General features: G+C 37.2%; 4 protein-coding genes across 7 annotated transcripts; 3 read left to right on the forward strand and 1 right to left on the reverse strand.

Annotated features, from left to right (window-relative positions):
• Positions 1 to 40,122: 40,122 nt before the first annotated feature.
• Positions 40,123 to 86,712, reverse strand: LOC140155578 (uncharacterized). The gene is made up of 13 exons (XM_072178518.1): positions 86,452 to 86,712; positions 84,049 to 84,192; positions 83,174 to 83,321; positions 82,443 to 82,582; positions 80,273 to 80,408; positions 76,220 to 76,315; positions 74,608 to 74,738; positions 50,760 to 50,866; positions 49,092 to 49,248; positions 46,508 to 46,609; positions 45,146 to 45,304; positions 43,773 to 43,868; positions 40,123 to 41,882 (listed from the first exon to the last, which is right to left on the reverse strand). The coding sequence occupies exons 1-13, from the start codon at positions 86,473 to 86,475 to the stop codon at positions 41,616 to 41,618; spliced, it is 1,707 nt and encodes a 568-aa protein (XP_072034619.1). The 5' UTR covers positions 86,476 to 86,712; the 3' UTR covers positions 40,123 to 41,615.
• Positions 61,660 to 65,449, forward strand: LOC140155667 (post-GPI attachment to proteins factor 4-like). 3 transcript variants are annotated; one of them, XM_072178627.1, is made up of 2 exons: positions 61,660 to 62,059; positions 62,700 to 65,449. In XM_072178627.1, the coding sequence occupies exon 2, from the start codon at positions 63,180 to 63,182 to the stop codon at positions 64,617 to 64,619; it is 1,440 nt and encodes a 479-aa protein (XP_072034728.1). In that variant the 5' UTR covers positions 61,660 to 62,059; positions 62,700 to 63,179; the 3' UTR covers positions 64,620 to 65,449. The 3 variants fall into 3 exon arrangements, with proteins under 3 accessions (XP_072034728.1, XP_072034808.1, XP_072034887.1); XM_072178707.1 differs by having other exon boundaries at positions 61,660 to 61,998; XM_072178786.1 differs by having other exon boundaries at positions 61,683 to 61,763.
• Positions 86,713 to 90,614: 3,902 nt separating the features above from the next.
• LOC140155868 (RNA-binding protein PNO1-like) lies at positions 90,615 to 99,199 on the forward strand. The gene is made up of 6 exons (XM_072178900.1): positions 90,615 to 90,844; positions 93,753 to 93,902; positions 94,916 to 94,999; positions 95,359 to 95,419; positions 96,152 to 96,340; positions 97,009 to 99,199. Exons 1-6 carry the CDS (start codon positions 90,635 to 90,637, stop codon positions 97,074 to 97,076), a joined length of 762 nt encoding a protein of 253 aa, XP_072035001.1. The 5' UTR covers positions 90,615 to 90,634; the 3' UTR covers positions 97,077 to 99,199.
• Positions 99,200 to 103,696: 4,497 nt separating this feature from the next.
• On the forward strand, positions 103,697 to 127,016 carry LOC140155949 (tubulin-specific chaperone E-like). Of its 2 annotated transcripts, XM_072179109.1 has the most exons (14): positions 103,697 to 103,909; positions 114,536 to 114,620; positions 115,501 to 115,701; positions 117,072 to 117,157; positions 117,522 to 117,571; positions 118,185 to 118,234; positions 119,840 to 119,942; positions 120,632 to 120,807; positions 121,196 to 121,325; positions 121,841 to 121,990; positions 122,688 to 122,841; positions 123,431 to 123,556; positions 124,088 to 124,179; positions 124,664 to 127,016. In XM_072179109.1, exons 1-14 carry the CDS (start codon positions 103,789 to 103,791, stop codon positions 124,751 to 124,753), a joined length of 1,614 nt encoding a protein of 537 aa, XP_072035210.1. In that variant the 5' UTR covers positions 103,697 to 103,788; the 3' UTR covers positions 124,754 to 127,016. The 2 variants fall into 2 exon arrangements, with proteins under 2 accessions (XP_072035210.1, XP_072035122.1); XM_072179021.1 differs by lacking the exon at positions 118,185 to 118,234 and having other exon boundaries at positions 117,522 to 117,621.
• Positions 127,017 to 144,179: the final 17,163 nt, after the last annotated feature.

Below are 144,179 nucleotides of genomic sequence, written 5' to 3' on the forward strand. Positions count from 1 at the left end.
TGAAAATTATTTGATATCAGAAAGACATGCTTCGTATTCAGAATGCAATTGATAGGTCTGAGGTGCTCTCATGTCCCTCAAAAAATACTGTCGAAACGCAATAGACGCTCATTTTAGATCCCTTAAAGCCGAACACAGAATTTTGCGACAGTTTTGGTTGAGACAGTTGCCATTGCGATACATAAATTTCATCCTGGAATATGCCTTTTGAACCCCAGATACAGATTGATCAATATTTCACAGACTCATGGCCTTTGATAATCTGGCCAGGCTCATGCAGGCTTAAGTTAAGAGACATAATACAAACTAATTTGCATTATTCAATACAGGTGTTCTTGGTGTCATTCAATATACCATCTTCATTTAAATATAATATGCATAAACTTGCATAATAATTTATGCTGATCGTGTAAAATATATAAATTCAAAATTAGAGCCCTCTATAGTTTGATAAATTCATAATGTACTTTGATGCAATTTAAGTTTGTTGAAATGTTCAAAAAGTCAAATAATGTGGCCATTGTTTATAAATGCGAACATGTATTTCTCTTATTCAAAATTTATTGACCTGACCAAGATTATCTTGACCTGACCAAGATTATCTTGACCTGTCCACATTACTTGATATAATTGATACCGGTAGTTGACCAGACTTTTAACAAAAGAAATAAAATAGATAATGGAACAAAAGAAGAGGGCTAGACGTATATTTGCCTTTAGTGCATAAGGTCCCGGGTTCGATTCCCGGCGGTGGCGATTTGCTGGGATATTGACTTGGAAAAAAAGTCTGAAATTAATTGGCAACATCTGTAGATTAAATTCAGACTTCCGCTATAAGTAATATCTTATTATAATTGTCGGAGTGGTTGGTTACGTGAGTCTTAATTAGACCAGCTAGTGTATAGTCTATATAGTCCGATCATGGAGGTAGTAGAGAAGGAGAAAGCTCGCACACATTCTATTGTACAATCATAATTGCCGCCCTTTGAGGTTTCCAGATCAACGTTTTGATTATGTAACACGATTATCACTTATAATCTTTTGTGTTGTATACATGCATGGTCGCACACTTGTGTGCGCTATAAATATGATGAAACAGCATAAGTCATTCTAACTTGATGAAAATGATGCACATTATGCTTTCATCTCTTTTATTGGCTAGTTTTAAAGAGGGCTCAGGACGCGGTTTATTTTGAAACCTCGGGGGAGGAACAATTGTTAAAGTTTTGGGTAAACAAATAAAATCGGACCAACCCGGGCAGTACCGGGCAACACTGAGATACATCTCGTTTGATGGGAGTATAATTCAACTCATCAATGCACAATTTATTTTAATAAGATCTTCGTATTTTTAAAACAGTGGTTAAAACAATTTTACCCGTCCTTAAAATGTGTGTGAACTGCACTATTCCATAATAAACTGTTTAGAAACATTCTGGAACAACATGTTTCAACATATTAATCGTAAAAAACATCATATATTAAATGAAATATGAATATTCAAGTTCAACAGCTAAGTAAATGTATGCGCATCCATAATACATGTTTTGCGCATACGTGATTTACTTGTTACTAAATATGAACCCCCATGAGACGGAGTCATTCCAGAAATTATCGGCGATGATCATTAGATCAAAGGTATATCTGTCTCTATTGTGTATACAATAGGATTCACGTAATGAGCTTAACGCGAGCTCACTCCTTCTCTACTACCTTCATGGTCCGATGTTGTGACAGACGTAGCATTTTTGGTCGTCCGTATCCGTAGCGACTTTTGACTCGTCGCTATGATGTTCGGTTTCCGGCCTTGATCTTCAACTCGGGAGACGCCGCGTCTAATTTTTGTCGCTGCTATCATGTTGTGGAAACTGGACCGCTACTTGTGTCTCAACGGGGAAAAAAAGTTGGACTATGCACTGGCTTTCAACTTGTCATATTTAAACTATATGTAAGTCAAATTAGTAGCTGAGAATCTTTTGGAAGGGATCAAATACGCAAATAACAGCAATATAAAGGTCACACGCAAGTCCGAAGGTTTGCTAGTGCTAAGGTGCGCTAGTCCTAAAGATCGCTAGTCCTAAGGTTCGGAAGTCGGCCCCGTGCATAAAAGCCTTAAAAATATGCGGTTGGAAAATAGATCCATACCAATAAAATGGTGAAAATGGTACATCAAATGCCTTCATTTGGCCTTTCATGCGTCCAAATTCCAAATATGTAAAGTTCTATTTTGAATTTTGTTAAAGCTCACCTCATAATTCTACAAAGTATGGCTGATATTATACCTTCATTTTGGTATTACAATAACTAATAATACGGTAAAATGGTGCACCAAAAAGGCTTCAATTGGGGCTTCATTTTGAAAAATGTCCTACTTATGAGGTGAATGTCCCCCTCAGATACCCCGGGAGATACCCGTATAGCCAAAATATCAATGACTTATAATGGTCATTGTGTCCCCCTCACTTTCAAAAACGGATTTACGCCCTTGGTGACATACGCATTAATCGAGAACCCCAGACGTAACTATTGTGTCGAACCAAATCGGTCACAGAGAAAAAGTTCTTGTGGATCCCAGATCGCAGCTGGCTTTATCTTCCGCCTCGCTATCGTGAAGGTTTTATAGTACCCATAAAATGGCGCTTTGTGGGAAGATAAATAAAGGAGAAAAGTAGATGATGGGAAATAAGGACTCGCTCGGTGCTCTCGACGCTTCCGGACGCTTTTTACCGTACCTTTTATTTTCGTAACACTTTCGTAACACAGATTTAATGCAAGTTGAAGGAATTGTCTTTAGTCCTCACGAAACCTGTAAACAATTTGTGAATGTCACGCTATTATACCGTTAATCGCTGTAATCTTAGATATTATCGGCACTTAGAAAGGTTTGAACAATATTTTTTGTTAGCATTAGGAAAAGAAGTCAGCATTTTGAAATTGAAAATATTTTATAAGATCAGATTAGAAGCTTTTAAAGTTCGAGGTCATGTTTTCTATTTTATTGTTCAATTATTTTACCCCGGTTGCCTTTGAAATGTAATTACTTAAAGAATAAAAACCAGTACGCGTGTGTCGAATTGAACCTTCAGCAGACCAATAATGCTCAAACTGTTCCTTCAAGAAGATCATAATGACATTCTTGCTCATTTTTAGGCGCAATTGTTGATATAATTTAACCAATGTCATTGAAATACACCTTCATTGAAATAATGTACTTTTCTACAGCAGATGGCAACATCTTCGTTCAATATACTCTCCGAATTATATTGCTACCTACTGTAGATAGCGATATATACTCTCCTACCGATAGTGCTATCTACTGAAGATAGCGAGATTTTTGTTCAATATACTCTTCGATTGATATTGACCTACTGAAGATAGCGACATCTTTGTTCAATGTACTCTCCGACTAATGTTACTATCTACTGAAGATAGCGACATCTTTGTTCAATGTACTCTCCGGCTGATGTTACTATCTACTGAAGATAGCGACATCTTTGTTCAATGTACTCTCCGACTAATGTTACTACTAAAACTAAAGCTACTAGAGCTGATGTGCAGTGCAATTTTCTGGCGCAACAATCAAGAAATCTTCATATAATATACTGTTACCCCCTTATCCACACCAAACTAGCAACCAAAACATACTTGTGAATATACTGTTACTACCGTTCTAATCTATTGTTCTAATTTGATGCCATCCAAGGTATCAATGGGTAGGGTTTCCATTCATTCATTCATTTCCATATATAAAGATAAAAAACAACATCAAGAAATATATCAGTTACAATAAAATACAAAAGACAACAACTACATGTATATATGGCGGAAAAGGCAGGAAGTGGGCCAACAAGGCCTGAGAGTTGCCTTTCCCTGACGAAAAAACAAAGATGTTATGAAACCACCAAACTTAAAAAGAAAGACGAACGGGCATGACAAATTCTAGTGCTCGAAAACATCCTAATTATACTTGGAGATAAGATTTTGTTTAAGCTACTTGCGGAAATGTTTTACGGACCTTGAGTGGTTTTTTTCTCTTGAGAGTTCCAACGAATCGCCATTTCTAAGTTGTATAGTAATATGCAAGGTGAGATTGCAAGGCAAATGTCAAAATTTATATTTTTAAATACTAATTTCTCTAGGTCTGTTGCGAACACGTTAGAAATAGCTACAGCAGAAAAACAAAAATCGGAGTTGAAAATGGAAAACACAACGGGATGACGTATCTGTGTACACTTCAGCGGTTGTCCACAATTTTGCGATGATCAGGGGCGTGGGCGTAGGCGTAGCCAACCTCAAGGCAGTTAAGGCAAGCTAAGCTACCACATTGATGTTTGCGCAAGGAAATAACAACTGAACCGGTGGCAATCCGTCATTCGTCAATGCCCCTTCACCATGTTCACCTGTGTTCAATTGATTCGATTCTTCGACTGAGATCATAGTGACATGCCTAGTTTTTGAAATAACGGCATACAAAAGTTACACATTAAGTCTCCCATTATTTGGCTATATTTCTGCCACAACACTTCAATCATGAATTCCAGCAACTCTTCTGAAACTTTTTGTGAGTTCACTAAGGATCTATCCGATCCTGCAGCTGCTGCAGAAATTCTTGTGAATCAAATGGAAATTATTTTCGGTTTTGTCATCATACCAATTATTGCTACATTTGGACTGGTCGGTAATAGTGTATTTTGTTGGCGGTTTTTCGTATCAAAAACATGCGTACCAATTTGAGTGTTTTCGTTTCGCATCTCGCAGTAGCTGATATGGGTTATTTGATAACAACCATGTTTTGGAATATTATTTCAAGATCTTTTTCACCGATTCGGTTTGACATTCCGTTTTTGAAGTCTTTACTGGGACACGCAAGATACCTCGCTTCATGCAGACCGATAGAGTATAAAACAAACAAAATGAAGATGTATGTAAACAAAATTGTTGCATCCATTTGGATTGTGTCAATCATCCTGGCAGCAACGATATCGGGAATTCCGTTTTTTCATAATATTGACTATTGCTTACGCTGGCCAGATAGTCCCGAATACCAAGATCTGCCTACTGTATCCAGCATATGTACTGTCCAAAATAAAATAGGCGCTGCTGTAGGTGGGTTTCTTACGATTTTTCTCTACGTCACTGTACTCGTCATTAACTGTATTTTTTATCTGCTCATAATATTCTCGTTGTGGCGTCGCCGTACTAATAAGAACCAAATTGAAAGGGTCAAGATGCAAGTCACGCGCACTCTGGTTATCAATAGTATCGTCTTCTTTATCTGCCAAACACCAATGTGTTTTTTCAAGTTGATGTGATTATTGACGGAATTGGGTATGGATTCCATTTCCTGAAGAAAAGTACGTTGATAATTTCTGCTGTGGGTGCTATGTCCGCTATCTTGAACTCGTGTATTAATCCATATTTGTTTGTTGCATGTAGCAGTTTATACAGGAATGCTATGCGCGATGCTTTGAAGGAGGTGTTCTGTGATAGAAGATGTAAACACGGTAAAGGTAAAAGAAATAAGAATAACGCGATTCCCGATAACAACATTATTATGGAAAATAGTGTACAAAAGGTTACGTCGCCTGGTTCCTCTGGACAGACGTTACATGGTTGTAAAAACAACATTTAATCCATCGGACCTGAGCTTGGAACATGAAAAATCATCATACTGTGGATACACGCCAACGTTGATGTCGAGTGAATATGCAGAACGTAGCGCACTAAATCTTTTTTTCTTTCTGTTTTTACATCCGAAGCACCCAGAATACTATGTAATATCTTATTATTCCCGTTAGAGTGGTTGGTCGTACGAGTCCTAATTAGGCCAGTGTATAGTCCGACGTTTTTCCGGGCGTTTTACGCCCAATTGTACGTTGCGACAGTCGTAACGATTTCGGCCGTCCGTATCCGTAACGACTAACGATTCTTCACTGCTATTTTCGGCTGCTGGCCGTAATTTTTCGCTCAAGTAATTTTGATATCAATCTTTTTTTTTTCAATAGGGCCGTAACATTTTGTTTTGAAGATCTCAATTTTTATTTTCTTTAGAGCAGAGACAAATATTTACCCTTTTCTACAATTTGAGCCCAAAATAAGAATACCATGGTCAATAATGAGTAAAATATCGGTTTAGTTTTTTAAAAAAGTTTTTTTTACTGTAGGCCTACATCTACAAATCTGATGTATTTAATCATTATTTGGGATCCCAATAATTTGAATGTGCAACAGGGGGTGGTCACAATATTTTTGCAGGCTGAGAGGGGAAGCGATTTATTTATTTATTTATTTATTTATTTATTTATTTATTTATTTATTTATTTATTTATTTATTTATTATAATTATTAAGGCTTGTTCAAGTAACTCACCTCTAACATTTCACGCACTCACTTGCACCGGCTCAACAAATCAATCAATCAGTTAATTAATCAATCAATTCACAAACAATGAATATGAATAAATTATATGATATTCAATTTCAATCAATAGACATATCATATCAAACCATCAAACAATGAATAAATGAACTGATCGACCAAGAGCCCTTTTTTCTAACGAGTGTGAGTGAGTGATTAAACAAAATAAATACAAGCATAATTATTTACATAAATAAACAAAGAAATAAATAAATAAAAAAAGAAATAAATAAATAAGAAAAATTTGAACAAATGGTATCGTAGCATTGCATTCACAAAAACAAACATTGCTGACAGGAGGACTCGAACCAACAACCTTTGCATCACCAGTCTGCTGCTCTACCACTGTGCTACGACGTCGTCTAGTAGTGGACCTAGTTTTTAGCCTATACAGTGTTCGTCTGTGACAATGCCGCCTTAAATAAAAGGCGAATAATCATTGCTGATAAAATATAACCAATTTCATTGAAATACACCGTCATTGAAATAATTTGTAATATAGGGTGTAAATATAGTTTGTGATAAACAGGTTTTATCAGGGTAACAACATTTTATAAGTTTGACACTTTATAATAATCATCAGAGTAAAGTACTGTTTCTCAAGACAACAAATCATTGTATGCATACCACAAAACCTTTAAGAACTGCTGTATATATACATTGTGCACCCTAAACATATGTTAAGAATGGATAACTTTCGACCTGTTCAAGAACCTCCATTTACTCCGCTTCAAGGAGTTTACACACGGCATCCATCCCCAGAGTCAAGAAGAAACTTGCGTCACTAATGTCTGCAAGCTGTGATCGTTATAAGTAAGTTATGCGAATGCTTACCCGAGGTCTTGAATAAATCCAGATGGGTTTCATTGAGGACACCTGTGGCTCAAAAACCTTGTTCATGTGGAGGAAATCACTTTCTACATCAATGGTGCTATCTACTTAAAATATCGGCATGTTTGTCAATGCTCTCTGATTGCCATTGCTATCTACTGAAGATAGCTACAATCATTCTTGGTTCAATATACTTATCGACTAATCTTGCTATCTACTGAAGATAGCAACAAATTCATTCAATATATTCTCCGACTAATATTGCTATCTACCAGAGTTGTATCGTTCGAGTCCGGTCCGAGTCCAGTCCAATCAAATCCATGTAAAATGTGAAATGATAAATCTAAAATGTCAAAATATATCTCAAATTTGTTGACTTTACTTATTTGAACATTTTCCAAATTAATTGGGGGCTGTCAAATCTGTGATCTGTCATAATTATATCCTACATATCCAGCAAATTATTTAGATGTATCTGTCACTTAGCAGAATCATAATTATTATTGTTATCATTAATTTAGTAATGAAATAATAATTGATAATTAATTAAATGCATAATTTGAATATTTGGACTATAAAAAATATCTAAGAGTTTTTCCATGGAACTTCCCAATCCATTAAGAGAGGAATTTAAGAGAGAAACATGCACATGCACTGGACCCTACATCTCAGCTCCCACTCAGTAAATTGGTAGGTCCATGACAGGGCTACGGTGTCTGTAGTTTGTGTGTCTTCACTACTCACAGCACATTTGTCTGGGACAATTTTGAAAAGATGTTTAGAATTAAAGGTGAATTTCTGTTAATCATACTGATATGATTGATATTGCTATCTGCTGAAGATACCGACATCTTTGTAATTGCTTCGAATTATATTGCTATTTGCTGAAGATAGCATCATAATTGTTGAACATACTCTCTGACTAATATTGCTATCTACTAAAGGTAGCGACATCTTGTCTTCGTTCAATATATTTTCCAACTAATATTGCTATCTATTGAAGATAGCGACATCTATGTTCAATATACTCTCTGACTGTTATTGCTTTATACTAAAGATAGCGACATCTTTGTTTAATATCCGACTGATCTTTATTCTATCAACAGTGTGTGACACAGAATAACTGCTTTTTTAACTGTCACTTTAAAGTAAAAATAAATAATAATAAAATAAATTTTGGATTTATAAAGCGCCTTTCTCCAGATCTTAGAGGACTCAAAGCGCTGTAATTTCGCTGCAATGGTGAATCATCACAATCAGATCGCATCAACTAGGTTGCTGCCGAACGGCGCACACATAAAATTGTTATTGTTCAAATACTATTTCTCTCTTGATTTGTAAAGAAAAAGAAATATCTACAAAGAAAACAGCTACAAAGGTTATTATTTCAGCACGCAACGGGGTGCCGCATCTATGTACACTACTACGGTTGTGCACAATTGAGCCAATGTGATGATCTAATCAGGGGCGTAGTCAAGTTCAAGGTAGTAATTCAATTGGATAACCTTCACCTTCGTGGAGGTTTTTGGGAGTATATAAATGTTATACGAACCAGCGGCAATCCGTCAAGACTCCTTTAACAGTGTTCACCGGCCTCGTCGATTTCGAAAGTTAGTCATCAAGTCCCCATTTAGCTCTATTTCTGCCACAACACTTCAATCATGAATTCCAGCAACTCTTCTGATACTTTTTGCGATTTCACTAAAGATCTATCCGATCCTACATCTGCTGCAGTAATTCTTGTGAATCAAATGGAAATTATTTTCACTTTTGTCATCACACCAATTCTTGCTACATTTGGACTGGTCGGTAATAGTGTCTTTCTGTTGGCGGTTTTTCGTATCAAGACCATGCGAACCAATTTGAATGTTTTTGTTTCGCATCTCGCAGTAGCTGATATGGGTAATTTGATAACAAACGTATTTTGGAATATTATTTCTAGATCCTTTTCACCAATTCGGTTTGACATTCCGTTTTTGAGGTCTTTATTGGGACACGCAGGATGCGCTATTATACCGTTTAACATTAGAGTGTGGCTTTTCGCTTCACTAGGATTCATGACTACCATATCTTACGAAAGATACTTAGCTACGTGCAGACCGATAGAGTATAAGACAAAGAAAACGAAGATGTATGCAAACAAAATAGTTGCATCCATTTGGATTGTGTCAATCATCCTGACAGCAACGATATCGGGAATTCTGGTTTATCTTAATATTGACTATTGCTTACGTTGGCCTGATAGTCCCGAATACCAAGATCTGCCTACTGTATCCAGCATATGTACTATCCAAAATAAAATAGGCGCTATAGTAGGTAGTTTTCTTGTGATTTTCTTCTACGTCACTGTACTCGGCATTAACTGTATTTTTTATCTGCTGATAATATCCTCGTTGTGGCGTCGCCGCACTATTAAGAACCAAATTGAAATGGTCAAAATACAAGTCACGCGCACTCTGGTAATCAATGGCATCGTCTTCTTCATCTGTCAAACACCATTGTGTCTTTTTCAAGTTGGTATGATTTTTGACAGAATTGGGTCTGGATTCCATCTACTGAAGAAAAGTACGTTGATCATTTCTGCTGGGATGGTGGGTGCTACGCTCGCTATCTTGAACTCGTGTATTAATCCATATTTGTTTGTTGCATGTAGTAGTTTATACAGGAATGCTATGCGCGATGCTTTGAAGGAGGTGTTCTGTCATAGAAAACGTAAGCACTGTAACGGTAAAAGAAATAAGAATAACGCGAATCTCGAGAACAATATCATTATGGAGAGTAGTGGACAAAAGGTTAAGTCGCCAGGTACCTTTGGACAGACGTTGCATGGTTGTAAAAACAACATTTAATCGATTGGGCCTGAGTTCTTGGAACATGAAAAGTCATTATACTGCGGATACACGTCAACGTTGATGTCGAGTGAATATGCAGCAATGCCGAAAACTGGTGTTGTTGGTTATTATGAATTTTAGATCAAACATTATATCTGATGATCAGGGTCAAGTGATTTGCGCGGAACTTTTTTTCCGCGCAATCTCCGCGCAATTGGCTTTTTTTTTTTTTTTTCTATGGGCAGGGATACATGATTTGCACTGGGAAAAAAAGTTCCGCGCAATCTCCGCGCAATTGGCTATTTTTTCCGCGCAAATCACTTGTCCCTGCTGATGATGAGTGCGACTGTGGCTATAAGCAAGATGTAGTGAAATTGCACAAAGGTGTGCAAATTCTGAAGGGGTGGGGGAGGGAGCTAATCCCCTCAGATACCCTGCAATATAATTCATGTGATGTAATTTCACTTGATTCTGTATAATCAGATTTCACATCATAAATAAGTATTGACTGTCATGCATCTAAATGTAAGTTTCTATTTTGTGGATTTTATTACCTGGCCTATATGATATGAAAAGTTCTATTTTGAATTTCGTTAAAGTTCACCTCATAATTCTACATGGCTGATATTATACCTTCATTTTGGTATTACAATGACTAATAATAGGGTAAAAATGGTGCACCAAAAGGCTTCAATTGGGGCTTCATTTTGAAAAATGTCCCACTAATGAGGGGGATGGGGATATCCTCCTTCAGATACTCCGGGAGATACCCGCTGCGTCGCAACGTGCGGCGCGACCACCAAAATATCAATGACTTATAATGGCCATGGCCCCCTCACTTTCAAAAACCCCGATTTACGCATACACATTAATAGAGAACCCCAGACGTAACAATTGTGTCGAACCAAATCGGTCACAGAGAAAAAGTTCTTGTGGATCCCAGATCTCAGTTTGCTTTACCTTTCGCCTCGCTATCGTGAAGGTTTAGTACCCATGAAAAGGGGCTTTGTGGGAAGATATAGGGGAAAAGTAGATGATGGGAAATAAGGTCTCGCTCGGTGCTGTCGACGCTTCCGGACGCTTATACCTTATACCGGATACCTATATTTTCGTAACACTTAAGGCTACACGATCTATTGTTGGTCGAAGCAGCCGAAAAATCAATTTTAATTATCAAAATCAATATATTATTGACAAATAACACTTTGATGTTTTGCAAAAGTTCATTCTGCAAATCATATACTTTGAAAACTTGCGTAATTTATTGTTGGGAATAAGTTATGTACGTTTTACAAAAGTGATGTTGTTTTAGTCCTCTTTACAACATAACTCAAGAACCACAGGAACTATAAGAGTATGTCTGTGATATTTGAATTCGTCTACACACTCGCTACGAAATGATCAATGCAATGTTTGCCAAAGCTCACTAGCATTCGCAAGATGCTGTGAACTACCAAATCGCAACAGTTTAAAATAGTTGCTAACCTTAAAAGGACATTTCGTGATCCACAGCCTCATCCTCCCACTTTTCTCAAAAAAAGTTGAGATTTGTATATCACTGGAAACCTCTGGCTACATAATATTTATGTACAAAATGTTTCTTGCAGATTAATTCGTTTAGCAAAGATATCGTGAAATTTGAATTTCGTACCGGTGCACCAGAACGAAATTACAACGCATTGTCTATGGAGCAGTGTAATACACATAATCATGCAGAACTCGCGAACGCAAAATCGGAATCAACTGAAATTTGGGGAATAAGTTTTTCGTGGATATCTAATGAAAAATGACATAAATAGAGGATGCTAGGATCATGAAATACTCCCTTAAAACACAATTTAAGGAATTGTCTTTAGTCCTACTCACGAAACCTGTAAACAATTTGTGAATGTCACGCTATTATACCGTTAATCGCCGAATCTTAGATATTATCTGCACTTAGAAAGGTTTTAACAATAACATTAGAAAAAGAAGTCAGCATTTTGAAGTTGAAAATAGTTTATAAGATCAGATTAGAAGCTTTTAAAGTTCGAGGTCATGTTTTCTATTTTATTGTTCAATTATTTTACCCCGGTTGCCATTGAAATGTAATTCCTTAAAGAATAAACACCAGTACGCGTGTGTCGAATATTAGCCTGGCCCTATGTTACAGGGGAAGTTGCCCAAAGTGGTCCAGAATTGTCAAAATAGTATAAAGTTATTCAAAGTTTCACAAACTTGCTTAAATCTTCCTCGAAATTGCGTTAAGTTGCACAAAGTTGCCTTTTAAGTTTCTCAAAATCGCGTAAAGTTATTCAAAATTTCACAAAATTGCTTAACAGTTTCTCAAAATTGCTTAAAGTTGCTGAAAAGATGCTCAAAAGTTTTCAAAATTACTCAAAATTGCTTCAGCTTGCGCGTAAGCTGCGTAAAGTTAGTGCGGATTTCATCAAATTGTCAGCAGAAATAGGTAATGACAACCTCACGCACTTTTGAGGAACTTTACGTAACATTAAAAAATGTTGCAAAATTTCAGGCATTTTTGGAGAATTTTGACACCTTTGGGCAACTTCCCCTGTGACATGTGGCCTAATATTGAACCTTCAGCAGGCCAATAATGCTCAAACTTATTGTTCCTTCAAGAAGATTATAATGATATTCTTGCTCATTTTTAGGCGCAATATACAGCAAATTAATCATTGTTGATATGATATAACCAATGCAGCCCTTCATTTTTAAGGAGCTCTATAGCTCCGGAGCTCCTCAGAGAGCTCCTGACAACATTTCAGGAGTGCTATTTATCAAGCTCCTGGTTTCTTGAAAATATCACGTTTTAAATGCTGGACATTGTAAATTGAGCTCCTTGTTGAGCTCCATAATAAAGTTGGGAGAGTGATTAATAGAGCTCCACCAGTTTATAGAAATGAAGGTCTGCAATGTCATTGAAATACACCTTCATTGAAATAATGTACTTTTCTACAGAAGATAGCAACATCTTCGTTCAATATACTCTCCGACTGATATTGCTATCTATTGAAGATAGCGACATCTTTGCTCAATATACTCTCCGACTGATATTACTATCTTCTGGTATCGAATGGTAGTGCAGCTTTGGCAAAAATTGCATTAATCATTTCATAGCGAGTGTGTAGCAGAATTCAAATATCACAGATATACTTTTGTAGGTCATGTGGTTCTTGAGTTATGTTGTAAAGAGGGCTGAAACAACAATTGTAAAACGTACATAATTCATTAACAACAATAAATTAAACAAGTGTTTAAAATATATAATTTGTAGAATGAACTTTTGCAAAACATCAAAGTGTTATTTTTCAATAATATATTGATTTAGATAATAAAAATCGATATTTTGACTGCTGCGACCAACAATGCCTAGTCTACCCTTAATGGACTGTATCTTCTATGGTGCCCTGGCGACTTTATGTCCATTTTGTGGGAGCAGGTGATTGTGAGTTGAGGCTTTCTGGCTCTCAACCCTCGATTTGTAAAAGAAAAAGATAATATCTACTTTAAAAGCCGCAAACAAGGCAGCCAAAATGATTATCCGTACAGCAGAAAAACACAAATTGAAGCGGAAAATCGAACACTCAACGGGATGACATATCTATGTACACTACTGCGGTTACTCATTTGGCCAATGCGATGATCAGGGGCGTGACCAACCTCAAGACAGTTAAGGCAATCCAAGCTACCACATCGTAGCTTGGATCGCCTTCATTAACAAATGTTCTCGCAAGTACATAACGAGTCGGTAATGCTCATTAACCAGCGTTCACTTGACTTTTCGATTGATATTCCTAACGGCATACGCAAGTTAGACACCAAGTCACCATATATAGCTCTATTCCTGCCACAACACTTCAATCATGAATTCCAGCAACTCTTCTGATACATTTTGCGAGTTTACTAAGGATCTATCCGATCCTGCATCTGCTTCGGAACTTCTTGTGAATCAAAGGGAAATTATTTTCAGTTTTGTCATCACACCAATTCTCGCCACATTTGGACTGGTCGGCAATAGTGTCTTTCTGTTGGCGGTTTTCCGTATTAAGACCATGCGAACCAATTTGAGTGTTTTCGTTTCGCATCTCGCAGTAGCTGATATGGGTTATTTGATAACAAACATGTTTTGGAATATTATTTCAAGATCTTTTTCACCGATTCGGTTTGACATTCCGTTTTTGAGGTCTTTACTGGGACACGCAGGATGCGCTATTGTACCACTTACCTTTAGAGTGTGGCTTTTCGCTTCACTAGGATTCATAACTACCATATCTTACGAAAGATACCTCGCTTCATGCAGACCGATAAAAGTATAAAACAAAGAAAACGAAGATGTATGTAAACAAAATTGTTGCATCCATTTGGGTTGTGTCAATCATCCTGGCAGCAACGATATCGGGAATTCCGGTTTATCATAATATTGACTATTGCTTACGCTGGCCTGATAGTCCCGAATACCAAGATCTGCCTACTGTATCCAGCATATGTACTATCCAAAATAAAATAGGCGCTGCGGTAGGTGATTTTCTTACGATTTTCCTCTACATTACTGTACTCATCATTAACTGTACTTTTTGTCTGCTGATAATATTCTCGTTGTGGCGTCGCCGTACTAATAAGAACCAAATTGAAATGGTCAAGATACAAGTCACGCGCACTCTGGTTATCAATAGTATCGTCTTCTTTATCTGCCAAACACCAATGTGTCTTTTTCAAGTTGATGTGATTATTGACGGCATTGGGTATGGATTCCATTTCCTGAAGAAAAGTACGTTGATAATTTCTGCTGTGGGTGCTATGTCCGCTATCTTGAACTCGTGTATTAATCCATATTTGTTTGTTGCATGTAGCAGTTTATACAGGAATGCTATGCGCGATGCTTTGAAGGAGGTGTTCTGTGATAGAAAATGTAAACACGGTAAGGGTAAAAGAAATAAGAATAACGCGATTCCCGATAACAACATTATTATGGAGAATAGTGTACAAACGGTTACGTCGCCTGATACCTCTGGACAGACGTTGCATGGTTGTAAAAACAACATTTAATCCATCGGGCCTGAGCTTGGAACATGAGAAATCATTATACTGTGGATACAAGCCAACGTTGATGTGGAGTGAATATGCAGAACGTAGCGCACTAAATCTTTTTTCTTTCTGTTTTTACATCCGAAGCACCCAGAATACTATGTAATATCTTATTATTCCTGTTAGAGTGGTTGGTCGTACGAGTCCTAATTAGGCCAGTGTATAGTCCGACGTTTTTCCGGGCGTTTTACGCCCAATTGTACGTTGCGACAGTCGTAACGATTTCGGCCGTCCGTATCCGTAACGACTAACGATTCTTCCCTGCTGTTTTCGGCTGCCGGCCGTAATTTTTCGCTCAAGTAATTTGGGACTTTGATTTCTTTCTCGACGTTAAAAATAACAACCAGTACGACGGTGTAGAATTGAACCTTCAGCAGAACAATATGATGTTGAAACTTATTATTGTCCCTTCAAAAAGATCATGGAGTTATTCTTGTACATTTTAGGTGCAATAAAAGGCGAATAATCATTGCTGATAAAATATAAACCAATTTCATTGAAATGCACCGTCATTGAAATAATTTGTAATATAGGGTGTAAATATGGTTTGTGATAAACAGGTTTTATCAGGGTAACAACATTTTATAAGTTTGACACTTTATAATACAAAAGTAGATTGAAGGTCTACTTTGCATAATCATCAGAGTAAAGTTTTGTTTCTCAAGACAACAAATCATTGTATGCATACCACAAAACCTTTAAGAACTCGTGTATATATACATTGTGCACCCTAAACATATGTTAAGAATGGATAACTTTCGACCTGTTCAAGAACCTCCATTTACTGCGCTTCAAGGAGTTTACACACGGCATCCATCCCGAGAGTCAAGAAGAAACTTGCGTCACTAATGTCTGCAAGCTGTGATCGTTATAAGTAAGTTATGCGAATGCTTACCCGAGGTCTTGAATAAATCCAGATGGGTTTCATTGAGGACACCTGTGGCTCAAAAACCTTGTTCATGTGGAGGAAATCACTGTGTACATCAATGGCACTATCTACGTAAAATATCGGCATGTTTGTCAATGCTCTCTGATTGCCATTGCTATCTACTTAAGATAGCTATATACAATCACTCTTGGTTCAATATACTTATCGACTAATATTGCTATCTACTGAAAATAGCAACAAATTCATTCAATATATTCACGGCATCCATCCCCATAGTCAAGAAGAAACTTGCGTCACTAATGTCTGCAAGCTGTGATCGTTATAAGTAAGTTATGCGAATGCTTACCCGAGGTCTTGAATAAATCCAGATGGGTTTCATTGAGGAAACCTGTGGCTCAAAAACCTTGTTCATGTGGAGGAAATCACTGTGTACATCAATGGCACTATCTACGTAAAATATCGGCATGTTTGTCAATGCTCTCTGATTGCCATTGCTATCTACTTAAGATAGCTATATACAATCACTCTTGGTTCAATATACTTATCGACTAATATTGCTATCTACTGAAGATAGCAACAAATTCATTCAATATATTCTCCGACTAATATTGCTATCTACTAACGATAGCGACATCTTTGTTCAATATACTCTCCGACTGATATTGCTATCTACTGAAGATAGCGACATCTTTGTAATTGCTTCGACTTATATTGCTATCTGCTGAAGATGGCAACATAATCGTTTAATATACTCTCTGACTAATATTGCTATCTACTGAAGATAGCGACATCTTTATTCAATATACTCTCCGACTGATCTTTATAATGTCAACAGTGTGTGACAAAGAATAACTGCTGTTTTTAAATGTCCCTTTAAAGGAAATCTGTACCATAAACTAATCAATGGCTATATAGTTGCAGTAATAATAAAAACGACAAACAGTAAAAGTCCCAAGCTTATATACGTACAAATAAAGGAAAAATTCTTAATTCCTTACGACGATCAACGGTCATTTTGCAATCCATGGCGGCGGCCATATTGATACCCGATGTATTTTATTACGCTGTAACGGTACCCCGATTTTGAAACCAGCGAAATCCGTGCCACCAGCACTCGCGCTCGTGAACTTTGGTGACACGAAGCGACTACTACCAAAGTTCAGATTTAACATTCGTTCAAAAGAAAACGCGACAATTTTTACCCATAAAACTACAGAAGAACATAAAAAAATGTATTTTAAGTAATATTTATGATCAACAATGTCTTTTGAGAACGAAAAGTAAAAACAGCACTTAAAACCAAAATTCGCTGTGGGGGTCGCGAATGCCATAGCAACACACGCTCGCCGCGGGTCTGTGTGAAAGGTTACACTGTACCGCTTGTGGCAGAAAGGAGCTATCATGGCGGCTTCCATGAATCGCAGAAACGAAGGATTAAAAGTGCTTTTTCTTTGTTAGGAATATTCCGAAATTCATATAGACCGTCTGGTATGTTTAATTTAGGGGTATATAACTATATTAGCCATTGATTGGTTTATGGTACAGATTTCCTTTAAAGTAAGTCCACATAGTGTTGTGCAACTTTGATGATATTATTTATATCCACACCAAACTTGCAAACAAATTAATACTTGGGAATATCACACTGTTAATTTGATGCCATGCAACCACTTAACAGTGTTTTTAGGATTCAATGGGGAAAATCACCATTTCAAAGTTGTATATAATATGCAAGGTCAGATTGCAAGGCGTTAAAAGGTTCAAATTGTTATTGTTAAAATAATATTTCTCTCTTAGGCTAAGTGTAAAATTAGTTAAAGAAAAAGAAATAGCTACTTTAAAAGCCGTAAACGAAACAGCTACAAAGGTTATTATTTCAGCACGCGACGGGGTGACGTATCTATGTACACTACTGCGGTTGCGCACAATTAAGCCGATGCGATTATCTAATTAGGAGCGTAGTCAAACTCAAGGCAGTAATCCAATTGAATCACCGTCATTGAGGTTGTCCCAAGTAAATAACGAACCAGCGGCAATCCGTCAAGACTCCTCCAACATTGTTCACCGGCCTCGTCGATTGACATCCTAGTTTTTGAACTAACGGCATACGAAAGTTAGACATCAAGTGCCCATTTAGTTCTATATCTGCCACAACACTTCAATCATGAATTCCAGCAACTCTTCTGACACCTTTTGTGAGTTCACTAAGGATCTATCCGATCCTGCAGCTGCTTCAGAAATTCTTGTGAATCAAATGGAAATTATTTTCAGTTTTGTCATTACACCGATTCTTGCTACATTTGGACTAGTCGGTAATAGTGTCTTACTGCTGGCGGTGTTTCGAATCAAGACCATGCGTACCAATTTGAATGTTTTCGTTTCGCATCTCGCAGTAGCTGATCTGGGTTATTTGATAACAATCGTATTTTGGAATATCATTGCTAGATCTTTTTCACCGATTCGGTTTGACGTTCCGTTTTTGAGGTCTTTACTAGGACACGCATCATGCGTACTTTTACCATTTAACTATAAAGTGTGGCTTATCGCTTCACTAGGATTCATAACTACCATATCTTACGAAAGATACTTAGCTACGTGCAGACCGATCGAGTATAAAACAAAGAAAACGAAGATGTATGCAAACAAAATTGTTGCATCCATTTGGGTTGTGTCAATCATCATGGCAGCAACGATATCGGGAATTGCGGTTTTACATAATATTGAATATTGCTTACGCTGGCCTGATAGTCCCGAATACCATGATTTACCAACTGTATCCAGCATATGTACTGTCCAAAATACAATAGGCGCTGTTGTAGGTGGTTTTCTTACAATTTTACTCTACGTCACTGGACTCATCATTAACTTTATTTTTTATCTGCTGATAATATCCTCGTTATGGCGTCACCGCACCATTAAGAACCAAATTGAAAGGGTCAAGATGCAAGTCACGCGCACCCTGGTTATCAATAGTATCGTCTTTTTTATCTTCCAAACACCACTATGTCTTTTTCAAGTTGATGTGATTTTTGACGTAATTGGGTCTGAATTCGATCTCCTGAAGAAAAGTGCGCTGATAACTTCTATTGTGGGTGCTTTGCTAATTGGTATCTTCAACTCGTGTATTAATCCTTATTTGTTAATTGCTTGTAGTAGTTTATACAGAAATGCTATGGGTGAAGCACTGAAGGAGTTGTTCTGTGATAGAAAACGTAAACATGGTAAAGGTAAAAGAAATAAGTATAACATGAATAACGCGAGTCCAGATAACAATATCAGTATGAAGAGTAGTGGACAAAATGTTACGACGCGTGATACCTCTGTGCAGTCGTATGGTTGTAAAAACAACATTTAACATGTTTGATACATGAACTCTTGGAACGTGTGGAATAAAAAAGCATTATACTGTGGACGTGGATACTGTGGACGTGGATACAGTTCAACACTGATATTGAGTGAACATAAATACTCCTTTAAAAAGGCGTTCTCTGTTATTATGAACTTTAGACTAAAAGTATATCCAATGAGTCCGACTGTGGCTGTAAGCAAGAGGAAAGTGATATTTGTCTAATATTTTAAAATGTGCATGATCGTTAATGTTAATTGTTCAGTATTGCATTTGGTGATTTGTGTACGAGTAGGCTAAATGAGCATTTCTTTTTAAAAAATATTAAATATTTGTATCAGGCTCATGAACATAGTGAATTGTATCAAATAAAATACACCCCAGATGTAATCCGCTATATGCTACGTTCAAAAACCAAACCTAAGACTTGATATAACGCCTTAGTAATTAGTGGGCAATGTAGACGCGTCAGTTTAGAGATCCAATGGTCGCCGGTTCGAGTCCTGCGGAATGTTCATGTTTTTTTTTCCAAAAAACCACTACTCATATCCATAATTACCAGATTTGAGCCCTGTCTATCAGGGACAATTTGTGTACCTCAGTTGTTGGAGCGTTCGCCCGACAAGCGAAAGGTCTGGAGTTCGAGCCCCTAGCACAGGCGTAACGATTGTGTCGAACCTAATCAGTCACAGTGATAATACTCTCCGGGACCCCAGTTCGCTTTCCCTTCCGCCTCTCTATCGTAAAGATATATAAGAAAAGTGGATGGTGGGATGGGGAATCGAGGTATGGATTAATAAGGTCTCGTCGGTGCTGTGGACGCTTCCGGGCGCTTTTTGTTTCGTAACACTTAAAACACAAATTTATTGCTAATTAATTGAAGCAATTATCTATAGTTCTACTCACCAAACTTGTAAACAACTTGTGAATGTCACGCTATTACACCGTTAATCGCCGCAATCTTAGATATAGTATGGTATCAAGTTAGGCATCAAGTCACCATACTTATTTACTATAGCACTTAGAAAGGTTTGAACAATATTTGTAGTTAGCATTAGGAAAAGAAGTCAGCATTTTGAAGTTGTAAATAGTCTATAAGATCAGATTAGAAGCTTTTAAAGTTCGAGGTCAATTTTATCCTATTTTATTATTTACTCCGATTGCCATTGAAATGTAATTGCTGAAAGTGCTACACATATACAGGGGAAAGAAGAATTACGCATCGCATACTAGCACAAATATTAAACATGAAATTCGAAAGATATAACGTGTATATGCAGATAAAATATCACCTCAAACCCCTCTCAATTTGATTAAGGGTACTTGCCCATGAATTTCATTCAGGGGCGCGTTTGAAAAACGGCACAGCGTATTAGTAAAAAGAATAAAAAATACTAAAATTTACACCAGGGTTCGAACCACTGCCGATACACTATGCTGAACAGTGAGCGATGCAGTAGCGTAGCAGGGGGGGCAGGGGGCAGAGTGCCCCCTGACAAAAAAAAATGAAAAAAAGTGCCCCTCTGACAAAAAATGAAAGAGAAAATCAGGAGGGCAAAGGAAAAGAAAAAGGGCAAGGAGCCCTTTTCTAGCAAAATTCAGGGCCAAAATAGTGTAAAATACAAAATTTTTCCGCGCTACGCGCGCACATTGTAACAATAAAGCCCTTTTTAAGCCGGATAATGGGCGAAAATAGTGTAAAATACCATTTTTTTGCGCTACGCGCGCACATCGTCCCAATAAGGCCCTTTTTGGGAAGCTCGAAGACATACAGTCTCTATGTATTGTATGATGCAACTGCAATTCTTTTCGTCTGTGCCCCAAAAATTTTATTTTGCCCCCCCTGACCAAGAAAGCTGGCTACGCCTTTGGAGCAATGCCACTGTGCCACGGCGGTACCTGTGGTTAATGTCTGACGATTTTCAAAGATATACATATCAACACGTTTCTAGTGTATTAAAAGCAGATTTTGGTAGTAATACAGTCATAGTAAGACATTGGACTCTACTTGTTTGTTTGTTTTTTATTTAATATAAATTAATTTTGATGAATTGAATTGGTATGACTCTTAGGACTCGTAATAAACGACGATTAATTTTCTAATAAATACAACACACCCCTACGTGTATAAGCCTACTTGCGCGATCGATACTGTCTCAATGATCCAGACAATAGCATTTGAATATACCGCCCTTATGTATGCATCTGCTTGACATGCCTGGTACCATAATAGCTTCCAATAGCCTACCCCACCGTAAATGGCTCTCTTCATTTCCTCGCTGTCCCAATATATACGTGTTACGTACGTAATTTCGAGGAATATTTTGTTCAAAAATGATAGGAAGGGACTGTTTTAAGCCAAAATATTGGCTGTCACCAGATGCGCAATGGTACCGGGAAGTGTTGCAGAAAGGTAAGCGTACTCATTATTAATTCAATATATCACATTTTAATGAATTCGGATGCGAAATCCGAAAAGGGATTGACAGGTCAAAATTCTCACACTAGAAATATTGTGAAATAAAATCAAATCAAATTTAGGCTCCGCAAACAACGTCCAATTATTCCCATTGGGGTTTGCTACACGTGTATATAATAAATTATGATTTGGGGCTAATTTGAGAAGAGTTATGGCCTCGAATTTCAAAATACACCGAGTGACGTTTTTGATCATAAACCTCGTCAATTCAAGACTCTGTAAAAACAAATCAAGAATTTTCTGGGATAATTGCAACTAAAGTATATGAAAGTTATGATCTAAGCTACCAGATGCATCATTAATTTCCTGACTATGATATTTAGTTGTGGGAAAAGGTTATTTTATATTTGTGCGGGATTATTTCCCGCCAAAAATTTCAACCAAAAAGAGCATTTAATAACAGAACAATTTTGCATAAAGTCTGAAATTGGGCTCAAATTCAGCCTCACTAGATCGGCCATTTAGGCAAATTCGCTACATTATGAGCATCATAATGTACATTATGGAAAGCACTTATGGAAATCACATTTTCTATCAAACAAATATTTTGCACCATCTCCCGACACACCCCAATTAATATTTAGTCCGTGCGGTTTATGCTGACCCCTTCCAGACCAGTCTTGGAATTAAAAAAAAAAAAAATTCCATACTAAATGTCAAGTCTGTATCTACTTAACATAGCAATATCTTTGTTCAATATACTCTCCGACTGATATTGCTGTCTACTGAAGATAGCGACATCTTTGTTCAATATACTCTCGACTGATCTTTATTATCAACAGGCTGTGACACAGTATAGCTGCTTTTTTAAATATCACTTTAAAATAAGTCCATGCACATAAAGCCCACATAGCAACTTTAATAATAGTACATGTAGTATGTCCACACCAAACTTGTCTAAAGTAAACAAAGCAATGCTTGTGAATTAGTCAGGAGACTGTGGTCAGCCGTGGGATTTGAATGATTAAAACATCCCACCTATCTAGATACCTTACATAGGTCCCAAAGAGCAAAAAAGTCTTGATGGAAAAATCTGAGGTGTGTCAGAGGGCGGCCATCTTGATTTTCAAAATGGCCACCGTTTTGATATTTATTTTTACTATAACCTGAGTTGCGAATATCCTATGAGGCTAATTTTGGTGGCAATACCCACATTTCCAATACCCAGGAGTCCAATAAACGTGGTGACAGCTTTTTAGGGGAACAATAAGACTGGCAGCCATCTTGATTTTCAAAATGACTGCCATTTTAACATTTTTTACTACAGACTTGACATTCAATATGGAATATTTTTCGCAAAGTTCCAAGACTGGTCTGGACGGAGTCTGCATAGACCGCACGGGCTAAATATTAACTGGGGTGTGTCGGGAGATGATGTAAAATAATTGTTTGATAGAAAATGTGCTTTCGATATGTTTACATTATGGTGCTCATAATGTAGCGAATTTGCCTAAAATGGCGGATTTAGGGAGGCTGAATTTGAGCTTTCTGGGGACACAATTTCGGACTTTATGCAGCGTGGTCCTGTATTATCAAATTTATAGGGGTTTCAGGTGATATTTCTTAAACTTCGTCAGCAACTGGCATTCATCACAGCTGAGATACACTTACAATGTACCACGTTTTTGAACAGGGGAGGAGCTGTCCAATGAACTCACACCGTTTCTTTGTGTGCAGTAAGTTTATAAAATTTGGCCTCAGGGGATCATTCAAATTTTCTGAGTGCATACCACCTTATATAGCCATATATTTTAAAGCTCCTCCCTCTTTCAAAACTGGTACATCACAGGTGCATTTCAGTTCTGATGAACACTTATTGGTATTTAAGTTCAATAAAATTACCTCAAACCTCAATAAATTTGATAATATCAGAATAATGTTGCTCAAATTCAGAAATTTTACCCCCACAAAATTCAAATTCAGTCTCCTTAAATCCGCCATTTTAGGCTAATTTACTACATTATGAGCGCCATAATGTAAACTAATGGAAAGCACATTTTCTGTCAATCAATTATTTTACACCATCTCCCGACACACCCCAATTAATATTTAGCCCGTGCCGTTTATGCAGACCTCTACCAGACCAGTCTCGGAATTTTGCGAAAAAGTATTCCACGTTAAATGTCAAGTCTGTATAACTTGAGTTGCGAATAATGAGTGTCATTTTAGCGGTAACACCTGCACATTGTCAATACCAACAAGTTCAAAAAACATGGTGACAGATTGCTAGGGGTACAATGAGATAAACAGGCATCTGGAATTTCAAAATGGCGGCCATTTATGGTCTATTTTCAACAATGACTCTGGCTCTGAATGTCGTATAAAGTTCTTCACCTTTCATGAGAATTGCTCAAATGCTTGTAAATTACTACTGAACTGAAAAGGCATGTCTTTCTTGTGCAAGTTGCTCCGCTTGAACAGTTCCTTAATACTGAACTTGTTTTATAAGTATACACATTATAGTCCATTACAACTATCATCTTTATCATCTCATAGGTACACATTTTCTTATTCTCATATTCATCTGACTCAATAGAACAGCCATAGTTCAGTCCATTTCTTTGACACTTGCAGCGATAGTTGTCAATTTTGTCATGTGGTCATTACTGCAGAATTTCCAGATATCATCCCAGCCATAATGCTGCGGGTCAACTGTGGATTTGGAACGACATTATTGTACCATATCATCGTCTGGTAGTGCGTTCTCATGATAACTGGTATTTAGATGGCGGCAGACCCTCTGAGTGTGCCTGTCTCTTTTGCAAGAGCCACCACCTAACATCTGCTACATTTGTGTGAGGCAAATACAACTTGTATTCAACTTGTAACCTAAATGCTTCAATAGCAGACATGATTGCATCAGATGGTCTTTCTGCTACACCAAGCTGTGAAAATGCATACACTATTATGAGTTCTTTCAAGTTCTTTCAGCGCCTGCCAAAACGATGCTGCCGGCATTTTTGCCTTGCGAGCATATCCAGTGATGTCTGCCTCTGATAGTGCGTGGAATGCAGAAAGAGATGCTCCCTTCTCAGCACCAAGGCATATTGTAGATGGGCACAAGCGGATTATCCTGCGTTTTCGGCAACTCCTGTCACAAAAGACGTATCTTTACAGACTTTTGGGTAGAGTCTATATGGCTAGGACGAGGATATCTGTCGAATAAACCTTGAGAGACATGGCGCCATTTGCTGTGGTATTAATACAATGTAAAATTGGCGTTGTGTCTGCTTTTTCTTGGGAGCTTGAGAGACCTAGTAACTTCAACTTCTCTATGTGTGGCTTTTGCTGGGTCTCGCCAAGTAATAACAAGACACTTGCCATTTGCATTTAAAAAGGATTTTGTTACCTATATATATATGTATATAGTTCATCTTTAGTCTTCACATGGGCAAGCATATCAGGATGCACGTCTTGACAAATGATGTATTGTTAAACTCATGGTATTGGCTAGTCATTCTACTTGTTGATGTTTTCAGAGACTCACCGATGTCAATGCGATCGAACACGAAATGCACTTCATCATACAGTGTACTTTTGCCAGTACCATTCTTTTAACGCCTGCCAAAACCTCTGCCATACCATCAATGCGATGACTGCAACACATTTTTCAGCAAATGTATCAGATTGTGCAGCAGTCTTACCATCCATTATAGGCAGTGTATGTATTATCTTTGGTACTCCTTCAAGGATTGACATTAAGCTAGTCTTAAATGTAGCATGAAGAAAGAAACCAACAGCTGCAAACAAAGATCTTGGTACAACTGAACACTCATTGGTGTCAACCGCCTCTCTGAAGTCAATATCTCGTGCTCTCGAGACAATCAGCAAGCGATCAAAGAGTGCCCAATTCTCCCTGAGTTATACCAGCTGATCGCCAATATTGACTTTCACTTTCATCCCAGCTGATGACCACACAGAGCTGCAGCATTTCATTGGAGCCTACAAATTAATTTCCTGTTGTAATTCTGTCTTGAAGAAATCGGGCAAATGTTTCATTTTCGACGATCTCTGTGGTTCTTTTGACATCTTATTGGATTTCGTCAGGCATAATTACTTTGATCACTTTGTCACATTCATCTGCAAACAAACTTTCTGAAATGGCTGATGATATGTGTGAGGACAGCAACATCCTCCTCCTTGGCCGTTGCTTTTATGTGTTCATTGTGTGTTTTTGCTTTATCTGTGTGGTTATACCAGCAACTGTCTTATCTGTGTGGTTATACCAGCAACTGTCTCTGCTTCTGTTTCCAAACGAGCAAATTCAGCGCAACCAGGAAGAACTTGTGTGGGCAAACTGGTACAAAAGCAATTATGCCTAACAAGCTGACACCTCTGCGCTGCCAAATGGGTTGCAGTCATCGACAGTATAGTTTATCTCTAATGAAAGAAATCGCTTATTGCCAGAGTGTATTCCAAATTTCAATTATTTTATTACTCTATTTCAGTCTAGAAATCAACAAACTATAATTTCATTATCAAAATTTATTTTTAATGCTCATAAAATCAGGCAAACTCTTTTGCCCCCTGGTGATGGGTAAATATATTGTATTGTACTTTATTGTATTGTAAGGCCGAAGGCCTATATATACTGTGAAATAAAATCTCTCCATATGGAGAGAACTGAACTGAACTCTAATCACAAGATACACTAAAAATATTAAAACGAGCTCTGACTTAGCATGCTTAGCAAGCCATTTCATAGAAAGACACTGGCAAAAGTACGGTGAGTCGGTAACTATGATGAAGTGCATTTGCATTAGAGATGTAGAAGGTCTCTCAAGTTCCCAAAAAGAAAGCTAATTCTACATTGTATTAATGTCTCAGCATATGGAGCCATATCCATCTAGATTGGTTTGAGTGTCGGGAAGGCAGCATCGCTCTCTGGATTCCACACACTATTGGGACAGACATTACTTGGAGATTTACTGGCAAGGCAAGGCATAAAGCTGCAGTTTTGGCAGACGCTGACAGAACTTGACTGAGATGATGATATATAGTGTATGCACTTTCACAGCTTGGTGTAGCAAAGAGACCACCCGATGCAGTCTTGTCTGCCATTGAAGCATTTAGTTGCAAGTTGTAATTTGCCTCGCACAGATTTAACAAATGTAGCAGATGTTAGGTGGTGGCTCACTTGTACCAGACATCATGAGACAATGATTTGGTATAATGATGTTGTTCCCAGTCCAGAGTTCCCACGACCCCAGCATTATAATAATAAATAATAATGATACGCAGATTTAGAGAGCGCTTTTTAAATGAAGAAACAAAGCGCTATGGAAAAGGAAAAATGCAAACGTTAGGTGAATAGGTGAGTTTTCATGTTCTTTTTGAATGTTTGGACATTTGGAGAGTCACGAATGTGGGGAGGCAAGCCATTCCATAGAACAGGAGCAATGATGGAAAATGCTCTGTCACCAGTCAACTTGTGGGATCTTGGAATGGAAAGGCAAGTGGCAGCAGTAGAGCGCAATGAGTATCCAGAATGATGGGTGTGAAGGATGGAGGACAGGTATTCAGGTGTAGATGAAGCAAGAACCTTATAAACATGGACGAGAATGCGGAACTGGACACGTTTAGCAACTGGAAGCCAGTGCAGACTATGAAGCAAAGGAGAAGTATGAGTATATTTATGGCTGGGATGTTGTAGGGATGTTCCTACCAGTGATGACAACTTTGCCTCCCGCTCCATCCAGCTAGCAACTGCAGTGACCCATTTATTGAAGTGTGGATTTTTTCAGTCAAAATGTGACAATAATTGCTGCAAGTGCCGAAGGAATAATAGACTGACCTGTACCAAATTTTGTGGCTGTTCTATTGAGTCAAATGAATGTGAGAAAAAGAATGCGTCCCTATGTGTGTATGTTACCATAATACCGTTTAATTCTTGACGTATTAACAATTAAAGCAAGTTCAGTCAGTATTAGATAAGTGTACAAGTGAGACTCTGGAGTAAAGTGTACAAGTGCAGTAACTTGTACAAATGACTGAAAGTTGCAAAGTGAAAGTAAAATGCATTTTCAATTTATTAGTAATATTTACAAATATGTAAGCATTTCACATGACAGGTGCTTTATACGACACTCAGAGCCAGAGTCATTGTTATCAATAGACCATAAATGGCAGCCATTTTGAAATTCCAGATAGCTGTTAATGTCATTGTTCCCCTAGCAATCTTTCACCATATTTTAATGTGGATATTACCACTAAAATGAGACTCATAGGATATTCACAACTCCAGTTATAGTAAAAAGGTTAAAATGGCAGCCATTTTGAAAATCAAGATGGCTGCCAGTCTCATTATACCCCTAACAATCTGGCACCATGGTTTTTGAACTTGTTGGTATTGACAATGTGGGTATTACCGCTAAAATGAGACTCATAGGATATTCACAACTCATGTTATAGTAAAAAATGTTAAAATGGCAGCCATTTTGAAAATCAAGATGGCTGCTAGTCTTATTGTTCCTCTAGCAAGCTGGAACTATGTTTATTGGAATCATAGGTATTGGAAATGTGGGTATTGCCACCAAAACTAGCCTCATAGGATATTCACAACTCAGGTTATAGTAAAAATAAATATCAAAACAGCGGCCATTTTGAAAACCAAGATGGACGCCCTCTGCCACACCTCAGATTTTTCCATCAAGACTTTTCTTGCTCTTTGGGACCTATAGAAGGTATCTAAATATGAAATAGATGCATTTGTAGGATTGTAGAAATTAAACTTGGTTAAATTTATGATTGCCAAATCCATTAAATACTCACTAATTTTAGACTTTCGCCATCTCGGCTGATGGCTTCTTCAGAAATGACCATTGGGATCCACTTTTCCCGCGGTTTTGGCCGCTGCTTCCGGTGATTTTCTCATCTCTCGGAGGCTTGGTTCATATAAGTGGATCGTATACATGGTCTAGAGAGTAGAATCGAAAAGGCAGTCACCAATTGTGGATATCCAAAGTGGGCATTCGACAAGGCAAAACAACAGGTAGAAGGTAAAGCGGAGTTGGTAAAGAGCAAAGGAGAACAGAAGAACACCACACAGGAGACTGAAACGAAAGGCATGGTGGTAATTCCATATGTGGAAGGGTTATCAGAAAAACTGCAGAGAATATTTCGCAAGCACAAAATATCAGTAGCCATGAAACCACACAACACACTCAAAAGACTTTTAGTACACCCAAAGGACAAAGTGGATACCATCAAGACTAGTGGGGTGGTCTACGAGATAGGCTGCAAAGGGTGCGACAAGTCGTACATAGGTGAGACAGGCCGTCCTTTCGGAGTTAGACTAAAAGAGCACCAGAAAGATGCGGAAAAAGTCGCAAACAGAAAATACACCAGAAAAAATAGAACTGTATCAACTTCGGAATTAAATAAATCTGCCATAACCGACCACATCGCCATTGAGAACCATGTCATCAATTGGGAGGAGCCTAAGCTACTTGAAAAAGACGGGAACCAGCAAACAAGACTCATCAGAGAAGCGATTTGGATTAGAAGGCGGGGGCACAAAACAGTCAACAGGGACATCGGCAGCTACTCTCTAGACCATGTATACGATCCACTTATAAGAACCAAGCCTCCAAGAGATGAGAAAATCACCGGAAGCAGCGGCCAAAACCGCGGGAAAAGTGGATCCCAATGGTCATTTCTGAAGAAGCCATCAGCCGAGATGGCGAAAGTCTAAAATTAGTGAGTATTTAATGGATTTGGCAATCATAAATTTAACCAAGGTATCTAAATAGGTGGGATGTTTTAATCATTAAAAATGCACGGGATGATATATCATACCACAGTCTCCCCGACTAAATATAGAGATTGCGGTGTTCCATACGCAGCACGTGGACCGTACGTTTTAACGTACGTTTTTACGTACGTTAATACGGTGGAGACCGAGGTCGGCTGGAACGAAGGAGAACAAGGTCGGCTTGAACAAAGACTATAATATCTGATCTAGGTCGATAGAGGGCATAGTGATTGAAAAGTTAATGGTAATCGCAGGCTACCGAGTCTCTGCCTAATTCAAACAGCACGTTTTTGATTTTGACTAAACTTTTGACTTAACATGCTGCTTAAACTTAATTGTATTTTTGTGCTCCCCAAATATCGTAGTTGCCCCAAAAACACACATCCAGATGATCTATGATTCGGGTATAAATGCGCGACCTTCAATGGTCAACAAAAGGCTAGCTACTGGCCCATTGAAATTGTTTATTTGCATAATAAATACAACATTGATCACTGAGACTAGTATACCTGAATATAGTAGTCTGAGACTGATCACGCTCAAATTCTAAGCTCAAAATATTTCTTTTTATTTTTAGTCCAAATATTTCTCATGATGTTGATATACATATGAATTGTAATATCACAATTTATTAATATATAATAAAGAAGTGGCTGATTTTATCCATATGTTTAAAAACCATTTTATTTGTTACACTTGATTAGACTTTTTGTTTCTGAGAACAACAACAGTATACGTTCTGTGCATTGAGAGTGTTTGCAGTCCATTCTTTCAAAGCGGGCACATTTCATTTCTAGGTCAAATCTGTTCTCGTTCGAAGGAACTCACCGATTACAGTTGTTTTTTGCGGAATATCAATTTTAAACGTCTTATTTTCTCAAAAAGGAGTCATTTTTATTGTCCTTATAATATTACCTTGCCAATGATATGATGTTGTCCGAGCAAAATATATGCACTTTAAGATTCAATGGGGAAAATCACCATTTCAAAGTTGTAAATAGTATGTAAGTTCAGATTACAAGGTGTTTGAAGGACAAAAATTGTTATTGTTTAAATACAAATTGTAAATGAACTAAGTGTAACATTTGGAGGGCTCAGAACCAGAAAGCCGTAACTCACTATGACCAGCTCTCACAAAATGAGCACAAAGTTGGCTCCTTGTTTTGGTCTTCAAAGATCAATATTTCCTCCACAATATTTTGTTTTGTAATAAATTTTGTCATGATTAAGGTTAGCAACTATTTTAAACTGTTGCGATTTGGTAAATCACAGCATCTTGCGAATGGCAGTGAGCTTTGGCAAAAATTGCATTGATAATTTCATAGCGAGTGTGTAGAAGAATTCAAATATCATAGATATACTTTGTAGGTCATGTGGTTCTTGAGTTATGTTGTAAAGAGGGCTGGAACAACAATTGTAAAACGTACATAATTCATTAACAACAATAAATTAAACAAGTGTTTAAAATATATAATTTGTAGAATGAACTTTTGCAAAACATAAATATATTGATTTAGATAATAAAAATCGATATTTTGACTGCTGCGATCAACAATGCCTAGTCTACCCTTAAGGGGGTACTACACCCCTGTGGTAAATTTGTGAATATTTTTCCATTTTTCACAAAAAATAATAACACACTGGTAACAAAAGTTATGTATATTATTGGGGCAAGGAATCCAATTACTACACTGAAATTTCAGTGACTCAAGACAAGCGGTTCAGTATATATGATAGGAAACGAGGTACATCCTAGCGGTACCTTATTTCTTATCATAAATAACAAACCGCTTGTCTTGGGTCACTGAAATTTCAGTGTAGTATTTGGATTCCGTGCCCCTATAATATACATAACCTTTGTAACCGGCATATTTATTGAGAAAAATGCAAAAATAGACACAAATTTATCGAGGGTGTAGTAATTTCTTAATGGACTGTATCTTCTCTAGTACCCTGGCGACTTTATGTCCATTTTGTGGGAGCAGGTAATTGTGAGTGGGTAATTAAATCAACCCTCGATTTGTAAAAGAAAAAGATAATATCTACTTTAAAAGCCGCAAACAAGGCAGCTAAAATGATTATCTGTACAGCAGAAAAACACAAATTGAAGCGGAAAATCGAACACGCAACGGGATGACGTATCTATGTACACTACTGCGGTTACTCATTTGGCCAATGCGATGATCAGGGCGTGACCAACCTCAAGATAGTTAAGGCAATCCAAGCTACCACATCGTAGCTTGGATCGCCTTCACTTACAAATGTTCTCGCAAGTACATAACGAATCGGCAATGCTCATTAACCACCAGCGTTCACTTGACTTTTCGATTGATATTCCTAACGGCATACGCAAGTTAGACACCAAGTCACCATATTCCTCTATTCCTGCCACAACACTTCAATCATGAATTCCAGCAACTCTTCTGATACCTTTTGCGAGTTTACTAAGGATCTATCCGATCCTGCATCTGCTTCGGAACTTCTTGTGAATCAAAGGGAAATTATTTTCAGTTTTGTCATCACACCAATTCTCGCCACATTTGGACTGGTCGGTAATAGTGTCTTTCTGTTGGCGGTTTTCCGTATTAAGACCATGCGAACCAATTTGAGTGTTTTCGTTTCGCATCTCGCAGTAGCTGATATGGGTTATTTGATAACAAACATGTTTTGGAATATTATTTCAAGATCTTTTTCACCGATTCGGTTTGACATTCCGTTTTTGAGGTCTTTACTGGGACACGCAGGATGCGCTATTATACCGTTTACCTTTAGAGTGTGGCTTTTCGCTTCACTAGGATTCATAACTACCATATCTTACGAAAGGTACCTCGCTTCATGCAGACCGATAGAGTATAAAACAAAGAAAACGAAGATGTATGCAAACAAATTTGTGGCATCAATTTGGGTTGTTTCAATCATCCTGGCAGCAACGATATCGGGAATTCCGGTTTATCATAATATTGACTATTGCTTACGCTGGCCTGATAGTCCCGAATACAAAGATCTGCCTACTGTATCCAGCATATGTACTATCCAAAATAAAATAGGCGCTGCGGTAGGTGGTTTTCTTACGATTTTCCTCTACGTCACTGTACTCATCATTAACTGTACTTTTTATCTGCTGATAATATTCTCGTTGTGGCGTCGCCGTACTAATAAGAACCAAATTGAAATGGTCAAGATACAAGTCACGCGCACTCTGGTTATCAATAGTATCGACTTCTTTATCTGCCAAACACCATTGTGTCTATTGCAAGTTGATGTGATTATTGACGGAATTGGGTATGGATTCCATTTCCTGAAGAAAAGTACGTTGATAATTTCTGCTCTGGGTGCTATGTCCGCTATCTTGAACTCGTGTATTAATCCATATTTGTTTGTTGTGTAACGGGATTTCCCCTCTATAAATAGCGTGTTTTTCCACTATTTTGCAAGTCAAATAATCACGTGTTTTGCGGCTACATCAAGGTATTTCTGTTGTGTACAACCCCTGGTCGTGTACCATACTTAAGTTGTTTTTGTAAAGTTTTGCATTGTATTCAGCGCGTACTGGTAACATTAATCAGGAAGCGGCTTCGCCTTTGTGAAGATTTAGCAATCGCGGACGCTGATTGGTTGAAAGTCAGCTGATCAAGATTTTAACGTGGTCTTGATTTGGGAAACTTGTCAGACCAAGACCAAGACTGATTCAGGAGACCGAGAGACTGACGACGACTGTGTGCGGACCGTGTTACATGATGGATAGGCGAGTAGAAAGCGACGACAGAAGACAAATTCGACAAATAGACAGAAATATTACTTTTGTGTGTTTTTCTGGAGGAGTAAGACGAGAGTTTGGAAGAGATGGAGATTACCGTGACAATATTTTCGTGTGGAATTGGAAAAGACCGAGCAAAATTGACAGCAGCGAATGGACGATACAAATTTACCAAGTTTGACGAGTTGTAATTGTGACGACATTTTACTTCGTAATATGCTGAGAAATGGAGAAAGATTCACATTTTCCCTTTATATTTGAGTGGATATTATCGCCTAGATTGGAGTTATATCTTCAATGGAGTTTTGGCAGCTCGTGACGTACTCAATGGACATGATATTTTAATGATAATAGCGATTTAGCGAAGACGCCATTTTCTTCCAACGCATGTATTTCTGCAATGGACATTTCGCAATTAAAAAGCTGGCCAGCAAAATGTCGGATTTTAATTACTTCGAAAGTGCATTTCGCGATAACGACAGACAAGCAAGATCGACAGGCGACGACAATGGACATTGTGTGTATATTTTTAATGTGAGTTTGTGATTTCATGATTTGATATGCATATCTAAATGTAAACAAACAATTTGTGCTTCTTGAGGGGGGATGAGTAAAACAAATGTTTGCCAAATTGGGATGTGTTTTGAGCAATGTTTTGGGCTGTATTTGTTTTGGACATTGTTTTGATGAGTCAAAAATATCTGAAATTGGGTCAGAGTTCAAGTTTAGGTCATTGTTTGACAGGGATTGGGACAAAACCTTGTGGAAAGTAAATTGGGTTGAAATATTATGTTTTGCAGAACAAGCAGCACAGATGATTGCAAATTGACATGACATTTTGTGTACAGAAAGTCAAACTTTATGCAAATGGATATTTGAAGCTATTTTATTATGTTGATTGACATTTTGTATGGTGCGCCAAAAGCGCCATAATTGCGATTGTGAGCATGGTTCAGATATTGTGCACTTTGCGTTAAAATAGGCCAGGTAAAATAATGTGTGACTTTAAATAACATGTAGTTGCATAATTTACCAGATTTGTGCATACTGATTGTGTAATCACATTTTGGTTTGGGCTAAATACTTTATGTAAAATTACGTAGTGCACCATTTTGATTCAAGATTTGTAGGCCTATAAAAATATGTGTTGATAAAAATGTGTATTCATGCTTTGTAAATAACTTTTGTAGAAGTAAGAAACTGTTGTGTAACTTTAGTAAACATAACTTGAGTATGGCAAGCCATTGTTGACAAAATTAGCATTGAAAATGATTGATTATTGGTGTGTGACAAAATAGAACTTTTGTAATGTGATTAGTGACACAGCCATTGTTGAAACCTTGTATTTATGTGTGTTGAAATCTGTCAAGTTGAGTATTGGATAAAATTACACGGGATTTGTGTACCAACTCAAAATGTGTGTTGATGAGTAAACAGGTTGTATTTTATTAAACACACGCAGAGGGCAGAAGAAACCCGAAGTAGAGATACTAGTAACACTGACGGGTGGCTATGGCGTATTACTGCTATACCGGAAGTTTCACTGACTTCTATTTAGGGCTATGCAGACTCCTCGTGCACTTTTGAAGTCTGTGGTGGCCATAATGTGTCATTGTATAAAAAGCTTGTTTTTATATAAAAAGATTGTCTTTCAAGTGGAAATCTGCGCAGTGGTGCAGAATGTGTTGATGTGGCTCCCAGCATCAGCTCCCGAAGGTTGTGCGCAACATAGATTTCCATGAGGACATTCGCTAAATGTGTGTTCAGTGTGTAGGAGTAATATGGTTTCAGAAATAATGCTTGCAGTGTGCATTCATAATGTCATTTTTGTGAAATAATTGTAAAATGTAATATTAATGTTGGCAATTGCACTTTTGTGGTTTATGCATTTAGGAGTTGCAGATTAGGCGAGTTGTGAGAGAGCTTTTGTGAGAGTTTAGGGACGCGAAGGTTTGAGGCGCTTAAATTGCGAGTTAACATTTGTGTACAATGTTAGAGTCGTGTATTGTTCAGGATTGTGTAAGATTAAAATAGTTGGAGAATTGGCGAGTTCATGGTAAAAGGTGCTCAGGTGATACCAGTAGAAAGAAATAGTGTACAGTTGTAGTAGAGACATTAAGGTTCAGGAGTAAGGTAAAAAGTCAATGGTTGTGAGGTTTGGCATTTTAAATAGTTTGTGCATGAAGTTAATAGTGCAGTGACCTTTGTTTATGTATTTACTTGTGTCAGGTGCTTTGATGAATCCTAAAAAGAAGGTACCATGTATTACTTGTCATTGTGTAAGATGCTTTGATGAATCGTATAAAAAAAAGTATTCTTTGTATGTAAATTGTGAAACTTTATGTAAAATGATGTAATGTGCTAAAACACAACATAAGGTATGGCAGGCCATTTGCGTCATAATAAAGTATGGCAGGTCATTTGCGTCATAACACAGCAGATAAAAACACACTGTTGGTAATTGTTTAATTAAACAGCTGTGCATTTAAAAATCATTTCTTTCAGCCAGGTATGGTAAGCCATTTGTGACATAAACTGTTATTCATGTAGTAGAGTAAGATGCATTTTGTAGAGTAAGAACTTTTAATAAAACATGTTAACAAATAATAATATTCATTGTTTATTGTCTTTATAAGCCTGACCGGGATTCCTTTGACGGATACCTCGGTGTGTTCTGCCACACCAACTTACCCTGATGGTGGCAATATTTCTGTTCGCATAAATCTGCTTTTAGAAACCAGCCTTCGCTACTTTATATTTTCCCTTAAAAGGAGGGGTGGCGCTGCTCCAAAAAATTGTGGCAAATCCGCTCGGCCATTCAACAAATAAGGGTAAGCCAGCAACCCCCCGATCCTTTCACAGTTGCATGTAGCAGTTTATACAGGAATACTATGCGCGATGCTTTGAAGGAGGTGTTCTGTGATAGAAAACGTAAGCACGGTAACGGTAAAAGAAATAAAAATAACGCGATTCTCGAGAACAATATCATTATGGAGAGTAGCGGACAAAAGGTTACGTCGCCAGGTACCTTTGGACAGACGTTGCATGGTTGTAAAAACAACATTTAATCGGGCCTGAGTTCTTGGAACATGAAAAGTCATTACACTGCGGATACAACGTTGATGTCCAGTGAATATGCAGAAATGCTCCTTTAAAACTGGTGTTGTTGGTTATTATGAATTTTAGATCAAAAATTATATTTGATGATCAGGGACAAGTGATCTGCGCGGAACTTTTTTTCAGCACAATCTCCACGCAATTGTCTATTTTTTCCCTATGGGCAGGGATACATGATTTGCACTGAAAAAAAGTTCCGCGCAATTTCCACGCAATTGGCTATTTTTTCCCGCGCAAATCGCTTGTCCCTGCTGATAATGAGTGCGACTGTGGCTATAAGCAAGATGAAAGTGAAATTGCACAAACGTGTGCAAATTCTGAGGGGGTGGGGGAGCAAATCCCTCAGATACCCTGCAATATAATTCATGTGATGTAATTTCACTTGCACATCATAAATAAGTATTGACTGTCATGCATCTAAATGTAAGTTTCTGTTTTGTCAATTTTATTAGCTGGCCTATATGATATGTAAAGTTCTATTTTGAATTTGGTTGAAGTTCACCTCATAATTCTACAACGTAGGTCTGGTATTACAATAACTTATAATAGGGTAAAAATGGTGCACCAAAAGGCTTCAATTGGGGCTTTATTTTGAAAAATGTCCCACTTATGACGGGGATGTCCCCCTCAGATACCCCGGGAGATACCCCCTGCGTCGCAATGTGCGGCGCAATAGCCAAAATATCAATGACTTATAACATGTATAATGGTCATTGTGTCCCCCTCACTTTCAAAAACGGATTTACGCCCTTACAGGCATACACATTAATCGAGAACCCCAGACGTCACAGAGAAAAAAGTTCTCGTGGATCCCAGATCTCAGTTTGCTTTATCTTTCGCCCCGCTATCGTGAAGGTTTAGTACCATGAAAAGGCGCTTTGTGGGAAGATAAATAAAGGAGAAAAGTAGATGATGGGAAATAAGGTATCGATTAAAAAGGTCTCGCCCGGTGCTGTCGACGCTTCCGGACGCTTTTTACCGTACCTATATTTTCGTAACACTTAAAACACAGATTTAATGCAAGTTGAAGGAATTGTCCGAGTCCTACTCACGACACCTGTAAACAACTTGTGAATGTCACGCTATTATACCGTTAATCGCCGTAATCTTAGATATTATCGGCACTTAGAAAGGTTTTAACAATATTTTTTTGTTAGCATTAGGAAAAGTAGTCAGAATTTTGAAGTTGAAAATAGTTTTTAAGATCAGATTAGAAGCTTTTAAAGTTCGAGGTCATGTTTTCTATTTTATTGTTCAATTATTTTACCCGGGTTGTCATTAAAATGTAATTACTTAAAGAATAAAAACCAGTAGGCGTGTGTCGAATTGAACCTTCAGCAGACCAATAATGCTCAAACTTATTGTTCCTTCAAGAAGATTATAAATATAATTATTCTTGGTCATTTTTAGGCTCAATATACAGCGAATTAATTATTGTTGATATGATAGATAACCAATGTCATTGAAATACACCTTCATTGAAATAATGTACTTTTCTACAGAAGATCTTCGTTCAATATACTCTCCGAATGATATTGCTATCTACTAAAGATAGCGACATCTTTGCTCAATATACTCTCCGAATGATATTGCTATCTACTGAAGATAGCGACATCTTTGCTCAATACATATAATTATATTCTACCGATAGTGCTATCTACTGAAGATAGCGATATTTTTGTTCAATATAGGCCTACTCTTCGGTTGATATTGCTATCTACTGAAGATAGCGACATCGTTTTTCAAGTTGATATGATTTTTGACGGAATTGGGTCTGGATTCCATCTCCTAAAGAAAAGTACGTTGATAATTTCTGCTTTGGGCATGGTGGGTGCTACGTTCGCTATCTTGAACTCGTGTATTAATCCCTATTTGTTTATTGCATGTAATAGTTTATACAGGAATGCTATGCGCGATGCTTTGAAGGAGGTGTGCTGTGATAGAAGACGTAAAGATGAAAGAAATAAGAATAACGCGAGTCCTGATAACAATATCAGTATCGAGAGTATAGGCAACAGGTTACGGCGCTTGTAGAAACAACATCCACCGGATCTGATTTCTTTGAAATGAAAAATTGCTGGACCACGCGATTTCCCGGCCATGAGACTGTAAACTATGACCACAGTCCGACTTGCCCAATGTTTGGTTCATTGGTGCTTTACTCTGACACCGCGCATATGGAAAGGTTTGACTACAAAAACGATTCTCTTATAAATGCATCTGCGCAGTTTCCACCTCGATACACCCGAGCACATAGATATTTCCAAGCACAGCGAGTTTAGCCTCTACGCAGTCTGTCTTTATACTACACGGTTGAGTGCATAGCATCATAAGAGCTGTGTGAGATCTAGTGGAAAATGGGTATCTGAGATTGGTTTTTGTCAAAACCACAAGTGTTCCCTTCATCCAATCAGAATTTTTTTTTATCGAACGAAAGCTAACACTTCCCCTTTTTTTTTTTTATTACGTCAACAGATAACGCAATTCAATGTTTATAGGCAGGCAAATGTGGTAAATCTGTTGAAAACAACCTATCCAAGCACAATTTTTGACCAAAATGTAGGTTTTAAAAGTCAAAACCTCAAGTGTTCCTTACAATATTGTCAAATTTTATGTAATGAAAGAGCACACTTATATTGTCCATAATATTAGCTTCATTTCAATGAGCAATGGCCAATTCTCTTTAAATTGCAAATCTAGTGCAAAAAGTTACTATTTTCGCCTGTTTTGTTATACGGTTGTAAATTCAAAGAACTATAATGGCTTACCAATTGATATGGGGAGGTTTGAACTCGCTCGGTCATGATCTGAATCCCCTTAAGTTTCCAAGCAACTGCCAGATTAGAGTTTAACGAAAGCAGAAGAATACAAATAAGAAAGGAAGGAAGAGAAGAAAAAAGTAAAAGTATCAAAAATGATAGTACACATACTTGACAAGCCGGTAACTCTGTATTTTAACGGTATAATAATGTATTAAAACAAAATCATCAATATACTTTTAAAGTTTTCAATGTCATTTTTATTCCACCCTGCATATATAATGGATTAACTCTGTTCAATATATTTCTAACAAGCATGTTTATAATAAACATTCGTTTATCTTTTTGAAAATTTATATTTTACTATACTGGTACTTATATCGAGGGTTGAGAGCCAGAAAGCCTCAACTCACAATCACTTGCTCCCACAAAATGAGCATAAAGTCGCCAGGGCACTATAGAAGATACAGTCCATTAATCATGAAAAATTCAATAGAAATCAAAAGAAATTCTGGAGGAAATATTGATTTTTTGAAGACCAATGCAAGGAGCCATGTTTGGTATGAAGTTGAACGTTATAAAATAACGATTTCAAATCTGGAATATTATGTTTATGAGTTAACGGTACCTCATTTTTTCCCTCAAGCTTGATTTGAACCTCATGGAGATATTACGCAATGCCACCAGTGGCGGCGCTACGGGGGGGGGGGGAAATTTCCTCCCAAATATTTTTCTTACCCTCCCCCACTTTTGAGGCTAAACACCCAAAGTTACGTAAATGTCCACTTTTTGCGGCAATTGTGAGCAAAATTGGTTGCTTTCCCCATGAAATGCATTTGCCCCCAATGCCCCCCGAAAAAATTCCTGGTGCCGCCACTGAATACCGCCTCTTTTTTATAGCTATATACCGTAGCTGTAGTGGCTGTAGACTTCCCTTGTTCCGGACATCCTCACAAAAATAAAAAAATCCCTTTGAAAAAAGGAATGGGGTGCCCAATGGGAGCTTTGACTGTAATGTGCTGAAATAGCTTGAAATGAAACCGTTCGGATAAAAATTTTTAGCAATTTTAACATTAGTATAGTAAAAGAAATATTATGAAATGCAAGGCAGATCTAATATCTATTGCAGTGGGAATGAGGTAAAATGGTACTGCATTGGATGCAAGAGGATTGGTTTCAAAAGAAAAGGAACAAAGCTCAGGTTACCATTTTGGTTATTATTGTTATAGGCAAATGGTGTATCATTTTGGGTGGGGTTGCTGGAGCAGAATTGTTATATTCAGAATATAGCTTTGCATATTAACATGATCAAGAAAGATCAGTTTAATGAGGTTACCAACACAAAGTGTTACAATTAAACAAGACAACAAATAAACACAAATCCCGACTGGTACACAATGTTTAATTTCTAGGCCCATCACCCAAATATTCTTTAAAGTTTAGAGTTAAATTGCTTTTGCAATTTGGATTCTAGCCCGGGGATTCTAGAAGCACAGTGGCCCATATAGAACAAAATAACCTACAACTACACGAGACTTCCGACGTGCATGTAACCACCAAACTACCATACCCCCCAAACAACATACCGTATTTAAAAGGGATTTGAAGAAAATTATGTGCTTTCACTTGACACTGCTTGATACAAAAAGCAGCATTTCATGAGAAGGTCCACCGTCGTTGGCCTGGTCAACTGGCAGGTTTATGCAGGAACTAAATACCAACAATTACTAAATGTTTATAATAGGATTTGGGCAAGTAACCTTGTCCTTACATATCACTATGTTCTTTTAGATGGTCAGGACCTTGGCGAGTTGGACAATTTCATTATCATGGATTATGTTATGCTATAAAATGCTAAGCTTGTGTAACATTTTATGAATAAATCCAGATGTGCTGGTACCTCTTTAAAGGAGGATTTCGTGATCTTAGCATCCTCTTTTTATGACATTTTTCAGTAGATATCTACGAAAAAAGCTTATTCCCAAAATTTCAGTTGATTCCGATTTTGCGTTTCCGAGTTATGCATGATTTAGTGTATTACGCTGCTCCATAAGCCACTGTTGTAATTTTGTTCTGGTATACCAGAACGAAATTCAAATTTGGTACATAAACATTATGTAGCAAGAGGTATCCAGTGGCATAAAAATCTGAACTTTTTTTGGAGAAAAGTGGGGGATGAGGCTGTGGATCACGAAATGCCCTTTTAAATTCACTTTATCGTTAGTTTTATCAAAATAATCAGGACGAAAATGCAGCACATGAAAATGTAGAATATTTACAATCATCAGGCAATTTTGATTTGCCGAGATTCGCCTCATTTGGCTGTGCCATATTTACAGTCAGCTAAGTTAGTGGGGAAGCATATTTGTAATTGCTTTTTGTGGATCATGGATCGATTTTTGATCAGGTTGGTGCTCTACTTCTTCTGAGGTGTCATCTATGGAATCCTTATTTGTGATACCAGTTGCTCCTTCCTTCGTTATCTCCTCCTTGGTGGGAATGACTCTATCCGAAAGGCTTGCATCTTGAGTCTTAGAAGCATGATGATGTCTTTGACAGGCACGGTTTGTGTCTATGTACTGGCGTAAAAATGCCAAGCATCCTAACGCCCCTTGCTGTATAAAGTAAACAAATCCCCAAAAGACAAATATAAATAGTGACGCTCATTTCACTTTTAAATTAAGATCTAGATGGAAAGTGGTCACCCCATACAAAAGGGACGGTCACTTCAGGGCAAAATGAAATCAATCGAATGAATCGATTGTACCCAGATAACATGGCGATATTGGTCCGATGGTGGCCCGATATCATTTGCTCATGGGCCCAAGATTGGTCCCAGATTGGGCTTGGGCCAAATATTGGGCCTATATTGGACCAATTTAGGCTGCCACTGTGATGCCAACATGAAGATTACCGATGGTAAGCCAAGATTGGCCCAATATGGGCAGCAAAATAATGCCGATGCCAAGATTGGCGTTCGAAAACCAACGTTGGGCCAATATATGCATGTTATCTGGGTATAAGCCTGCTGTTGTTGGCAAAGACGAATCAAAGCAGACTTTCCTGTCTCTGAATGTCCTCACAAAACGAATGATCATCTAAATCAACACACATGGATTTTCCTTTCAGTCCAGTTTCAGTTTCAGTTTTATTTCATCCATTTCTGTTATTATCCTCACAAAAAAACGTAACGGCCATATAAATCAACACACACTCAACACCACCCCCACACACTAACAGACCCACCCCAACCCCCAAAGCCCCCACCCCCAGTCGCCACACACATGTGTGAGCAAAGACAGCACCAATGTAGACTTTCCTGTCTCTGGATGTCCTTAGGAAGTAAACTAACGGTTGTCTAAATCAACACACACCCACCCCTACCCCCACATACCCCAAAACCTCATCCAACACACACCAGCCAACACCCCACCCAACCTCTCATACACAGAGCTATACAAGACCGCCCTTCAGGGATGATAAAATCAATCGATTATGTCCACCAACACACCCCCCAAATACACACCCACCCACCTTCTTCACAAAATTATGAAAATAAACCAACAACACAAAATGTCGCACACCGACATCGCCTGGCTAATAATTACTTTGTCAGCAGAGATACTAAAATAAATACCCGGGATCGATACACGTTGCTTTGCACGAGTTTGATATGAAAATGATGAATATCTCCCGTAAATGATTTCGTATAAAGAAACCAGATGTGGTTCCTTGCACTTGAATATATATTTTGAACAGATATGATAGTCGTTAGCTTGCGTCTTAAGAGAGTAGCTTGCGTCTTGAGTCAAAAACTGACAATAATTCTGATTTATATGTGCCGAATTATATAGCGCAGTGTATAGGCCAATCATGGAGGTAATCTAAAAGCATATGAATAATGGCGTACCATGATCGACTGACACACAGCGAGGTCAGTCACCGAGCTAATCGGGGCTATTGTCAGTAGCCTTAGTCAGATGTCCTTCGGCCCATTATGCGACTCAAATCTATTAAACAGGTCGATACAAAATGGCCATGCGTGGCGGTGGATTCAACCTACCATGGCGATTTCTGCCATGAAGATATCGGGGCGATGACACTGTGTGTCGACACCCAACATACTATATTACACTGATCGCGTAAGCTCCCCTACACACACGTTTTCCACACACCCTTTAGGCATACACACCCACTCGGCACCCTACACTCATATCCCACACATTCTCCTTATGAAAAAATGATAGAATCAAAAAGTAGACTTTCATTTCGTCGAATATTCTAACAAAATATAAATTTAACATGAACGTAACATACAACCCTACCCTTCTTACACCCCCCCACCTGCACACCCACCACAACATCAAATAAAATTGTCTTTTTAGTTATATGAAAAAAATGCTTTAGAATAATTCATAAGTTCACCTCTTTGTGCCACAACGTTATTTCTCTGGCTCCGGACGTTCTCACAAAAAAATAACGTTTGTGATCCAGAATATATTTACCTTGATAAGGAATTCTCGATCGGCAGGTTCCGTTTTTAAATCCATTCCTCCTATGTACACGGTATCTATTCCGATTGTCCGATCAAGGTCTTCACCCTAAGAAATTACATTTTTAAAGAAATTATTGAAGGTGTTGCTTGCGTAGTTGTTAGATCAGTCTCATCAGGCCTCCAGAAAATGTCTGCTGTCTGGGAACTTGATGACAAGTGCTGGAAATTTTCTGTGAAATAAACTGAAATAGGCCTATGTGCGCGTAGCGGACATCACGAGCGCGATGTCTTAACGGCCGGGGTCCAGGGCTCTCAGGGTTTAGATGCTCTCTCGTGGAATCTGAGCCTTATTTTGGAACAGTTTTCTATAAAAAAATGTACACCCTTTTTCACAAAAAACACAACTTAAAATTTCAAAGTATTACTGTCAAAACTCACACATTTCCAACAATGTTTTCAGTTTTTTGTCGTAAGTCATAGTACATAATACATAATAGTATATGATTGATATAATCACATCTAGGGCTCAATCGATTATTGGATCGGATATCGTATCGGCCCAATATTTTCTATATCAGTATCATGTCGGTAAAAAAATTCAAAAACTATTTTTTTAAAAACATTTTTAGAAGTTTTCTGTTACTTTGAAGAACCACTGGACCTATTCTGAAGGGCTAGGATTATTCACAGTTAATTTGAAAAAAAAAAATTGGAAAACAATTACGAAAAAATTACAGTTTGTTATCCTTAATATGCAAACCATTAACTTGTGTTTACCTCCTCATCTATCACATATTATAAATGCATGGAAAACCAATGCATCTATAATATGTGATAGATGAAGAGATAAACATTAGTTAATGGTTTGCATATACAGGATAACAAACTGTAATTTTTTCGTTATTTTTTTCATATTTTTTTTCTTTTTTCAAATTAACTGTGAATGATCCTGAAATTTCATAAGAGGTCCAGTGGTTCTCCAAAGTCGCCGAAAACTTTTTTTTTCTGCGACCTCAAGTACTTTCTGTTCCGCGGTTTTTGGAGGCCTGAGTCTCATCACGTAAATGACCAAGGAGTATTAGATGCTTATCCAGTGATAAAAAAATAGTATAAATTGTCTACGAGCGTAAAAGTGAAGGATCAGTCATTAAAACTGTTTTTAGGTCTTCTTGAAATGAAAAAGGTGACAAAAAAACGAGGAAAACAGCAGTATTGACAAAGTTGACGCCCTATTCAAATAGATGTAGCGAATTTCTCTACTTAAATATAGAGAAATTACAGATTCATGTAAAATGTCCCATTTTGTCTTTAATACACGGCTTTCGGCTGAACCACTAGCAGGCTATGTTTGTACATCCATGACCCTAATAAACAAGATCTTACCTTTACAAAAATTCTCTTCATTGTCAACAACAAACTCTCAACAACTGCAGTGAAAAAGCTAGGAAAGTCCTTTATTTCTCGGCTCTCAAAACCACGAAATAATGACAAAATGTGCAGACCTTTGTGCTCAACAAAAGCTGTTAACTCTCGAAAGGTGATCTAATATAAATATAAAGGAAAATCATAGATCATGAAATGTAAAAAATATTTAATTCGCTACTCCTCATGGCAGTAATTTATTATTATCGTCTTACACCCATAGTAGGCATACAATGCTCTTAACTTTGTCAAGGGGGTAGTTTTCTTTGTCGGGGGTTCCTGGTTGAAAAGGGTAGATGTGTCACTGCGAAGGGTTGCTGCATTCAACTCACAGGTGTATAATATTGGTCGTAAAATTGAAGCATATTGAAAGGTATTGAGGGCGCCCTCCTCAGTAAATGATACAAGCCTAACATAGTGCAATGTCGTCCACGGCATATTCACCGTGACCTTTCCAGCCATAAACCCGCTTATTGAAGATTAAATCGATATAGCCTATGCAGTACTAAACCATTATATAGTAATCTATTGTCCAATGCAAATTTATTACCACCTGATAATATTGATCCAATGAGCGACCGAATTGTCCGCTACGGACGACTAATCCAATCGATAATGACTCTATTGACATGTACGAGCGGAGCTCCACTGACCGAGTTTTGGGGTATTTTTCACTGGTTTGCAGCTGTTTGCTGTCATTTACTCATCAAGGCGGACCACCGTTATTATAAGGACTATGCCAATTATTTAAAGATTGACATGTAGAGAATAAGCCATAATTGATTGACAGAAAGTACTAAATTTGTACCTATGACGGTTTTATGACACCAATCTTCCAAATACGACCAAAAAATGGCTGCCCGGTGAAGCAAAATGTGCATTAGAATAACACGGCGAGTTTGGATCGATGGTAGGATCTTTTTAAAATAAAAATGTATGTTCCCCCGTTATTAAAGCTTGTACCGGGTTGAAGATTCATATATTTGGAAAAGAATAAGTAATTGAAACACAGAGCAAGTACTAAAATCATAGCTTTTTTCCTTTTTGATATATGATGCTAACTAGTTCATCCCATATAGCTACAACACAGCGCTACCAGTAGGGTTCAATTGCCTATTGTGAGTGCCCCTGTGTTGTGTGCATACACGTAGTTAACAATAACTGCATGATGAGTCTGTGATACAATATGGCTTTAACCTATACAACAGCATTGTCTTTCAGGTCTTTCTTGATAAATATCTTGAATTTGACTCGGTACAAATGTAAACGGCCTACATTCACAGAATATAAGCACGATAAAGGGACCATTATGTTTGTACGTACCTCACCACTATCATCTTTGTCCAAAGTTCTAAACAGTGTGTCTATGTTGAAATCTTCTCCGAACAAAATTTCAGCATCCGCTCTTGTAAACGCATCGCCACCCTGATAAAGAATTAGTGAAATTTTGCTATCAGACTATACAATGGCATAGCCATCAGTGGGGAGGGTGGGGTTGATGTGGGGGGATGATCGAGAGAAAATTTGATATGTATTTTTGACCCTTTGTTTCTTGTATCAGGATGAACATTTTGAGATACTTTTGAATTGATTTGGAGCATTTTCGCAAATTCTTATACCTTACCCCCGTGACAAAATAAGGTATTACATACCGTCTACGAGTAAATATTGAGGACAAAATTCAGGTTTTTCAATGATTTGTCATTTTGTCTGGCGTACGTAAACAAGTTTTCCTAAAAATTGTAAATTTCCTTAAAAACGACTTTTGTTGATCAAACTTTGGATTATTTAAGATGTAATTGTTTAATGATGTAGAATTTTAAGATATTTTTGAGTATTTTTATGTTTTACATGGTCAAAAAGGGGGTCATCAGTTTGATTCCTGATTTAAAAACACTAGCAGTTCTAGTTATTAAATTTCGTCATGTTCAAAATCTTTTCGAAAGTGAGCTCCTGACGCGGAGTGACTGCGCGATATCCATAGTAACGGAGCTTACGCTTTGAACGCAGCCGCCAAAGGGTTCCATGAACGCGTTCAGGAGAGTATAAAAGGCCGTGCACGACGCAAATTAATCAGATTGCTTGGTCAGGACCGCGACACTCCGGAGGACAGCAGAGGACAGAAAAATGTGACTCTCCTGCTAGTCTCCTACACAACCAGTTAATTATGTTTTTGTTCATACCGCATACAGTCTGGCCCGCGCCGAGACTAGCAGGAGAGTCACATTTTCTGTCCTCACATCGGTATAGGCCGTCTGCACGTTAATTGTACGGAGTGTCGCTTCTCTACCTTTATTTTCTCTGGCTTGGTGGACAATAGCAGGGCCGCGACACTCCGGCACTTGTTGGAAGACATGAAGTACAGCAGACAGTTACATGTACAATGTGATTTTCTCATTTATAATTAGGATTACGTCATTGCCAGAATGCCAGAGCTTGTTTCATTTGTTCATTAGAATGATTGACAGCGGTGGGCGGACTTATACTCTAAAAATGTGATTCTCTAATAAATTATAGGTCACTAGGTCAATTCGGACCGTCTCTTCCTCAGATCTCTATGTAGGACTCTATGGTATCTTCTCATTACACGTTCGTAGTAAGACTTGGCCGGCGACGACGCTTGCGAATTGCATGTCTTCAACTGCTGTATAGCATGGTATAGGCAGTTTGTACAGAGTGTCGCTTCTCTCTCTCTTTTTCTCGGACAATAGGCCACCCAAACCTTCACTCAGTTTGAAGGTAAGCACTGCCAACCAAAGCAAATACGCCCTACTCTGGAGCTCAGATTGAGCTAGGGGCAGCTTGGCTACCACAATAGTGGCACTGGCAACACCAGGGTGGTTATGCACTCCGGTGATTTGGCCTAGCGCCTGTGCCTAATTTGGGGCAAGTGACTTGCCACACACATGCACAAGTCCAATGGAAATTATGCACTGTATTTTATGTGCATTCATTGTTGCATAGCAAGTTCGTATTTGGTGTACAGGCATGGATACTCTGCAGTATAGGCCTACTAGGCTTTGGCCTAGCCTACGACTATGTCATGTGATGAGAGATTCTGTTGATTAAATTGTATTTTTATGCTTCTCGATTATTCAAGCAGATAGTATATGTACTTTTCGGCAGCATTTATTGGTAATTTATTTGGATTTAAAAGAGAGAAATAAGGAAATATCGTCATGATCATCAACAGAGATTGTGTATTTACCAGTGTTTACTTGTATTTATGAATTGTGATATGATAAGACAAATATGAAAGCAAAATAACAATACATGATATAACAAAAGAAGCAAATATAAAACAGAATTGTCAAGTCTCATTTTTACCTGTTACTTCTCCTTTCTTGCATCACTGATTCCACATATCTTGGGGGGAATTCTAGTCTTTGATACTACGCTACCACTTGTATGTTTAGAAGGCTAGTCTTCTCCACCAGTCGTTTACATAAGTATTAGGGGCAAGCTCGGTCCCGTTACAATATAAAGTGGACACCAATTCCGATTATTTGAGCACAAGTCTGAGACTAACTATATTGTAGGCTTTCCCATCTCCGGGCAACCTCGCAAAATTACCCTACATGCCTAACAACGCATTGATCGAGTGTATATCATAATGTTTGTATAGTACATGGAGCCTTATAGGCTGTACTACAGACCATATAACTATATTATGCATAAGGAGATAAACTACCGGGAACCATACACTATTGGAAACCATAGTGGGCTCGCTCGCTATTCGTGGACGCGGTTTGCGACTCAATCGCGAGTAGTCTTTGATGAAGACTAGGAGCCTTATAACTTTGGTATTGTGCAAAACACACATAGGCATATACATTAACCTGTCAAATAAAAACGCACCGCACCGCACTTACACACCCCACCCACCCCTTATCATCACCATACACACCTGTTCAATAGCTGCTGTTAACTCGGCCTTGTTAATAGTTCCGCTAAGATCCGTGTCTGTTTCGGCGAGTCTTTTCAGAAATGCTGACATAGCCTTACTCATTGTAGCACGTTGGGCTTTGGCGTCGTTCTGTATTTCCCGATCTTCCTTCCTTTTTCTGTGAGAAACAACGAAGAGTTAATACCATGAATAAATGAAATAACTTTTTAATGATTGCGCAGTATACTTTATAATTCTTCTATCAGCTAAAAAATGGAATGAAAAGAAAAAGAAAAACAACTTAAAATAAATAAACTTTTATAAAATGGATGGTCAGCATAATATGTTTATAGTGACTAAATAACTTTTATCATCTCCACAACAAAGTTTAGTGGTTTTTTACCACAGGCTGCATAGACACTCAGTTGGAGGGGAGGGGGTGCAAAGTGAATTTCGGGGGTCAAAAATTAAAATCGACACATGTACCTGATGTAATTTCAACCAAGCATTTCACTGTTTCGTAGTGGATGTGGATGTGGATGACGGCGTGGTGTCATTCATACTACAGTTCATTCATAAAAATATCAAACTCACTCGATTGTACCGACCATAAGGTATATTTTAGCCAAATTTGGACACCATCCGGCTATTCTCCCTATGTACCACTGATGCAATATTCATAAATATTAGTCATAATGCCCATATTGCATTTGGCAAATACACAATACGTCGTATTATACACAGAAATATATACCCTAAAAATTTCCACACACGGAAAACAGCTAGCTCCTATATTGATGTTTACTGAGGTATGGCGAGTGTGGCCTTCAGCACGTAAAATTGGGAAAACTATTTAACATAACAAAGGGTTATTTCCCGATACACTGTGGCGCAAGGAAAGTGGTTATTTGCATAGTAAATACACTATTAAATCACGGCGAGATGTAAATTGGGTGATGATGTCACAGCTCATTAAAGTTTGTCACTCGGTGTATATTGCAACTTGTCGTAAATGAGTGGGGGGGATATGGGGCAAATCGCCACTGTAACCATGTTTGAGTTCTTGACCATGTTGACCACTGATTTATATAATGTGATTTTACATTTTGTTGTCATCTGAGTGCGTCTAACGCCTGGAAAAAAAAAATGGACAAACTAAAACCTTATTGATTAAACCAATTAACGGGCAAACGATTTTATCGTTAAAATCGGACGACTTAAGGTTATTAATTATTTTAAACTGTTGTGATTTGGTAGTTCACAGCATCTTACGAATGGTAGTAAGCTTTGGCAAAAACTGTATTGCTCAATTCATAGCGAGTGTGTAGAAGAAATAAAATATCACAGATATACTTTTATACGTACTGCGGTTCTTGAGTTACGTTGTAAAGAGGGCTGAAACAACAACACTTTTGTAAAACGTACATAACTCATTAACAACAATACATTATTAAAGCAAGTTTGCAAAGTATAAGATTTGCAGAATGAACTTTTGCAAAACATCAAGGTGTTATTTTTCAATAATATATTGATCTAGATAATGAAAATCGATTTTTAGGTTGCTTCGACCAACAATACCTCGTCTACCCTTAAACACAGAACCTCTTCAGTAGCTTTCAGGGTACGGTCAGTGGTCTTAAATAGGTTTGATTTAGCTAATTTTATCTAATTAATCCAATAATACTTCACCTAGAAAGACATGTGTCGGGAATTTCCAAATCATGATAGTCTTTGACATAAGTCTTCAATCGTGATCTTAAAGCAATCTGAAACACCTCCTGCTCGTCTTGGGAATACTATAAAATAAAACACATTTGGTAAATTTGTACAATTTGATAAATGAGACCATCAAGCACAACTGAGCCCTGAAGTCGCCAATCATCATTTTTGAGATATTCAACCAAAATATTCTGCTTGAAATTAGCTTTAAAATGATGTATATCATGTCTATAGTACTTGACATTTAAGTAGTGAAAAATCAATAAAACAGTCAATATTGTTTATTGTTAAGTTCAATGGAGCATATCTCAATAGTGGCACTGGCGACATCCGGGCTCAGTTGTGGTGGATGGTCACAAATTTTATTTGTTAAATATGTCGCAGTATCCCTTTCATCCAGTACGATTCCTAAAAGAGATCAGGACATTAAAAGAAATGGTTAAAATTGGAAGTGATGTATTTTGTAATGTCAGAGAAGGCCTGTCACGGTCCCCCACGCACCTAAGGTGCGATGACTCCAGATCAAAAGAAGCTTTCATATAAAGTTTCAACATGTTTTCGATATTTTAGAGAGCACCATCGTGCGTCATAAGGAAATAGAGGTACTAAAATTGCATCAAATTTTAACCGATTTGAATGTGTTAGGTGTCAATTTGGACTGAAAATGGCCATTCGCCAGATTTCGTTGATTACAGCAAATTTCATCCATAAACAAAAAACTTATCCAGCACATTTCATATCTACCTAAACTCTTGAACAACCTCATCCTTTTTCTCAAAAAACCACAATTTGAAGGTCATCACAAGAAAGTCATGCATATGCAAAATGAAGCAATTACCTATTGCCAACTTGGTAAAATGCATACTCGTAGCCCAATCTCGTACATCATAGCACCCAGTTTTGGTTTGTGGTTTCGAAATATTGCAATTAAACATTAGTTTTTTCAAATTTGAAACGCTCAAAGTTGCTAAAACCCAAATCCAGAACAATCAATCATTATATTGATCAAGATATAGCAAACTTTCCATGGTAGAGTTTGGCCCCCGACAAATACACCTAAATTAAGTGTCAATTCAGAATTAACCCACCATGGCGGAAAAATATGCATTTTTAGGGTGTTCTTCATATGCCGTGACAATCAAATCTAAAGATTTGTACGAAGTCTATAATTTCAATTTATACATTCTAATATTTTGAAAAGACATGTTTCATTCTTATAACCAACCATTATAATTAAAGCATAAATAAGATTAAATACATATACTCAAGATTTTGAATGCTTAGACTTGTTCCAAGTCTTTGATTTTGGTGACTCGATTGTCAGAAAACATGCCGAAAATGCATGTTTTTGGTTCTTTTTTCAAGAAATTAATTTTAAAAAAAGTGAACTTTTTTTCTTTTATCTCCAGTTAGCATTGAATGAATGCTTAGGAAGTTAGGATTGAGCTGTGTTTCATATGGCAGAACTGTATAGGGCAAGCCAACAACTTGTTAATTAATGGTGCATTTTAATATAGACCTAAGATTGTATAATAGGGCAAGCCAACAACTTGTTAATTAATGGTGCATTTTAATATAGACCTAAGATTGTATAATAGGGCAAGCCAACAACTTGTTAATTAATGGTGCATTTTAATATAGACCTAAGATTGTATAATAGGGCAAGCCAACAACTTGTTAATTAATGGTGCATTTTAATATAGACCTAAGATTGTATAATAGGGCAAGCCAACAACTTGTTAATTAATGGTGCATTTTAATATAGACCTAAGATTGTATAATAGGGCAAGCCAACAACTTGTTAATTAATAGTGCATTTTAATATAGACCTAAGATTGTATAATAGGGCAAGCCAACAACTTGTTAATTAATGGTGCATTTTAATATAGACCTAAGATTGTATAATAGGGCAAGCCAACAACTTGTTAATTAATGGTGCATTTTAATATAGACCTAAGATTGTATAATAGGGCAAGCCAACAACTTGTTAATTAATGGTGCATTTTAATATAGACCTAAGATTGTATAATAGGGCAAGCCAACAACTTGTTAATTAATGGTGCATTTTATTATGGTGCATTTTAATATAGACCTAAGATTGTATAATAGGGCAAGCCGACAACTTGTTAATTAATGGTGCATTTTAATATAGACCTAAGATTGTATAATAGGGCAAGCCAACAACTTGTTAATTAATGGTGCATTTTAATATAGACCTAAGATTGTATAATAGGGCAAGCCAACAACTTGTTAATTAATGGTGCATTTTAATATAGACCTAAGATTGTATAACAGGGCAAGCCGACAACTTGTTAATTAATGGTGCATTTTAATATAGACCTAAGATTGTATAATAGGGCAAGCCGACAACTTGTTAATTAATGGTGCATTTTAATATAGACCTAAGATTGTATAACAGGGCAAGCCGACAACTTGTTAATTAATGGTGCATTTTAATATAGACCTAAGATTGTATAACAGGGCAAGCCGACAACTTGTTAATTAATGGTGCATTTTAATATAGACCTAAGATTGAACAATAGGGCAAGCCAACAACTTGTTAATTAATGGTGCATTTTAATATAGACCTAAGATTGTATAATAGGGCAAGCCGACAACTTGTTAATTAATGGTGCATTTTAATATAGACCTAAGATTGTACAATAGGGCAAGCCAACAACTTGTTAATTAATGGTGCATTTTAATATAGACCTAAGATTGAACAATAGGGCAAGCCAACAACTTGTTAATTAATGGTGCATTTTAATATAGACCTAAGATTGAACAATAGGGCAAGCCAACAACTTGTTAATTAATGGTGCATTTTAATATAGACCTAAGATTGTATAATAGGGCAAGCCGACAACTTGTTAATTAATGGTGCATTTTAATATAGACCTAAGATTGTATAATAGGGCAAGCCAACAACTTGTTAATTAATGGTGCATTTTAATATAGACCTAAGATTGAATAATAGGGCAAGCCGACAACTTGTTAATTAATGGTGCATTTTAATATAGACCTAAGATTGTATAATAGGGCAAGCCAACAACTTGTTAATTAATGGTGCATTTTAATATAGACCTAAGATTGTATAATAGGGCAAGCCAACAACTTGTTAATTAATGGTGCATTTTAATATAGACCTAAGATTGTATAATAGGGCAAGCCAACAACTTGTTAATTAATGGTGCATTTTGATATAGACCTAAGATTGTATAATAGGGCAAGCCAACAACTTGTTAATTAATGGTGCATTTTAATATAGACCTAAGATTGTACAATAGGGCAAGCCAACAACTTGTTAATTAATGGTGCATTTTAATATAGACCTAAGATTGTATAATAGGGCAAGCCAACAACTTGTTAATTAATGGTGCATTTTGATATAGACCTAAGATTGTATAATAGGGCAAGCCAACAACTTGTTAATTAATGGTGCATTTTAATATAGACCTAAGATTGAATAATAGGGCAAGCCGACAACTTGTTAATTAATGGTGCATTTTAATATAGACCTAAGATTGTATAATAGGGCAAGCCAACAACTTGTTAATTAATGGTGCATTTTAATATAGACCTAAGATTGTATAATAGGGCAAGCCAACAACTTGTTAATTAATGGTGCATTTTAATATAGACCTAAGATTGTATAATAGGGCAAGCCAACAACTTGTTAATTAATGGTGCATTTTAATATAGACCTAAGATTGTATAAAAGGACAAGCCAACAACTTGTTAATTAATGGTGCATTTTAATATAGACCTAAGATTGTATAATAGGGCAAGCCGACAACTTGTTAATTAATGGTGCATTTTAATATAGACCTAAGATTGTATAATAGGGCAAGCCAACAACTTGTTAATTAATGGTGCATTTTAATATAGACCTAAGATTGTATAATAGGGCAAGCCAACAACTTGTTAATTAATGGTGCATTTTAATATAGACCTAAGATTGTATAATAGGGCAAGCCAACAACTTGTTAATTAATGGTGCATTTTAATATAGACCTAAGATTGTATAATAGGGCAAGCCAACAACTTGTTAATTAATGGTGCATTTTAATATAGACCTAAGATTGTATAATAGGGCAAGCCAACAACTTGTTAATTAATGGTGCATTTTAATATAGACCTAAGATTGTATAATAGGGCAAGCCAACAACTTGTTAATTAATGGTGCATTTTGATATAGACCTAAGATTGTATAATAGGGCAAGCCAACAACTTGTTAATTAATGGTGCATTTTAATATAGACCTAAGATTGTATAATAGGGCAAGCCAACAACTTGTTAATTAATAGTGCATTTTAATATAGACCTAAGATTGTATAATAGGGCAAGCCAACAACTTGTTAATTAATGGTGCATTTTAATATAGACCTAAGATTGTATAATAGGGCAAGCCAACAACTTGTTAATTAATGGTGCATTTTGATATAGACCTAAGATTGTATAATAGGGCAAGCCAACAACTTGTTAATTAATGGTGCATTTTAATATAGACCTAAGATTGTATAATAGGGCAAGCCAACAACTTGTTAATTAATGGTGCATTTTAATATAGACCTAAGATTGTATAATAGGGCAAGCCAACAACTTGTTAATTAATGGTGCATTTTAATATAGACCTAAGATTGTATAATAGGGCAAGCCAACAACTTGTTAATTAATGGTGCATTTTGATATAGACCTAAGATTGTATAATAGGGCAAGCCAACAACTTGTTAATTAATGGTGCATTTTAATATAGACCTAAGATTGTATAATAGGGCAAGCCAACAACTTGTTAATTAATGGTGCATTTTAATATAGACCTAAGATTGTATAATAGGGCAAGCCAACAACTTGTTAATTAATGGTGCATTTTAGACCTAAGATTGAACATGGATGAGAAATACTTTTTGACGTCACATAAAGTATTCGACATTACGTAACTCATTCCTGTGATTTCCATGGATGCGTATAAGCATAGTGAAAGTCACATGCATGAATTATATAACACCTATAAAATTTGCTTCCCTTTAAATTAACATGGTTAAGGCCTATTCAGTGATTTGCTCATCATGAGGATCGTAAAAATCATCAAAATTCAAATGTTAACTTCTTTGTTAGTGCATAAATAGTGCCATCGTTCCTGGGGCAGGGGCGGATTTAGAGGGGGGGGGGGCACACCTGGCGCGCGCCCCCTCTAATTTTTTTGAGATCGGCGCCTAACTCTGTGTATTTTTGCAGAGCGGCGCTTGACTTATGGCGTAGTTCATTGAACTCACCGGATTGCTATTGAAAATTCCTGGATCCGCCCCTGTGGGGGTGGGGGGAGGGGTGTGGTGCCACATAAGCTCTGCAGATGCACTACACTGATAGCCTGCTATATGCTAGTGGTGATTAAAGACAAAATGAGACATTTTCCCGGGGGCACTCCAACTTTGGAGGTGACGCGTATGTAGGGCTGTTAAGACCCCCTTTTTCAGCATCGCTGTCACCCAAAGACCCCATATTTTTTTTACGAACACATGCTCTGTCACCCGAAGACCCCCTATTTTTCCATTTGATCTGTCACCCAAAGACCCTTACAAGTTCAATTTGAACAACAACTTTCATTTATCACTGATTTTGTTACTTATTTTAAAAAAAATTTAAATTTGAAGCCATTTAGAACTAGAAATTCAATTTTCGAGGTTTTTGCGACGCTGTTTCGGCTCTCACCCAAAGATTCCATTTAAAAAAAGGTCATGTTCTCACCCAATGACCCCATATTTTTTACATTTTGCTTTCACCGAATACCCGGTTTTGAAAATCATGCTCTCACCCAATGATCCCAAATTGTTTACATTTTGCTCTCACCGAATGCCCCTTAGTGCGAAAGCGCCAGCCCTACACCTATATCCATTTCATATTGAAGTGCCCCCGCCCCTTGGGACATTTTACATGACTGATTTGTAATTTACTACGTGTATTTGAATGGGTTTTCAACTTTGTCAATGCTGCTTTTTTTGCTTCCTTTTTGCCAAATATGTCAAACCCAAAATACCTAATGACAATTTTAATGGCTTATCCTTCGCTCTTAGGCAATTTATAAACAATTTTTTTTTTTCACCTTAAAGCCTTAATGTACAGGCTGAGTCAAAAAGAAGTAAACTCATGTTTGAGGGGCTGTAACTCGAGATCTGTAAGGAATCTGCTAAAAATGAAAATACCACTGGAAAGAGCAAATTCTACACGTCTAAATTAAAAAAAGAATTGTTGCAATTGCTCACAGAAAACTAAAGTTATACTCATTTGAATACAACCACCCAATTTTGTAGCTGCACACAAATGATTGATTTTCATCCATTTCAATTTGGACGAATCAGCAAAGTTCTTAAAGGATTTATTGTTGAAAAGACAACTTTTGCTTTTAAATAATATTCAACAAAGTTCATGACGGTACTATAGTTTGTAGAGATACCAATTCAAGTCTTTACGAACGATCCGGCAGAAGCTTGATTGGGGAATGTTGGGTAAAGGATTGAGCTGATCTTTGGTCTTGCTGTAACGCATGTCTAACTCTAGCAATGTTCACTTGTGATCTAGCAGTTCGTGGTCTGCCTGAAGCCTCCGGTTGTCTGTTCCTTAGGGTCTTTTTATCTTTTCAGTTTCCGTAAGTCTTTTGTTCAGATACGAAAACGCAAGGGATTCAGTAAGTTACTGTAATCTGACTTCATTGTTAACTCTGAATAGAGAAGATGTAGTACCAATCAGCTTATTTCAATACAGGTGATTGCTTATGTCAATAAAACCGCGAGAAAAGATTATGTTAACACCAGTGTTTTTAATGGCCTAGCGCCCTCTCTCTTTAACATTGGTAAATTGATCTACATTAATTTCACAAAATGCATGCCAATCCGAATAACAAAATCCACTTTTTTCTGTAAAAACGTTGCAAATAAGCCCTAAAATCACAAAAGGTCCGCTTATGAGCCTGTCGAACCCCAAAGCACTTGTGCATGGCCACAGTGTCGCCCTTCCATCAATGTCTATCTCCCTATTTTGTTCCTCCTGCCCCTCCCCCATGATCAGTCTCCCCACTCCCTCCCCAGTCCCTACTCACTCCTCTCGAGTTCTTCTCTTTCTAGTCTTTCAGTCTCTCCCTCTCCTCTCTTTCTTCCGCACCCTCCCACTCTCACTTGTTCAGTCTCAAGTATTTCCTCCTCCTCTCTCCCTCTCCATCCCTTGCGAAATTTATCAGTATGATCCATGACTGAAAATAAGCTCTGCAAAAATATAAACATTTAACCAATTATCAGATTAGCTTACCATTGGTACGAATGAATAGAATACATTATCTTTGCTCCAATGCAATTCCTTTGTATTGCATTTCAATATAAAACATGATTACCAACTCACCACTTGTACGCGCCTCATTGGGAGATATTTGACTATTTTAGACGCTCGTTTCATCGCCAATATGAAAAACTTTTGCTTATAACTTGGCAATATGGTTAGTATATATTTCAATGCAAGACAATTTTTACGAGGCACTTACGTCTAGGCGTAAGTGCATATACACCAAACACAAGTCAATAATTTGAAGCCGTACAATTTCCCGCGAATTTAGGACCGTAAAATTTAGACTCTTCTTTTGTCTAGATTAGCACCCAACCGCACATCTCGAGGTTTTATGTTAAAAATCAATATAACTTACCAAAACGAAAACTGAAATTCACGAGCTTCAAATTTTCAGTAACTAACAAAAGGCTAGAATAAAAGATTGGTCATACCTGGGAGACTACCACTTCAGAATAACAATGACTTACAAAAACTATTACGGATACGGAAACAGAAAATGAAAAGATAAAACGACGGTTAGTGTCCCATGCACATTGAGCTTGTTCACATTCTTATATACTGCTCCCTTACATGAAACCCGGTTAGCTGTAGGAAAGTGGACACTAGGGTGCATCTATAGCCCCCCTATTTTTAAAATGTTAACCCTGATTTTTGTCCATAGCATAAATGTGTTCCACTATCAAAATAAATACCTCACACAAAATGTCATCGAAATCGGACCTCGTCCTATGGGGCCACCGGCCATCAGAACATTTATGATAAGCTATACCACAATTTCATAAGGCAGCTATTTTGATTCATATACTTTGTGTGCTTTATTATAGCTGCTGTATTCTCAATACTGCTAAGTGCATCAATTTAAAGATATTAGACCATTTCCAAAGCATTCGCATATTATTTTGTAAATGGCAGCTATGTTTGCAGTCTTGATTGCTGTATCAAGTAATAGCTGCCTTACGTAAAAGATTTTTACAATCCTAAAATGCTATTTTCAGCACTCGCTATTACATTCATTAAGAAGTTCAGTGCTTCTTGAGGAGTCTGGTTTTAATCATCAGTGTTAGATTTGCGCTTTCCGAGATTTGGTTCATTATTGTGGCTTAGTTCAAGAACTTGTAGTGTATTTTGGTAGTGCTTTCAAGAAGTCCGTGCTAAGCTGTGCACTGTGTTCTGCACAGTGCACAGTCGTTGATAACATATTGATGGCTCCAATGTTGGCAAAGGATTCTTGATATGCTGAAGAATTTGACCATGCATCAACATCTTCAGTGAGTAAGTCAGTGTTTATTTGCAGGATGTGGATATGAACCATGAGTCTTCATTGACCAAGTCTCCAAGAGATGTTGCAGCGGTGATGTTGGTTGGAAACTCAGGCTTTCCAAAGGATAATCCAATCCGCTTCTTAGGTGCTAAGGTGTCTACTGCAGGTTTAACTGCAAGGAGTTTATCAGGGAGTACACATTGCTCATCTGTGGGCACTATATCACTAAACAGTGCAAGGGGCACCATCTCTCAAGTACCATACAGACATTCTGTCAAGTACCATAGGTGACGCTTCAAAGCTTTAATTGCACTTGAAGAAATGACTGGATTCACAGCTTCATACCCCGGGCCTCATACATGAGCAACTTGTGAAACAGATTGAGTTCATGCCATGGGGCATCAGCAGCTGAAGTGCAGGTCAACCACCACAAACTGTAGATCAGCAGAGTGGCAAAGATAACAAATTCTCTCACTTTGGGCCCTTGATGGGCGGCTGTTATGGTACCTTGTGGCAGCTGTGAAATCTGGGCTTCAAGCAAACCGATCTTTACTGAGTAAAGTAGCTTTGCCATCCACCTGGCTTTGTGGAGAGCTCCAGATTGCTTGAATTTAGCTGACAATTACTGCATCATCGCTTCCCAAGGTGTGGAATCCTTGATCAAGATCTTATTGGAAGGACTGATAAAAAGAAGACTGATGATTTACACAACATGCAGTATTACTTTGTTCTGATTGTTATTTATATGTTTATTGTTGACCTTTGACCTTGTTTGGTTGACCTTTGTTGACATTAAACTCTGTTGACCTTTGACCCTCATCTGAATATCCAAGAAACAGATCCCACAGCAGAGTATTAAAGTTAAGTTTGATATGGCCCTCTTCTTTCCATTTACACATTACATGCATTATATAGGATATTAGTGTGTTTTTAGAGTGCAAAGTTCACTTTACTACACATTTCAATGGACAAGCCCATTTTCGGACTTCAAGCCTGTGGTGGCCCCATAAGACAAACTCCAAATTCAATAAAATTTGGTAGGGATTAGTTTTGGGACAAGTGGAACATGTTAAGGCTATGGACAAAAATAATGCAAACTATGAGGGCTATAGATGCACCCTAGTGGACACGTTATGCAATGAGGTAAAATTCATAATGAAAAGAGCCCTTTGGCATGTAGGAATTATTGATCGAAACCACACCTGGAACAGAACTTTATTTGCATTTGAATATCGCGCCTTACCAATCAATATAATAGGTAGGCCCCTACTTGGAAGTGAAACCGTGTGCAGCTACAAAAATGGGTGGTTGTATTCAAATGAATATAACTTGAGTTTGCTGTGAGCAATTGCAACAATTTAAAAAAAATTTAGACGTGTAGAATTTGCTCTTTCCGGTGGTATTTTCATTTTCAGCAGATTCGTTACAGATCTCGAGTTACAGCCCTCAAACATGAGTTTACTTCTTTTTGACTCAGCCTGTACGATCTTATAATATGAAATTGGTTAATTGTTTTTCAAACCTGGATTTTTTGCGTATTTGTAATGTTTACACATGTCCCAACTTGAACCTAAATGGAATCTGCCAAATTTGTTGTCTTTGTAGGTCAACAGAGCAAAGTTTGACATATTTAATATCATAATTTAAATTTTTTTGATAAGTCCTCCCATAGAACTGCATGTTCAACGGCCAAAATGAAAATAACCAGTGGGGTTTCTTTCAATTTACCTTGTTATTTCAACTTAAAATGGACAGCAACCCTTCCCAGCAGTTATAATTTCAACATTTTGAGTAAAGAATAACAAAATTAAGGCTTTAATTCGCTGGGATGACTAATGCCGGCCGGGATGCCGGCTAGAATGTCAGTGCATGATGTTGCAAGGATGACGAAGCGAGTATGATAAGGGACGTACCATTAGACTTCAGGGGGGGGGAATATTAAGTTGGGGTCGGGGCAATTTTTGTTTGTTTGTTAGAGCAGGAAAATGAGTGCCATTGTTCCTGGTGGTGCCACAAGCCACAGAAGGCGGTGAACTTTTTTTCGCCGCAAGATTTTCTGATAATTTTCATGCATTTATACACAGTTAGGTGGGAAATGTTGTTTTTTTAGTATTGGTGGGAAAAGATTTTTTTTGCTCATATATAGTGGGGGATTAAGTTTGTTTTTTCAAAACTTCTTAACCCCCCCCCCCTTGAAATCTAATGGTGCGTCCCTAAATGACGGTCACACCTGGGTCACATTTTAAAGCTTTTTAAAGCAGGCGTTCCCAGTCTGCGATAGCCCTAGAACATTGGAAAACTGGCAGAGCATGCCATGCTTGAACGATCCAGTACAATAAAGCATTGTTAAATGTTTAACCAATGCAAATGTGTGTCAGGTACGTCTACGTCGCTAAATAAAACCTGCTAATAAAACCCACACAAACATGGCAACAGAGTAGGGTTCGGATGTTCTATCTTCACAACGTTACCCGGACAACGTTAATGTTTTCTACCAGCACCGTACATAGATACGAACAGCGATTTTATTTTGATGTTGGTACGACATGTGCAGCTAGACTGAAAATATTCATCGTGGACGTCATAAGCGATTTTATTTTTGCTGGTGGTTTGGTACGTCCCCCATGCATATGTGTTGGTTCTGAAAATATTCATGGTGGATATCATGAGCATGGTGAATACGGTATTTATCTCGTGAGCATATAGCAGCTTATAGCAGAAGAGAACGAACGCCCATTATGCGAATGTGATTTGTTGTACATCGTTTAGTATGTTTAATACTCGTTGGATTTTGCACCGCGTATTAAAGGACCGTTGAATTTGACATCATGCTTTGACATTGACATACATAATTTGTCGTACATGTATCGGGACATGACATACAGCTACATACATATTGTTTCAGCATTTAATTTATTCTTTATCGCTAGTAGTTTCTCCTATTGTATTATGCTGACTGCACTGAAAAGATTAATATTTGACAAATTAGTCAATGTAAATGTTTATCATTTAAAGATTAAAAAAAACAATATTGAAAATGTGCTTGGGATGTTGAGAAAATAATTTATAGCATTTCAAATTAATTTTCAAAATTACAAAATGTTATATTAATTTTTTAATAACGAATTTATGAATAATTTGTAAAATGGCAAATTAATGAATGGCAAAATATGTATTGTTAATGTGCCATTTTTAGATGACAAATTAAATGACTGATACTAATTAATCATCAATTTGTCATGCACTAAAACTTTTTAGTGCATTGACTAATTTGTCAAATTATACTACATTTTGAACGAATTAATTTTTTTCAGTCGGTGTGTGAAACTCACAGAACCATTGGCATGCTGATAAAATAGGCATCTGGTGTACACTCATCTGGTAGAGACACTACTTTCGGATTATTACTAGCCTTATTACATTGACAATGATTGAACGCAACGTTTATATATAAACCAGAGAAGATGATAAGAAATTCGTCTCATCTTCTCTGTATAACCAATTCAGTTACGGAAAGCCATATCGGACAATGGAATCGTCCACCGATCGTTAAAACTGTTATTTTAGCTCATAAGAATATTTCGCGACTGCATCAGAGCTTATCAAACACTATGATGGTCTCATCTCCGATGGCAGAGTTCAAAATTGACCCCAAGTTGTAGAGCATGATTTTTGTACCCACGGTCATTTTATGAATGTACAAAAATATCGGGCTTCCACTCCTTCCAGAACTGTGCCTCCTGGACTGTGCCTTGATTGATGAGCTTATTTGAAATCCTATTGCAGAAAAAAGAATGAGCAAGATGATGACAGATTACGCTAATAGAACCAACAATATAAGACTACGCAGAAATAAATATCAAACCATCAAAGCAATAATCAATATTCCCATCAGATGTGCCATATCGACAACTCAAATATTGGCAAGAAAATTATGGCACCATAGAAAATACATTGGCAAAACTCTATTTCTGTACCTGATAACGATCCTTTGTCTCTATGCTGTGCGCTGTCAACTACCTTACTCTAAGCTGTATAAATACTGTAGTAATGATGCTATTAGTTTTGCTGCTGTAAAGGAGGTAAACGACCAAAGACTTCTAGAAGCGCGTGAATATCTATCCACTCTTGACGCCAGTAAGACGAAGATACAATACCTCCAAAATGGAGACTCGAACAAGCTGCGCTACGTTATAGGTGTGGTTTCTGTCGCGCGCAGAACAGACGTTACGTATAAAGGACAACTGGGATATTTAACACAAGTCATGAGTAAATTACATAAGGTGACTGTGGATAATGGTGCTACAAGTGATATATTCCCTTTCATCTGCAATGTGGATTCAAATCCTGAAAAACATGCAGAGGCTTTAGAGTTAGGAACTTTCTTTCCGAATGTCACCAAAAGCTATACTGAAAATGTTTCAGCTGGACACCCCACAAGCACAAGCCGTGAGCAAGAAAAACAAGATTATGTTTTTTGCTTAGAAACAGCTTTGAAATACAAATCTGATTATGTTATTCTGATTCAAGATGACGCTTATCCGACAGAAAGCTTTTATGAAGTTTTAGAACATTTATTAAAAACAAAAGTAGAAACTCAAATACAAAGAGGAGAACGTGTTACTATGGTTACGAACAATGAGAGGAGATTGGGTTGGATAAAACTGAATATTCCGAATTCGGCAACCAATTATCACAGAAACTGGTTTTTCTTCATTCAATGGATTTGCCTAACAGCAGTAATCGCTGGAATAAGTTGTTTGATCTTTCATTTATGCAAGGAATGTAAACCTTTCAAATCTGTTCATCCAGGATTGTATTGTTCTTCCACCGATAAAAGAAAACGGACAGGTTACATATCATCATCTCTAATGTTGTTAAAAACTTTTGTGTATGTTTTGCTGATTGTATGGATAATCGGACGTCCATATTATATGAAATTACGGGCTACATCGCCATATTTTTATGCACTAGAACCGGGAACTTCATGTTGCCTAGTGGCAGTATTATACCAGCCATCCACGTTGCCTGGACTAATCAACTATCTCCAAAAAACAACTTGTACGAAACAATTGCCATTGGATTTTGCGTTGGATCGATACAGGATTGAAAAGAATCTGAAACAGTATTTGGTTACTCCGAATTTATTTAATCACATTGGATTTTATTCGGCCCTGAATAAACGTTTTAATAGAAATGGAGCCGAGTTTGTGCATATGTTTGACAGTTCTTGATATCTTGGTATAATTAACTTGATTGGGCCTTGGCTAGTTCGTTACTATATCGTAACAACACACCAGGAATGTCAAATTTAAAAGGTTAAGTTGCAGATTAGGATCTCAGTATTTGACTGTATTTCCAACTTGAAAAAAAGAGTAATGTCAGCAAAAGAAAGAAATTAGTTGGTGTGACTTAGTCGAGCCAACAAAACCTCCGCAATCTTTGTTCGATGAACATAAAATGTTTCATGAATTATTTTTATGTCTTTATTAATTTTCATGACAAGGCAAGTAATATCAACAAGAGGGTCTCTTTTAAAGACCCATTCAGTGGTCCCAGCGCAAGTGTAAAAAAAAAAAATTGTTTATAAATTGCTTAAAAGTGAAGGATAAGACATTTCAAATTGTCATTTGGTATTTTTGAAATGACAAATTTGACAAAAAACGAAGAAAACAGCAGTACTGACGAAGTTGAAGCCCCATTCAAATACACATAGCTAATTTAGATACTGTCAGTATCTAAATTACAGATTTAATAATAAAATGTCTTATTTTGGCTTAAATACACGGCTTTCGGCTGAACCACTCGCAGGTTATGTTAGCACATCTATGACAATGACAAAGGTACCAAAATCTGAATTTTTTTACGATCGTCCGGATGAGCAAATCACTGAATGGGCCTTTAAGTTGTCCTCACTCCTCACATCTGTGAAAAGTCGTAATAACAAGGCAAACAAGTAATTTTTAAGAGTATAGGTATTTTTGAGGATGTAAGTAGCCCTTATTATGAAGGCATCTGGTGTAAATTTGACACTATTTAAAAGGACTATAATGGCAAATATTCGAAACAAGTGTCATTGAGTGTTTTTTAATCAATACTGAAAAAGATATTTATATATTCTAAGCATTAAACAATGGTTTAACGGCCATACACTGAAAACCAAAACTAGTCAGGCGCAGGCTGGACTAGCTTTAAACTAGTTGCTCCGAATTTATTTAATCACATTGGATTTTATTCGGCCCTGAATAAACGTTTTAATAGAAATGGAGCCGATTTTGTGCATATGTTTGACAGTTCTTGATATCTTGATATATTTAACTTGATTGGGCCTTGGCTTGTTCGTTATATCGTAAAGACACACCAGGAATGTCAATTTAATAAGGTTAAGTTGGGTTATCTTATTATGTTTGAGTTGCAACAACTCTATTAGGATCTCAGTATTTGACTGTATTTCCAACTTGAAAACAAAAGAGTAATGCCAGCAAAAGAAAGAAATTAGTTGGTGTGACTTATTAAATCGCCTTCTCAAGTCGGGCCAACAAAACCTCCGCTATCTTTCTTCGATGAACATAAAATGTATCATGAATTATTTTTATATTTGTGTCTTTATTTCATGACAAGGCAAGTAATATGATCAAGAGGGTCTCTTTTAAGTTGTCCTCACTCCTCAAATCTTTGAAAAGTCGTAATAAAAAGGCAAACAAGTCATTTTAAGAGTGTTGGTATTTTTGAGGATGCAATTAGCCCTTATTATGAAGGCATCTGGTGTAAATTTGACACTATTTAAAAAGACTATAATGACAAATATTCCAAAGACCCATACTAGGCCGACTTACTAGATTTGTCTGTACTCTCAATATTCGAAGCTTCCTTTAAAGTTAATCAATATCGCTTTGTGAGTGATATTTAACTCGTGACATAAACAATGTGAATGCGCTGGTGACATGAAATGTTATATCGGGTCATTGCATTGCATTAATGCATTCTATGTTCGTGTGATATAAATTTACATTATCACGATTATTGAGTATATAATACACATATAGCTGGCTCTTATATAGCTGTGTATGTTTCGTCATGTTTAGATCAAAATAGAATAAAAATCACTTTCAAAGAGGAATGGGGCACCCAATCATGCCAATGGAAGCTTAGATGTGATGAACTGAAATCATGTAAGAGTGTGGATAAAAGTTCTTTTTGAAAAACAATTGTAATATTTCTATAGTAAACAAAGAAATGTCATGACATCCAAGGTATACAGGGTGTAAAAATAAAATTTGTACAATTTTGAAAATAGAATGACACAAGTATGCCGCTTATTTTTTGGTTTGATATTTATATGTCTATCAAAATAATTTTTTTAGTCACCAGCTAAGCTTTGTTCCAATATAATCGACGGTATACAAGTGAAGATATGGCCAATTATGTAACCTAGTCTTAAAACCGCTTGGGCCACTTTTGTCTAAGTGTTACAAAGGTGACAGAATAGAGTTGAACCATGGACCATTTGGACGATGCTCTTATGATAGGTAGTTTTAAACAATGGGGTTTTCAAATTCGAGGTGGTAGAAATGATTACATAATAGAATATCTCCTTGAGTTTTTGAAAGTCACAACTAAGCACTGACATAACAACCTCATTTACTAGAAATCGTGGCTGCAGCTCAACAACTTCAACCCCAATTCACGTTGAAAGAGCGTATTTTCATGGTTGTGACATTCAGTAACACATGGAGTCAAGCAGAAACCATAAGATTGTTGATAGCTCATTTTCCAAACTCACGTCTTTCACTAAAATGAGCGTTTATTGCGTTTCGACAGTATTTTTTGTGGGACATGAGAGCACCTCGGACCTATCAATTGCATTCTGAATACGAAGCATGTCTTTCTGATATCAAATAATTTCATTTTTGAAAATCACAATATAATACAAATTTTATGACAAATTATAAAAATTTGATATTTTTCAAATTTTGATATATAACAGTCCTCGAAGTAAATTATAAAAATCTAATGATATATTTTAAAGTGTATGTAGCAGGGAGGAAAAGCCGACGGTCAATTGAAAATTTTGACCTTTCATATTGAAGATATGGATTTTTTTCCCAAAAAGACCTAATTTTTTTTTTTGGTGTTTTGGAAAAAAAATCCATATCTTCAATACGAAAGGTCAACATTTTCAATTGATCGTCGGCTTTTCATCCCACCTACATACACTTTAAGTATAAATCATCAGATTTATAAAGTTTACTTCAAATACTGTTAAATATCAAAAATATCAATTTTTAATGATTTGCCATAAAATGTGTATTAAATTGCGAATTTCAAAAAATTATTTGATATCAGATTGACATTCTTCGTATTCAGAATGCAATTCGATATGTCTGATGTGCTCTGATGTCCCAAAATAAATACTGTCCAAACGTTCATACCCCAGCCCTTAAGGCATACAACTACATAAACTATGAGAAGTATGTAGCATTTGTTAACAGAAATGCTGGCAATAGTGGTCGTCCAAGAACAGCTAGAAGCCCAGCTGAATTTAATTTCAAAATTTATTGTTTTGTATTTATGGATGCAATAAACCGTTCTCAGTTTTACCAATGATATCTCAGGGATATGGGGAATTACTTTATTTATAAGATAATTAATGAAAGAAATTTCACGGTTTCATTGATAGATTTTAAAGAAATAACATATTATTATTATTAAGTTCATGTTAATTATAATGAAGAATCACCACTTATAATTCTTTTATGTCAGTTCTTTGATCTACGCGGTTCAAACTTGATATGCGCAAACATGGCAAAAGTGGCCAAACACGTTTTCTGGACGATTTAATTAATCGGGCATAACTTTTGAACCCAAGCTAGTAAAGAAACCAACTAAACGTCTTCTTCTAAAAGTCAAAATGCAATTGTATAAATTTATTTGATTGCAGTGGGAGAGGTGTAGGTACTGCATGAGATGCAAGAGGATTGGTTTCAAATGAAGGAATACATAATTCTTATGCATTTTCGTCCAAACTGTGGTATTTATTGTTATCAACTTATGATTGACTACATTGGTAAAGAAAATAAGAATAAGGAATCTGAACAAGTGTTATTGAGTGTTTTTAAATCAATACTGAAAAAAATATTTATATATTCTAAGCATTAAACAATGGTTTAACGGCCATACACTGAAAACCAAAACTAGTCAGGCGCAGGCTGGCCTAGCTTTAAACTGGCAATAATCAAGCCTGCTGGACTAGTTTTTAACCTGCTGAACTAGTGTTTGATTAGTCCAGCTAGCCTGACTAATGTTTACTTGTCCTGCTGGACTGGTTGAAAGCCAGACTAGTCTATGATTAGTCAAGTTGGATGGATTAGCTTAAGTTAGTAAATGTAGATGGACTAGCTTCAGATTAGTCAAGCTGGCTTGACTAACTTCAGGTTAGTCAAGCCAGCTTGACACTAGCTCGACTGAACTTCTGCCCGTTGTTATATGAAAGATCGAGTTTCAAATAACTTAATGGCACCATAGAAAATGCATTGGCAAAACTCGATTTCTGTACCTGATAACGACCCTGTGTCTCTTTGCTTTACGCTGTCAACTACCTTACTCTAAGCTGTATAAATACTGTAGTAATGATTCTATTAGTTTTGCTGCTGTAAAGGAGGTAAACGACCAAAGACTTCTAGAAGCGCGTCAATACCTATCAACTCTTGACGCCAGTAAGACAAAGATGCAATACTTCCAAAATGGAGACTCCAACAAGCTGCGTTACGCTATAGGTGTGGTTTCTGTCGGAACTCGCGTTGCGTATGAAGGACAACTGGGATATTTGACACAAGTCATGAGTAATTACACAAGGTGATCGTGGATAATGGTGCTACAAGTGATATATTCCCCAGCAAACACAAAACGTTTTCGACATCATTCGCAAAATGTTATAAAAGGTTGTCAGAAAACGTTTAAATGTCGGGTTATATAAAGGGTATATTAAGAGTATAAAACGTTTTCATAACCTTAAAAACATTGTTTGATAATCTACTGCTCAGCAAACAAAATGTTTTACAGAAAACGTTTAAATGTCGGGTTATATAAAGGGTGTAAAAACGTTTTAATAGCATTCCAAAAACATTCTTGAAAACTTGATACAAAACATTCTAAAACAGAATGTTCTTTTGGGGTTGAAAAAATATTTTGCGAAAAATGTTTGCCCAATTATTATTATTATTATTAAATTATTTGTATATTGAACGTTTTCATGACAAATCAAGAATGTTATTAACCTTCTTTCCACATCATGGTTCTTGACTGGTTTCATTCAAGTTCTAAGCTCATTTCTAAATTTTTTGGGCTAATTTGATTAATTAATTCATTTGTTCACATTTGATAGGATTTTTTTATGTCCCATATATAAAACCTGTAAGTTTGGTATACTGAAAGAATTTAGAAAATTTAAGGATATGCAGGTGTGTGCCCAGGGTATGACTTTAAACTGCATCCAGGTAGCGTAGGGAGGTTGTGTGGGGGTTAGCCAGTCCCAAGCTAACGTTTATGAAATGCACACAAAGAGCCGATATTACCTACAATGCAACTGGCGGATCGGTCGGCGCCAAAAAGCCGAGCGGCCCCCTGGGTATCTTGGGAGCAGTCTGTATGGTGGAAATGGCGCTGATCATCAAAGGATCTTACGGCATGGAAGGCATCGGAAGCGTAGGTTCCGGTCATCTGCATCCGTAGCGGGGTGGCGTCCCAACGGATTACTAGCCTATAATTCTCTTGTATATGGATGGTGTACTATAATGAACAAAAAGCTATGGAGTCGGCGATTAGGTCCCCCAGGATTGACCGTGCTCCTAGAGATACTGGGGAAGGATCAATTCCAGACAGGAGCTCCGAGTCACCCAATGACGAGTCATGCTTAAACTCATCTGAGAGGCATGGATCTGATACCTCTCAGGCTACATCTGGCGGAGATCGACGATATCTGAACATTGCAACATGGAATGTCCGTACGATGAACGACTGTGGTAAACTAGATCAAGTTCGCATGGAGGCAGAGCGTTTGAGTCTGGATGTTCTAGGACTGGCAGAAACGAGATGGACTTCATCAGGACAGGTGAATACAAATGGCTGGATGCTCTACTATGTAGGTGATGACAATGTTCACCAAAGAGGTGTGGGATTCCTTGTATCGCCAAAGACTGTCAAATCTGTTTTGAAGGTCCAACCAATATCAGACAGAATTATCATGATTCGTTTCAATGCAAAACCCAAGCCAATAACAATCATCCAGATCTACATGCCAACGACTGAAGCGGACGACGAAGAGATACTTTCAATATATGCTATGCTGCAAAAGGTAGTGGACGAATGCCCCAAGAAAGATCGACTGATGGTGATGGGTGATTTCAACGCTCAAATTGGTGCTGATCGCCATCATATATCCTGTGGTAGATATGGTGTCGGAGAAGGTAACGACCGTGGACAAACACTGCTCGACTGGCTCAGTGACAACAAATTAGTTGCTGTGAATACCTGTTTCCAACATAGAAGAAATCAGCTGTATACTTGGTGTTCTCCAGGTGGCCTATGGAAGAACCAAATAGATTTCATCGCTACCCGGCTACGTGATAGAAGAGAATGCATAGACAGCAGAGCATTACGCAGTGCTGATTGCGGTACAGACCACCAACTAGTCTGGATGAAGCTGAAGGGTCGCAGTTGGAACACGAAAAAGAGACTGTCGAAGAAAGTGAAACCAAACCTAGTACAGTTGACAGATCCAACCACTGCAGATGCATTTGAAGCCAGTGTCCAAGACCACTTGAAAGACAAGGATGTTTCATGGCCAGTATTGGCAGATGCTCTATCTTCAGCAGCAAAAGAACATTGTCCGGCTGTAAGAAAAACAGAAAAGCCATGGATAGATGATCCAGCAATCCAAGACCTGATTCTCCAGAGACGCCAAGCCAAGCTGAACAACTTCCAAAGCCCAGAATACAGACACCTTTGCAAAGCTGTCAAGACTGCATGCCGTAGAGCAAAACGCAAATGGCTGGACGACGTGAGCGCTGAAGCAGATAAATCATTCAGGTCTGGGAACAGCAAACGCACATACCAGCTGATAAGGCAGATTAGTGGACGGAAATGTCCTCAGGCAGGCATTGGTATCAAGGACGAGAATGGTAAGATGCTTTATGAGGCTGCAAGTATCAGAGACAGATGGACAGAGTATGGCACTCAACTATTTCACTCCGATGCCCCAAGGCTCCCCCAAGATGAACACCGACCAGAGCTACTAGAACCTGAAATCATGCTAAGTGAAATCAGAACAGCTATAAAGAAACTAAAAGCCGGTAAAGCTGCTGGTCAAGATGGGATATATGGAGAAATGATCAAGGCGGGAGGAGAAACTGTTGTTCAAGCTATGAAAGAAATAATTGAAAACATCTGGAAGACAGGAGAGTGGCCCAGTGACTGGACTCAATCAGAAATAATCACCTTACCAAAGGTACCTGGCACTCAAGAATGCTTTAAACATCGTACCATCAGTCTGCTATGCCACGCTTCAAAAGTGCTGCTAGAAATTATACGCTGCAGGCTAGCCCACTACATTATGCCGCAGATCGCAGAGGAACAGTTTGGATTTGTTGCTGGTAAAGGGACAACTGACGCAATCCTCACTTTACGTAACATCATTGAGAAAACAGTGAAACGCCAAGATCAACAACTGTGGCTGATGTTTGTCGACTACAGCAAGGCCTTTGACACGGTCAATCATGATGTCCTGTGGAAAACTCTCTTGGACTTCGGCACACCAAATCACCTAGTCTGGTGCTAAAGAGGCTGTACTCAAAAGCGACTGGTGTTATTCGTGTAGCAGATGGCCACACAGACCCATTTCCATTTGAACAAGGAGTTCGGCATGGCTGTATTATGTCCCCCATGCCGTTCAACGCCTGTGGTGAGTCGATCATGCGACAGGTGAATGAGGTTGTAGATGAGAGATCAGGCAGCATTGTCGGTGGAAGAGCAATATGGAACATTCGCTATGCAGATGACACTCATAGCATGCACGAAGGCAGAACTTGAGAAGCAAGCAGTCGAGCTGGAGAGGTGCAGTCACACCTTTGGTCTCCATATTAACGCAGCCAAAACCCATGTTATGACCCATGGTAGCAATGAGACAATCTCCCTGGGTGGAAAGCCAATCAAGCAGGTTGAAAGGTTCAAATACCTTGGCTCAATGGTAGGGTGTGATGCAGACTCTACACCGGAGATCAATGCTCGACTAGCAATTGCCAGAGATGCCACCAGCCAATTATTAGGATTATGGAAGGCTAAAGCGATCAGCCTGAAGCTGAAGAAACAACTGGTGAGATCTCTTGTCTGGAGTATAGCCCTGTATGGTGCAGAAAGTTGGACTCTAAAACAAAGCGATATCAAGAAGATAGAGTCGTTTGAGCTGTGGGTATGGCGCAGAATGCTTCAGGTCAGCTGGAAAGAAAGGAAAACCAATGCATGGATCCGTCAGAAAGTGGGCATCACAGAGAAACAAGGTCTGCTCAGTCAGCTGAAGAAAAGAAAGATATCCCTGTATGGTCATTGGAAGCGGCGTCCAGATAGCATTGTTCAGATAACGATAGAAGGAGAAGTAGAAGGAAAAAACAGGCCAGGTCGAAGGAAAACAGGATGGATTGATAACATCAGAATGTGGACGAATGGTGGCAAGAGAGAATGCCGACGGTTCTATGAGGACTATGGCAACGCAGCAGCAGCAGCAGTTTGCCCAAAATATTTTCAATAACGTTTTAAAAACGTTTTCATGACCTTTATATAACCCGACATTTAATTGTTATTAAAAGGTTTTGAAAAAACCATGTTAAGAACATTTCTGTGTTTGCTGGGTTCAAATATTTTTACATGTTATTTAAGTATTGACACAATATTTAGCAAAAATGTTTGCAAAAATAGTTTACAATAACATTTTTTGAAAACATTTAAAAATATTGTTGTAGTGTGTTTTCAAACAAAACGTTTTAAAACGTTATCATGACCTTTATATAACCCGACATTTAAATGTTAGTAAAACGTTTTTACCTAAACCAAAAGCCAAAAAATAACTTATTTAAAATGTTTTTAAAACGTTTTTGTGTTTACTGGGTTCCCTTTTATCTGTAATGTGGATTCAAAACCTGAAAACCACGCAGAGGTTGTTTCTTTTCGAAATGGGTTGTTCCATTTAAAATCCACCCCTGTGGAAGATTTAGCTAAAGTCTTCCACAGAGGGAGTATGAGTTGTGAATAGAATAAACAATTGGGTAACTTCAATTTAAAATGCTCTCTCCAGTTGTGATAAGATAAAGGTAAAGCCATAATACATTGGGAGTATGAGTTTCAAAATGACTAACCCTGACCAATTATACACTTTACAAACATACTCCCCTTGTGGAAGATATTTCCAAAATCTTCAGGGGTAGTGTGGATTTCAACTGGAATAGTCCAATGTTACCAAAAACTATTCTGAAAATAGCTTAAACAGTTCTGGGTTAAACAGGTACAAGCCACAAGAAACAAGAAAAACAAGATTATGTTTTTTGCTTACAAGCGGCTTAAGTTCAAGTGATTCGGATCTGACCATTAATAAATAAAACGTATCACAAAAGAACAATAATTATTATACTGTGCTCAGCTGATGAAATGAGACAAAAATATAAAATCAAGTAAAACGGTGATAAAATATATTTTGGTTATGTATCTATTGTGTGTTATATAAGTTCCTTTGCAGCAAAATGTGTTAGGAAATCGAAACAGAACACCCGGGTAAAACTTTCAATGGATAGCCCTAATTTTGAAGGTATTTGGTATTGTTAAGCTGAATTTATACTACATCGCTGAGCGATAGCGATTGGTTTTTAGCCAATGAGGGGAGCGCTTTTGAGAAAAGCGCGCCACTTCATTGATCAAAAACCAATCGCTCGTCACTTTAATAGCGATGGAGTAAGCTTTATTTTTGACGCTATTGAAAAGGACTATACAATGGTAAATATTCCGAAAAAATATTAGGCCAACATACTAAACTTGATTGTACCGAAATATTTCCAAGCAATATTACAAGACGGAATCAAAATTATTGTGAGTGGCATTACCACAAACTATTCTTTGACTTGTAAGTAATGTGTAATGGCAATCCCAGCGGAGCCGCGGGTCTTTGCATTATAAACTTACCAGTAAGATGCCTATTGTCTTGTCATTTCTTGTACCGAATCTTGAGCTGACGTCCCACATTGTGGCTAGATCCTCGCATAGCGGTATCTTCTGTAGGAATGTTTCTCTAGGATCGAGCGATAAAAACCAACCTATATCAGAAAAATCTGTATATAATCAGTATGACTGAATATCAAGTACGCCCAGTGGCGCAACTAGACTTTCGCACTCGAGGGGGTAGCTGGGGGAAAATCTGCATATAGAATGGGGACCAACCTACTCGTTTGGTCGGGGAGGACTCGGTACAACACTGCCTCATGGTCCTCATATCTATTCTGGGAGAAAAGGAGATTGTGGGGAACCAAACGTTCCATAAAATAATGGGCTGCCGGCTGTCCAGTGGCAACAAAGACTGAATGTCCCTTTCCAGCCCCAAATACAGACATACAAATGCATATGAGGCCAGAATTATTTAAACAGTATGCTTCGACTATATTTATAAATACGTATTTATAAATACGCACGTGACAACCTCCGCGCTGCCATAACAGCATATTTACAGGAAGTCTGGAAGTGGCCTTCGACTCGGAGACTGGTCTTCCTGTACATTTGAATGCAAAGGCGGTAAATGACACCAGACTGTGCAGCAAAATTGTCCATTTTGTTCAACTTTGTGATATTATTATAAACGTTTCCGTCGATAAATATTTTTTTCCGTCTGCAAATACTTTCAAAGTGTTGTTTTTGATAAAATATTACAAATATGGAATCCCCCCATATGTAATAATTTAGATATTCAATTAATACTTAAATTTGAGATGATGTTTATCTAAAGAATTCCTATCTGTATAGTGTTCAATTGCATGATGATTTGATCACGCTTGCTGGTCTTGGTATGTCGTGCCCATGGGTCACGTGCGTATTTATAGATACGTATTTATAAAGATAGTCGAAGGTAGCTGTTAAAGGCAAATTTCCTTACAATAGTTAAAATGGAGATGAGGAAGTGTTGCACCGAGAAATATCATCCATTAACAGAAAAAATACTGTTGGGTTTCAGACGGACAAACTCACACAAATAATGTAGTCAAACATCATAACAGAGGCTCATTTTATTTATACGATGTGAACTGTAGAGAGTCTGGTTAATGAGTGAGCACATGGTTAAGAATACAGGTTTTATTGGTTCACTTCAAGTTCGGTAGTGACGTCAATGCTTTTTCGCGATTGCGCCACAAGCGTGCCGACAAATCGCTCTTGTGCGCGTGAGTGTACACTTTGCGTGATTAACTTGACGCGCGCGATTCACTGCTTAGGCCAACGAAATACCCACATACGTCACTACCAAACTGGAGGTGAACCAAATTATATATACTGGCTTAAAATTGGGGCGGATGCACAACTGTTTGAGGTAGAGAGGTACTGAGTGCAAATGGCCTAAGGGAAAGTCTTACATCATCAGATTCTTGTACATGGGTTGCCTAAAACAATGCACTAAATTATCTCTCTAAATATCCCCCACACAGGATCCCAACATTACTTTAATATTTGTGTTTAGACCCTTTGTAGTTAATAATATGATAGGCATAGATTAATAACACATGCATGACAGGCATATGTATTGCTGGCTTACCGTCAAAACACGTGATTGGATAATTGCACAACAATCCGCCATCAACGTAGATCTCTTCACGTTCAGATAATGTATGTCTAACAGCACCGAAAATTCCTTAAACAAGCGAAATGATAAACACATCAAAATATGAAAAAAAATTCAAAATGTTAGTGATTTTGGCCTGATTCAGACCTTTTCTAATTCGATGTCGGAAACTTTTAGCCAGTGCACCTTTATTCAATCAATCTATTTGAAGTCATTTTTGACGAAAAACGCTGAACTAGCTCACCATCGAGTATTTGGTGGCGAATGCTTTTTCTTTTATCAACAACTCTTCGTTTAAAGATTAAAACCGACAGACTAGCAAACACTATTATCCAGATGATCAAGGATGCCCAGATACATCAAATCCACTTTACTGATCATATCCAGATGACCAAGGATGTCCAGATACATCAAATTCACTTTACTGGATCATATTCAGATGATCAAGGACGCCCAGATGCATCAAATCTCGATTTCTGATCTATCCAGATGATCAAGGATGCCCATACATCATATCCACTTTACTGATCATATCCAGATGATTAAGGATGCCCAAATACATCAAATTCCCTTTTCTGATTATATCCAGATGATCAAGGATGCCCAGATACATCATATCCACTTTACTGATCATATCCAGATGGTCAAGGATGCCCAGATACATCAAATTCCCTTTTCTGATTATATCCAGATGACCAAGGATGCCCAGATACATCATATCCACTTTACTGATCATATCCAGATGATCAAGGATGCCCAAATACATCAAATTCCCTTTTCTGATTATATCCAGATGATCAAGGATGCCTATACAACAAACCCCCTTAACGGATCATACAGATGATCCAGGATGCCCAGATGCATCAAAACCCCTTTTCTGACCATATCCAGACGATCAAGGATGCCCAGATACATCAAATCCACTTTACTGCTCATGATCAAAGATGCCAGATACATCAAATCCCCTTTACTGACCATATCTAGATGATCAAGGATGCTCAGATAAATCATATCCCTTTACTGATCATATCCTGATAATCGAAGATGCCCAAATACACCAAATCCCTTTTCAAACCATATCCAGATGATCAAGGATGCCCAGATACATCAAATCCCCTTTTCTGATCATAGTCAGATGATCAAGGATGCCCAGATACATCAAATCCCCTTGATTGATCATATCCATATGATCAAGGAGGCACAGATGCACCAAATCCACTTTACTGATCATATCCTGATGATAAAGGATGCTCAGATGTATCAAACTCACTTTACTGAACATATCCTGATGATAAAAGATGCTCAGATACATCATATCCACTTTACTGCTCATATCCAGATGATCAAGGATGCCAGATACATCAAACCCCCTTTCTGATCATATGCAGATGATCAAGGATGCCATACACGTCAAATCCCCTTTTCTGATCATATCCAGATAATCAAGGATACCCAGATGCATCAAATCCCCTTTACGGATCATATCCAGATGATCAAGGATGCCCAGATACATCAAACCTCCTTTTCTGACCATATCCAGATAATCAAGGATGCCCAAATACATCAAATCATGATCATATCCAGATGATCAAGGATGCCCAGATGCAGTCATCAAATCCCCCTTTACTGATCATTATGCTGATATGATCAAGGATGCGCAGATACATCAAATCCACTTACTGATCATATACCCAGATGATCAAGGATATCCAGATACATCAAATCCCTTTTGCTGACCATATCCAGATGATCAAGGATGCCCAGATACATCAAATCCCCTTTACTGATCATATCCAGATGATCAAGTATGCCCAGATACATCAAATCCCCTTTACTGATCATATCCAGACGATCAAGTATGCCCAGATACATCAAATCCCCTTTACCGATCATATCCAGATGATCAAGGATGCCTAGATACATCAAATCCCCTTTACTGATCATATCCAGATGATCAAGGATGCCCAGATACATCAAATCCCCTTTACTGATCATATCCAGATGATCAAGGATGCCCAGATACATCAAATCCCTTTACTGATCATATCCAGACGATCAAGGATGCCCAGATACATCAAATCCCCTTTACTGATCATATCCAGACGATCAAGGATGCCCAGATACATCAAATCCCATTTTCTGATCATATCCAGATGATCAAGGATGCCCAGATCCCGGGGGGCACTGGTCATTGACAAGGGGTATCATGCGTGGCCACAAAGTTTCAAATAGCACCCTAAACAAGTATTTACGAGGTCTGAAAATGCACCCCTAAACAAGTATGACAAGTGCAATTTCATACCCTAAAGAAGTATTGACATTATTTTTGCCCCCATTAGAAGCAAGTAAATCAGTTATAATTTGACTCTAAAACCCTTCATGATAACTGGGAAAACACAAATTCAAAAGTTCATAACTTTTAACCTTTATTACATACTACATTTGTCTCAAAGGACCCTAAACACAGATTTATTGTACAAGATATACCCTTTTTCTCAAATTTCCTTGTTTTAGATACCCTATTCACGATACGTAAGTACAGTGCTTGATCATGAAAAAAGACCCTTTTTACTTGAATCTTTGGCCACGCATGATACCCCCTGGTCTATGACCAGTGGCCCCCCTGGGGCCCAGATACATCAAATCCCCTTTACCGATCATATCCAGATGATCAAGGATGCCCACATCAAATCCCCTTTACTGATCATATCCAGATGATCAAGTATGCCCAGATACATCAAATCCACTTTACTGATCATATCCAGATGATCAAGGATGCCCAGATACATCAAATCCCCTTTACTGATCATATCCAGATGATCAAGGATGCCTAGATATATCAAATCCCTTTACTGATCATATCCAGATGATCAAGGATGCCCAGATAGGCCTACATCAAATCCCCTTTACTGATCATATCCAGATGCTCAAGGATGCCCAGATACATCAAATCCCCTTTACTGATCATATCCAGATGCTCAAGGATGCCCAGATACATCAATCGAAAACATATGATAGAAAACCAAAGAATCTATAAAGCAGAGCATGAAAAATTGGACCACGCACAGTGTCTTCGACCCTATATCTTCATGGCAGGAATCGCCATGGTAGGTTAAATCAACAGCCACGATTAGCCATTTGGTTCAAACCTTAAGCTCTTTTAAACTAATAATTAGTCGAGGGACATAACTAAGGCTACTCACAATAGCCGGGTAATCGATCTTGGTTGTGCGTGATTAAGCTTGTATAGATGAGGTGACATGTGTTTACATTTGATACGCCCTCTGTTGGTCTGAGATGAAAACTGACAGGCAAAAAACACTATGGTTTTACATGGAAGAAGTTGATTTTTATTCATTAAGTTTGATTTCAAAGCAAATAATACTAAAAATGTTATCAAACTTGTTTACAAATGCATCAAGCTATACACATAATATCACACAAAATTTCAAAGGTTTTTAAAAGTCGAGTTTTGAAGAGATTTATGTGGTCTGTCATTGACACTCCTGTGTTATTTTGCCTGACTTGAAACAACAGAGGGCGGTCTGAATGTAAACATGTGACATCATAGGTCACCTCATCTATACCCCATTGAGGTCAATGGTCATCGACTTTTATACTGCCTACAGTGAGTGCAGCTGTACTACACGCTGCATGCTGTAGTCCATAACAGGACCAACGCAATATAAAATGGTCAAATTTTGAGTTCAAAGCGCACGGCCAATTTTCAAAGCGCATTCTAGCGACTATCATATCTGTTCAACACGTATTTCCAAGTTTATGAGACCAAATCTGGTTTCTTGAGAAAAAAATCATGACGGGAGATATTCATCATTTTCTAACCCGGTATCAGAAGATTTTCGTCTGATATCAAAATCGTGCATAGCAATTCACGTGTATCGATCCCGTGTATTCATTTTAGTGTCCCTTCTGCACCAAATAATTATTAGCCAGGCGGTGTCGGTGTGCCACGCCTCAATAACACAATAACATCCAAATAATCAGACCCCGGAATCAGACACTCACCTGGAACAGCAATGGACATTCTAATAGCCTTCCGTATTGGTAGATCTGGTGTTGTTTTGACGTGGCAATACGTGCAATCCATCTGGTGAAGATTGGTTACCGTAATACATAGCTCCACGCCAGATTTACGATACAACTGAAAACGATTGACATTATATCGTTCTTATGATTGGGGTTGCGAAAACATTTGATTACATTATTTTAAGGTGGTACTACACCCCTTGATAAATCTGTGACTATTTTTGCATTTTTCTCAAAAACTAATAAAACACTGATAACAAAAGGTATGTATATTATATGGGCAAGAAATCCAGTTACTACACTGAAATTTCAGTCACTCAAGACAAGTAGTTATTGATTTATTGATCAAATATTGTTTTCCCTCATTTTTGACTGTAACTCCACAACTGTTGTCTGTGCTGAAATAAAATTTCTTGTGTAGTAGTTGTAGTCCTTGCCCCAATAAATGTGACATATCTTACTTGTCACCAATGCGCTTTAATTTTTGAGAAAAATGCAAAAATAGGCACACAATTGGCCAGGGGTGTAGTACCACCTTAAAGACGAGCGAGAAGTCATATTTTTCCCAGTTTAGCCATAACTAAAATATTGCAGTGCATATACTTCTTAATATTAATGGGCTTACCTTGATCTTATAGGAAATAATTCAATGTGCCAAGAAAGCCAATAATATATTTTCGCGGTTCTTAAGTTAAGACCAATAATATATCAAAACGTTTGGCGTTTCCCCCCTCCTGAGAAAAATCATTCACAGGGGAGGGGCTGAAATTATTACCTTTTTAGCCTTGGATATCTCTTTAATTAACCCTAGAACTACGAGGGGGTGGCCCCCTAAGCTTCAGTTTCATCGTCTTAAAAAAATGCGACTGAGTCTTTACGCCCAAACGACGTCAGGTAATCGTAGATCCATATGCTGTTTGATGGGATCATTAATTTATTAGTTTTTCAAACAAAACATCATGTACCACCCACTTTTAGGCTTAAACAGCTAAAAGCGATATCATGCTAATGTATACAGATGCTTTTGAGTCATTTTCAACTTTAAATTTCCCCTCTTTAATTTTGTCTTTTACAAAATTATTCACTTTTACAGCATTTTTTAAAGCTTTTCGGATATAAAATGTATCTATTTATGACAAAATTGATGAATTTTTATGTTTCCGCGGCATATGGAAAACTGGTAGGCCGTCAATTATTACTTTGAAACGGTGACACACGAAAACTCAGTCTAAATCTTTTTCACGAGATGCAATCCCGGGATGCAATGTGCACATACTGCAGTTACTGTCCGTTTTCCTATACACAATACTCAGAGCTCTCACAATTCACGCGTGACCTCTACAAGTAGTGTATGTTAGAAGTATAGGCAATTGCCTAGTTAACGCCACTGTGTGAAAAATAACCGGCCAATATTTAAAGTATTCTCGGAAATTCTAGAAAATATAGTTTTGTAACATGTCCTAAATTTTTAGCTAATTTCGGTGTTTGGAAATATTCGCACTTTTGTGTTTTAGGAAGGATATGTAAACGACAGATAACACCAAAAAATATGAAGAAATTATTTCCAAACCGTGTTAACTCTGCAAACCATTAGGCTTCTCATTTTCAAGAACGTTGGTTAACAATAAGCACACTATTGTCTCATTTCGTAAACAAAAGCGCACACAATATTGTTACCTTGCGTTCGCTTTATAATCGTTCACCCAACTGAAACTATAATACCAGCTCATTGCTCATTGCACAGGTAAAACAGTTTAATCAGTTGAGCTGTTTTCAACGAGTGTTATCTTGGTTTATGGGGTTTAAGTCCTGCAAAGGTCGTGGTGAATTCTACTGTAGACATGACTGCATCATGATTTAAAACAAGAGCACATTGTACGAAAGTATCTTTAAATCTGCACCAAAGTGCAATTGGCGATCATGTTTATCAAACGGCGTTAAAATACATCTTTTAAGGGAAAAAATCCAAAGTTTACATATTTTAAAGAAAATTCGAAAGATTTGCTTCTGTGTGCAGACGCATTTAAGACAAAGCAAGCAACTTAGAATGTTTTAATCGCATAGGCTATGTTGCATATGTTGGAAACTGAATTTTTCGTTATAACATATTTTCAAATGTTGATTCAATGTGTTTCAAAAATTCAATTACATCTTCAAATGTGATATCGTAGTCTGCGTTGCCTTTAGGTGCAGTCGCCAATGTTTCACCAACCCAATCCGTAAACTTATCTCCTTTATGCCATCCGTAATGTTTTTGTAGATTGGGTAGTAGGTGACGATAGCCGGTATCTGCAAAAAATGAGATGAACAATGACAGGTTAATTATTCACACGATATCAGTTGGGTTTGTAGAACCACGTTGTCAAAAAAAAAAAAAATAATAACAAAAAATAACAACAAAAAACAACAACAAAGAAACAAAAAAAAACCCCAAAAAACCCCAGAAGCAAATAAAACAAAACAAAACAACAACAACAAAAAACCCGAAACAAAACAAACAAACATACAAACAAAAAGCAAAACAAACAACCAAACAAACAAACAAACAAACAAAACGGTAATAAAACAGTTACACAGTTAGGCTACACATATTTTGGGCTCTGGACTTTGGGTTTCTTTATACTGAAAGTAAATTTGTGCTGATTTTTCTTTCCATAATGCGATCCTCTACTGTGGGGTCAATTGACTCAACCCATGGATGGAGTCAATTGACTGTACATCACAAAAAGCCAAAAAGGTCCGCTTTGCGATATACTATGTCCACCCCGGAAACGGAAAACCGACGCTATCCTCAAGATTGCTTAATGCTCATCGTCAAGCTTATAATTATTGAATTAATTCTATTAATATGATAATATAGGACATGACTGTATTTCACACCTTGCAGCAAAGATTTGAAATCTTTAGAACTCAATTTTTCCATCGAATATGAATTATATCCAAACGCTGCCCATGCTGCGGTAAGAGCACCCACACTTGCACCAGCAAATCGCTGCAGATTCTTCCATATACCAACTTCTTCCAGTAACTACATAAAATAAAACGATAATAACACTGATGACGGTGATGGTGGTGATGATGGTGGTGGTTGTGGTGGGGGTAATGATGATGTTGTTGTTGATGATGAGGATGGTTGTGATAATGACACAAACACTTGTTCGGGGGGGGCGGATGCAAATTCGGGGAACCCCCTTTCGAAATCTCAAAAATTTCAGGGCCCTCTTTTTGACATGAAAATTACGGGTCAACCCCATAGAAAAGCATATAAACTCAATTTTCCTAGGAAAATGTTTGGTCATTTTGGTCAGGGCCCCCCCTTAGGAGGGTCAAAAAAATTAAGGGCCCCCTTTTTGCATCAGCCCCCCCCCCTTAATAAGTGTTTGTGAACGGTCCCTAACTAAGACCTGACATAATCTGCTAATTGGAACAAGCTCAGTATAACGTCCAAATGATAATGATAGGGTTCGAACTTCCTAGTTACTATGACGATAGATAATGATGACGATGATGATGATGTTGTCATGTTGTTGATAATGATGACGATGATGATGATGATGATGATGATGATGATGATGATGATCTTGTTGTTGTTGTTGTTATTAATTCAGTGTACGTCGATATAGAATACATTCGAATAATTATGATGGTGACGATGATGATGATAATTATGTTGATATTGATGTTGTTATTGTTGATGTTGTTGTTGTTGATAATGATGATGATGATGATGATGATAATGATGACTGTATACTTACACGTATAGCCCCTATGTAACTATGTCCTTTGCTACCTCCTCCTTCAAATACAATGTTCTCAAATGGATACTCGTAATCGTCTAATTCGTTTACAGCACCATCAGGTATCAACATCGACGACATCGTTACAGTCTCTGAAAATAACTTTTTTGGGGGAAAAACATTGCTGTTCTGTGATCATATTATAGTATACTAAACAAGATAAAACTTAGTGCTATACGTAAAATGGATAGAGCATGGCTTTAAAGGTTAAAAAATAAACAAACAAATAAGGAATTTTGCAAAAAAAACATGATACAAAGCTTATATGCAGATGTTTCAGCTTAAAATATGCCTGTTAAGGAGGCTGTGTACTCTCAGACATGCATGTAGTAAAAGTGCAATAACTTTGTAATTATTCGTGCAAGACATATAAAAGTATACATTTTTATGAAGGCAGACATCAATAAATCTTAATATAAATACAGATTTGGGGTAAAAACAACAATTATGAAGAAAATCACAAAAAAGCGAGTTTTTGGCAATATTTGTCAGGTACATCATAACAAAAAAACACTCTTTCCAAAATATTTTATTTTGTTTTTAGCTCAATCTTGAGGCTCCATTCCAAAAACGTTTTTTTAAATTTTTTTGATATTGGCCTTATTTTTTGAGATATTGACCATATAAAGCATCAAATTGAACTTTTTAAAATTCACAAACGCCTATTTGCACAAAATGATGCCTAAAATCAGAAATAGACCAAAATATAACAAAATGAGAAAACCGTTTCTTGAGTCGATCATGCTTTTTACGATGATCATATTTGCTTACCTATAGATGCTGTATTTTATTGAGTTATCGTGTACCTAAATCGTCATTTTACCGAGAAAATGAACATTGAAATAATCGCACTTTAAGCTTAAAGTGGTCACATTTTGCATTTTCATCGAATCTCGCAGGAGAATGCGGCAGTTTTTATTTTTCTACCTTACATTACATAAAGATCGGGTAAATCCACGGCCCCTTGAGAAGTTTGAGCGAAATCCACTCGGGGGAAAGAACTTGAAAATACCCACATTTTATCAGCTAAAACGGAGCCATTTGACCACTAGGTTTTTGTGCTTCCGTGGTGTTGCGCCGCGAATGCAGATAAGCGTCGCGTATGCGTAGCGTATTTGTGCGTTAAGAAATTGCGCAATACGCAACGCGATGCGTTGTTGCGCGCGTGTACCCTGCTGGTACAAAAAGATTTTCTTTCCTTTTCAATTTCAAACACGAGTGGAATAGTGAAATAAAATCCTTAAAATATTGCAGTTGGAGTTTACAAATCTGGATTTTCATTCCTTATAGGCCCTATTTATAAAAAACATAACAAAGTACAAACATATCAAAAAAGCTCAATTTTGCGAAAGAAACAGTGTCTAGAGTACACAGCTGCCTTAAGTGTTAATGTTATATCTGATTCTAGATTGCAACTAAAACGCCATCAAAAATGTCGCAGGTTTTCGGTGACATGGCACGTATTATAATTATAATAAATATATTTTTGGAGGACGTCCGGAGCAAAGAAAGTCTACATTATCTCGTCGTCTAATATGATTTGTGCATTGAAGCTATAATGTACGTTCTTTTTCAATTAATTTGGTTAGGCCTAATTTTTCAAACATGATTTTGGCACATAATGTGTACACATGTCCAAACTTACAATTTTGTCTTACGATATTAAATGAGGTTTCTTTCTAGGCCTATTATTAGGCCTATTATTTCAACATTTAAAAGAATAACAAAATTTGACAGAAATCGTACATTTATTTGGCGTGTGGTGCGCTTATGCTTGTGTTTAGGGGTGGGTGAGTTGGGGTGTGCTAGTGGTGTGGGGATGTGGGAAGGGGGGGTGGGTGGTTGTACCCGGATTTTAAAAAAAAGTTTTGTTTTGGTCAAAATAGGCCTATGTCGAGTTATAAAACACTTTGTATTAAAATACTAGCCGTAAAACATCATTTTAAAACGCTGTCGAAATATTGCTGTACAATACTTTTTTTGCAAACGTTTAAAATACGGTATGTTGTCAACGTTATTTTGTACCCTTTACATAACCAGCCAATAAAAACATATCTGGCAACTTTTTCAAACCGTTTGCGAATATTTTCAAAAACGTTTTGTGTCTGATCGATAAAGCTCTTTGACAAGGAAACGACAAACAAATAAACAAACAAACAAACAAACCACTGCCATTTGATTTATATTCACTTATGCCCTGTCGGTATGTTTTATACGGTAGCTTTACAATTCAACTTCAGTATGTGAAAGAAAGTATGAAAAGTCGCTTAAAAGTGGCTCAGAACTGTTGTTGCAAATACATAAAATACATATAGGCCTACGTGTATGAAGTTGATGCATGTACCTATATTTAGAACTTACTTGTTGGGTTGAAAATGTATTCATCTGCAAGTTACATGTAGAATAGATATTAAACACAGCTAAACACTGACTCAGAAAAGACTGGCAAATATAGTATTACGGTCGTCATACCAGGATTCTTAGCTATTCTTATGAAAGTCTATCGATGTTCCAATTGCCTCCAATTATTGCAAATTCGTTTATTTCACTTACAGAAATGTGCATGTCACACGCGCATGTTCGTTGGATTATTTGACGAGATTAACTCAAGCAAATAAGGGGAAATCCCAAACTGACTTTACACATTGATAGGTATTCCAACTCAAGTATTGCCAAGTCATGTAAGAATTACGTGCCATGAATTTGAACAAAAGGCCGAGACAAAAGGCCATGTCGAACTTCCTGCAAGTTGCAACAGTATACATAAAATGACAACGAAATTTGACCTAAGGTATATTAGGCCGTATAAAATTAATGTTTTGGTTCACGTCCAGAGGATTTTCATGAATTGATGAGGGAGGAAGGTGTTTTTTTTTTTTTTTTTTTTCCAATGTAAAATTAGCATTGTCAGTAGTTTTCGGTCTTCTCCAACAGTGCTCGAGGAAACGATGAGGCCCTTTTTTTTTTTTTCAAATGTGAGATTCTGAGGATAAACCCCTAGAGTACCACAAAAAGACTTGGAAGTGATGCTTGTTCTCTAATAAACTTATTTATATGTATGAAGATTTCATAAATCATTCCAAAGTCTAAAAAATTGAAAATCTAAAAAAAAAAAAAAAAAATACAAATCCCAGAAATTGAGGAGGGAGGGAACGAGAACCAAAATATTAATTTTACACGGCCTTAGGCCTATTATTTTTTTTTTTTAAATGATATTGATAATTTGCAATAATAGGCCCAATTATAAATGTTGAAGAATCCAGTAAAACAAATTATTATAGGCCTATTCAAGATCTGGTTCCCCGTCTGGTTCAGCAATATTCTTCTGTCACACCAATCACCTCATTTTACGAAACATTTGATGCATTTAAGGCTTTGTTTCTTGATCAGCAGCCTGTCAGAAAGTTCCCTTTGCATCGGGGCCTGAGATTGGAATTCCAGTTTCCTTTCTCACGAAGTAAGGGCTAAGAGTAAAATTGTACAATTGTGTTTGGGAGTGGCCTTCTCTCTTTCTCTTTTTCCTAGCTATTTTCTTCCATTTCTTGCTTTGTTTATCAAAGCTATCTAGGCCAGCATGCATATATTAGCCTACACTGGCTATCCAGGCTTGTGCATTTGTATGAGCTTGGAACGGTCCATGGTTTTCCATGGATTAGCATGTGTTCCTCACGGACCAACAGGCTACCAACCTGGGTAAACAAACAAACAAACAAAAGTTCCAAAAGATATCAAAATATTTTACCGCTATATACCCGAACTGATATTGGCAGAATTTGGCACAATAACTGTTTTGGATAAATATATTATAGCTTCTTAGTATGGAGGAAAGACACCGGGGAAAGATATAATCTCTAGTGTAAAATAATGGCCTGCATTAACCTTCTTACATACCCGATGCATAGGCCTATTATGCGAGTAGCTATCTTCAGTAGATAGCACGTCTTGTTACAATTTATAATTTATTTTATTTTTATTCTGTCCAAAAACACGATTTTGACAAACACACTCTATTTTAATTTAAATTAATAAATTGGCCGTGTGTACCGGCAGCGGCAGTCAATTAAGAGTAGAGTGGCGAATTCCCCCAGTCAGAACTCCCCCGAAAAAAACAAAACAAAACGAAAATGTCCACTTTTTGCGGTAATTTTGCATAAAATTTGTCCAAAAAAATTTCATTATCTAAATCAATATATTATTAAAAAATAACACTTTGATGTTTTGCAAAAGTTCATTCTACAAATTATCAGACTTTGAAAACTTGCTTGATTTATTGTTGTTAATGAGTTATGTACATTTTTATAAAAGTGTTGTTGTTTCAGCCCTCTTTAGGCCGTATAAAATTAATGTTTTGGTTCTCGTCCAGAGGATTTTCATGAATTGATGAGGGAGGGAGGTGTTTTTTTTTTTCCAATGTAAAATTAGCATTGTCAGTAGTTTTCGGTCTTCTCCAACAGTGCTCGAGGAAACGATGAGGCCCCTTTTTTTTTTTCTTCAAATGTGAGATTCTGAGGATAAACCCTAGAGTACCACAAAAAGACTTGGAAGTGATGCTTGTTCTCTAATAAACTTATTTATATGTATGAAGATTTCATAAATCATTCCAAAGTCTACAAAAATTGAAAAATCTAAAAAAAAAAAAAAAAATCTGACAAATCCCAGAAATTGAGGAGGGAGGAGACGAGAACCAAAATATTAATTTTACACGGCCTTACCGTGTTTACAACCACTCAAGAACCACAAGACCTACAAAAGTATAACGGTGATATTTTACTTCTTCTACACACTCGCTATGAAACTATCAATGCAATTTTTGCCAAAGCTCATTACCATTCGCAAGATCAGTGGCGGCGCCATGGGGGGGCATGGGGGGAAATTCCCCAGTCAGAACTCTTGCCCTGTTGCCCCCAGTAAAAAAAATTACGAAAATTGCCAATTTTTGCGGTAATTTTGCGCAAAATTTAGTGATTTTCCCAGCAAACACAAAACGTTTTCGACATCATTCGCAAAAGGTTATAAAAGGTTGTCAGAAAACGTTTAAATGTCGGGTTATATAAAGGGTACATTAATGGTATAAAACGTTTTCATAACATTAAATAACATTTGCTGGTAATTTACTGCACAGCAAACACAAAATGTTTTTCAGAAAACATTTAAATGTCGGGTTATGTAAAGGGTATAAAAACATTTTAATAACATTCCAAAAACATTTTTGAAAACTTGGTACAAATCATTCTAAACAGAATGTTATTTTGGGGTTGAAAAAATATTTTGCAAAAAATGTTTGCCCAAAATATTTACAATAACGTTTTTAAAATGTTTTCACGACCTTTATATAACCCGACATTTAAATGTTATTAAAACATTTTGTAAAAAACATTTTAAGAACATTTCTTCTGTGTTTGCTAGATGCAAATATTTTAACATAATGTTATTTAAGTGTTGACAAAATATTTGGCCAAAAATAGTTTACAATGACATTTCGAAAACATTTTAAAAATATTGTTGCAGTGTGTTTTCATACAAAACGTTTTAAAACGATTTCATGACCTTTATATAACCCGACATTTTAGGGCCGTGTAAAATTAATATTTTGGTTCTGTTCTTTCTCTCCTCATTTTCTGGGATTTGTCAGATTTTTTTTTTTTTTTTTTATAGATTTTTCAATTTTTTTAGACTTTGGAATGATTTATGAAATCTTCATACATATAAATAAGTTTATTAGAGAACAAGCATCACTTCCAAGTCTTTTTGTGGTACTCTAGGGGGTTTATCCATCAGAATCTCACATTTGAAAAAAAAAAAAAGGGCCTCATCGTTTTCTCGAGCACTGTTGAGAAGACCGAAAACTACTGACAATGCTAATTTTACATTGAAAAAAAAAAAAAAAAAAAAAAACACCTCCCTCCCTCATCAATTCATGAAAATCCTCTGGACGAGAACCAAAACATTAATTTTATACGGCCTAATGTTATTAAAACGTTTTTACCTAAACCAAAATCCCAAATATAACTTATTTAAAACGTTTTAAAAACGTTTTTGTGTTTGCTGGGTTTACCCCCTCCCAAAATTCACTTTTGCCCCCCCCCCCCGAAAAAAAAAATAATCAATCAATCAAAAACATGAAACTTTAAATCCAGCATGATTCTCATCTGGCATTTTCCATTTTTGCTATTCAGATATTTAACGTGTGGTCTTTCTACAATCTACATGTAGACGGACTATATTCACGGTCCTTCTAGACGGACTATCGTGGGGTTTTGGCTATCGAATTTCAATACATAGCATACCGCCCATCCCCATACAATCAGAGAAAATAAAGGTAGAGAAGCGACACTCCGTACAATTAACGTGCAGACGGCCTATACCGATGTGAGGACAGAAAATGTGACTCTCCTGCTAGTCTCGGGCGCGGGCCAGACTGTATGCGGTATGAACAAAAACATAATTAACTGGTTGTGTAGGAGACTAGCAGGAGAGTCACATTTTTCTGTCCTCTGCTGTCCTCCGGAGTGTCGCGGTCCTGATACAATTTTGTCAACAAAAAATGGCGACTCCGGTGAACGAAAAACGTGGGACTTCCTCAGAAGAGAAAATGGACAGTGATATTGCTAAGAAAGCCGAAGAAGAATTTAAAGTTGTCAAATCAAGAAGAGCAAGAAAGAGAAAACATGTCGAACAACAAATGGATACAGATCATGCGGAGAAAACAGTGAAAAGACCACATTTTCCTCCATTGAAAGGAGAGAAGTTGTTGGTGAGTGATAGCCCTAGAACTCTGGCCATAGTATCCGTTTTTACTTCCACTAGGGCCAGAGGCACTTACATTGAAAAATTTGTTGGAGATGCTTGGACGATCCAGTACAAAAAATCAATGCTTGATCGAACCAATACAAATGTGTGTCAGGTCACTAATTAACATGATAAAACCCACTTGAGAACACACAATCGCCAGTCATTTCTAAAGACGCATTTATACTCAATCGCTTTTGCAGAAATCTGAATCGCACGCATGATCAGTGTACTAAATCGCCGTCGTATTTGCCTGCTGAGCATGCGCATGAATCGCTATTTCAAAAGCGACACGTAGGCCTATATTGACACCCTCTGTCGGTCAAGGATTCAGTCTGATGATGAGCAACCCATGGGTATAAACACAGCTTTACACAATGACTAATTTACATAGGCACAAAAGGCCGTGTTCATGTACCGTTACTCAGCCAAACATGGCAGAGTAGGTCCCGGATGACGGTACATGTTCCTATCTCCTCAACGTTGTACCTTTCCAACAAGGAAAGAGATACGAAAAGCGAACGTCTAGTGAGTGATTGCACAATCACAATGATGTTAAGCTTACCTATAACTAGTCCGAATAATCAGACCCAGAACAAAATATTAATTTCTGACATGATCATGTACTGGGTCTGAACTGTTTCCATATGAAATCTTGATGGCAAATTGGACAATAGAAGCACATGGTTCTACGTGACAGCTTTTTAATCCCTATTCAGGTTACGTGAATCACGCTATTGTGGACCATCCTTCTGATACTTGAGTGTTTGGACAAGCGGAGCGGTTTTTGTCTACCTCTCTGTTTGTAAACAAACCAGGAGGTCGAAATCGTCCTCCTCGCCGAATACGAAAGTCAGCGTAATAGTACGGCACTGACCTATAACATGTATAACAATGTATTATGTAAGGAAGAATGAACAGTTTACCAACTTACAATTAAACATGACAACAAAAAAATACAAATCCCGACCGGCACACAACCCAACTTGACAAAAAAGCAAGGGAATGTGCCGGCATGGGAATCGAACCCACGACCTTAATTTCGATCTTTAGCATGATACGCATGCTAGACGGATGCCTAAATCGATTTTTACAAATTTAAAGGAAGGTTTTTTAAAGGAAGGTTTTTTTATTTCAAACGCTAATGGTGACCCGCAGGTCAAATTGCTAGAATTGTACATTAAACACACCTAAACAGACACAATGCAATTTGCAGGCAGCAGCTTAATCAGCGCCAATATTGCAACATTGAAACAAACAACTATACAAACATCCAATCCAACCCAACCACATCCCCCAGTAGGCAATGAGGATAAAGTGCCTTGCCCAAGGACACAACACGTTGGCACGAGCGGGGCTCGAACTCACAACCTATGTATTATGAGTCGGGCGCCTTATCCACTCGGCCACACATGCTCCCACAAATGTAGGCTACCAGCTCCCACTGAAAACGGTGGTTAAAACTGGGTCTAATGTCGGAAGGTTGTGGGTTCGATTGCCATGCCGGTTTTAACCTTGATCCAAATTTGGAACACACGGCTACGACCGTGAGTGGGAGCTGGTTGCCTAATCATATGGATAAGGCGTCCGTCTAGAGATCGGTAGTAGGTCGCTGGTTCGATTCCCATGAAGGCACATTCCCTTGCTTTTTTTTTTCAAGTTGGGCTGTGTGCTGGTCGGGATTTGTATTTATTTGTTGTCATGTTTAATTGTAACACTTTGGATTGGTAAACGGTTCATTCTTTCAGTTTTCTCTCGTAGCGAGCAATCGGTCCCCATTGTATTTATTTGTTCTTGTGCAGGATGTGTGTCCCTATAACAATAACAAATACTTGAGATAATCTCGTAGGTAATCCTGTCGCATCTATTCATAGTCCTTTACATATGTATTCTCAAGTAAAGTAGTTTTAAAATATTTCAAGTGGATGTTTAAAAAACATCCTATACATTGTAGGTGCATGTATGATTTTACATACATATGTACTCTTTTTATGTGTATGACTGCCCATGGTTGACCGATTTGCACTCCAGAATTGGAAATATTTCCAATGTTTTCTTAGAGAATTTGTTGAAAAGTATGAAATGTGTGTGTTAAAAGGGCATTTCGTGATCCACAGCATCAACCCCCACTTGAGTTGAGATTTTTATATCACTGGAAACCTCTGGCTACATAATGATTATGTACCAAAAATTTCTTGCAGATTAATTTGTTTAGCAACAATATCGTCAAATTTAAAATTTTGTTCTGGTAAATACCAGAACGAATTACAACAGTGGCCTATGGAGCAGTGTAATACCAATCGTGTAAAATCACACCTGCGTCATGCGATACTATGCAAATTAATCGGCGATTGATGATGCGACGATGGTGTGATTCAATTACACTGTAGCAATCAGAACCCAACTTCATGTTTACGCCATAAACCGCCCCGAAATGGGCAATGCAGAAGATCTTTGCAAAATGCTGTAATTCATTAAAGGAGGATTTCGTGAACCTAGCATCCTCTTTTGATGACATTTTTCAGTAGATATCCACGATAAAAGCATATATCCAAAATTGCAGTTGATTCCGATTTTGCGTTTGCGAGTTATACATGATTACATGTATGTGTATTACACTGCTCCATAGACAATGTGTTGTAATTTTGTTCTGAGTGCACCAGAACGAAATTCAAATTTGGCGATATTTTTGCTAACGAATTAATCTGCAAGAAATATTTGGTACATAAACATTATGTAGCCAGAGGTATCCAGTGGTGTAAAAATCTCAACTTTTTTGGGGAAAAGTGGGGGGATGAGGCTGTGGATCACGAAATGCCCCTTTAAGAACCTGAAAAGTGATTGTAAGTTGTAACATTTTGTTGTTGTTTCAGGATGGGCATGTTGAAATGAGGAAAATCCCTGTTCCATCTCATCGGTACACACCACTGAAAGAAAGCTGGATGAAAATCTTCACACCATTAGTTGAACATCTTAAACTACAAATTAGATTTAACCTTAAAATAAGACATGTGGAACTCAAAGTAAGTTGTTTATTTAAATTTCTTTTTCTTCACATTATATTGTACTCCGACTAATTAATAATTATTACATCAAACATGTTTTGTTTAGCATGGGGGAGGGGTTCTGAGTGGAAATGAGGTTATGGGGATGTGCAGCAGATATGGAGTGCATACAGCCATGTAGTTGAGAAGCAGGTGTATTTTCAGCCATTTTGGATTATTGATGACCCTCAATATCATGAAAATTTGGTTTAAGAGAGTGTTTTTTTCCTTCAATGTTTGTAATCCATAAGAAATTGGTGATTTTTCTGGGCTGGGAGTATTCCTCTGATCTGTGTACTGTTTCATGAGATATAATCTGTCAATAAGTTAAAACTGTAATGTGTGATTTGCATTTAAAGAATAGATCCCTATTTAAATGTTAGTTTTCACTTCCCCCCCTTTTAATTTAGAGCCAAACAAATAAGGTAAAACTAAGAAATTTTGCTATTTCATTCCAGCGCCTGCAATGTGTGTATTAGCTCGCAGATCATAGTACATGCATTCTTGCGCAGAGCATCACGTATCTGGGACGTATATTATAAGACGTGCGACAAATAGGCTTAGTCTTAGTACACCACTGGGCATTACGATCATGCAAAAAGTAGAAATTGAGGGCATCACTGTACAGCAAATCACACTTTATGGCTTTTTAAAGCCATAATGCAGGCCTCGAAATAAGCCAGAATTTCTGAGGGCCATTTGGGCCCTTGATCTTAAATGTTTGAGGGCCCTGACAAATTTTTGTGGGCCCAAATTTGGGCCATTGGTTTAAAACCTATGAACCCCACAAAAAAGTGAACAAATTGCCACAAATTTTGCGAGCCATTTGGACCCGCCGGATGTGTCTTTTGTGGGCCCTCACTGATTTTCGGGGGCCGAGGGCCCTTGGGCCCTCCTTATTTCGAGCCCTGCCATAATGATTAATGTGTGATTTGCTCTACACTACAGTATATTTTTGTTTTAAAATATATTTTTGTTTTAATTTCTTACAGACTTCTAAAGAAACAACAGATGTAGGTGCTCTCCAAAAAGGGTGCGATTTTGTCAAAGCGTTTCTTTTAGGTTTTGAAGTTGAGGTAAGTTGATTACGATCAAACAAGTAAATTTTCACAACGGGAACCACAATATTTTCATATTTGTACAGAATACTACATAAATCAGCAAAATAGTGTGGAAGGACCATCATATTTGTGGCATAAATATGGACAAAACTGATTCATTTCCATCCAGGCATACATGTAAATCTAAATTGGAAAAATAGATTTGTGGAAATGACAATTTTAATCTTTGTGACTTGCACGATTTATGAACTTTTCTTGCACAACAAATGTCTTGCCCTAGAATATACGATAAGACCAGTCTTACAGCAATCCATATCTTTTTACTTTTAATAATTAATTACCCTAAGTTATGTTTTACATTGTACACTTTTCAGGATGCCTTAGCACTTCTAAGATTAGATGAACTATTTCTTGAATCATTTGAAGTAGGTGATGGTAAGTACAATTCTAAAAAGTTTGAGACTTCCTTTCGTATACATGTCTGCAAAAATTTGCTGTGATAATTGCATTCAGGACCTTGTTTCTTTTAATGGTTTATGGGTAGAGAGCATGAATTTGAAAGCCTGTATAAAATGTATATTATATTTGCAATTTTGCATGTATATCAAAGGTCTTCAAGAGAGTCTTTTGTATACACAGTAGGCTGATTCTGAGATATTTTGATTTTTTTCAGGCACCCTGTCAATTTGTACATTTTGACATTCTAGTAAAAAAATACCCCATGGATGCAAATGTTATCACTTTGCAATGAAGTTTAGGGAGCACTACTTTAAAAGAGCCACAACACCCGGCCACAACACAACCAAATATGCCTATAGTCTGTGTGCCTTCCTTGAGTCAGTAATTTAGAGGATGTTTTTAGTGTATCACTAAATGTAATGATGATAAGTATATAAAAGTATACATTTCCAGAAAGGAAATGATGCAAGGAATCCGAACTGGCATAATAGATTCCTGCAAAAATGAACAGTTTTTGAGAAAAAAAACCCTCAAGGAAAGCATACAAACTATAAATGTCCATAAGTGGAACGAGGGAAGCAAGCTGCTGATGGAGTATGAACCAAGCAAGATTTAAAAGTAGGCGTACACTCTACTTTGGAGCTTGTGACCACTTGAATATTTAATTGATATTTCTAATTGTATTCTTCATGTTCTTGCTTTCTGCAGTGAAACCATTGAAGGGAGACCATCTGTCCAGAGCAATAGGCAGGATAGCAGGCAAGGGAGGCAAGACAAAATTCACCATAGAAAACGTCAGCAAAACCAGAATAGTATTAGCAGATCACAAAATACACATCCTAGGATCATTTCAGAATATCAAAATTGCTAGGACCGCTATTTGTAATCTTATCTTAGGTAAGTGTTATGGTGGTATTTTTAACCAGGGGTAGCGCTAATTTGAGCCATTGGGTTGTTGATGTTGCTGTAGGATCATTTGACTTATTTCTATTGTTTTGGATTCATAGTTAAAAAGTTTGAAATTTTGACCTCTTGTTTGAAAACCTACAAGTACAATCAAGGAAATTAATGTTGGCACACTCTGGCATACTAAATGTAAATCGTCACCCCTCTCCCCCAGTTCAATGTTGATGAAAGCACTTTTTCCATTGGGCTCTCCAGTTTCCCCAACATTGATTGAGGAGGGATGGGGGATGGAAGGGGAAAGGAAAAGGTTTGTACTTCTCATCAAACATAGTTTATACTAATTTCACTGAACTATCAGAGCAGTACTGAAGAGTTCCAACATATTGTCAAGGTGTGCCAACTATTAATTTCGTTGATTGTAGCACTACCCCTGTTTTTAACCATATATGTGGTGTGATCAAGCAAAATCAGTCCGAAGTGGGGCATTTTCAATTTTCAGCGCCAGGACATTGTGATTGACAATGTACGTGTCGTGTAGTAATAATTGTAGGTCCAAAATCCACATTGTGTAATTGTGCCTGAACAAAATTTTAATGAGGTTGCATATAATGTAACAAAACATATTTTGAAAACCATGTTTCTTTGTGATTTTCTTATAGGGAGCCCACCATCCAAGGTGTATGGAAATATGAGAGCAGTGGCCAGCAGAAGTGCAGAAAGATTCTAATTCAACATCATTATTGGAACTATGAACTGCTTATTTAGAACTATGAACTGCTTATTTAGAACTATGAACTATGAACAGTGTGCTTCGACTATATTTATAAATACGCACAACCACCTCCACGCTGCCATAACAGCTTGCAGACAGAAAGTCTGGAAGTGACCTTAAGCACGGCGGTGGTCTTCCTGTACATTTTGAATGCAAAGGCAGTAAACGACACCAGATTGTGCAGCAAAATTGTCTATTTTGTTTAACTTTGTGATATTATTGTAAACGTTTCTTACAAAAAAAATTTTTTTTCCTCGTCAAATACTTTCAAAATGTTTTTCATAACATCAGAAATTTGTGATCACCCAATGTGTAATAATTTTGCTATAAACTTTGATGATATTTATCCTAAAAATTCCTATCCATGTCTGTATAGTGGACTAGTGGTCAATAGTATGAGGATTTGTTCACACTTGGTGGTCTTGGTATGTCGCGCCTGTGGATTATGTGCGTATTTATAAATAAATACGTAATGTAAATTTAGTCGAAGCAAACTGATGAACTGCTTATTCAGCTCTTGTTTGACTTGCAAGAAGCTGAGGACAATACTACATGGGTGTAGTGGATTATCACATATATCAAAATGTATGACATTGGTTCAGGGCTCAAAATACATGGGAGCTAAGGGCAATTTGCCCCAGAATTTCACAAAGCAGTCGCTGTGACTTGCTGTGATTAATATTTGTGAATGGGAAAAGTACGCAAGGGATACTTTTAAAGAATCTGGTATCAAAAATCTGTATTTTGAGCCCGGCAATTTGTCTATTCCACAAAACTTTTAACTCGGATATTATTACAAGTAATATTTGCTTGTACTACTAACTCTGTGTAAATAACTTACAATAAATAGTGTCATGAAAAGGGCCATCATGAAACATTAACCCTAACTTATTGGATGCTTTTTGGCAAAGGGGAAGGAAGGAAAATGATGATGAAGAGATTTGTTTTCTTTGGTGCTGTTTTGATCCCCAGACCCCTCGAGTGCTAGACACACGAACAACCTTGGCTCGCCGTGGTGGATTTATACCTTGGCCGGCCACGCTTTCCGTGCCCAGGCCCCATATATGCTTTCACATGATGACGCAATCATATATCAGATGGGATACCTTGCCATTTGATTGAATTTTGGCCTGTAAAATAGTAGAGGGCTCCAAGATAGAATTAGACCTAAGTGCCCTTGAGCAAAGTAAACCTGGGTTGTACAACTAAGCTAGACTAATTAGCACTGGACAGTCAGGCACTTAATTAAGTCATTTTAAAAGGGTACAAAGTGAGTCAATTTAATGGGAGTGCTTATCATTCACCGTGTTATGGACAATTTCCATCAGAAGCAAAACCAGTCATCCAGATTTTACTTGAACATTTTTTCTGAGGGGGCAATCTTTGACCCTGCCCCCTCTGGTTGCAAAATAATGCTGCATTTCAAGTTCACATAAAATATTTCTTCATGGCAAAGGCGTCTTTGAAGCAGCGAACCTACGTCGGGGCTGACATTTTCTTCTAAAAGGGAGTCCTAAATGTGAGGTGGTCATACTTACTTTAAACAAATAAAAAGCCTGGTGCCATTAGGGAAACAAATGATTTAGTGACATTTTGGGGCTGTGTGTGCAGGGGGGGGGCATAAACACTTTCAACCTGAGATGGGGAAATCATAAAAAAAACACCCCAAAACACACTATTTCTGAAATATTTGGGACCCTCTTTCTGAAGAAAATGGCAGCCCCTAGTTGTAATTTCTTTATTAAAAGACATCAAGTTAATAAAATACTGTTAAAACTTCTGTGTACAAAATGCAGAACGCCTACTAAAATTGTTTAAACTAAATTGTAAGGTCCTCAGATTTTAGTTTTTAATGTATAAAATATAATGCTTGGGACTTGAAAACATTTTGTGTTATCAGGAATTTTGTGGTAACAGAGTTTGTGTTATAATGAATTTCCACTGACCTATATGCAGGCCTGCAGAAGAGGGCCCTGAGGCTTACAGAATGCAGCATGACATTTTGCCTTTTTGATCACCACTTTAAGGGAACTGGAATGAGCGTTTTGAGCATTTCGACAGCATTTTTGTGGGACATGAGAGCACATCAGACCTATCGAATTGCATTCTGAATCGAAGAATGTCTTTCTGATATCAAATAATTGTCATTTTATGAAATTCACGATATAATACAAATTTTATGACAAATTATTAAAATTTGATATTTTTCACATTTTGGAGATATAACAGTCCTCGAAGTAAATTTTATAAATTTAATGATATAGTCTTAAAAAGTGTATGTAGCTGGGAGGAAAAGCAGATGATCAATTGAAACTTTCGACCTTTCATATTGAAGATATGGATTTTTTCCCAAAAAGACCTAATTTTTTTGGTGTTTTGAAAAAAAAAAAATCCATATCTTCAATACGAAAGGTCAAAATTTTCAATTGATCGTCGGCTTTTCATCCCACCTACATACACTTTAGGTAGAAATCATCAGATTTATAAAGTTTACTTGAGTACTGTTAAATATCAAAAATATCAATTTTAATGATTTGCCATAAAATGTGTATTACATTGCAATTTCAAAAAATTATTTGATATCAGAAGGCCATTCTTCGTATTCAGAATGCAATTCAATATGTCTGATGTGCTCTTTAGAATGTCCCACAATAATACTGCCCAAACGTTCATACCCCTTCCCTTAATGTAAATATAACATGTTTTCTGCATGCTTCATGGGAATTCCTTGAAATTTTGAAATTGATCTCTACTCGATTGAACTAGAATTTGCAGATGGACTTGCAGTTCAAGAGATATCTTCATGTTGTAGTCTGTAAACAACAATGTCTGGATTTTCTCTAATTTGAGGATTGTTTTGCCCCTGATTTCAGAATTATAATTTTACTTTAATTTGGGGAAAACCATTCACGACCCCCTTATAATGCTGTTAGGAAGGGCAAGCAATATTTGGTACACTGTTTGGAAACAAGTATGCGATGTGCTATAGTGTGTCGCAGCTCACATAGGCGTAGATCCTGGGGAATGGGGAGATAAATCCCCCCAATATTTTGCCAGGGGGATGGTCCATACAATCATCCCCCAATGTTGACGCCTGAATATGGGTCTCTGACCAAATTTAACTCATATTTGCCCATTTTAGCCCCAAAAATGCAAATATTTTGCACGCTAGCCACGCTTCGCACACATTTATTCCACTTTTGTACCATCAATTTAGCTTCAAAATAGCAACAATTTGTGTGTGCTTCGCGCATATTTGTACCATAAACGCCAAAAGGTGCTGGATTCACTAGACTTCAAGAATTTTTTTCCAACCCCATCTCCCCCAATGTCAAAAAGAAATCTACGCCACTGGTGTCTCATCACTAATTGAGAGTAAGGGCATGTTGGTTGGATTTTCGTAGTGACAGATTTGAATAAGTGCGTTTATGGGTTGCATCGCCAGCATATGGACAAATCGCCCTTTACGCTTGTGTCCAGTTGGATTAGGTTAGCGTACGTCATTCGAATCTGTCAATGCAAAATCTAAGATGATGTTACTCTCAACTTGAGGCGAGACAGACTATAGGGTCCGTATGCACAAAATAAGTTAGACAATGTCTAACTTTCTGATTAAGAAGAGAACAAGCCCGGTATTTATATACCTTGATATTATTGTGGAATGTAGATTCTGCTAAGAGCAAAGTTTCAGACTTTTTGCTTAGAGTAAAGGAGGAAAAGATAACAGTAAAATAATCCTTCTATTAAACCTGCCAAGGGGGAGGGGCCTGCCTTCTTGTATGACATCTGCCCCCTTACCCCACCCTCCCTATGGTGTTGACACCCTTGTCGCTGGCCCCTGGGTTGCAGGACACCCTGAAATTTTAGATTTTTATGCCAAGTTTTTGGGGTTTTTGCTCATTTTAGTCAATTTTAATTTTTTTAATCCCCCCTTGCCATAATTAAAGGCATATTATAACATTTCTGTAAAAATAGATTAATATTTATTTTCCATAAAATGTTAGCTTTTACTGTCAAATATGTCCCCTTTTAATTTTGAGCCGAACGAGTGAGGTAAGGCAAAGAAAACTGGAATTTACTACTAGCGTCAATGTGTTACTTCCTCTGATGTGTATGAGTCCCGCACGCCGTGTACGTATTGTGTTATGTGTTATGAACATCGCATACATGTTCGACTAATATTTCCATCGTAATAATAAAAAAAAATTTTATTCAAAATCTCGGATTTTGACAAAACTACAGCTGGCAGCACCTGAAGTCTTGATTTTTGAACTATGCAAAAATCATGTGTACCCCCGGGGTGGTGAATTATAGGGGGGCAAAGATTTTTTGGCAGGCCAAAGGGGGGGGGCATGCATTTTTTGGCAGGTCAAAAGGGGGTCAAGCGATTTTTGGCAGGTCGAAGGGGGGGCAAGCAATTTTTGGCACAGATATTTTGGGTACCATTTTATATTACGCCCTAAAAAGGCGTAGGAAAACGCTTAGGAACACGTTCAAATATGCAAAATTTCCTGCTCGCTGCGCTCGCATTATATGATAAGACAATTTAAGGTTTTAAATTCGGGTTCCCCAAAATCTTGCATGTGTAAGGGGGGCAAAGATTTTTGGCACGTCAAAGGGGGGGCAAAGGTTTTTGGCACGGCCAAAGGGGGCAAAAGATTTTTGGCACGGCCAAAGGGGGGGCAAGCGATTTTGGCAGACCATTTTGAGAATTCACCACCCGGGGTACACATAATTATTGCACCACCCCTAAAGTCCCGACTAAAGTACATTACAATCTTGTAAAAAACAGAATTTAATTTTTTTTGAGGGCGTTCTCCCCAGCAAATGTTATAATATGGCTTAAGTCGCCTTTCCTTTCATCTGGAAATATTCTGACTACATGTACGTCACTACACACAAGCGGCTACGGGACGACAGGTAACCTTCCGGTCAGCTATTGTTGTCACGCAGTAAATTCGTTGACCACTATCAGGATCAATCTAATTGATCGATTGATCCAATATCCGGTAAATATTAATTAATAAAAAATATTCTGATTGTGAATTGTTCTTTCTTTATTTTATTTCTCATCATTTATTGCTTTTCTTTTTGTTAGGCCCACACTTTATTCTCTCTTTCATTTTCTTTATTCTTCAATATACATAGGCCCCCTATATGTAGTTCTTGTAGTTTTTGTCGTCCTTAATATTTGATTTTTCATGATTAAATTCGTCTTATTTTCTTCTCTTTAATTTTGCTTTTTCTTTTTCTCTTTAGGCCCTATTCATTTCTTTATATGCATTTGCCTTATTTGTTTACTTTATTAAATGGTTTTTTCTTCCTTTTTCATTTGCATTCCACTAGTAGGCCTAATTCTTATATTATTTTTCTTTATTTTAATTTAGATTTTCTATTTCTGTTCTCGTCGTCTTTCTGTCTATTTCTTCAAAAATATATTTCTTTTCTCCTTATGATTTTTCTTTCTTTCTTGATTTCATAGTATTCCTTTCCTCCTGATCCTTTCTTTTTACATTTTTTCTTTATATTTCTTTATTCATTCGAAATATTTACTTTCTTTCTCAATTCGTTCCTATATTTCCTTTTTCATTACTTAATTGGCTTTATATACATCATTACATGTATATACTGTTTTTCTAAAATACACAATTCATTTCATTATAGACCTGTAATATTTTACTTTTTCAACCTATTAATAGACCTAGGCCTATGAATGATCATGTTATGATCATTTCAGTGTTATTTTTTTCTTTTTTCTTTCGTTTTTCTGTTATTTTTTGTATCAATGCATCGTGCCCCGACTTCCGATCGATGTAATTGAGTGGATAACGTTCACAGGCACGGAGAAGCTCGCGGAAGCTCGGAGAGAGAACAATAGCTTGAGTGTTTGATTGACAAGGTTACCTGTCGTCCCGTAGCCGCTTGTCACTACACTTGACTATCATCCCGTCCCTCATTCATGGCCGGGTTTTAGTCCAGTTTTACTCATGACTAGACTCGTATCAGGGATATAAAGGGATAGGCATCGTAGCTATTACGTAACACACCGAATGATGTAGTTTAACTCTAGACAATAGGCGCCATATTGCAGGAGGGTTAGAGTTCATAGAGGAAACGTTAAAGGTTAGTAGATTAGGTCACCCAGGCACATCACTAATGTGTTTCACGAGTTGTAATACCGACAGGTAAAAACATTGATTTTGTAAAATTCTCCCGATTTTTAAAATTACTAAATAAGGTTAGTACTTCAAACCATTCTTTGATGAATCTATGCAATATGACGGTAATTTTTTGAAACATCTAGGAATCAATCTTAAACATCTTCATGATATTCATTTTTTTGCGCATGGTCAAAGAATGCTCTTGCGCTATCCACAGACTATCCGGTGGAAACTTCAAAGCAACGATCATGCGTTAATATTTACAAAATGGCGAATGATGTAGTTTAACTCGAACAATAGCATGACGTAGTTTGTGGCGCTGTTCCTATATGCACTTTCACCCTCCTGCTCGTATAGTCATTTTCGACACTTGCCACAATTTGTTTCATAAATCTATACCGCATACCGCCCATCTCTAATCTGACGACGTTATTTTTGGATGGCGGAGAATAAACACTGACCACGCAGTTTTTCCCACGTCATTTTCTGTCTCAAAATTCATCATTATGCCGAGCCAGGAAGCTGTCATGGAGAAAGAGATAGCAAATGTCAGCATTGGTGCACGATTTGTTAGCGATGGGGACTGTGGCACTGTCAAATATATTGGAGAAGTGCCACCCACAACCGGTAAGCTTAAAAATGTTTTTAAGTACGGTATTGAAACTTTTTGACAGATTTTAAACTTTAAAGGTGCATGACCCGATCGACAGCATCATCCCCCCGATTTTTCTCATTGTTGATGAGTTTTTGGTATCATTTAATAGATTATATTTTTCTCATTACCATCCTGAAATTTGACGATCCAATTTGATGTATTTTCGGAGAAATCAAGAAACAAACAGGCTATATACTGGTAACCACCTTTTGACATTCTGGGGGTAGGAAAAAATGATTCTGTGAATAAGAGCCGTATTACTCCCTGCCAATTCGCACGAACGGAAATAGGTCCGAAAAAATGAGGGCGCTATAATAATAAACGCTGAAAACTAAAATAAAGAAATACATAAGGGATGAAATAAATACAAAACAAGACCTTATCTTGTTAAGGTGGTTATGGAGGCATTATAAAAGTGCTCTAAACATGTTTTAAACAGATTAATTGAGTAGAGCAAAGTACACTGATTAATATGCCTTTTGTTTGGAGTCAATCGGACATACGGTTTTCAAAATATATCAATTTATATTTTCTTTGACTTTGTATCATATTCTTCTTCTTCTTCTTCCTTATAAGTGCCTCCCTCATATGTATGAGTATTATCGCACTGCGTACAGACAAGCTGTACTTATTTTTACTCTGGAACCTAGAGTAGATGAGTGTATTTTGAAGTACAGTCAACAGTACCGGGATGATCCCCTGCTCTTTTCGAATAGCCTGTGACGTTCTTTAACGTGCACACTACATTAATGTGAGAAAATATGCATGTACACAGGACCGACAGCTTAAAGTGCCCTCCGAAGCACTAAGCAAGTAGAGTATTGTTTTTATCAATAATCAATCAAGTTAATCAAGTGTAAAATGTACGTGATGATAATATACAAAATTAAAAGGAAATGTATCAGGGTCAAATTAAAATAAAAAGAATGAGATATTTTGTCACAAGAATGATGGGCGTAGTGGTATGGCGAAGCACTGACGGGAGTGTTGTTTCTGGATGCGGACCACAATGCAATGCATGCATGCGTACCAACGTATTGGCTTGCTAATTGTGCTAATTATTCACTTTTACACTGAAAATGTTCTCGTTTTCTTCCATAGATGCATAAAGGGGACAATATTTGAAATTGTATGTAAGTTTGAAAACAATCCATATCCTAAACTGATAGGGTTACCCCCCCTTTAAAGTCATGAACGAAGTCAAGGTCACATGTATTTACACAAGTTATACTGCAGTGTAATAAACAGGTTTTATTTGGAATACTAGTATATATTGCAGGCATCAGCCTGTAATCCTGTATCCATGTATCATGTGTATGACCAGATATCCATTCATTTCAATTCAGCTGAACATTGTGAAGTAGCAAACTTCAGCTTTGGCCTTTGCAACATACTCTTTGCGTGGCTGTGCGTAGTAAGCAGGCTGTGCGTAGTAAGCAGTTGTACGCAATAGCCTCGCTAATATGGACACGTAGAGTAGCGTTGTGCGTGTGTAGTTAGCATGATTAGTCGCAGAGTAACAAGCGTAGTTGAATGTTCCACGATGTTCACGAATTTCATAATTTTTCTATAGCTAGGTAAATGAGGTATGAGAGGCAAACCTAAGGCTAAGACTTGTTATTAAGGTGGTATTGGATGCATTTTCTAGAAATTAGAAAATGCTTTGAGCATGTTTTAAACAGATTAATTGAGTAGGGTAAAGTACACTGATCAATATGCCTTTTGTTTGGAGCAAATCGGACATGCGGTTTCCATAATACATCAATTTATATTTTCTTTGTATCCTATTGTTATTGTCAATAATCAATATGAGCTAAAAGGACTGGAAGGACTCATTAATATGTAATTTTTGCCAATATTTTGCTAAAAATCAATGCATAAATGTTCAGGGTACTTTTATTTTGCATACTTTTGCCCTGAAACTTGGTCAAAGTGTTTCTAATATGTTCCAATGTATTATATAGTGAAGCCGCCTTCTAATTTGCATATTTGCATAATTAATGAGCTAATTTGCATAAATGCTAAAAAAACCAGATTAATTAAGTAGAGCAAATCGCACTGACCAATGTGCCTTTTGTTTGAGGCAAATCGGACATACGGTTTTCAAAATATATCAATTTATATTTTCTTTATATCTTATTGTTTTTATCAATAATCAATAAAGTTAATGAGCTAAAATGACTGGAAGCTCATTAACATATAATTTGCCAATATTTTGCTAAAATCCATGCATAAATGTTCAGGGTATTTTTATTTTGCATACTTGCCTTGAAACTTGGTCAAAGTGTTTCTAATATGTTCTAATGTATTATATAGTGAAGCCGCCCTAATTTGCATATTTGCATAATTAATTAGCATTTATGCAAATTAGCTCATTAATTATGCAAATGAGGGGGCGGCTTCACTATATAATACATTAGAACATATTAGAAACACTTTGGCCAAGTTTCAAGGCAAAAGCATACAAAATAAAAGTTCCCTGAACATTTATGCATTGATTTTAGCAAAATATTAAAATTACATATTAATGAGCCTTTGCAGCCATTTTAGCTCATTAACTACATTGATTATTGATAAAAACAATAAGATATAAAGAACATATCATTTGAAATATTATGAAAACCGTATGTCCGATTTGCTTCAAACAAAAGGCATATTGGTCCGTGTACTTTACCCTACTCTATTAACCTGTTTAAAACATGCTCAAAGCATTTCCTAATTTCTAGAAAATGCATCCAATACCACCTTAAAAGTGGTACCAACCTTATTGTGCTTGCTAAAGACTTGGTTGAAACAAAATGAAGGATCGAATGCAATTTTTAGTGTCCAAAAAGGCAAAATTATCGTCAAAAGTTCTGCCAAAATCTGCACCCTTGCGAAGGGTTCAGAATTCGAATCGGGAATAAAAATCTGATCTTTGCAATCAAAAGCACAAAATTACAACTATAATAAACATACTATTGGCAACAGACATTATTACCAGTGTCCGATTTACAAATTTTTTCCTACCTGCACTGGTGCATGTAGCCCAAAATTTCTACATGCACAGCAAAAAGTGTGCATGCACCAAAATTAAAGCAAACATAAAATCACATTGAATCACGATAGCTTGTAATAATATTCCCGGCTCCACTGTCATTGTCATTTTTATGCCGATCACTCGCCGATTTCTTAGCCAAAACACTGGATGCTGTGGCTTCATCTGTGATTCTGTTCTAGAACTAGTCGCCGACAAGGTGCACGATTTCCAGAATGATGCAAGTGTTTTTTGAGCTATTTCCTTTTTGCTGGACATTATTATGATTATTTTCCAGACGTAAACAAATATTTCCCACGGTTTAAATACCGGTTCTTTTTTTTCAATGAAATGAAAATGACAGCTTCTACATGTGCGAGGGTATCGGGAATTGGTGGATGACGTCACATTACGCTAGCCCCTCTAAGGGAAGTCATAGTCTGGGACCAGACTGTACAAATGTATGTGGTCGCATGTCACAAATAGGTCACCCAAAAATGGAGGAGCCGTAACATGAAAATGCTTTCTTCACACTTCAAGTTTGGTTTATTCTAAAAGTATAGTACCTATTGTGGAAAGTTTGGTGTCATTTTGTAGATAATTATGTTCTTTGTCAAATACAAAAAACCCCAAGTCAATTGGACAACTACTTTGAGATTTATACTTCAATATGTAAGATGTGTCAATGGGGGAGCCGGGGCGGGGGAGCCGGGGCGGGGGAGCCCCATAGAGTTGTACACAAAATTGTGAAAATATGGCAAACTTCAAACCTTTGTATCTTAAAAAGTACAACTAGCATGGACCACAAATTGCATATATATCATCCTGGATTGTAGATCTACCTCATAGTAGATCAACTGTAACAAAAGATGTAACTAATTAATTGCCTAATTAAATGCTAATTAAGACAGTTTTTCCTATATGTTACTGTACAAAGTGTACACGTAATGCTCTGACATTTCTAAATGGCCCATCTTTGGCCCGAGTCATCCTGCTTATTCAAAAGTACACATATTTTAAAGGAAATTTGATGAGGAATTCAATTATGCTATTAGTTTTAGTGCCAGAAATGGAAGAAAAAGGTTTTGGTTGATAAATGTCATAAAAATTGTAAAATTATTTTACAATTTTTGACCACCCTGTATGTTTAACACAAGGGAAACCAAACTCTTTCTTCCTGATTTGTTTGAAGGGCCCATGAAATGTCTTTCTGAATCCATATTTATTTTGAGCTACATAGCTTTCAGAAAAGAAAAATATGGGGTTCAGTGTGACAAGAAAGATGCTAATTATGTTGATGTTCCACCCTGTATATTTCTTACCCACCCTGTATTATGATGTTATATTTTGATGATTTGGCATCCTTGTAATATAAGCTTTCCAGAAATATATACTTTTAATGGTCTAAAATGTATTTATTAAAAGTTGTGTTGAAGTGAATCACAATTGGTGATATTTTCCTCATTTTACATTATGTTACACAAAAGATGACCAATTCATGACATGCGACCATGTGGCTATCTCGAATGTTAGTTAGGATCGACAAGTATCAGACCGGCGCAAACTGGCTGTGTAGGAGACTAGGGAAGTCAATGATAGGGGTATCGGGAATTGTCAATTGCGCAATTTGCGCCAGCGCTTCTAATGAAGTCAGGATATTGCGCTAAAAATAGATTGGGTTTTTCTAAATCGGACTGTCTGCTTGTTTACTTTTGTATTGCCTTGTCATATCGCTAGCGCTAAAATCGTACATGCACGCGTGCAGGCAGGTAGTGAAAAGCTGCATGCACAGAGGGAATGTTACATGCACTGGTGCAGGTATGCAGGTGGTAAATCGAACACTGATTATTACCAAACAATATAGAATAGAAAATTCAACGTCAATTTCTCAAAATATTGAAGAAATATGCTCACCAGACATTGAGAAAGTACGCAATTCAATTCCCATTCAAACGCGTGGGAAATTGAAAGTGCATATAATCCCCACTAAAGGAAACCTACAATGCATAAATATGTTGTTTATTCTTCACTTGACCCAAATCGGCCAAATATATGATTTTTTTGGTGATGAGGCAATCGCACATGGAATTTTAGAGGGATTTTGATAGCAGTTCCACATAGAAAAGCTGCTATGAGACTAGTCCGAATAATCAGACCCAGAACAAAATATTAATTTCTGACATGATCGTGTTCTGGGTCGGAACTGTTTCCATTCGAAATCTTGATGCCAAATTGGACAAAAGAAGCACATGGTCCTACTTCACAGTTTTTTAATCCCCTATTCATGTTGCGTGAATCACTATTGTGGACCATCCTTTTGATACTTGAGTATTTGGACAAGCGGAACAGTTTTGACAGGCTCTTTGTCTACCTCTCTGTTTGTAAACAAACAAGGTCGAAATTGTCCTTCTCGGCGAATACGAAAGGCAGCGTAATAGTACGGCACTACTATGAGACTATATCACTGTTTTAAAAGATGTTGTTTTGTTAGCTGAATCTTTTTGATGAAAGTCAATCTTTGACAAGCTGTAATTTTTTGCTACGGAAAGTGCTATGACAAAACTGTTTTCAGTTTTGGCTTTCTTTACTTCAGGGCTTTAATAGTATTTTATAGTCAAATATTTGCATCGCAAATGTGCGATCACTTTGAGAAATTGCCTTGGTGCCCTTATCAAATTTTTAACATTTGCCATGATGCCCTTATGAAATACGAATTGCTGTGCTGCCTTGCCTTTTCAATGAAAATCCAAGGCAATTATCAACTTGCCCTAAAAAAGTTGATGTGCCCCTTCAGAACCTCAATTTGGGGGCTGTAGAGTATATGAACCCGAACCCAGGGTTCGATTTAGAGGGGTTTTACATGCACAAATGCATGTAACTTTGGCTCTGTGCATGTAGAATTTTGCCTGTGCAAACAAAATTTTGTGTTATTCAGCCCATTTTGAGGAAAAAACCAGAGTTGTGCATGTAAATTTTATTTTCTAAATCGAACCCTGCCCGAACCTCTCAGTTTTAAACCCCAAAATGTAAACGTTAAGTAAGAAATTAAATAAAGTAGGAACTGGACTGGAGTTGGGTTTTTATGGGGCTTAGCCTTGGGCGGAACACCTCAGCGACCAAAACGGGTTACTTTGTCAATAAACATCCCTAAACTCAAGCACACTTTCTATCACCATTTTCATCATAAAAATTGGTTTAGAATTATACCAATGAAAAACGTAGATGTATTTTTGACCAACCCAATATACATACATGTACATCCGGGGCACTCCCACTTTGGAGGCGACACATATGTAGGGCTGTTAAGACCCCCTTTTTCAGCGTCGCTGTCACAAACACATGTTACATCACCCGAAGACCCCCTATTTTTCCATTTTATCTGTCACCCAAAGGCAAAGACCCTTATTTTTCACTTTGAACAGCCACTTTCATTTATCACAGATTTTGTTACTTATTTTGACAAAATAATGTAAAAAAAAATTTGAGGCCATTTAAACTAGAAATTCAATGTTCGAGGTTTCTGTGGCGCTGTTTCGGCTCTCACTCAAAGGTTCCATTTAAACATGTTCTCCAGGGCATAGGAAAAATATTTCCTGTCTGGGAACTTAAACTATGTTGCTTAAAATTTTCTGTGAAATTCGCGATCGCCTTGTCACTCGTCCTTAACAGTTGGGGTCCAGGGGCTCAAAAAGCCTAAAAAACTCATGGATTTTAGACTTTTTAAAGTAAGAAATCACCATTCTGAGGCTCTAATTCAGGCATGAGTGGGCTTTGATAAAAAAAACCTCTGAAATATTATCCATGTGGGTCGAGGAGGCAGAGCCCCTGCGGGGGTCGAGGGGGCAGAGCCCAGGCGATTTTAGCAGATTTAGCACCCCAAAAGAGGCCATTTGTGACATAAAAAATGCATATATCTATCATATCTATGTTAATGTAATTCTTGACCTGTTTCAGACATTTTTGAAAAAATGCTTCCTTCATCCTAAAAAAGTGGTTTTAAATGTTCAGTTTCCTATACTTTTGTACATGAGAGGCATTCTTCAAAGTTTTTCTTTGCCTAATAACATGGCCTACATGGCTGATATTGATATATTTAATGCACAATATAAAAACGATGATTCATAAAATTTTTGACACCCCCCTCTTCGGGTATGGGGGGTACTAATGTGTATGAAGAATGCATTGTATGATAAGAGTAATGTGTAAAATATGCTACATTTTATGCTCTACTACAACAATGAACAAGAGTTGCATGAGTGTTGGACTTCCTCATCTTCAGCATTATCTTGTGTGATTCAAATAATTATAGCTTAAATTTTAATAACATGTTCTTCCTGGCCTTACACAAACTCTAACCCATCTCACAAACCTTACTATAAATATACAAACCCAACCAAGCCTAACACCCTTGCCCAACCCCCAAAAGAGAATTAGGGGTGAAATTGATTTCACCCCAAAATTGGACCTACATGTATATAGCATGTTTAGTATTATTAAATGCATGAATATATAGTTTCAATTACTTTATTTAGCCTCATCTCATCAAAATAGCTATTTTTATGGCTTATTATAGGAAGAAGAAAGCTTTCACATAATTTTGGAAATTAAAACAAAATCTAACATTCTGAAAATACAAATAAAAATACATTTAAGTGCATAAGCTTTTTTCTTCTGGGTAAGAATTTGTTTCTTCCATGCAACAGCCTTTTTCTTGCAGGTTAGAAATTTGATAAATAGGTCCATGCATGCATTTTGTATATGATGACCTATTTATCAAATTTCTAACCTGCAATAAAAAAAGCTGTTGCATGTAAGAAAACAATTCTTACCCAGAAGAAAACAGCTTTTGCACTTAAATATATTTTTTTTGTATTTCCAGAATTTTAGAATTTTTGTCAAATTTCCAAAATATGTGAAAGGTTTCTCTTTTATTTTGTTAGCAATAAAAATAACAATTTCCATGAAAATTAAAATGAGGCCAATTTAAAGTAATTAAAATGTTATAAACACATTCATGCAATGCATTTAAAAACATTAAATATAGGTCGGATTTTCTGTCATTTTCAGGTGAAATCAATTTCTACCCTAATTCCCTAAACATTTCAAAAAAACTTAGAAAAAAAAAAACAACAAATTTTCTGTGACCTCCAATTTTTTTTCTGGGAGCAGTAGCTGCTGCGTTTATCATGATTTCGAGGGCCTGATGTTCTCACCCAATGACCCCATATTTTTCACATTTTGCTCTCACCGAATGCCCCTTACTGCGAAAGTGCCCCCTCCCGACATACATGTAGCAATAGCATGTTTAGTGAATCTGTAAAGCTTTTTAGAAACATTGTATCAAAAAATTTATCTTTCCACGACATTTTGCACAATTTCACAAAGTTTTCAAATAATTCGTAGAAATTCCTTTCCAAGAATCAAGATCATACAACAAAATTCTTAACCTGATATTGACAAGATTTACAGATGTGGATCCATTAGCCTTTTTGAGATACGGCAGACACAGTAGGATGGCACTGCACGAAGTGGGTAAAGTCTTTTGAATTTGTCAGGTATTACCCAGATTGAAGACTGCCCTCCTTTTGTGTATGGTCATTTTCACGGTAAAGGGTGTAACTTTGGATTTTTAACACTTTGATCCGTAGTGTTCTATAATAAAGCCACAGAATTCCATGATTTTTGGCCACATAAGTCATCTAGTTAGCAGCTACCTTGGGTAGCATAATCATCTTCGGGAGTTACTGCGTTCAGTTTTGGCAGGCTTAAATGTACCTAATATTGCAATTTTGAAAAACTACAAAAAACAGTAACATTTTTGTAAAACCCTGTGTTTTCTTCAGTTAGTTCATGGATAATTTTTCTTATCCTGAAAGTACGGTCATATGTTCAGTAAACACTGCCACATTAGATTTCATTGTGAACAGACCTGTATTTTTGAGAACTGGACTTTGAGATTTGTCATTTCGGAGGCTTCATTTTCCGTTAACAATTGTTAACAAACTTTGTGGGTATAGCTTTGGTTCATAATTCTTTGTTATTTCTTCACTTCTTCTTGATTCATAACGGTTGATATCTTAACTTGAAATGGGTAACAAAAATTAGTCGATTTGCAAGCTTTTAAAATTTTTATAAAATCTTGACTTCAAAGAGCCGTTTTTCCGTTAACTTTTTTGAAGCCTCCGAAACAAACTGTTCAGCAAGCTTGGGCAAATATAAATAAAAGAGCTCATCCAATCTATTTATCAAAATGTAGCAAAGTAGATCCTCAAGTCACTTGTTTTTAAATCGTGGAGATATATATCACCATTTGAAAATGGGACCCAATACAAACTTTCCGTTAACAATTGAAGCCTCCGAAACAAATGAAGCCTCCGAAACAACAATAAGGTTAATTATCATCTATGAATATCTAAATTGGTGTGTTCCATATTGATATCTGCATTGTAATTGTTGCATGATATGTGCAGAATGTCAATGTCATAAATTAAAAAAAAATTTGATATTATGGTTAATGTTTGAAAAATATACTGATACCCAAGAAAGCCCGTTTCGGAGGCTTCACATGCAAATAACACCATACTTAACAAATGGGTGAAAAAATTACCATGTTATAAATCTACAATATCTGCCGCATAGAATCATTGATTCAATACACACAAGAAAATAACAGCTTAGATGATCCCAACAGTGTTGTTTTCAAAAAACTACTTCTGCAATGTTTAACCATTGTTAACATGAAGCCTCGAAACAAAAAAAAATGACTTGCTGTGATAATTTAATTTTTGTCACAACTGAAATTCAATACTTAGAAGCAAAGCATGAAAATTGGTAATTGTGATATTTTTTACCTATTTTTTCATGTCAACTTGTAGTAGTTAGCCAAATATTTTACTTTTATGATCACCTATGTTGTTAACTGAAGCCTCCGAAACACAAATCGCTTGAATTGCCAATTCTAAAAAATAACTCCAATTTCTGTGAAACTTGGCTGGGAGGTTCCTTTCATCAAGTAGTATTTGTACATGAAGTTAGACATTCAAATTATTTTAGGAACCCAATTAAAACTTAAAAAATATGTTTAAGGTTGGGAAATTTCCATAGCAAATGACCCTTGAAGTTAAAAATTTTCAAAATTGCAATTACAGACATAGCAAAACATGGTATAAAATTTAACTTATATCTGTTTACTTACTTTGGAATGGGATTTCACATGTATTCCAGCTTTCATGTCATAATTTTCTGAGCTTATGTAAAATACATTTTTTCTTAGATTTTAACCAAAATGTTATGGAAATGTCAAATTTTTTATCAGAAATCAATAGATTTAAGCCTTGAAACATTATTTTACTGGAATTTAAGTTGCTTCTATGCATGATTACAGTAAACAGAAACATATTTAAGTGGTTTGAAATTTAAACCCTAAAAATCAAAAGTTACACCCTTTACTGTGAAAATGACCGTATGCCATTGAAAAGCCTAATTTCCTTGAGTAGATTTATGAGATTATAACTCCATATTTTGTACTGTTATGTAGTTCACCAGTTGTATTGACATAGTGTTTTCTGTACAACCCATCCAGGTGTATGGCTAGGAGTGGAATGGGATATACCAGACAGAGGAAAGCATGATGGATCTCACCAGGGAACAAGATACTTTCAATGCAGGTAATGGATAATGAATAACGCTTTGTAGAATGCATGGCTTGATTGGATATGTCATGCGGTTGAAGAAAAATCAGGACTAGGTCCTGCTAATGCAACATATAAAGGCAGAGGTGTCCGGCCCTCAAATAGCCAGGCATTGAAAAAAGCACCCAAAATCTTGGAAACATTTTGTTCCTGTACTGAATTGGATGAAGAAAATTACCAATTCATCAGATAAGCACTTTGTCAGCTGATTCATATTTAATGGCATATATGATGAATATGGAATAACGTAAGTTTAAATACTTTGTTATGTGGAACTGGGCTGAATTTCACTTCCTCTACATAGAGATTTAAAATCAAGTAGGCTAACCATAATACACTTAGAAATTGCAATTAATTCTTTCCATTTCCAGACTCGGAAGCATAAGTTGGCAAAATGAAATGACCAACATGCTTAGATATTTTCAGAAAGTATAATCCAATTTTAACAAAGTCCAGTTACTCTATGTGAGCTGCAGTAGGCTGTGTTAAAAGTAGCATATGAATATATAAAAATATCATCAATTATTTTGACTAAAAAAAAATAAAAGAAAAAAAAAAAAAATTGTTTGATTGGCGTAACCCGACCTACCCTAAAATTAGGCCCGACCCTAACTTTTTTTTTTTTTTTTTGCAAAAAAAATAATAAAATTAAAAAAATTTATTAAAATAAATAAATTAAAAAAAAAAAGAAGAAAAAAAGTTCCAAAGCCTTTATCAAACGAAATTTACAGCTTAAAAAGTAAAAAAAAAAAAAAAAAAAAAAAAAGAATCCCGACCTACCTACCCTAAATTTTTTTTTATGTTACGCCAATCAAACCTAAATTTGTTCACACATTTGCGATTTTATCCATATCAGATCAGCAACCAGTGGGTCTTTCCTCCGGCCGAAGAAAGCGGACTTTGGGATTGATCTTACCAAGGCACTATCTGACCGATATGTCCCCGATGACCTAGAGACGGGCGGTATTGACACCTCTACCATGTATGTGCAGGATGAAAAGAATAAAGTGACAGTGGTTGAAATGGTTGGAGCATCTATGATTGCAAAGAAACAAAGGTGAGACTTCCCTTAAAAAATGTGACCAGGGGTCCATTTCACTCAACTTTGAACCCTTCGCAACTTGGGTAACCGTTTCGTAAAGTTATGAATACCCAATACTAGACTTAACTTTACGAAGGGTTCCTGAAGTAAATCCCTAATATTTACGAAGGGTACCATTCGTAAGTATGTTTAGTGAAATGGAACTTGTAACTCGTCGTAAGTTACAAATGATTTTGAGACTTATGAAGTTTAGTAAAGTTGAGTGAAATGGACCCCAGCTGCCACTAAATCATCGTAAAGTCACAAGTTGGTAGTTTCGAGACATCCTGCCTGCTGAGTTGATGTTCTTTGTTAGCCATGCACCTGTACAAGCCAGAAGTATGTCCTTTGTGATTGGCTCATTGTGCCCACATTCACCAAGGACATTACAGACACTATTGGGTTTTTGGCTACAGGTGCGTGCGAAACAAAGAACAAAGCAGCCAGGACGCCTCAAAACTGCCAACTTGCGACTTTACGATCATTATATATTACAATGTATGAGGATTCGTTGAATTTTGTGTTGGTTTATGCTATTGAACAAGTCGTCAAAGAAAATGGTCAAATTAGACTATGAATTTATGAGATTAAAAATTCCAAAGAATATGTGTGACCCGATTTATAGTCCACTCACTACAATGTAGGCTAAAGTCGGCAAATACAAGACTAAATTGAGATATAGCCAGAAATAGGTTAATAAGGTTATAGTTAGGACTGATAGAAAGGGACTTTTTACTTCCTATAAACCTGATAATCAGCCCTCTAATTAACCCACGGCACCCATGGCATTATGCCCTCAAAATATGTCCTTTACCCAAGGCAGTCACTTGCCGTGCCCTCTAATGAAGTTGCCGTCGGTGCCCCAGCCCTGCCCCTTCATTATAAAATCATCTATCTATGTTTGTGTGTGTTTTCTTCACTTTTGAGAAACTGCCTTGGTGCCCTTCTCAAATTTTCAACAGTTGCCATGATGCCCTCTTGAAATATTACAAACTGCCGTGCTGCCTTGCCTTTTCAGTGAAAATTCAAGGCAATTTTCAACTTGCCCTAAACAAGTTGCAGTGCCCCTTCAGATCCTTAATTCGAGGGCTGCTGATAATAACTTAATTTGGAACAAAATATGACTTAAGCCTGAGTGGTCTGGATTGGGTCACATATAAAAATACAGTTTTCTTCTGGATTTGGTAAGTTTCAGCCTCCCCTACGTTTAAGTTCAAGATTGAGCTTGCGACCCTGTAATAAAAGACAATTAGGAATTCAAAACATGCTTACAATGATTAATCAATTATTTTCTTGATCTTGTTCTGAGAATAATTGAGGGCTTTACATTTTGTCTTTTATTTCAGTTCCTTTGAAAACCTTCAAGAAATTGACCTCAGAGAAACCAAAGTATGTAGGACCGGTTCAGAGGACTTTCTCAAGAAATTACCAAGTATGTAATACTAACTAAATGTGGGGATCAAGACAAAGAAAGATAAAAACTAATACAGTATGCAAACACTGCATGATTTGCCGTAGAAGTAGTTAAGTAACTTGATCGTTGCACCAGGTCTACACAAATCACAGGGCACATGACATGGTACAGTGCATCTAAATTCACCATCCTGTTGAAGGTAGTGTCGGCAAATTTTGCTGTGCATATCGTGGGCCCTGTGATTTGTGTAGACCTATTGCTGGAGCAACGATCAAGGTACTTACCGTGAATAGATTTCTGTTAAAATAGGCAAATTCAGTAAATCAGGGTTTCCATAATTTTTTAGGAATCACTGAATGTTATGTTTTTATTTTGTTGACAGATATAACAGAACTTAATATCTCTAAGAATCTAATACCATCATGGGAAGAGGTCTCCAAGATGACCAGACAAATGCCAAAGCTTATATTATTGAATCTCAGGTAAGCCTTACTTCATCAATAGATTCATTGGTAGGATTGTATCAGAGACAAAAAATGTATAGACCATTCGCCAACAGGCAAAGTCCCTGTGCTTTGTATGCTACCGCATTACCGCATATTCATGAGGGCCGATCTAATACCATCATGGGAAGAGGTCTCCAAGATGACAAGACAAATGCCAAAGCTTATATTATTGAATCTCAGGTAAGCCTTACTTCATCAATAGATTCATTGGTAGGATTGTATCAGAGACAAAAAATGTATAGACCATTCGCCAACAGGCAAAGTCCCTGTGCTTTGTATGCTACCGCATTACCGCATATTCATGAGGGCCGATCTAATACCATCATGGGAAGAGGTCTCCAAGATGACAAGACAAATGCCAAAGCTTATATTATTGAATCTCAGGTAAGCCTTACTTCATCAATAGATTCATTGGTAGGATTGTATCAGAGACAAAAAATGTATAGACCATTCGCCAACAGGCAAAGTCCCTGTGCTTTGTATGCTACCGCATTACCAAGATATTCATGAGGGCCGATCTAATACCATCATGGGAAGAGGTCTCCAAGATGACAAGACAAATGCCAAAGCTTATATTATTGAATCTCAGGTAAGCCTTACTTCATCAATAGATTCATTGGTAGAATTGTATCAGAGACGGAAAATGTATAGACCATTCGCCAACAGGCAAAGTCCCTGTGCTTTGTATGCTACCGCATTACCGCATATTCATGAGGGCCGATCTAATACCATCTTGGGAAGAGGTCTCCAAGATGACAAGACAAATGCCAAAGCTTATATTATTGAATCTCAGGTAAGCCTTACTTCATCAATAGATTCATTGGTAGGATTGTATCAGAGACAAAAAATGTGTAGACCATTCGCCAACAGGCAAAGTCCCTGTGCTTTGTATGCTACCGCATTACCGCATATTCATGAGGGCCGATCTAATACCATCATGGGAAGAGGTCTCCAAGATGACAAGACAAATGCCAAAGCTTATATTATTGAATCTCAGGTAAGCCTTACTTCATCAATAGATTCATTGGTAGGATTGTATCAGAGACAAAAAATGTATAGACCATTCGCCAACAGGCAAAGTCCCTGTGCTTTGTATGCTACCGCATATTACCGCATATTCATGAGGGCCGATCTAATACCATCATGGGAAGCGGTCTCCAAGATGACCAGACAAATGCCAAAGCTTATATTATTGAATCTCAGGTAAGCCTTACTTCATCAATAGATTCATTGGTAGGATTGTATCAGAGACGAAAAATCAGAGATACCACTTTTCAGGTTTTAGCCTGAAATCAGGTTTTTTGTGGATCCAAATTCCTGTGTTTTTATTTATTTTCAGCCCGTTTTGGGTTTTTTTGGCCTGCATTCACATGCTTTTTCAGATATTTCTCACCTGTTTCGGGTTTTTTGAGTGAAACTGAGTGGCATCTCTGAAAAATGTACAGACCATTCACCAACATGCCAAGTCCCTGTGCTTTGTATGCTGAGAATTATCGCATATTCATGAGGGCTGATCATTTGTTTGTGCCTGTCTAACAAATCACGCTAGTGTTGTGTGCTTCAGAATTATGCAATAGCTCATTGTGTATCTTCTCATTTATGCGGAAGACCTTAAAAATATGCAGTATGATTGTATGTAGCAGTTTGGTCTCTTCAACGTCAACTTCATACATTAAATGCATTTTGTTCCACGCATGGAATAGTAGAGCATGAAAAGTGTGAAATTGATTGATCGTAACCATGGATGAAAAAGATAACAGACCGAGTACAAGCACAAGTCTCAGCATCACCCGATAATTGAGGGCCGATTGTTCCATGAAATGCGATGTGCAAAACTGCTACGCACTTACCGCATATTCTTACGGCCTGTTGCGTAATTGCGAAGGCACACAACACTATATCGTGTATACGCGAAGGCACGCAACGCTGGCGTGATTGTTATACGGCACGGTCGAACAACGGCACGGTCGAACAATCGGCCCTCATGAATATGCAAGAATTCACAACATACAATGTATAGGGACATTGACATTGATAGTCTGCGAGCATAACACATTTTAATTCTACTAAAACAGTAATTGTGAAGAGCCGTTATTATTTCAATTTGTCAATCAAGATTTCACTTCTGAGCTTACATGTACGTATATGCTACAACAGCAGCTAATGAGTTTCTCTGTGTATATCTTATTTACAGTGAGAATAGATTAGTACTACCCAGCAATCCAGTTAGCCTTGCTACAGCTTTCAGCCGTTTACAAGACTTGGTGCTTAATAACATGGACTTGGATTGGGAGCAGGTAAACTTGCAAAAAATGAAATGTGTATTTTATGAAAAAGCTCAACAAACCATAATTCATGATGATATTGTTCCTGATAAATAATAAACGGTCTGGTGGCGTGAAATTTTTCTAAAGTGAGGTTTACGGGAAGAAAATCAGGAAATCAAACTGGTTCAAATCGCAGATGGCGGTAGCATGGGTAGATATAAGGAGCATAAGTCAGCTGGCCCCCAGCCGCAGACTGTATGCTTAGTCATACTTCATGTGCAGAGATGCCAACCCTCCCTATTTATTAGGGAGGCTCCCTATTTTTGTGAACATTTTTGTCCATTTTGGCACCCAAATTTGGCAACCTCCCTATTTCTGACAAGTTTTGTGCCATTGAAGTTGCATGTAATTTTGAAAACCTCCCTATTTTTTGTTTGAAAAAAACTGAATCCTCCCTATTTTCTGGATGCTGATGTTGGCATCTCTGCATGTGTACAACAAAGATTCAATTTTGCTATAATCAGAGAATCGATTTCTGCTATGATTCTTCTAAATATGGTTTGCGAGAATCAAAATTGATTCTCCAAAAGTCTGGGTCGTTCTGCCCACAGTAAACTTTTGATTCAAGCCTGCTGACTTAGCAAAATGTGATGACACTGAGTCCCTGGTAGTAAGTGCCCATACCTTCAATAATATTCATCTTATTTCCCATGTTACAGGTGATGGTGTGTGCTCCAATGTGGCCTCAACTCAGAAAATTGTTCTTGTGTTATAACAAGATCGCTGCAATAAACAGAGTGCAAGCGGACCTCTTCCAACATTTAGAACTTCTGAATCTAGAAAGTAATCAAATCACTGACTGGCAGCAGGTTAATCTCCTGGGTCATCTACCAAAGTAAGTTAGTTACAAAATGAAATTTTACATACATGTGGGTTTCTTTTCAGCAAAAATTGGAAAATCCATTCTGGTATACTCCTCAGATTTGTGTGAATCAAATTTGATTCTGATTAATTTCATTACCTAAATAGATTATTTGCGAGAATCAAGAGATTCCTGCAAAATTTTATCAAGGTTGGAAGAACTCATATTATAAGATGAAATTTTACACTTCGTAATTTTTTTCCCCTTTTGACCATTAAGAAAAGAAATTATGTTGCAAAAAATTATGCATGATTCCTTCCATAATTTTGAAAATTTGTGCTGTAGCATTGTTTTTCATTTTCCATGGTCAGACATGGTAATATTTTATTAATACTCTTTCTGGTGTTTTTGATATTTACAGGTTACAGTCTCTCCTTTTAGCTTACAACCCACTCTCATGTATAGCATTCCATGATGTACCAGTAGGACAGAAAACAGCTTTATTCCCTCATCTACATATGCTGTCAATATCACACTGTAAAGTGAATGAGGTAAGTATTGCAGTGATTAAAACATCATTGCAATCATGTATAAAATTTGGGAGAAAACACTGATCAGGGATGTAAATCTTCTGGAAATTACAGAATTCTGGAAATATGGCAACAAAAATCTAGAATTGAATTATGATTATTTGTCATAAAAAGTTTAACAAACCATAACTCCGCTTCTGGATATCGTTTGAAGTCAAATGATATACCATTTTTAAGTTTATGATGTTTATTTTTTAAACACGAAATAAAACAAAATTTAGGACTTTTAGGTTGTGTCTAAAATTCCACTTATGTCAAGGGAGCCCATAACACCATTAGGCGAACCTTTACGGTAGAAACATTAGAATGGCAGGCACACAGTTGGGTGCAGTACCTACTGTACACTAACTGTGCTTTGCGTATTGTGTTACTGGTGCACACTTGTGTGAATTAACATTAAAACTGCTATAATAGTACATGACACAACTGTGAATGCACAGCAAATGTCTTCATTGTTTCGCAATTGTTTCCTACAGTGGGATTCCTTTAACGAGCTAGACAAGCTGCAGAGATTAAAAGATCTGCGATACAAGAAGAATCCGATCTTGGATGGTATACAACTCGAGAGGGCAGAAGAGAGAGTTATTGCCAAGATTGCAGGACTGACCCATATGAATAGATGCCAGGTAGGTGCATGCATTGACGAAAGAGATAACAGGCCACGTGACGAGCAGTCAAAGTCTCAGCATCGCTCGACAATGACGGCCAATTAAAATGCGACAGGCAAAACTACTTTGCACATACCGTGTATTGTTATGGTCAAAGCTCTATCGCGTATGTGTGAAGGCACGCAACGCTGGCATGATGTTGGACACGTCACGATCGAATGATAGGCCCTCATGAATATGCGAGAATTCACAGCATACAATGCACAGGGACTTTGACTGTTGATATGTTATTAACATACTCTATAGTACTCTGTAGGTGCATGTATATCATGACAATGAACTAAACAGGCAATCAGATTCTAAGCACCTTTTTCCCCCTGAAGATAATTATTTTCACAGAAACTAGGAAGATCCAGGTAGGCCTAAAGAAGACCAGATGGAAGGAGGTGAACAAAGTTTCAGTCAAAACTGTAGTGTATCACACACAAAATTATTGTGTTTTTTTTCTGTATATTTTAGATCTTCATTTGGTATGAAAGATCTTTATTATTGAAATCATTTTGAGGTTGAGAATGAATGCGTGGTGACAATGTTCAAGAGAGTCAAACAGCTATCTGTTTCCAAACTAAGAATTTACGTCAGGTTACAATTTTAAAGACACATTAGTCCAAAATGATATAACCAAACTGATTGTGGATGCTAATTTATGTTACAGGTCTTTGAAGATGACAGGAAAGGAGCTGAGCTTGTTTACTTGAAGACATTTTGTGCAGACTGGCTCAAGAGTGGTGGTAGTAGGGAACCAGCCAAGAGTAAGCCTAGTCAGCAATTCCTGGAGGATCATCCAAGATATGAGAAACTTGTGCAACGTGAGTAGATTGTCAGACCTTGAATTTGAGGGGAGCAAGAGCAAACAAAGACCTAAACTTTGTTGGGAAAAAGCTTAGCTGCATTTAACTAAAGTCGCTCCACTGACAGCTTTCCTAATCGCTCTCAGGAATGTGATGCATGTGTAGCTTGACTGTTATTATCAAAAGCTTGGATGTTGTTTCTTCAAGTAAAACCACTTACTCTTAGTAGTTTACATTAAGAATGAAGAAAAAAAAGGTGTGATAACAAGTTATTCGGTAAAGCAACTGTCAATTTTACGCAAAAGATGCTGAGTGGCACTTTCATTATAGGTAGTATACATGTAGTGTGAGGTACAGTTTGTGCCTGTGTAAGATGTAGACCTCTATGTACTTTGGCAAATTTGATTTGGTCTTGTGTTATCTGAGTAACATGATTTAATCAGTAAATATTTATATTATCTTCCATATTTTGTGGGTTATGTGGAAAACAATAGTAAGAAAATGAAGAGTTGCCACGATAGTTTAGAGAATGTTTCAGATTATATCATTATAAGCTGTCACCAGGATGCAATTGAATATAGTTATGTTCCATTTTCTGTTATCATAGTATATGGAGCTGCTGAAGACTCTGAAATGAGAAACCAAACCTCAGCCTTAAAAGACACACTCATTGTGATGAAAATCAGATGTCCAGACGATCCAAGTAAAAGGGAACTAACAAAGAAACTACCAGGTGAGAGCATTATGTTGTCATTTCAATTTTTATGGTTCTGAAGTTTTGCATCAGTTGATAATTAGTGTCTTGATTACATATGATTGAGTCAGTTAACCAGTTTTAGATGAGAGCCAGGGGTGTTTGGCTCTATATCCATCTTGCACTGCAGTCTTAGATGTTTGTTGGCATTCTTGTAGTACACATGAAGGATATTTATCATCATTTGTGAACTGAGATTTATTTATGTTGCCTGTGAACATTGAACTAAAACTTCAATCTTAGTATTATGAACAATTGTTGAAGTCATTGATACTGTTATATTAAATTCTTTATACAAGTAAGTAAACCAATTTTAAATTTCTAAAGTAGCTTTAACCTAAAGTGCCACTTAAAAAAACCGGAGTGATTGAATCATTTTACAGCATGTAAAACAGGGTCTTGTGGCACCACAAGGACCCTGAGGTGCGCCACAAGTGGCACAAACATGTCACTATTTGGGAATGCCTGATTTACTATATATCCTTTTGTTCACATATATTTCATTACCAGGTGGCATGGAGGTGACCAAATTAAAGAGTTTATTGCATAGACTCTACAAGATAGATGTATCGGGCCAGAAGCTTTCCTATATCAGTCACAAGGTAATATTTGATAATGTGTTGTTGAAAAGGATGTGGTTTGACTACACCAGTTAGTTGTCAGAGAACTTGGACACATTTTGCCATTTAAAAGTATGTAAACATGAAAGTGGATTCTGATTGACTGATGTGATTAACATCATGAATCATCAATACTCATATGCTAACCAAGCCTTACCTGGTTCTTTTGACATGAAAAATGGGGTATTGGTGGATGTTATGATTAAAAAGTAAAATTAATTTTGCATACATAAGCAAAGCAGCAGAAAAAGGAGGAAAGTATTTTCCCTTAATTCTAGGTGAAGTGTCTGATGGCATTGTCACCATTTTGTATGCTGTGGAAAAAGTTTATATTTTATTTTTTAAATGACACAGATTTAATGCAACAGGAGACTCGTGCTTGACCCATCACGTCCCATAAAAATAACCGTTAAACACTGGAGAAATAATTTTGGATATAAATATATTTCTCTCTCTTTCTCCTCAGGCTGGGCAGGAGATAGAATTAGACAATGACCTACGGCCGATAAACTACTTCTCCATTGAAACTGGCGACACATTACTAGTAAGATGGTGAAGAGGAAGGGGTGAACTTCACCAAAGAAGTTAGGAGACAAAGACTACAATCCTGGAAAAAATAGTTGGCACATTTGTACTAAAACAAGTTGTATACGTAACAAAAATTTTGGGAGGCGAGTAAAGGATGCAGAATTTTTTCCATGATTGTAGTTTGATAAGTGAAAGCAAGAAGCACCATGAATCTCTGTTGTTACACAATCATTCGAGAGATAGTCTATAAATTCACCAAATATAATATATATTTAGAGCTAGTCGCATTTATTCTTGGTGTTGACATTTCGCATCTTAGTACTTAGTGGATCAAAAACAGCTATTTCATGTTAATCTTCTTGCTTTCATATGATGAATTAATTACTGATATAGATGAAACAATCGTATCTGTATCCTTGGTATGCATTTACTGATGATGTCTAGTTGGAAATGCACTGACATTGCATGCCTTGTATCTTATGGCATCCACGTGCAATTATATTATCGGATGATACAGGAAAACGAGCCACTACATGTTCTAATCATTTCTGAAGGATTTGAACAGTAAAGTTCTAATTTTCTTGATAAACAGAGATTTTAACAGTTCTCTCAACAAATATTTGACTTACTTGATATTTCACCCCACATCCATGGGATTTTATCAGAAAGTAAGGTACAGTGGTAAACAGTTATAGAGCCTCTTAGGTATATATATTGCACACAAGAAACATCCTGGTATTCTGCTTTGGAGACCTCTTCCATCTGGAGAATTTAAATTATGCTTCATCACTACCTGCTTATTTTGCTTACCAGGAGCACTTTTGAGGAACTTCTTTGTCATCAGCCGACGTTGTTAGCTCTGATGTTTTCTTGGAAACGGCTAGAGACCAACCTGATCGGATAACGTCACACTAGATGACGTCATCGAATTTGGCAAATTCTTGCTGCTTCAATCTTGTTCACAAAAGGCATATGTGCCCATCCACCACAAACTGGTCGTAAAGTCGGCATTTTCCATTTTGAGATACAATCAAAAACAGTTATTGGATTTCTATGTTGAATATACTAGGAATTTGACTTTTGATAAACTATAACTTCCCTTCCAGATGTCCGATGAAGCTGGTTGAGGTGTCATTTTGAAGCTGAAAGTGAATTCTTTCAAAATCTGCAATAAACAGAAAATGATCTAGAGCCGACTTTACTACCACTTCGTGGTGGATGGTCACATATATACGATATATGTAATACAATCAAGCAAAATGAGTGCAATGTCATGAAAATCAAGACACAGTCAAACACGAGTATGCAGTTTTCATTTGCTTGACAGAAACACGAGAATGCATGAGCATTTTAAAATATCATTACATCACAACTAAGTTTGTTCGTATGATATCGTAATGATAAATTCAACTTCCAAATTGGCCGACAATGTCCCGAGTGGATAAGATCATGTCACATTCACAAATTGCTGACAGTGTTAACACTGTTCCTTGAGCCTGGGTTGGTGAGATTGTGTTACAAATTTTACTAAATTCAAAATTGAATATAGTTAACATTTAGCTCATTTTGTGCAATTGCTAAATTTGTTTTCAGGTGACAAAAGGGTTTTCCACATACAGCACCTTCCCTACACCTGTAGCAGCTAGGTGAGCACAGGGTCTGGAACACTTAAGGCCAGTTTCTCGAAGCATGGCTAGTGGTCAGGCTTCCTAAGCCCAATTAGTCCCATATACCAGTGCTTACAATTTCACACTGTACATTTACCTGGAAAGATAAATCAATAAAATGGATCCACATTGGTGGGGCTGCCCTGCTAGCTTAGGATGCTTGAGAACTACCCAAACTTCGTGAAATCAGACCTTAAGAGTCCGGTAGGGATGAGAAGGTTATTTTTGGAAAGCCTTCAAATGCTGTATCAATGCCTTAAATGTACAGGTAGGTTGTCATGATGGAAAGTGTGTTAGCAACCAGTAAGCTGCATAACTAGCATAACTGTTTGTCAGTATCCGTTCCATCTCCAGTAACACTTCCTGCATATTTTCCTGGGTAGGATTAGGCCTATGTTCACTGGTATAAACACTAGCACTACGGCCCTGTTATATTGATTTTTTTTTAAAGTAAAAGGCTAATACCTATTTCAGTACATCCAAAGTTCTAGGAAAATTAATGAGGTGTCACTGGAGTTGGGATAGATAATAAAATTGTCCAGGAATTGCCTTTAATGTAAGTATTTTATTTGTTCACATTGTCTTGAATTCAAACTTAACCAAATATAGTATATGTATAAATTATGCAGAATTATAATTTAATTGTTGTAATATTCCTATGTATATTTTTGCTTGATTGACAAAAATGGAACAGATAGTTGTTGTTCAATAGATTCCCTGAGTTTAACATCAATGTTGTCTAGAAATGCTCTTGTGGTAAGAGGTGTTCTCTCCTGCTGAAACAACTGAATTTATTGTATAAGTTGAAATTTCCCAATACCAAATTATGATCTTGCTGTAGCACAAGCCTTGTCTTCCTTTTATAATGGAAAGGTATTAAGAGTTGCTGGCTGATCGTCTGCTGACTGAGTGTTTGGCTGACTGCTTGACAAATTGTTCAATTAGCCCATTATGAATGCAATATATTTGATTACTTTCTTATTTTAACCTGGGTGAACCTTCAATGCACTGACACTGTATCAACTATCATGATGCCATGACTTGAGTCCAGTGACAGTGTGACCACCATGAACATGGCCCATGAATTATGCATGCATGATTACATGCTAAACCTAGCCATGCTATTTCTAATTTACAAGATATTTAAAAGTGAGTCGTACACCATATTAAATACATGAACATCTAAAAGTGAAATGATAGTAAGCCTACCTGGCGTTTCTACAAGGTAAGAGTAGATATCGGGGTACTGGATATCTGGCCACTTTGTTGGGTCAGCCAAACAGCAGCTTGCCTCTACTTTATACAGGCAATTTTGTATCCCTGCCCCCTCCAATTTGGCTAAATACCGATCGCGCAAAACCATCTAATTTATTCGAGTAATCATAAGCCATAGTGACGTAAAAAACAAACAAAATAAACAAATATCGGTGCTGTCAATGCATGATCATCAACCAGTTCATCTTATGGTGGTGGTTGTGGCCTCCTCTTGCACCATCTGAAGCTGAAGATTGACCCAGTCTGGTCCCCTGGGTCAACTATTGTACAATTTTCATTTTTCGATGGTGCAATGAAGTTCTTCATTAGTGTTAGGGTAAAGAATAACAAAATTAAAATTTTAGAGAAATCATACCTTTCCTCAATAATTTATAATAATAACTTTCTGCTGAGATTTTTCCATCATTTTAAACTTTTCAATAATATGTAATTGAAATGAAAATCCTAAAAGTTGAACATAATTAAAAGTCTACCAGAAGTTGAAGAAGTTCCAAACTTGTTGTTTTTTCTACATCATCTGCCACTACCTGCTACCAATATTTTAACACTGCTTGATCTTATGTGACATGCAGTTACTAGGATCATAGATCCCTCTCAGAAATCATACCTTTCCTCAATCCTGTAATATTAACTTTCTGCTGAGATTTTTCCATCATTTTAAACTTTTCAATAATATGTAATTGAAATGAAAATCCTAAAAGTTGAACATAATTAAAAGTCTACCAGAAGTTGAAGAAGTTCCAAACTTGTTGTTTCTTTTACATCATCTGCCACTACCTGCTACCAATATTTTAACACTGCTTGATCTTATGTACATGCAGTTACTAGGATCATATATCCCTCTCAGAAATCATACCTTTCCTCAATCATTTTTAATATTAACTTTCTGCTGAGATTTTTCCATCATTTTAAACTTTTCAATAATATGTAATTGAAATGAAAATCCTAAAAGTTGAACATAATTAAAAGTCTACCAGAAGTTGAAGAAGTTCCAAACTTGTTGTTTCTTTTACATCATCTGCCACTACCTGCTACCAATATTTTAACACTGCTTGATCTTGCGTACATGCAGTTACTAGGGATCATATATCCCCTCTCAGAAATCATACCTTTCCTCAATCATTTTTAATATTAACTTTCTGCTGAGATTTTTCCATCATTTTAAACTTTTCAATAATATGTAATTGAAATGAAAATCCTAAAAGTTGAACATAATTAAAAGTCTACCAGAAGTTGAAGAAGTTCCAAACTTGTTGTTTCTTCTACATCATCTGCCACTACCTGCTACCAATATTTTAACACTGCTTGATCTTGCGTACATGCAGTTACTAGGGATCATATATCCCCTCTCAGAAATCATACCTTTCCTCAATCATTTTTAATATTAACTTTCTGCTGAGATTTTTCCATCATTTTAAACTTTTCAATAATATGTAATTGAAATGAAAATCCTAAAAGTTGAACATAATTAAAAGTCTACCAGAAGTTCCAAACTTGTTGTTTCTTCCACATCATCTGCCACTACCTGCTACCAATATTTTAACATTACTTGATCTTGCCTACAACTTGCAGTTACTAGGGATCTTATATCATCCCCTCTCAGTTCATTAATTTTGGTTTGTTGGTAGATTTTTTCTAACATTCTTTTCCAGTTCTGTGAATAGAAGAAATGTTGAGTCATTAATTAAACACAGACCTCCATGTGATAGTTCATTCACCCATTCTGTAGTATAAGCTTTGTTGACTTATCAGCATTTTCAGTCATACTAGAAATTATTGTTTACATTTGTGACAAATTATTACGAAAGTGATGAATCTTTCTCGGTAACCGTGACACATCCTGTACATCCTGTAGCATATCTAAAGGTGCCCTCCTCTTTTCTGGTTAGATGCCAAATTTGAATCCTTTGAATATTGTAGATAAACAAGGCAGCCCTGCACTGGTCGCAGTCGAGCTGGTTTGCGATGTTCCGTACTATCCATCCAGCTATATAGTACAAGCAGTTGTCATGTAATAGATTCCTGTCATCAAGGACTTGAAGTGCTGTCAATACATGATCATCAACCAGTTCATCTTCTGGTGGCGGTTGTGTCTTCCTCTTGCACCATCTGAAGCTGAAGATTGACCCAGTCTGGTCCCCTGGGTCAACTATTGTACAATTTTCATTTTTCGATGGTGCAATGAAGTTCTTAATTAGTGTTAGGGTAAAGAATAACAAAATAAAATTTTTGGAGAAATCATACCGTTTCTCAATAATTTATAATAATAACTTTCTGCTGTGATTTTTCCATCATTTTAAACTTTTCAATAATATTTATTTGAAACGAAAATCCTAAAAGTTGAACATAATTAAGTCTACCAGAAGTTGAAGAAGTTCCAAACTTGTTGTTTCTTCTCGATCATCTGCCACTACCTGTTACCAATATTTTAACACTGCTTGATCTTGCATACAACTTGCAGTTACCTAGGTATCTTATATCCCTCTCAGTTCATTAATTTTGGTTGGTTGATTTTTTCTATTCTTTTCCAATTGCATGAATAGAAGAAATGTTGAGTCATTAATTACGCACAGACCTACATGTGATTGTTTATTCACCCATCTGCAATATAATCATGCTTTGTTGACTTATCAGCATTTTCAGTCATGCTAGGAATAATTGTTTCCATTTGTGACAATATATTCCGAAAACAATGAATCTTCCTGGGTAACCGTGACACAATATATCTGTAGCATATCGAAGGGTGCCCTCTTCTTTTCTGGTAGATCCCAGATTTGAATCCTTCTGCTTCCTTGTCGTCCTCTTTCAAAAACTCCAGACCGTGCATACTTCCTACATAAGAGTTCCCATCTTTCTCATGAGCTGCTATAAAGTATGACTCATTATCCAACTCCTCTTTCAAAAACTCCAGACCGTGCATACTTCCTACATAAGAGTTCCCATCTTTCTCATGAGCTGCTATAAAGTATGACTCATTATCCAACTCCTCTTTCAAAAACTCCAGACCGAGCATACTTCCTACATAAGAGTTCCCATCTTTCTCATGAGCTGCTATAAAGTATGACTCATTATCCAACTCCTCTTTCAAAACTCCAGACCGAACATACTTCCTACATAAGAGTTCCCATCTTTCTCATGAGCTGCTATAAAGTATGACTCATTATCCAACTCCTCTTTCAAAACTCCAGACCGAGCATACTTCCTACATAAGAGTTCCCATCTTTCTCATGAGCTGCTATAAAGTATGACTCATTATCCAACTCCTCTTTCAAAACTCCAGACCGAGCATACTTCCTACATAAGAGTTCCCATCTTTCTCATGAGCTGCTATAAAGTATGACTCATTATCCAACTCCTCTTTCAAAAACTCCAGACCGAGCATACTTCCTACATAAGAGTAACCATCTTTCTCATGAGCTGCTATAAAGTATGACTCATTATCCAACTCCTCTTTCAAAAACTCCAGACCGAGCATACTTCCTACATAAGAGTTCCCATCTTTCTCATGAGCTGCTATAAAGTATGACTCATTATCCAACTCCTCCTTTAAAAATGAGCACTGTAAGACAGGGACAGTGGGTGTGACATGACGTTTTTCATGTTTCAAAACAAGTTTTTCAAATGGTCTAGTCGCATATATTTGGGTAAATCTCGTTGGAACCTCTGCTGCATTGTTACAAAGAATTGCAAAGCAAGGTAGATGGTATCCAAAGATGTATATGCATCTGTGCAAACTCTTGATGACTCTGCAAAAAAAGATACACGATATCACCTCCAGGCCACCATAGGAATCTGAGCATGTTCCTTTGTTTATATGGGATCAGTACCTGATTGAACATGCCCTCTGCATACTGTTACTATATCTTTTTGATATTTATATTTTTTAGGTAGCTTGGCCTATAATGTCAATGGAATAATAAAAAACTAAATAAATTAATACTTAACACCTCATTTTGTAGAATTTAAACAAGTTTTTCAGCAGCTGTTCAAATGTACAGCATCTTGGGCAGCTAGTCCCAGTCTGTGGGCAAAGCAATGGATTCCAACCATGGTGGGGGCAACATTGTTTTTGATTTTGGTAACTACGCCAGTATTGCATCCCATCATCACAGCGGCCCCGTCTGTCCCCATATAGCAATCACCTTGGTCCCCCAAATCACCCAGTGTTGTGTCGCTACCGCCTTCTCCAGACTCTTTGGAATTCCATCAGCGTCAGCTTTGGGATTACCAACTATACCAACAACCTTGACATCTACATTCCCCTCCTTGCACGTATGCACATATACCATCTCTTGCTCAACCACAGATACATCTGTTGAGCGGCCCATGATTAAACAAGCAAGATTGCTTTATCAACCTGTGCCGTAACTTTCTCTCCTGCTACCTAAATGGATGAAAAATGGATAATTAATAGAAATAAAACCAATGCGATCATCCAAATTTTCAAATAAACACTCTCATTAAATCAGTCAATCATTCATTCGCATGTTCCTGCTTCCCATACTCTAGTTAAAAGTTTAGATTTTTTTAATTGCTGGTCCCGGGATATGATGACGGTATAAATGATGAAGTAATATGACTGGAAATGTTTTAATCTATGATTCTGGACTCTTACCTATTTTAAGCTTATTTTAACCAAGAATATTTCTTTTATGGCAGGCTAATGTAAATTTATATTTATTGTTTAATGATTGTTGTTGTCTGCCATCTTGTACTGGCAGACACATTTGTGTCAAAGTTGAATGAGAAAGAAGATAAACTTCCTTCTGCTCTGGTACTGTAAACCATCATAATGTTGGACTTGCCATGACAGTTTATATCCAATGGCATACAATGAGGGTGCAGCAAATCTGTGGCTATAGTCCACACTGTGCATGTCCTTCAGTTGGAAGTAATACAAAATTTTAGCGGTGTGGATTTTTCTTCCTAGTTAATAATAACCTCATATCTAGGCATTTCGACTGGTACTAGTTTCCCACCAATATTTTGATGCCACAAAAGCATGATTTTTGTCCCCACACATATGTGGGGCTTATGTTATCATCCAGATGGTTGCCTGGTTGGTTGTTTCTTTGTTTGTTTGGCTGCCTGGCTGTCCGGACGGAAGCAAATTCATTAATCCACTCTACAGCCTCAATGCAATAACGGATCCACTTCAAACTTGGTATGGTGATAGGATATGGTAGTCTGATGTGCTGTATAGTTTTGTGTCATGTTATTTGCATATTTATGAATATTAATGAGCTTATTTGCATATTTTGCCCACATTTTCATTAATCCACTCTTTTTTCAGTAATGGTGACACATCCTCTTTTCAAACCATGTGCCTCTAAGAAAACACAAGAAAATAAACAAATAGACATCAGTGCATCTTTAAATGCGATGTCGCATTCCTTCCACCGTGTTTGTAGTCAATGTGCCCTTTCAAGGTGCACAGCTTTTCGGCCATCCTGAAGAGAAAAAAGTGCTCAAGTCCTATCAAATGATTGTTGTTGTTTTATGTCTGCCATATTGTATTATATCACTCATACATAAATTCTAGACAGTTCATTGGTTGATTACCATTTGCCATTTTTACTATCCCCGGTTACTATCACCCTCTCCGTGTGATAGTCTTTACCATCATGTGCTCTGTCAGAAAAGTGCGCCTAAGCGCCAAGCCGTGCGCTGACTTTTTGACTCTTGATTTAGTTATGGGTGGACCCCAAAATGTGAAATATATCACGGCAAAACATGGTGTTATGTTGATAAAAAAAAAATGTATTTCCTACCTCAAATAGTATTTTAGTAATAGAATTTATGCATGAGTGATATAAAACAAATATTAACTGTCTTAAATTAGTGTAATGGTGAACTATAATCACTCGGTGAAAGATGTATTGTTCCCTTCCACTCGCCGTTCCGGCTCGTGGAATGGAACAATCCATCTTTCTCCTCGTGATTATATTTGGACCATCACACTCATAGACAGTTAATATTTGTATACTGGCAGACACATTTGTGTCAAAGTTGAATGAGAAAGGAGATAAACTTCCTTCTGCTCTGGTACTGTAAACCATCATAATGTTGGACTTGCCATGACAGTTTATATCCATTGGCATGGGTGCTGCAAATCTTTGGCTATACATGTATAGTCCACACTGTGCATGTCCTTCAGTTGGGAGTAATACAAGGTTAGCGGTGTGGATTTTTCTTCCTGGTTAATAATAACCTTAAATCTAGTCATTTTGATTGGTGTGACAAATCATGAAGTCTTGCTCCTTCTTCCATGTCCATGAAAGCAACAGGATGCCAATCATGCTGATTCAAAGCCATCTGTACCATATTCATACACTTGTGATACTTCATCCATGAAAAAAATATGTACGTTGAACTGTTTTTATTTTGTGGCACTGTCAGTATCTTCAAATGTGACGACACCATGATTAAATCACAGATAATTACAGACTTACGGATACGGATAAAATTAATTTAACCTAAAAATCGGACCTATATTTAGCATGACTCCTTCACCAACTCATTCTTGTTGGTCCAGTAGCACGATTCATTCTCAAATGCATAAAACATGGGTGCACTTTAGCAACACAAAAGTAGCTTGGTGATGTAATAAACATTAAGCAGGCATGCAAAAGCAGGGTTATGAGTCTTTGGAGCATGTCCTGTTCACAAGCTAGCATCAGCAATATTTTTATAGCACAAGGTCAACACTGTATTTCATCAGAATGGAATACAGTCATGTTGAGGTGTCAATCCGGACTGTCTTGCCGGCTAAATCATCGACTGAAATGTTGCTTTCAATTGCCCTAAATTCAATGAAATTTGTTTAGGCGTCAATCCCAACTGTCTCTCCGGTTAAATCATCCACTGAAATGTTGCTTTCAATTGCCCTAAATTCAATGAAATTTGTTTAGGCGCCAATCCCGACTGTCTCTCCGCTAAATCATCCACTGAAATGTTGCTTTCAATTGCCCTAAATTCAATGAAATTTGTTAAGGCGTCAATCCCAACTGTCTCTCCGGTTAAATCATCCACTGAAATGTTGCTTTCAATTGCCCTTAATTCAATGAAATTTGTTAAGGCGTCAATCCCGACTGTCTCTCGGCTAAATCATCCACTGAAATGTTGCTTTCAATTGCCCTAAATTCAATGAAATTTGTTAAGGCGTCAATCCCAACTGTCTCTCGGTTAAATCATCCACTGAAATGTTGCTTTCAATTGCCCTTAATTCAATGAAATTTGTTAAGGCGTCAATCCCGACTGTCTCTCCGGCTAAATCATCCACTGAAATGTTGCTTTCAATTGCCCTAAATTCAATGAAATTTGTTAAGGCGTCAATCCCGACTGTCTCTCCGGTTAAATCATCCACTGAAATGTTGCTTTCAATTGCCCTAAATTCAATGAAATTTGTTTAGGCGTCAATCCCAACTGTCTCTCCGGCTAAATCATCCACTGAAATGTTGCTTTCAATTGCCCTAAATTCAATGAAATTTGTTGAGGCGTCAATCCCGACTGTCTCTCCGGTTAAATCATCCACTGAAATGTTGCTTTCAGTTGCCCTAAATTCAATGAAATTTGTTAAGGCGTCAATCCCGACTGTCTCGCCGGCTAAATCATCCACTGAAATGTTGCTTTCAATTGCCCTAAATTCAATGAAATTTGGGCAGAATGATTTAATACCCATGATTTGCGTAAAAGTTATCAAAATCTCACATTCGTTGGCTATTTGTCTGTCTGAAAGCACTGGTGTTTGTTGACGGACTAGAGTAGCCCCTGTACACAAAATAATAAGAATTATTATTGATTAATCTACACGCATAACAGTACATGTGTTTACATACTACAGTACTTTATTTTTCATCATTGTCATTGTCAATCACCTACTCAATATTTTCCTGGTGTTCATTCTTGAGAAATTTGCAATCAGTATTCATCCGCATGTAATACATCCATGTATACATGCACTGTGTGAAGAATTGTGTGTAATAAGCATTCAAACATCTACATTGTATCATGATCATCCCCTCCCAAAAGCTACCAGTAATTACCTCCATGCTGGTATACAAGTTAAATGACCTACTGCAGTTTGTATTCACTTTTTCGGGTTGACAAATCAAATTGAAAAAGCACCGCTTGTGGGGGTTCCAGCACCGCTTGTGGGGGTTCCAGCACCGCCTGTGGGGGTTCCTGCACTGCATGTGGGGGTTCCAGTACCGCTAATGGGGGTTCCAGCACCGCTTGTGGGGGTTCAAGCACCGCCTGTGGGAGTCCCAGCACTGCCTGTGGGGGTTCCAGCACCGCTTGTGGGGGTTCCAGCACCGCCTGTGGGAGTCCCAGCACTGCCTGTGGGGGTTCCAGCACCGCTTGTGGGGGTTCCAGCACCGCTTGTAAAATCTGATCCTAATGAAAAAATGTAATAGAAAATTCTGTGGTCTCTGTGCAAATTTGCATTAAATGGTTGAAGATGTGGAGCTGGTACCTCATTTTCTTCAGATGGAGCCATTTCTGTAATTTAAACTACCATCCTCCCTCCCTCAAAAGTGCGAGATGTAGATGTTTCATCTTTGAACTCGTCAATTAAGTTTCCAAACCCTTGAATGTAATCTGTCCTGTTATCTCTGCATCGCTGTCTTCATGTAAACCCAAGTTATTATCATTGTCTTCATCTGTCATGTGTGTAGTAGTATTAGTACATACATATATTTATTATGGAAAATGGTAAATATTTGTCCATATCATGATCAGATCCAAGATGACAATGGCATTTTGGCATACTACTGTATACTCACGCCAAGGGTCAACTGGCGGTGCATCTCACCTGCCAGCTTATCTCTTTCTTGAGCTGGCAGGGAGATCATCTTCATCACCTTCTTGGTCACCTGTGCGACTGGCTCCTTTGATGTTTTGTGCTGCAAATTAATTAAATAATAATAATAATGAATAATAATTAAATAATAATTAAATGTTAATAGTGTTATTATTCTGGCATAGATAAATATCTACTCCACACTTATAGGTTAATAAATTATGCATATCACTTATTGTTTGTGAAATTGTACAAAATAATTTTTTCCATTAAAAAAAATAAAAGTCAAAGCACAAAAGGGCCTAATTAGCTTGGGTGTGTATTATCAGGCTGTTTATATTTATAATTCTTTTCCTATGTTACCTTTTTCAGTTCTTCATTGCGCCAGTTACGCATTACCTCCCTCTCATGGTTTAAACTGGCATTCAAGATACGTTCTTTCAGGCATGGATTAGTTGACTCCATGATGATACTTCTCATTCTTTCCTGATGTTAAAAATAAAATGATTTCTACATTGTACAGTCAAAATTTTCTTTTATGATGTATCCTGTAAATACATGTAACAAGTATCATGCTGTCCAGTACGTTGTTAATTATGAAAACTAGGCTATTCCTATTCATTTTATTCAAAACATAATGCATCATTGGGCTATTCCATTTACCCCTGTGGAACATTTTGGAAATATCTTCCACAGAGGGAGTATGAGTTTCAAATAGAATAGACAGTTGGGTAACTTCCACTTGAAATACTCACTCCAGTTGTGGAAGATAGAGGTAAAGACATAATGATGGTTTCAAAATGATTGACCCTGACTATACATTTAAAAACATACTCCCCCTGTGGAAGATATTTCCAAAATCTTCCACAGGGGTAGTGTGAATTTCAAATGGAATAGCAATTTGTATGTATTGCAAAAAAAAGGTATCAATTCATTATGGCTTTGGTGAAGTAGATGATGAAGTCATCTTCTGTTTTGTGTCTTCAGTAGCCGCCTTTGTGTTGGAATAAAGTATGATGTCCGTCTTTGAGCTTGTCATATAAGATTCTGAATCCCTGTCCATAATCAGTCCATCCCCTATAAAAGTGTACAGATTGTAAATCTGATGATTTCAAACAAAATTCTCTTACAAGAATAATCCAATGTGATGAGGTATCAATCAAAGAACACAGGTAAATAATGGCACTTGCCATCTCAACTGATGTAAAATATGCTTTTGCAGACAAATTGTTGATTTGTTATAAGCAGATTGTAATTGAAATACTTGGCTTTGTTGACCCTTTTTGTGGCTAATGTTTCATCTTTGAACTCGCCATCTAAGCTTCCAATCCCTTGAATGGATTCTTTCCTATATCATCATTATTGTTTTTATCAAAGGGTCTGTTCCAAGTTGACGTCATTGAAAAATGTTACTTTGGTGGCCCTTTTTGTGGCAGATGTTTCAGCATTGAACTCCCATTTAAGTTTCTAAGCCCTTGAATGTATTTTGTCCTGTATCCTCTGTAAAAAGTCAAATCTTCAAATGTTTAGCAGAATTTTGTGTTTTTGGTAATTCAGAAAATTCATCACTGGATACATGATCAGATATGTTAACAACTGGTTCTGTGTCATCAGCCGCATCTTTATAAATCCAAAATTCATTCAATTCAATTCATGTTGCGCATGTCCAAGTTGGCTGCTTTCTTCTCCTCTTGTGACATGCCACGTCCATCTGTTGCCTTGTGCCAGCGTGCTACAGTCCTGGCGTACCTTGCCTCTTGGGTGTATCCCTTCCTTTCAAAGAAATTGGCTACCGCATGAGAAAGCAGCTTTTCTGCGTCAACGGTTGACTGCTTGTTAGTACGTAGAAGGGCCAGTAGATTTAGGTCAGTTGTTTTGTCTTGAACAGCCTCTTCAAATCGCCTCAAATCAAACCACTCTGGCCCACCATCATGGGTGTGGAAGCCGATTCTTTTTGTGAGATGGTTGTGATCGGCGATATGAAAGATTGGTTCTCCAGTTGTAGGGTCAACTTCCAGCTCACAAAAGTTGGTGGTGAAGTCGATGTTGTGAGACACCTTCAACTGGGCCACCCTTGACCTGAATGTGTAGGATGCAACAATTGTGTGCAACATGTCCAAGTTGGATTGTGATGTGCGATGTGGGTGCCATGGTAACTGTTTGAAACCATCCTCCTCAATAAGGTCAGCCTTGATGATGTTCAGGCTCTCTTTCAATGTCTTCCTTTCTCCCTGTAGATTGTCAAAAACCAAAACTTTGCATCATAACATGTTCATTAAAGGGGATGGTTTGATATCATAACATGATTTTGTTCAGCATGCTGGTGGCCCACACAAATTACGGGAAATTGGTCAAATGATCTACGACAGAGTTTAGTTGATATATCTTTCGTAACTGGGGAGAGGGGAATAAGAAAAGGTGTTTAATACATACCTGATTTAGCCTTCTTTCTTTTCTTCTCCTTTAACTTCTCATCTGTAAAAACATAAAGTTGACATTTGTTTGTTTTAAAAAAGGCATAAGAGGATGGGCGTTACAGTAGATTATTTTCCAATTTGTTTTGCAGTACACAGGTATATATACCTGTTTTCTATTGCTTCTTTCTCACAGTTGTGCTACATTTGCTCACAGCTTCAACAATGATACATTCTGATAAGGCTGCAGAAATTCAATATAAAACTGCAATGTTTAGTATGAGAAATTTGTGTCTAAAAATATTGATGTTGTTAACTTCCTGGAATAGTGCATGATGGGAAGTCATTCATGACAGAGTTTAGTTGATATATCTTTCCTAACTGGGGAGAGGTTAATCAAAATAAAGGTGTTTAATAAATACCTGATCCAGTCTTCTTTCTTTTCTTCTTCTTTAGCTTCGAATTCTCATCTGTAAAAACATAAAGTTGACATTTGTTTGTTTTAAAAAAGGCATAAGAGGATGGGCGTTACAGTAGATTATTTTCCAATTTGTTTTGCAGTACACAGGTATATATACCTGTTTTCTATTGCTTCTTTCTCACAGTTGTGCTACATTTGCTCACAGCTTCAACAATGATACATTCTGATAAGGCAGCAGAAATTCAACATAAAACTGCAATGTTTAGTATGAGAAATTCATGTCTAAAAATATTGATGTTGTTAACTTCCTGGAATAGTGCATGATGGGAAGTCGTTCATGACAGAGTTTAGTTGATATATCTTTCCTAACTGGGGAGAGGTTAATCAAAATAAAGGTGTTTAATAAATACCTGATCCAGTCTTCTTTCTTTTCTTCTTCTTTAGCTTCGAATTCTCATCTGTAAAAACATAAAGTTGACATTTGTTTATTAAAAAAGGCATAAGAGGATGGGTGTTACAGTAGATTATTTTCCAATTTGTTTTGCAGTACACAGGTATATATACCTGTTTTCTATTGCTTCTTTCTCACAGTTGTGCTACATTTGCTCACAGCTTCAACAATGATACATTCTGATAAGGCAGCAGAAATTCAATATAAAACTGCAATGTTTAGTATGAGAAATTCATGTCTAAAAATATTGATGTTGTTAACTTCCTGGAATAGTGCATGATGGGAAGTCGTTCATGACAGAGTTTAGTTGATATATCTTTCCTAACTGGGGAGAGGTTAATCAAAATAAAGGTGTTTAATAAATACCTGATCCAGTCTTCTTTCTTTTCTTCTTCTTTAGCTTCGAATTCTCATCTGTAAAAACATAAAGTTGACATTTGTTTATTAAAAAAGGCATAAGAGGATGGGTGTTACAGTAGATTATTTTCCAATTTGTTTTGCAGTACACAGGTATATATACCTGTTTTCTATTGCTTCTTTCTCACAGTTGTGCTACATTTGCTCACAGCTTCAATAATGATACATACTGATAAGGCGGCAGAAATTCAATATAAAACTACAATGTTCAGTATGAAAAATGCATGTCTAAAAATATTGATGTTGTTAACTTCCTGGAATAGTGCATGATGGGAAGTGGGTCAAATGATCATGACATGCCACGTCCATCTGTTGCCTCGTGCCAGCATGCTACAGTCCTGGCGTACCTTGACTCTTGGGTGTATCCCTTCCTTTCAAAGAAATTGGCTACCGCATGAGAAAGCAGCTTTTCTGCGTCGACGGTTGACTGCTTGTTAGTACGTAGAAGGGCCGGTAGATTTAGGTCTGTTGTTTTGTCTTGAACAGCCTCTTCAAATCGCCTCAAATCAACCCACTCTGGCCCACCATCAAGGGTGTGGAAGCCGATTCTTTTTGTGAGATGGTTGTGGTCTGCGATGTGAAAGAGTTGGTGGTGAAGTTGACGTTGTGAGACACCTTCAACTGGGCCACCCTTGACCTGAATGTGTAGGATGCAACAATTGTGCGCAACATGTCCAAGTTGGATTCTGATGTGCGATGTGGATGCCATGGCAACTGTTCGACACCATCCTCCTCAATAAGATCAGTTTTGATGATGGTCAGCCTCTCTTTCAATGTCTTCCCTTCTTCCTGTAGGTCATGGAATTTGTTGATGACATCATTTGGGATGCAACTGTCCTCACCCTCAACTAGAGGCTGTTCATCCACAGTTTCTGTTTTATTTGGGGGAAAAAACAAAAAACATTTTAATTATGTTTAATTTTATGCAGTACGTACAATTAAGATTATGTAACACTACATTTTTGCCACTTGATAGCTTAATAGTGTAGTTTAAATAGTTTTATAAAAAATTCCAATCAATCAATCTCAAGGCAGTTAAAATGCCAAGTGATATTGTAAAATTGGAAGTGTGTCTGATGCCATCCATTTGCTAACATGTAGACTGCATTTACAAAATGTTAAAAAAAATTACCTCTAGTTACTTCACACATCTTTTCTCTCACCTGAGGGAAGTTTACATGGTGTGATGGTTGAGCCATCTACATTAATGCCAACATCTACCAGAGAACCTGATGTGGTGGTGGTCGAGCCATCGACATTAATGTCGGCATCTACCAGACAACCTGTTGATGGTGTGGTGGTTGAGCCATTTACATTACCATCATCTACTAGAGAACCTGATGTGGTGGCGGTCGAGCCATCTACATTAATGCCAACATCTAAGGGAAGCCATTTTTTCGCACTTGATCTGAAATAAAATTGTAACGAAAATAGGTCAGTGCGGCTATAAAAGGGTAAGAATAGCAACATAGGTTGAAAATGTTGACCCCCCTCCCAAAAAAGCAAAGTATATTGAACAGATGATGGCTTTGATCCAACCACAGTTACCACACCCAAAAGTGGTTCTCCAACAGATGATGGCTTTGATCCAACCACAGTTACCAGGGTAGCCATTCTTTCGCACTTGATCTGAAATAAAATTGTAAAGAAAATAGGTCAGTGCGACTATAAAAGGGTAAGAATAACAACATATCAACCAAAGCGATCCCACAGGCAATATAAAGTTTACGTATGAAAAAGAGCAAGAGGGCACCATCCCGTTTCTGGACACACTTATAGTAAGGAAAGCGGATGGCTCGGTAAAGCTACTCGTTTACAGAAAGGTCACACATACAGACCAATATCTTAATTTCCAGTCACACCATCCGATACACCACAAATTAGGTGTAGTCCGCACTCTCCTTGACAGGATGAACAGTATTGTTACGGAAGAGGAGACAAGAAACAGGAAGAGGAGAAGATCCAACAAGCGTTAAGCGGTGTGGCTACCCCGTTGGTCCTTTAAACAGGTTAAAGAGAAAATGGCAAACAAACAGGTTAAGCCGAAGACCAAGAAGGACAGCAATAACAAGTCAAAAGGTCTCGTGGTAGTCCCGTGACGTGAGAGGGCCTGTCACAGAAAGCTAACAGGATTTTCCGCAAACACGGCATAGCCACGGCAATGAAACCCAACAATACTCTTCGTAAGATTCTCGTACACCCAAAAGACAAAACCGACCCCCGTAGCACCACTGACTGTGTATATGAAATCCCGTGCACCAACTGTAATCATTCATATCTAGGGGAAACCGGTCGCAACTTCGAACCTCGGCTCAAGGAACACCAGAAAGAAACAACCAGGGTGTCCAAGACAAAGCAAAACTTTACTTGTCAAACTCAGTAAACAGTCAAGTAGTGAACAGTCAAAATCGGCCATAGCAGATCATGCCGTGCAACAAAACCACATCATTAATTGGGACAATGCGAAAATCCTTTGCAAAGAGTGTGATCCCAATTCAAGATACATAAAGGAATCCATCTGGATCAGGAAAAGGGGAGCCAGCGTCATGAATAGAGACGAGGGCGCCCACTTCTTAAGTCACGTATATGATCCTCTCCTGGCTGATACACCATCTACGGTCGGGATCCGCAAACCGGAAGTGGTGAGGATCTACCATCATCATTCTGAAGATGTCTATCGCCCATGATAGACGAAACCGTCAATCGTGAGTAAATTTCTGGTTTTGTGCAAACGAAATTTATTTAATCAATAACAACATAGGTTGAAAATGTTGACACCCCCTCCTCCAAAAAAGAAGCAAAGTTTTTTGAACAAATACAAATTTGGGCATGGGTAGCAAGTGGTTAAAAAATATGAAAAAATAATTTAAAAACATTTAAAAATGTTGACCCCCAAGTATTTTGAACAAATGAAAGTTTGGGCATGGGTCCCCGCTACCCACTGGGGAGTAAGTGATTAAAAAAATGGTTTAAAATGTTGACCCCCCAAAAAAAAAAAAAAAACCCTGAATTATTTTGAAGAATTGAAAATTTGGGCATGGATCCCCCGATACGGAGCAAGTGATTAAAAAAATAATTAAAAAAAAAACAGTTAAAAATGTTGACCCAAAAAAACCCAAAAAAACTCAAAAAGTATTTTGAACAAATGAAATTTTGGGCATGGGTCCCCCACTAGGAGCAAGTCGTTAAAATTTCTTTTTAAATCCTCTACTCACACCACACACTTCAATCAACAGGGAAAAATAGTCACACCCAATGTAACAAAAGAAATGAGGAAGAAAACAGGTGAGCAGTAACAAAGTAAGAAAGCAAAATAAAAAGCTATAGAATTAGAAAATCAATGAAGTTACTGGTCAGAAAAAAAAATATAAGCAAGAAATAATAGGGTGTAACAAAAAAAAAGCAGCATTTATTTTAAACAAATTCAAATTGTGACAAATGTCCCCCGCTAAACCAGATTCGTCCCGAATCCAATTTAAATTAGAAACATTTAAATGAAGTTATTGCACACATTTAGCAGTGAAATTAATCTACAAGTTCATAAATCATCCATTTTAAACACACATTTTATGATGAAACATCTGAACATGGTGAATGTAAAAGTTCATAAGCAAAAAGTTGATATAAAGTTAAACTTGTACTTTCTTGATGTGAATAATGTTGTATTCTTCTGCAAGGACTCTTGCGACACTGCACTATAACAGGAATATGATCAATTTGAGCAATTTGAGCAATGTTAGCATCCATAGTTACACAAGTGTGACAAGTAAATTTCCTGGTAGTATGACGAAGAAGACACAATTGGTATACTGGCAATCCTGTATAATGCAACCAACTCGTACAGTGAGTACATCTGATCATGTATTTAGAGTCTTCCTTTGTAAAAAAAAAAACGCATCTGAATATCGATGAAACTGGCTCCCTAGATAATACTCTTTTCTTCTCTTTAATTCATTCTCTTGTTTCCTGACCATATCCAGCAGATCCATGAACTTGGAAGGATGGT

Source organism: Amphiura filiformis, chromosome 1 (assembly GCF_039555335.1).
Source record: "Amphiura filiformis chromosome 1, Afil_fr2py, whole genome shotgun sequence".
NCBI lineage: Eukaryota > Metazoa > Echinodermata > Ophiuroidea > Amphilepidida > Amphiuridae > Amphiura > Amphiura filiformis.

Excerpts from the sequence above, each read along its gene's own strand:
- LOC140155667 (XM_072178627.1), top strand. The coding sequence starts at position 63,180 with ATGAGCAAGATGATGACAGATTACGCTAATAGAACCAACAATATAAGA.
- LOC140155578 (XM_072178518.1), bottom strand. The coding sequence starts at position 86,475 with ATGAATACATTTTCAACCCAACAA. Across the intron at positions 83,322-84,048 it reads GTTACATAGGGGCTATACGT|TTACTGGAAGAAGTTGGTAT; the intron begins GTAAGTATACAG and ends TATTTTATGTAG. Across the intron at positions 45,305-46,507 it reads ACAAAGATGATAGTGGTGAG|ATCACCTTTCGAGAGTTAAC; the intron begins GTACGTACAAAC and ends TATTTATATTAG.
- LOC140155868 (XM_072178900.1), top strand. The coding sequence starts at position 90,635 with ATGGCGACTCCGGTGAACGAAAAACGTGGGACTTCCTCAGAAGAGAAA. Across the intron at positions 93,903-94,915 it reads TAAGACATGTGGAACTCAAA|ACTTCTAAAGAAACAACAGA; the intron begins GTAAGTTGTTTA and ends AATTTCTTACAG. Across the intron at positions 95,420-96,151 it reads ATCATTTGAAGTAGGTGATG|TGAAACCATTGAAGGGAGAC; the intron begins GTAAGTACAATT and ends TGCTTTCTGCAG.
- LOC140155949 (XM_072179021.1), top strand. The coding sequence starts at position 103,789 with ATGCCGAGCCAGGAAGCTGTCATGGAGAAAGAGATAGCAAATGTCAGC. Across the intron at positions 121,326-121,840 it reads CACACTGTAAAGTGAATGAG|TGGGATTCCTTTAACGAGCT; the intron begins GTAAGTATTGCA and ends TGTTTCCTACAG. Across the intron at positions 124,180-124,663 it reads TTTCCTATATCAGTCACAAG|GCTGGGCAGGAGATAGAATT; the intron begins GTAATATTTGAT and ends CTTTCTCCTCAG.